At 52.7% G+C, this 144,179-nt stretch overlaps 1 protein-coding gene across 2 annotated transcripts; it reads right to left on the reverse strand.

Annotated features, from left to right (window-relative positions):
- Positions 1–7,502: 7,502 nt before the first annotated feature.
- LOC132394737 (complement factor B-like) lies at positions 7,503–112,048 on the reverse strand. Of its 2 annotated transcripts, XM_059971132.1 has the most exons (18): positions 111,764–112,048; positions 110,661–110,879; positions 87,427–87,609; positions 80,967–81,140; positions 79,146–79,244; positions 76,924–77,057; positions 76,500–76,638; positions 30,158–30,304; positions 27,623–27,712; positions 24,399–24,536; positions 21,949–22,058; positions 21,391–21,499; positions 19,663–19,819; positions 17,447–17,526; positions 15,366–15,469; positions 10,361–10,487; positions 8,156–8,205; positions 7,503–7,666 (listed from the first exon to the last, which is right to left on the reverse strand). In XM_059971132.1, exons 1-18 carry the CDS (start codon positions 111,822–111,824, stop codon positions 7,508–7,510), a joined length of 2,280 nt encoding a protein of 759 aa, XP_059827115.1. In that variant the 5' UTR covers positions 111,825–112,048; the 3' UTR covers positions 7,503–7,507. The 2 variants fall into 2 exon arrangements, 1 of the variants encoding a protein (XP_059827115.1); XR_009512411.1 differs by lacking the exons at positions 10,361–10,487; positions 15,366–15,469; positions 17,447–17,526; ... (11 more) ...; positions 110,661–110,879; positions 111,764–112,048 and adding an exon at positions 8,703–8,816 and having other exon boundaries at positions 7,581–7,666.
- Between the last annotated feature and the right edge of the window lie 32,131 nt (positions 112,049–144,179).

The raw sequence follows: 144,179 nt of genomic DNA on the forward strand, positions 1-144,179 counted from the left end.
GCACCCCCCAGTCTCTGTGACCCCCCCCGCTGAACCTAGGCACCCCCAGTCTCTGTGACCCCCCCCCCCGCTGAACCTAGGCACACCCCAGTCTCTGTGACCCCCCCCCCGCTGAACCTAGGCACACCCCAGTCTCTGTGACCCCCCCCGCTGAACCTAGGCACCTCCCCAGTCTCTGTGACCCCCCCTGCTGAACCTAGGCACCCCCCCAGTCTCTGTGACCCCCCCCCCCGCTTAACCTTGGCACCCCCCAGTCTCTGTGACCCCCCCCGCTGAACCTAGGCACCCCCAGTCTCTGTGACCCCCCCCCGCTGAACCTAGGCACCCCCCAGTCTCTGTGACCCCCCCCCCCCGCTGAACCTAGGCACCCCCCAGTCTCTGTGACCCCCCTCCGCTGAACCTAGGCACCCCCAGTCTCTGTGACCCCCCCCCCACTGAACCTAGGCACCCCCAGTCTCTGTGACCCCCCCTGCTTAACCTAGGCACCCCCCAGTCTCTGTGACCCCCCCCGCTGAACCTAGGCACCCCCAGTCTCTGTGACCCCCCCCCTGCTGAACCTAGGCACACCCCAGTCTCTGTGACCCCCCTCCCCGCTGAACCTAGGCACCTCCCCAGTCTCTGTGACCCCCCCTACTGAACCTAGGCACCCCCCCAGTCTCTGTGACCCCCCCTGCTTAACCTTGGCACCCCCCAGTCTCTGTGACCCCCCCCGCTGAACCTAGGCACCCCCAGTCTCTGTGACCCCCCCCCGCTGAACCTAGGCACCCCCCAGTCTCTGTGACCCCCCCCCCGCTGAACCTAGGCACCCCCCAGTCTCTGTGACCCCCCCGCTGAACCTAGGCACCCCCAGTCTCTGTGACCCCCCCCCCGCTGAACCTAGGCACCCCCAGTCTCTGTGACCCCCCCTGCTTAACCTAGGCACCCCCCAGTCTCTGTGACCCCCCCCGCTGAACCTAGGCACCCCCAGTCTCTGTGACCCCCCGCCCGCTGAACCTAGGCACCCCCAGTCTCTGTGACCCCCCCCCCGCTGAACCTAGGCACCCCCCCAGTCTCTGTGATTCCCCCCGCTGAACCTAGGCACCCCCAGTCTCTGTGACCCCCCCCTTTGAACCTAGGCACCCCCAGTCTCTGTGACCCCCCCCTTTGAACCTAGGCACCCCCCAGTCTCTGTGACCCCCCTGCTTAACCTAGGCACCCCCCGTCTCTGTGACCCCCCCGCTGAACCTAGGCACCCCCAGTCTCTGTGACCCCCCGCCCGCTGAACCTAGGCACCCCCAGTCTCTGTGACCCCCCCCCCGCTGAACCTAGGCACCCCCCCAGTCTCTGTGATTCCCCCCGCTGAACCTAGGCACCCCCAGTCTCTGTGACCCCCCCCTTTGAACCTAGGCACCCCCAGTCTCTGTGACCCCCCCCTTTGAACCTAGGCACCCCCCAGTCTCTGTGACCCCCCTGCTTAACCTAGGCACCCCCCGTCTCTGTGACCCCCCCCGCTGAACCTAGGCACCCCCAGTCTCTGTGACCCCCCCCGCTGAACCTAGGCACCCCCAGTCTCTGTGACCCCCCCCCCCGCTGAACCTAGGCACCCCCCAGTCTCTGTGACCCCCCCCCCTGCTGAACCTAGGCACCCCCCAGTCTCTGTGACCCCCCCCCCTGCTGAACCTAGGCACCCCCAGTCTCTGTGACCCCCCCCCCCCGCTGAACCTAGACACCCCCCAGTCTCTGTGACCCCGCCCCGCTGAACCTAGGCACCCCCCAGTCTCTGTGACCCCCCCCCCGCTGAACCTAGACACCCCCCAGTCTCTGTGACCCCGCCCCGCTGAACCTAGGCACCCCCCAGTCTCTGTGACCCCCCCCCCCCGCTGAACCTAGACACCCCCCAGTCTCTGTGACCCCGCCCCGCTGAACCTAGGCACCCCCAGTCTCTGTGACCCCCCCCGCTGAACCTAGGCACCCCCCCAGTCTCTGTGACCCCCCCCGCTGAACCTAGGCACCCCCCCAGTCTCTGTGACCCCCCCCCGCTGAACCTAGGCACCCCCCAGTCTCTGTGACCCCCCCCCCTGCTGAACCTAGGCACCCCCCAGTCTCTGTGACAAATTTTTTTGTGGGTGTGACGAAACACATTGATGAAGGTAGACCCTAAAGGTGTCTGAAGGTAGTGTATACGGATTTCAGCAAGGCATTTGATAAGGTACCCCATGCAAGGCTTATTGAGAAAGTAAGGAGGCATGGGATCCAAGGGGACATTGCTTTGTGGATCCAGAACTGGCTTGTCCACAGAAGACAAAGAGTGGTTGTAGACGGGTCATATTCTGCATGGAGGTCGGTGACCAGTGGTGTGCCTCAGGGATCTGTTCTGGGACCCTTACTCTTTGTGATTTTTATAAATTACCTGGATGAGGAAGTGGAAGGATGGGTTGGCAAATCTGCTGATGACACAAAGGTTGGAGGTGTTGTGGATAGTGTGGAGGGCTGTCAGACAGCGGGACATTGACAGGATGCAAAAGTAGGCTGAGAAGTAGCAGATGGAGTTCAACCCAGATAAGTGTGAAGTGGTTCATTTTGGTAGGTCAAATATGATGGCAGAATATAGTATTAATGATAAGACTCTTGGCAGTGTGTAGGATCAGAGGGATCTTGGGGTCCGAGTCCATAGGACACTCAAAGCTTCTGTGCAGGTTGACTCTGTGGTTAAGAAGGCGTATCGTGCATTGGCCTTCATTAATTGTGCGATTGAGTTTAGGAGCCAGGAGGTAATATTGCAGCGATATAGGACTCTAGTTAGACCCCACTTGGAGCACTGTGCTCAGTTCTGGTCGCCTCATTGCGGGAAGGATGTGGAAACCATAGAAAGGGTGCCGAGGAGATTTACAAGGATGTTGCCTGGATTGGGGAGCATGCCCTATGAGAATAGGGTGAGTGAACTTGGCCTTTTCTCCTTGGAGCGAAGGAGGATGAGAGGTGGCCTGATAGAGGTGTATAAGATGATGAGAGGCTTTGATCGTGTGGATAGTCAGAGGCTTTTCCCCAGGGCTGAGGTAGAAACATAGAAAACCGACAGCGCAATACAGGCCCTTCGGCCCCAGAGTTGTGCCGAACATGTCCCCACCTTAGAAATTATTAGGCTTTCGATGGGGGGGATACGGGTGGGTGGTGGATTCTCTGGCCCCCCCCCCCGTTCCTGGGCCGATGTGGGGGGATACGGGTGCTGGTGGATTCTCTGCCCCCCCCCCCCCCGTTCCTGGGCCGATGTGGGGGGATACGGGTGCTGGTGGATTCTGTCTGGGCCCCCCCCCCCCATGTCCCCTGTCCCTGGGCCGATGGGGGGGGATACGGGTGGTGGTGGATTCTCTGCCCCCCCCCCCCGTTCCTGGGCCGATGTGGGGGGATACGGGTGCTGGTGGATTCTGTCTGGGGCCCCCCCCCCCCATGTCCCCTGTCCCTGGGCCGATGGGGGGGGATACGGGTGGTGGTGGATTCTCTGGCCCCCCCCCTCCATGTCCCCTGTCCCTGGGCCGATGTGGGGGGGATACGGGTGCTGGTGGATTCTGTCTGGGCCCCCCCCCCCATGTCCCCTGTCCCTGGGCCGATGTGGGGGGGATACGGGTGCTGGTGGATTCTGTCTGGGCCCCCCCCCCATGTCCCCTGTTCCTGGGCCGATGTGGGGGGGATACGGGTGCTGGTGGATTCTGTCTGGGCCCCCCCCCCATGTCCCCTGTCCCTGGGCCGATGGGGGGGATACGGGTGGGTGGTGGATTCTCTGGCCCCCCCCCATGTCCCCTGTCCCTGGGCCGATGTGGGGGGATACGGGTGGTGGTGGATTCTCTGGCCCCCCCCCATGTCCCCTGTCCCTGGGCCGATGGGGGGGGATACGGGTGGTGGTGGATTCTCTGGCCCCCCCCCCCATGTCCCCTGTCCCTGGGCCGATGGGGGGGATACGGGTGGTGGTGGATTCTCTGGCCCCCCCCCCGTTCCTGGGCCGATGTGGGGGGATACGGGTGCTGGTGGATTCTGTCTGGGCCCCCCCCCCATGTCCCCTGTCCCTGGGCCGATGGGGGGGATACGGGTGCTGGTGGATTCTGTCTGGGCCCCCCCCCCATGTCCCCTGTCCCTGGGCCGATGTGGGGGGATACGGGTGCTGGTGGATTCTGTCTGGGCCCCCCCCCCCCATGTCCCCTGTCCCTGGGCCGATGGGGGGGATACGGGTGGTGGTGGATTCTCTGGCCCCCCCCCCCCATGTCCCCTGTCCCTGGGCCGATGGGGGGGGATACGGGTGGTGGTAGATTCTCTGGCTCCCCCCCCTCCATGTCCCCTGTCCCTGGGCCGATGGGGGGGATACGGGTGGTGGTGGATTCTCTGGCCCCCCCCCCCGTTCCTGGGCCGATGTGGGGGGATACGGGTGCTGGTGGATTCTGTCTGGGCCCCCCCCCCATGTCCCCTGTCCCTGGGCCGATGGGGGGGATACGGGTGGTGGTGGATTCTCTGGCCCCCCCCCCCATGTCCCCTGTCCCTGGGCCGATGGGGGGGGATACGGGTGGTGGTAGATTCTCTGGCTCCCCCCCCCTCCATGTCCCCTGTCCCTGGGCCGATGGGGGGGGATACGGGTGGTGGTGGATTCTCTGGCCCCCCCCCCCCAATGTCCCCTGTCCCTGGGCCGATGGGGGGGGATACGGGTGGTGGTAGATTCTCTGGCCCTGCCTCTGACCAAGCTCTGCCCGGTCTGCCCAAAGCCTTTCGCCGAGATCACGACACTGACGGATGTACAGGAGGGGATCATCGTGCGCTGCATCCAGCGGCTTAACGAGACATGCCGTGATGTGCGCAACGCGGCCCGCATCATCGGCGACCCCACGCTGCACGCCAAGATGGAGCAAGCGTCCAATCTCATCAAGAGGGACATTGTGTTTGCTGCCAGTCTGTACACCCAGTGACTCTCACCGACAGTGTAAATAAACTGCCTGACCAGACTACAGTGTGAGTCTCTTCGTCACGCGTCCCAGACGTCCCGGTCTCCGCACACATCACTGAAAGCAGGCAAGGGCGTCACAGTGAGGAGCGAAGCGGTCGCAGAGATGGGGAGGGGTATCAGTCCCTGAGGTAACGATAAGGCATTATCTTCCAACGGCTTAAACATGGGGCTCCACAAAATATTGCATGATGCCCCACCTTACCACTTCCCTTCTGCCCTTGCCCCTTTCCTCCTCCTCTTGCCCTCTTACCCCCTCCTCCATCTTGCTGTTCCTCCTCCTTTTGACCCCTTTCCTCCTTTTGCCCCAGTCCTTTCCTCCTCTTGCCCCCCTCCACTCCTCCTGCCCTGCCCATCCTCATCCACCTCCCCTTCCCCTCCTCCTTCTCCTTCCTTCTCTTTGTCCTCCCCTCTGGCCCTGCCCCTTCCGCTACCATCCTCCTCGCCCTTCCCCCTCCTCCTCCCTCTGCCCCCTGACTCCTCTCCTCCCCCATCACCTCCCCGCTGCTTCCCCTCTCCCCTCCCTGCTTCACATCCTCTTCACCCCCGCCCCACCGCTCCCCCCGCCCCTCCACTGGTCTGTTACAGTCGGACATGTTGGATGTTTGAGACTTTTATTAGATCAGTTATAGAATGCAGTGCAGAACCACGATGAGGAACGGGTACAAACCTTCCCGTTCTCCAGGCCACCCTCCCACCCCTCAGTCCTTCCCCCAGGAGCTGAGAGTGTCAGCAGATCAGATGCCAGTCTCCGCCCTTCTGCATCCCACTCTGCTGTTCCCGACGGCACCCACTGATACAGAAAGTGATTGCCCATCCTGCTGTGGGACGGTGATGATGACAACGGAAACCCACCAGGTCCAGCCCCTACCCAGAGTCCAGGCGGGCTCCTCACTCTCTCTGTCCCTCTCTCCTCTGGCAGGGTGATGAACTTGTCCTCGGCCGGTCGTGTAACTCTGAAGGTCGCGCGGGAGAAGGTAGTGTGCGGAGGGGGCATTGCAGTTGGGGAGAGAGCACCAGGTTGGTGCAGGGGAGAGGAATATCGGCAATTCCTGAAGGTGTATCAGAGTGTCTGCGTCAGTCTGTATGTGTGTCTGTGTCAGTCTGTCAGAGTGTCTGAGTGTCTGTCAGAGTGTGTGTCAATCTGTATGTGTGTCAGTCTGTCAGTGTCTGTGTCAGTCTGTCAGAGTGTATGTGTGTCTGTCAGTCTATCAGAGTGTGTCAGTCTGTCAGTGTCTGTCAGAGTGTGTGTCAGTCTGTCAGTGTCTGTCAGTCTGTCAGAGTGTATGTGTGTTTGTCAGTCTATCAGAGTGTGTCAGTCTGTATGTGTGTCTGTCAGTCTATCAGAGTGTGTCAGTCTGTATGTGTGTCTGTCAGTCTGTCAGAGTGTATGTGTGTCTGTCAGTCTATCAGAGTGTGTCAGTCTGTCAGTGTCTGTCAGAGTGTGTGTCAGTCTGTCAGTGTCTGTGTCAGTCTGTCAGAGTGTATGTGTGTTTGTCAGTCTATCAGAGTGTGTCAGTCTGTATGTGTGTCTGTCAGTCTATCAGAGTGTGTCAGTCTGTATGTGTGTCTGTCAGTCTGTCAGAGTGTATGTGTGTCTGTCAGTCTATCAGAGTGTGTCAGTCTGTCAGTGTCAGTCTGTATGTGTGACTGTCAGTCTGTCAGAGTGTGTGTCAGTCTGTCAGTGTCTGTCAGAGTGTGTGTCAGTCTGTCAGTGTCTGTGTCAGTCTGTCAGAGTGTATGTGTTTTTGTCAGTCTATCAGAGTGTGTCAGTCTGTATGTGTGTCTGTCAGTCTATCAGAGTGTGTCAGTCTGTATGTGTGTCTGTCAGTCTGTCAGAGTGTATGTGTCAGTCTGTCAGTGTCTGTGTCAGTCTATCAGAGTGTCTGTATGTGTGTCTGTGTCTGTCAGAGTGTCTGTGTAAGTCTATCAGAGTGTCTGTGTCAGTCTGTCAGTGTCTGTGTCAGTCTGTATGTGTGTCAGTCTGTATTTATGTCTGTGTCAGTCTATCAGAGTGTCTGTCAGTGTCTGTGTCAGTCTGTATGTGTGTGTGTGAGTCTGCGTGTACATGGGAAGGAACCTGTTCTTTGGGTGTGGGGCACAGTTCTAGTTACCAGACCACAAAAAGTGTGAGTGGTGTTAGAGGCTCTGGGATGGAGAGACAGAACTGGCTGGTTCATTCTCACTGGAGTCTTTCAGAGGTGTAGTTAGATAGTTATGGTTATTCGCCCTGGATAGTGGAATCCAGAACTTCAGGGCACAGTAGGACTGAGATTTGGTGAATTGGAGGTGAGTAGAATTACGGTCGGAAAGGCGTTTAGACGGGTTGTTGGGTAGATGATCGGCCCTACTCTGGGCAAATGGGATTAGTGTAGATGAAGTCAGGGGCCAGCATGGGCGAGGTGGGCCGAAGAGCCTGTCTCTGGCCTGAGCGTCGTTGGTCACAGTGATGAGTGACCAGGGTGGGACAGAGACAGACAGGAGCTGGGGTCACTGGGTGGGTGTATGGGTCTGGCCGGGAGGGAAGGAGTGGAACGGGCACTCCTACGGGCCTGGCCGGGGCTGTAGGAAGCGCACACTCCCGGCAAGGTGCTCCCGGAGCCAATCCACCACCCGGAACACGTTGAGGTGGAAGTCCCTGGCGTCGACTGGGGGGGAAGAGGCCATACAGACGTCCTTCACGCCCCAGCTCACAACACCCACCTATAATGGAGACAGAGATCTCTGTTAGTTCACCAGGGGCTGGGCCAACACCCTTCATCTTCAAACGGAGGAGGAGGAGATGCTTGGTAGGTCAGGCGGCACCTGCTCTATCAGTTTCCGTAAGCACACACACTCAACTTCACAAACCCCGCACACACACGTCCGATCCACCAGCAAATCGCAAACACGAGATTCTGCAGGTGCTGGAAATCCAGAGCAACACACACACATTCTGGAGGAACTGAGCAGGTCAGCAAACGTTGATGCATCACCCCTCCATCATTCCGTCCGGTGTTTTGCCCTGGGTTTCCCAACTCTGCAGGTCCTCGTCCCCAGAAGGGGAACAAACCCGCTCTCGGCTCCCCCATCCCATTCGCGACTGCGGAACATCGCTTGAAGCCCGGAACTCCCTTCCAGCCACGCGGAGCTACCAGGAAGACAGCTTCTCTCCCACTGACTGGGGAGGTCGGTGTGTCTGGTGCCACCTACCTGGATGTACCGGTACAGCTTCCCCACCGACAGGGGACCGCCAGAATCTCCTGTCAAAAGAAAACAGAACCGGATCTCAGAAGCCGATCTCGGAGCAGTTATACTTACTACACGCAGACCGTACGACAGAGAAACCGGATTGGACCATCGAGTCTGCTCCGCCAATATGAAAGGCACCGATAGTCTTCCAAAAAACCGTAACATTCCATGATCGCTAAGTTACTTCCCCTCTGCTGTCTTTTCCCGTAACCTTTGACGCTCTGACTAATCACGAACTTATACCATTCACTTTAAATATACCCAACTGACCCGGCCTCCACAGCTGCCTGTGCTAAAGAATTCCTCCTCATCCTCGTTCTGAAGGGACGTCCTTCTATTCATAATACTTTCAGGGTGCTTTGCCCAGTGCTTCGGCCTTCGGCCGAACTCGTCCATTTCCTGCGCGTGGCCCACATCCCTCTCCGAGTTCCTCTCTCAAAATAAGTTACCATAAACCTTCAACCTCACCATATTGTGCATTGGTACAGAATGAAAAATGTAATTGTACCTGTTTCTGTCACTTTCTCGGTTCATTTACTTTTATTAAATCTTGTCCCTCTCTCCCTAAACCTGCACTCTGCAGTGATTTATTTACAGAACAGGCCCTTCCGGTTCGGTGACCAGCAATGCACCTGTTTAAGCCCAGCCCCCAATCAGGACAATGACCAATGAACTTACTAGCCGGCCGCAGTACCGTCGCGGATGTCGGGGCAGACCTCCCTAAGCTGGGGAGAAGGGCTGTGACCATCCACTCCTGATCTTATAAACCTCGGGGAAACGGCTCCAGCCATCTTCATAATGCAAGTCCCCTCAGTTTGTACTAGCGGAGGTAAATCCTGCTAACCAGTAAATGTTCCCAGTGGCGTGCCTCTGGCAGCCAAGGGCAGCTCCTGGCCGTCGTGGGTAGCTCGGCCACTACACCTAGTGGAACTGATTCTACCGACAGGAAGAGGGGCAAAGGTCACTTCGGGCAGGTGGGGCTCGTCAATCGGGGTTGGCAGCTCATCTGGGAGAAGGAAAACTCTGATCTCAAACCTCCGCTGCCTTGCGGCTACACCCTCTCGTGGGGACGGTTTCGGAAGTAGATCCCGAGGAAGAATCTGGAGCTGGAGACCCTAAGGCATGAGTCAATGCTGATGGAAAGTCAGTTTAAACGTAGCGTAAATACAAGTAGGCCTTTTCATCGAGGTTGGGTGAGACTAGAACTAGCGGTCATGGGTTAAGGGAGAAAGGTGAAATATTTAAGGGGCAACTGAGGGGAACTTTTTCCACTTAGGGGGTGAGAATGTGGAACGAGGTGTCTGCGGAAGAGGTGGACGTGGGTGGGATCGACTTCAATAGTAAAGAGAATATTATGAGGTGGACGCATGGGTCGTGCAGGTCGATGGAAATGGGTAGATCGATAGTCCGGCACAAACTAGATGGGCCGAAGCTCTGTTTCTGTGCTGTAGTGTTCTATAACTTTATAGTACTTGAAAGGTCATGACGCAGCTGTACAAGACGTTAGTGAGGCCCCATTTTAGAGCATTGCTGTCAGTTTTGGTCGCCCTGCTGTGGGAAAGATATTGAACTGGAAAGATCTATGAGCCAGCGCTTGAGGGACTGAGTCACAGGGAAAGGTTACACAAGTTGGGAACTTATGCCCTGGAGATTTGCAGGTCTATACATGGGCAAATGGACAGTGCTTTACTCGGGTTTAGGGAATCAAGAACTAGAGGGCACAGGTAAAGTGAGAGGGGGACGATTTAAGACGAAATTGAGGGGCAAAGTTTTTTTTTACACAAAGGGTGGGAAAGAGCTGCCAGAGGCAGGTTCAATAACAAGTTTTAACTATTGGACAGGTCCGTAGATAGGAAAGATTCAAAAGGTTATGGACAAAATACTGGCCAATGGGACTGGTTTATATGTGGCACCTTGGTCAACATGGAACAATTGGGCCAAAGGGCCTATTTCTTGCTGTATGAGAGGTCGAAACCTCTCTGTCTCTCTGAAAACTCCCAGGCTTTGACAGCCTTGAGTTCCAGACCTCAATTGTTTACCGCCTGGCTTCAGATTGATGTTTCTTCGAATATACTTGAACCCAAGTATCCCCGTCTTGGTTTGTCCTCTGCGTACAGGGAGCAAAGGATGGCCCTGGTTGGAGTAGCGGGTTCCGGGGGACCTCACCCTTGCAGCTGACGGCCTCCTGATTGCCTCCTGTGCACAAAAAGCGGTCGGTCACCACCTCCTTGACATCACTCACGTTAACGTAGACTCCGGCTCTGAGAGCATCTCTTTCACACTCAGCTCGAGCCTGGAAGAAAAATCAAATTGTTGCGACAGGGCAGGGGACATACCTTGAAGTAAGTTTATTATGAAAGCACATATATGCCACCAAATACAATCTTGAGATTAATTTTCTTGTGGGCATACTCGATAAATACAAATAAAGAAATATAAGAAAAGAAAACCTGCTACAAATAACAATAATATGGAATAATTATTGAGAACATGAGATGAAGAGTCCTTGAGAAACGTCCATAGGTTGTGGGAACAGTTCATGGTAGGGTGAGTCAAGTTATGCCCTTTGGTTCAGGAGCCTGATGGTTGAGGGGTAATAACTGTTCCTGAGGCTCCTGTACCTCCCTTCCAATGGCAGCGAGCGAAACCTCGCCGTCACGGAAGGAGTCTGGAGTGTGGTATTCTCAGAAAGGCCGTGCTCTGACCCACACAGCAAGGCCTTCGTGCGCAGTGCTATGTAACAGAACCACAGAACCTCTGGGCATGGGCTTAGAAGGATGAGGGGATTTCTCATTAAAAGAGTCTGGGGCCAGAGGGCAGACACAGCTTCGGAATAGAGGGGTGTCCATTTAGGACAAAGATGGGATCCACCTCATAATTTTGTGTCTCTCATAATTTTAAGCCTCTAGGAGTACCACAACCTTGTGGCTTGTGTGCCTCAATGACCCAGAGGCCTATTTTGCCTGGAGTAAGGGTCTTGTACTTCGACTCTCGGTGGGGTCAAACAGGTTAAAGGGCAGAGGCCAGGCCCTTTGTGGTCTTCCAGATTTGGGAATTCAGTTCAGGACTAGCAACCCTGACTGGTCAAAAAGCCAACTTGTTACAGAAAGAGCAACGGAGACTCCCGTGTCGTGTGCGATGGTATTCCTGCGTCTCCATCCAGGATTTGCATGACTGACAGCAGTGAAAGCTGAGATGATGAAGGAAGTCCTGAACCCCGCCAAGATCAAGACACAGAAAGGGAAGGACAGTCTGCTTTAGACAACCGAGAAAGAGCAAGAAGCACAACAGACAGAGTATTTCTGAAGAATTACTGAACAGACCTCCACCAAATGAAGAACCTGACATTCAAGAGGCAGCAGAGGACCTCGATATCAACACAGATCCACTCAAGGAAGAAAAGGTTGTTGTTGCGATAAAGAACAGCGATGCTCCAAGACATGACAATTTGAAGCTGAACCAAAAGTTGCAGCAGGCGTTCTGTTTACTATGATGGTGGAAGAGGGACAAGTACCCAAGAACTGGCCGAATTGAGTTATTGTTAGCATCGCCGAGAAAGGAGCGCACAGTGATTGCAACCACTGGCGTGGCATTACGCTTTTGTCAGCCCAGTAAAGTTCTTGCCGAAGACATTGCCCATCGGATTACAGAGGCTGTCGACGTGTGCTTGAGGAAAGAACAAGTTGGCTTCGGGAGAAGCAAGGACTGTCGACTAGATCTTCACGCGGTGTAACATCACAGAGTGCAGAGACAACTGTATACGAATTTCCTGGACGTTGAAAAGGTTTTGATCGCATCCATGGTGAGCCTCTGGTGAACTAAACCATAAGATATAGGAGCAGAATTAGGCCATTTGGCCCGTCGAGTCTGCTCCTCCATTTCATCATGGCTGATTCATTTTCTCTCTCAGCCGCAATCTCCTGCCCCCCCCACCCCGTATCCCCTTATGCCCTGACTAATCAAGAACCTATCAACCTCTGCCTTAAATATACATAAAGACTTGGGCTCCACAGCTGCCTGTGGCAAAGAATTCCACATATTCATCACTCTCTGGCTAAAGAAATCCCTCCTCATTCCTTTCTAAACGGACACTCCTCTATTCTGAGGCTTTGTCCTCTAGTCTTGGACACTCCCACCATAGGAAATGTACTTTCCACACCCACTTTATCCAAGGCCTTTCATAGGTTTCAATTAGGTCACCCCTCGTTCTTCTAAATGCCAGTCAGTACAGGTCCAGAGCCATTAAACGCTCTTCAAATGACAAGCCATTTAACCCTGAAATCGTTTTCGTGAACCTCCTTTGAACCCTCTCCAGTTTCAGCACATCCTTTCTAAAGGACCCAAAGCTGCTCACAATACTCTAAGTGAGTCCTCATTAGTGTTTAAAGACTCAACGTTACATCCTTGCTTTTATATTCCAGTCCTCTTGAAATGAATGCTAACATTGCATTTGCCTTCTTCGCCACAGACTCAACCTGCAAATTAACCTTTAGGGAAGCCTGCATTTTCTCTCCATTTAGACATGACTCAACCATTTCATTTCTTCTACCAAAGTGCATGACCATACATTTTCCGACACTGTATTCCATCTGTCATTTCTTTTCCCTTTCTCCTAATCATTCTGTAGCCTCCCTATTTGCTCAAAGCTACCTGCCCCTCCAGCTTTCTGCATATCTGCAAATTTGGGGAAAATCCATCAATTTCATCGTCCAGACTATGGACATAAAACGTAAACAGAATCAGTCCCACACAGCCCCCGTGGAACACCATTCATCACCGGCAGCCAATTAGAAAAGTATTCCCACTCTTTAACACCCGCCAATCAGCCACTGTTTTATCCATGCCAGAACCTTTCCTGCAATACTTGTAGCTTGTGAAGCTGCCTCCTGTATGGCACCTTGTCAAAGGCCTTCTGAAACTCCAAATACACATCAACTGCCCCACCCCTTTTGTTGCTCCGGCTTGTTATTTATTATTTGTTTATTTTATTAAGCTACAACGTGTAGTCAGCCCTTTCAGCCATGCTGCCCAGCAATCCCCCGATTTGACCCGAGCCCTATCACAGGGCAATTTGCAATAATCAATTAACTACAGCCCAGTATGTCCTTGGGTTGTGGGAGGGAACAGGAGCACCCGGAGGAAACCCACACAGTCACGGGGAGAAAATACTAACTCCTTACAGGCAGCGGCGGAAATTGGCCCCTGTAGTTTCTTCAGAGAATTCCAACAGATTTGTCAGGCAAAATTTTTCCTTGAGTAAACCATGCTGACTGTAGCCTATTTTATCATGTGCTTCCAAATACCCCCAAACCTCCTCCTTACCAATCGACTCTACCATCTTCCCAACCACAGAGGTCAGACTAACTGGCCTGAAGTTCCCTTCCTTCTGCCTCTCTCGCTGTCGATGTTTAAAATCTTACCAATCTGCTATCTTCCCACTGTTATATGTCTACCTTTGGTTTTTATGTTAGTTTTGACTTCCCTTTTTGCCCGTGCTCGCCTTTAGAGTATTACTTCCTCTTTGGGATGAGTATATCCTGTGCCTTCCAGAAATTCCAGCCACTGCTGCTCTGCTGTCATCTCTGCCAGTGTTCTTTTCCAATCTATTCTGGCCAACTCCTCTCTCATTCCTCTAATTTCTTTTATTCCACTGCAATACTGATAAATATGACTTCAGTTTCTCCTTAGCTCTCTAATCAATTCTGGTACATTTCACAGCACCCAATCCGGAATAACTGATCATCCAGTGGGCTCAACCATGAGCTGCTCTACAAGACCATCTCATAGGCTCTCCAGAAATCCCCCCTCTACAGATCCTTTCCAAAATTGTCCAGCTTATCCAGAGTTTCAGTGCTAACTTCACTTGCAGACTGGGGACCGAGATCGAGCTTTGAAGTGGACAGCCAGCACCTCTTCCCCAGGGCACCACTGCTCAGTACAAGAGGACATGGCTTTAAGGGAAGGGGAGGGAAGTTCAAGGGGGATATTAGAGGAAGGTTTTTCACTCAGAGTGTGGTTGGTGCGTGGAATGCACTGCCTGATTCAGTGGTGGAGGCAGATACACTAGTGAAGTTTAAGAGACTACTAGACAGGTATATGGAGGAATTTAAGGTGGGGGGTTATATGGGAGGCAGGGTTTGAGGGTCGGCACAACATTGTGGGCCGAAGGGCCTGTACTGTACTGTACTGTTCTATGTTCTAAGTCAAGACAGGAGTCAGGTAAGGCTGTGTGATATCGGTGATTGGGTTATGAGACAAACAATGAGGGTAAGCAGAGTGGCATTAGGTGGACACTATTCTTTACTTTAGAAGACCTTGAATTTGCAGATGACCTCGCGTTACTATCACATACATACCAGCACATGCAAAATAAAACTCAGCGCCTGTGTGCCTTTGGTGAACGGGTTGGACTCAGACTCAGCCGGAGAAAGATTGAGACCATGACCATCAGAGTCGAGTCTCCTCCTGCCATGACATATAGCGTTATCGTACCGAGAACTCATCTGCCCGGGCAGTATCATTCGGTTGGATGGTGGGACCAAGGGCGCCATCCAGTGCAGACTCAGCAAGGACAGAAACGACTTCAGAGCAATGAGCAACAGGTAGGGATCAACCAAGTACAGCGCCCACACTGTTGTACATGTCATACTGCTGCAGGAAAGAGAACGACCTTGTCAAGTTGTTGTTATTCCACACCATGACCCACTGGAAGACCCGCCATATTTTCTGGCCAAGAAAAATTTCCAGCCACTGCGTAATCTTTCAGTGCTACTGAGAAGGCGTGGTCACGGTCGTCATGAGGAAACATTGGAGATGGATGAGAAGAGGGACTAACTCCATCATCATTGGACCCCTGACAGGCGGAGGAAAAGCTGGAGACCTCAGACAATGGTGCCATACCGTAGGGGCAGAAACGAGGACCCTGAACCACATCTGGACAAAATAGAGAAGATGGCCAAGGACAGACTGGGATGGAGGGCGTTCGCTGCTGTCCTAAACGCCAGGGGTATAACAGGCATTAACGAGCTAATAATTTCAAACTTTTTTAACGTTTTTTTCCTCCATGTTCAGTACATGGTAGTTACTCATCACCATTCCCAGCAGAGGGAGAAAGTTTCTTGTCGCTTGTCCTCGCTGGGTTAATCTTTATGCTACCCCACTTTCCACTCACCTGTCCCGCCATCTTTATTTTCACATTTTCTAAGGTTTGGAGGTAGTTCTTGGTCCGGACAAATTTTGCTTCCACTATTCCTGACATCGGCAGTAGATCGCTTTCTGTGAAAGTGGGTAGAGTTAAGGATGTGGGGCAGTTATGGGTTCTCTCGGATTGGAGGAGCAACAACTCATGTTCTGTCTCGTCTCCAACCTTATGGCATGAACATCGATTTCTCCAACTTCCAGTAATTTTACCCCACCTTTTCCCTACGGTTCATTCCTCCACTCTAGCCTCTTACCTCTTCTCGCTTCCCCCTGGTGTCCCTACCTCTTCCCTTTCTCCCATGGTCTACTCTCAATAGAGAATAGGTGCAGGAGTAGGCCATTCGGCCCTTTAAGCCAGCCTCACCATTCAATGTGATCATGGCTGATCATCCAGAATCAGTACCCCGTTTCTGTCCTCTCCCCATATCCATTGACTCCACTATCTTTAAGAGCTCTATCTAACTCTTTCTTGAAAGCATCCAGAGAATTGGCCTCCACTGCCTTCTGAGGCAGAGCATTCCATAGATCCACAACTCTCTGGGTGAAAAAGTTTTTCCTGAACTACGTTCTAAATGACCTACCCCTTATTCTTAAACTGTGGCCTCTGGTTCTGGACTCCCCCAACATCAGGAACATGTTTCCTGTCTCTAGTGTGTCCAATCCCTTAATAATCTTATGTTTCAATCCGATCCCCTCTCATCCTTCTAAATTCAGTATACACAAGCCCAGTCGCTCCAATCTTTCAACATATGAAAGTCCAGCCATCCCGGGAATTAACCTCGTGAATCTATGCTGCACTTCCTCAATAGCAAGAATGTCCTTCCTCAAATTTGGAGACCAAAACTGAACACAATACTCCAGGTGTGGTCTCACCAGGGCCCTGTACAACTGCAGAAGGACCTCTTTGCTCCTAAACTCAACTCCTCTTGTTATGAAGGCCAATGTGCCATTAATTTTCTTCACTGCCTGCTGTACCTGCATGCTTGCTTTCATTGACTGATGTACAAGAACACCTAGATCTTGTTGTACTTCCCCTTTTTCTAACTTGACATCATTCAGATAGTAATCTGCCTTCCTGTTCTTGTCACCAAAGTGGATAACCTCACAGTTATCCACATTAAACTGCATCTGCCATACATCTGCCCACTCACCTAACCTGTCCAAGTCACCCTACATTCTCCCAACATCCTCCTCATATTTCACACTGCCACCCAGCTTTGTGTCATCTGCAAATTTGCTAATGTTACTTTCTCCTCTCCAATCGGATTCCTTCTTCTCCAGACAGAGATGGAGGACCTTCTTTACCTCCCACCTCCCAGCCTCTTACTTCATCTCCTTCCCCCATCCACTTGGCTTCTCCTATCACCTTCCAGCTTCACTTTCTCCTCCCCCTCCCATTCTTTTCGGGCATCTACCCCTTTCCATTTCTGAAGACTGGTCTCAGCCGAAACGTCAACTGTTTATTCATTTCCACAGATGACTGACCTGCTGAGTTACTCCAGTATTCTGTGTTGCTCCATCTCCCCACCCTCGTGAAGACCCACTCCCACCCAGAGCCTATCCATTTTACGCATATGGTTGTCATGGATGCATCTCCGTCTCTCACTCCCCAAACTTCAGTCACGTACTCGCCTCTGACTGCAAGACCGACTGCCTGCCGTACTGGCGGATAAGCGAAAAAATTAAGGTCATGAAGAAGGATATGTTCTTCCAATCTGACCCTTCCCCTGATCCCTGCGGACGCCCCCATCTCCAGATCCCGGACACCCCTCGATATCCATCGCCAGAGCAGTGTGCCGGAGCTTGGAGCGGGGAGGCTGGTAGTGTAATGGCCGGCATAACGCCTGACAGTGCTCGGGACCCGGGTTCAATTCCTGCCACCGCCTGGGTTTCCTCCCCAATCCCAAAGATGGACATGATACAATAGCGCCAGAAGCATGGAGACCGTTGCGTGTTGACCCAGCACATCCTCGTCGTTCACACTAAATGTCGCAATTCACTGTACGTTTTATTATACAAATAAAGCTTATTTTCAAATCCTGAAGACTTTACCGTGATCGGAGCAGCTCGTTCCCGTCCGCGATCTGCGCAGAGCCACACTAGTCTCCTCGGTGCAGGGCAGGCAGATGGGTCTGGACATGGAGAGAGATGAGAGCGGTGTGACTTTCACCTACGAGCCAGGAACCAACCAGGTTCCTCCCACCAACCAAGCCCGGTATATTAATTAACTCTACCACTCTTCCCCACCCCCCATCTATTACCTCACTTACTTCACTGCACCCTAAGAACCTTAAACTTCTCTTTATAATGCTAATTGCATTACATTGCCTCATCTCCCCCACTGGGGCAAAATCCACTACCCAGAGTCCTCTGTCCTGGGCCAGTCTTTCAAATCGTCCCTGGGTGTAGCCCACTTTCCCAGACCTATCCTCTCCCAGGGGAAGTCTTTGGAGCTTCTGTCGCTCTGGGTCTAACCCCATACCCAAACTCCTCCTCTCGCAGCCGGGCCTCGGATTGTAAATATATGTTGGGGTGTCCAGAGAGGGGCAGCCGGCCGAGGGGCAGGGCCCTGGCTGTGCTAACATCAGCTTCGGTCGATGACAGATAAAATCTGTTACACTCCATGGAGGGCATGACAAGGCACAGCAGGCACCATGGTTGTCCATTGCAAGCAAGGAAGACCCCAGTTTGTGACGACTACTCAAATCACTCGGACTTCTGAGGTAGAGAGTGGAACTGCCCCAGTGCCACGTTATCCATTCCCCCGCACAGCTCTCCTGTCATCGCCGGACAGACTGGTATTTATTGGCTTATGAACACTTTGTTCCGTGTCCAGCCGCACCACTCACATCGGCTCCTCTCCGAGAAGAATTCCTCCCCGGTGAGTTGCCCCCTCAGCATCAGCGCAGGTATTATCAGTGCGCAAAGCTCCCACAGGGGGGTGCCCAATCGGCGATGTCGCACACACAGTGTAGCGCTCCCCGGTAACCCCATCTGTTGCCCCACCCGCAGATTCTTTGCTGCAGCAGTCTCTCTCTCACACGCACTTTGTCCCTGTTACTCTTTATCTCTCTGCCTGCCTGTGTGTGTGTCTCTCTCTCCTAACGTAGAAACATAGAAAATAGGTGCAGGAGTAGGCCTTTCGGCCCTTCGAGCCTGCACCACCATTCAGTATGATCGTGGCTGATCATCCAACTCAGAACCCTGTACCTGCTTTCTCTCCATACCCCCGATCCCTTTAGCCACAAGGGCCATATCTAACTTCCTCTTAAATATAGCCAATGAACCGGCCTCAACTGTTTCCTGTGGCAGAGAATTCCACAGATTCACCACTCTGTGTGAAGAAGTTTTTCCTCATCTCGGTCCTAAAAGGCTTCCCCTTTATCCTTAAACAGTGACCCCTCATTCTGGACTTCCCGAACATCGGAAACAATCTTCCTGCATCTAGCCTGTCCAATCCCTTTAGAATTTTATACGTTTCAATAAGATCCCCCCTCAAACTTCTAAATTCTAGTGAGTATAAGCCTAGTCGATCCAGTCTTTCTTCATATGAAAGTCCTGCCATACCAGGAATCAATCTGGTGAACCTTCTCTGTACTCCCTCTATGGCAAGAATGTCTTTCCTCAGATTAGGGGACCAAAACTGCACACAATATTCTAGGCGCGGTCTCACCAAGGCCTTGTACAACTGCAGTAGAACCTCCCTGCTCCTGTACTCAAATCCTTTTGCTATGAATGCCAACATACCATTTGCCTTTTTCACCGCCTGCTGTACCTGCATGCCCACCTTCAATGACTGGTGTAGAATGACACCCAGGTCTCGTTGCACCTCCCCTTTTCCTAATCGGCCACCGTTCAGATAATAATCTGTTTTCCTGTTCTTGCAGCCAAAGTGGATAACCTCACATTTGTACACATTAAATTGCATCTGCCATGAATTTGCCCACTCACCGAACCTATCCAAGTCACCCTGCATCCTCTCTCTCTGTCTCTCACACATTCTGTGTGTGTTCTAGTGAAGAGTATATACTTCTGTGTCTCTGCGTGTCTTCGTGTGTGTGTGCGTGTGTTTTGTGTCTGTGCTGCGCACTGTCTGTGTCTGAGTCTGTGAGTTTTGTGTCCTTGTATGCCTGTTGATGTCTGTGTGTCTGTCTCTCTCTGTGTTTCTGTGACTCTGTATGAGCAGAGCTTCGGGAAGGAGCAGAGCCTGCAGCCCCTGAAGCAGGGAGCCTAGCAGAGGGCGTGAGGTCGCGTCCTGGTCCTCGTACCTGATGTCCGTTGTGAATTTCAGCTCTGTCGCCAGTTTGATCAGAGCCACGTCATAATCGTAGAATTCACGGATCTTCTTCGCTATCTTCCCGGTCAGATTGTACTGCGGATGCACAATGATTTGCTCAATCTTCACTATGATCTTGACAGAACTCCCTGCGGGACGAGAAAGGCAAATGGAACCCAAAGCTTCTTCTGAAAGACGAGAAAATCTGCAGATGCTGGAAGTGCAAAGCACACACTCAGAGTAATGGAGGAAGTCAGCAGGTCAGGCAACATCCACCGGGAGTCTCGGCCCGACAAGTCGCCTGTTGTAGATGCTGCCAGGTCTGCTGAGTAAGGGTCAGAGTAAATGTCACAGTACTGAGATAACTCTCCTGCAGACATTCACAGTACCACAGAGAAATCAATGGAAACTACACTAAAAACAAAGGAAATGTGGAAATGAAGGAAGCTGCATAAATAAAATCAATACTGAGAACGTGGTTTGCAGTCTTGAAGGTGAATGTACCACACTGCTTTAGGAGTCTGATGGGTGAGGTTCCTGAACGGAGTAGTGTGGAACCTCAGGCTCCAGACTCGTGAGTCAGAAGAGAGCATGGCCTGAAGGGTGGAGTTCCTTGATGATAGACATTGCTTTCTTGTAGTACATGGGGTGATTGATAAGTTCGTGGCCTACGGTAGAGGGAGTCAGTTTTAGAAAACCTAGCACATTTATTTTTCAACTTAGTCCCATCCTCGCTCCCTCGCACCTCTCACCCCGTCTCACAAAACGACACTCCCTCAGAATCGACCACTGTCGTGGTGGTAGTCACCTCGACCTCTTCCCCATCTCTCCCACGGCGCGGCGATCCCTTAGCATCATCCCTCCGCAGAGAGACGCTCCCTCCCTCCGCTCATTAAAGCACGGGCCGTGGCGCTCCCTCTTCCCCACCTCTCCCACGGCGCGGCGATCCCTTAGCATCATCCCTCCGCAAAGAGACGCTCCCTCCCTCCGCTCATTAAAGCACGGGCTATGGCGCTCCCTCTTCCCCACCTTTCCCACGGCGCGGCGATCCCTTAGCATCATCTCTCCGCAGAGAGGCTCCCTCCCTCCGCTCATTAAAGCACGGGCTGTGGCGCTCCCTCTTCCCCACCTCTCCCACGGCGCGGCGATCCCTTAGCATCATCTCTCCGCAGAGAGGCTCCCTCCCTCCGCTCATTAAAGCACGGGCTATGGCGCTCCCTCTTCCCCACCTCTCCCACGGCGCGGCGATCCCTTAGCATCATCCCTCCGCAAAGAGACGCTCCCTCCCTCCGCTCATTAAAGCACGGGCTATGGCGCTCCCTCTTCCCCACCTCTCCCACGGCGCGGCGATCCCTTAGCATCATCCCTCCGCAAAGAGACGCTCCCTCCCTCCGCTCATTAAAGCACGGGCTATGGCGCTCCCTCTTCCCCACCTCTCCCACGGCGCGGCGATCCCTTAGCATCATCTCTCCGCAGAGAGGCTCCCTCCCTCCGCTCATTAAAGCACGGGCTATGGCGCTCCCTCTTCTCCACCTCTCCCACGGCGCGGCGATCCCTTAGCATCACCCCTCCGCCGAGAGACGCTCCCTCCCTCCGCGCACGAGCTGTGGCGCTCCCTCTTCCCCATCTCTCCCACGGCGCGGCGATCCCTTAGCATCACCCCTCCGCAGAGAGACGCTCCCTCCCACCGCGCACGAGCTGTGGCGCTCCCTCTTCTTACCCACGCGTATGGATAGGTCGCTGGGGTCTTCATTCGCCAGGTTTCCGAAACAGTGAGCCGCCGTCAGAATCCACTGCGGTGCCACGATGGAGCCGGAGCAGCGGCTATTCTGTGGAAAGGGTTAGGCACGGTACCCAGATTCAAACTTCCACCACCCCAACATACACCCCAGGGCAGGGAACAGGGTCAGTGGGCACAGGTTACGGTCAGCGCAGTGACAGTGGGTCAAAATGCTAAGGTCAGACAGAGGCTTCGTTTGGGAACTGCAACTGGCAACATTACTGAACCGTCTCTCTGAACTCTTCTCCGCAGCTTCGTCCTACAACCTCGGGTCTGCATGCCTCCCTGACTGTCTCCCACCTCTCAGCCACCCCCCCCCCCACCACACGCACTTGCGTTCCTTCTCTCTCCCAGCTGTCCTCCACATTTACTCTCCGCTCATCGGCAGGAGAAAGGGATTGCGAAGGAAAATAAATCAGCCGCGATTGAACACTTTCCTCTCTCCGCCTCTCTCACTCCGGATTCAGAGCAGGCGACATGCGAGACGAGAAAACTCACCGGTTTCTGGTTGTGGAGGATGTCAGTGAACCAGGGGTAAGAACGCTGTTCATCGGTGGCATTTAAACTCTTGTTGGCAAATCCGCAGAGGCTTCCCACAGAGGAGAGGTCTGCAAGCAGAGAAACTGAATGAAATCTCTCGGGCGGCTTTCCCTCTCCACATGGCGGTCCCACTCCACCAAAGTGGGTCCCTTGCACGCTCCCTCTGCACCGCCTACTCACGTCCGGTCCGTGGGAGACCCTCCCCGAAAACTGAGCGCCGTCAACCCGACACCAGCGAGCGCTGTCGCGATCGATCCTCAGCGACCTCCGGCCGAGCGGCATCTTACCAACACCTCGATCTCACAGAGTGGCGCTCCCCGGGAGGGTTCTCCATCTCACAGAGCGGCGCTCCCCGAGAGGGTTCTCCATCTCACAGAGCGGCGCTCCCTGGGAGGGGTCTCCATCTGACAGAGCGGCGCTACCCGAGAGGGTTCTCCATCTCACAGAGCGACGCTCCCCGAGAGGGGTCTCCATCTCACAGAGCGGCGCTCCCCGAGAGGGTTCTCCATCTCACAGAGCGACGCTCCCCGAGAGGGGTCTCCATCTCACAGAGCGGCGCTCCCCGAGAGGGTTCTCCATCTCACAGAGCGACGCTCCCCGAGAGGGTTCTCCATCTGACAGAGGACGCTCCCCGAGAGGGTTCTCCATCTCACAGAGCGGCGCTCCCCGAGAGGGTTCTCCATCTCACAGAGCGACGCTCCCCGGGAGGGGTCTCCATCTCACAGAGCGGCCCTCCCCGAGAGGGTTCTCCATCTGACAGAGCGACGCTCCCCGAGAGGGTTCTCGATCTGACAGAGCGGCGCTCCCCGAGAGGGGTCTCCATCTCACAGAGCGACGCTCCCCGAGAGGGTTCTCGATCTGACAGAGCGGCGCTCCCCGAGAGGGTTCTCCATCTCAGAGAGCGACGCTCCCCGAGAGGGGTCTCCATCTCACAGAGCGACGCTCCCCGAGAGGGTTCTCCATCTGACAGAGCGGCGCCCCCCGAGAGGGTTCTCCATCTCACAGAGCGACGCTCCCCGAGAGGGTTCTCCATCTCACAGAGTGACGCTCCCCGAGAGGGTTCTCCATCTGACAGAGCGGCGCTCCCCGAGAGGGTTCTCGATCTGACAGAGCGGCGCTCCCCGAGAGGGTTCTCCATCTCACAGAGCGACGCTCCCCGAGAGGGTTCTCGATCTGACAGAGCGGCGCTCCCCGAGAGGGGTCTCCATCTCACAGAGCGACGCTCCCCGAGAGGGTTCTCGATCTGACAGAGCGGCGCTCCCCGAGAGGGTTCTCCATCTCACAGAGCGACGCTCCCCGAGAGGGTTCTCCATCTGACAGAGGACGCTCCCCGAGAGGGTTCTCCATCTCACAGAGCGGCGCTCCCCGAGAGGGTTCTCCATCTCACAGAGCGACGCTCCCCGGGAGGGGTCTCCATCTCACAGAGCGGCCCTCCCCGAGAGGGTTCTCCATCTGACAGAGCGACGCTCCCCGAGAGGGTTCTCGATCTGACAGAGCGGCGCTCCCCGAGAGGGGTCTCCATCTCACAGAGCGACGCTCCCCGAGAGGGTTCTCGATCTGACAGAGCGGCGCTCCCCGAGAGGGTTCTCCATCTCACAGAGCGACGCTCCCCGAGAGGGGTCTCCATCTCACAGAGCGACGCTCCCCGAGAGGGTTCTCCATCTGACAGAGCGGCGCCCCCCGAGAGGGGTCTCCATCTCACAGAGCGGCCCTCCCCGAGAGGGTTCTCCATCTCACAGAGCGACGCTCCCCGAGAGGGTTCTCGATCTGACAGAGCGGCGCTCCCCGAGAGGGTTCTCGATCTGACAGAGCGGCGCTCCCCGAGAGGGTTCTCCATCTCACAGAGCGACGCTCCCCGAGAGGGTTCTCGATCTGACAGAGCGGCGCTCCCCGAGAGGGGTCTCCATCTCACAGAGCGACGCTCCCCGAGAGGGTTCTCGATCTGACAGAGCGGCGCTCCCCGAGAGGGTTCTCCATCTCACAGAGCGACGCTCCCCGAGAGGGGTCTCCATCTCACAGAGCGACGCTCCCCGAGAGGGTTCTCCATCTGACAGAGCGGCGCCCCCCGAGAGGGTTCTCCATCTCACAGAGCGACGCTCCCCGAGAGGGTTCTCCATCTCACAGAGCGACGCTCCCCGAGAGGGTTCTCCATCTGACAGAGCGGCGCTCCCCGAGAGGGTTCTCGATCTGACAGAGCGGCGCTCCCCGAGAGGGTTCTCCATCTCACAGAGCGACGCTCCCCGAGAGGGGTCTCCATCTCACAGAGCCACGCTCCTTCTGCACCACCCATCTGGCGGCAGTTCTGCACTACTCACGTCCGGTCCGTGGGAGACCCTCCCCGAAAACTGAGCGCCGTAACCCCGACACCAGCGTGCGCTGTCGCGACCTCAGGCCGAGCGTTGTCTTACCCAGCAAATGGTTGAAGACGGTGTTAAGATGTGTTTCGTTTGCCAGGAAGAAGGCGTGTCTCTCGTTCGCCTTCTTGGACGCAATGGAGTTGATCTGCTCCTTGTCGGCGTTTTGACCGAGTCCGAACACATAGACATCTGCAGTACACCAAGTGGAAACGCAATCACAACGGTAAGTGCCAGCAGTAGAGGTCAGTGGTGTCGCTTGGGGGGAATCTACTGGGGCTGGCCCACAGTCGAGGTCACCTTCCCATTTGTCCTGGGTACCCTGGTCACAGTGAGGGAATTTCAGGGATGGTGCGCCCCCCCCCCCCCCCGAGGATTTGACTGTTTGGTATTAACAATATTTTAATTTGAAATTGTTAACGATTTTATAGGGTGGATGTTCTGAGCGAATAATCTTTCATATTTTTTCCATCAAAAAAGGATTCCAAGCCAAGACTTTGGGGTCAACAGGAAAAGGGTTGCCAGAAGGGCAGTGTGGCCTTGTGGGGGATTTTAACATGCGAGTGGATTGGGGAAAATCAGGTCGGCACTGGATCTCAAGAGAGAGAATTTGTAGAATGTCTATCAGATGGCTTTTTAGAATAACTTGTTGTTGAGCCCACTAGGGCTGTACTGGATTGGGTATTGTGTAATCCAGTCCACAATACTGGATTAGAGAGATTGAGAGATTGAGTTGAAGGAACCCTTACGAGGCAGTGATCTCAACAAATTTGAGAAAGAGAAGCCGAAATTTGATGTGTCGGTATTTCAGTGGAGTAAAGGAAATTACAGTGGCATGAGAGAGGGACTGGCCAAGGTTGACTGGAGAGGGACACTAGCGGGAAGGATGGCAGAGCAGCAATGGCTGGAGTTTATGCGACAAGTGAGGAAGGTGCAAGACAAATATATTCCATAGAAAAAGAAATTTTCAAATGGAAAAAGGATGACGTAAGTCAAAGCCAAAGTACAAGCAAAGCATACAAGGAAGCAAAAATTAGTGGGAAGACAGAGGATTGGGAAGTTTTTAAAAGCTCACAAAAGGAAACTAAGAAGGTCATTAAGGAGAAGATGAAGCTTGCAAATAATATCAAAGAGGATACTAAAAGCTTTCTCAAGTATATAGCGAGTAAAAGACAGGTGAGAGTAGATATAGGACCGATAGAAAATGATGCTGGAGAAATTGTAATGGGAGATAAGGAGATGGTGAAGGAACTGAATGAGTATTTTGCACCAGTCTTCACTGAGGAAGACATCAGCAATATACTGGACATCGAAGGGTGTCAGGGAAGAGAATTACGACAGTCACAATTACGACAGAGAAAGTACTCAGGAGGCTGAATAGTCTAAGGGTAGATAAATCTCCCGGACCAGATGGAATGCACCCTCGTGTTCTGAAGGAAGTAGAAGAGGAGATTGCGGAGGCATTAGCAATGATCTTTCAAAAGTCGGTAGATTCTGGTCTGGTTCCGGTGGACTGGAAGATAGCAAATGTCACTCCGCTATTTAAGAAGGGGGCAAGGAAGCGAAAAGGACATTATAGACTTGTTAGCTTGGCATCGGTGGTTGGGAAGTTGTTGGAGTCGATTGTTAAGGATGAGGTTACGGAGTACCTGGAGGCATATGACAAGATAGGCAGAACTCAGCATGGTTTCCTTAAAGGAAAATCCTGCCTGACAAACCTAGTGCAATTTTCTGAGGATATTACAAGTAGGCTAGACAAGGGAGATGCAGTGGATGTTGTGTATTTGGATTTTCAGAAGGCCTTTGACAAGGTGCCGCACATGAGGCTGCTAAACAAGATAAGAGCCCATGGAATTACGGGAATTCCCCATGGAAGTATGTGGATAGAGCGTTGGCTGATTGGCAGGAAACAGAGAGTGGGAATAAAGGATGTTCCACAGGGGTCCGTGTTGGGACCGCTTCTTTTTGTGTTGTATATCAACGATTTGATTTATGGCTTTGTGGCTAAGTTTGTTGATGATACAAAGATAGGTGGAGGGGCCAGTAGTGCTGAGGAAACAGAGAGTCTGCAGAGAGACTTGGATAGATTGGTGGAATAGGCAAAGAAGTGGCAAATGGAATACAATGTTGCAAAGTGTATGGTCATGCACTTTGGTAGAAGAAATAAACGGGCAGACTATTATTTAAATGGGGAGAGAATTCAAAGTTCTGAGATGCAACGGGACTTGGGAGTTAAGGTTAACCTCCAGGCTGAATCCGTGGTGAAGAAGATGAATGCAATGTTGGCATTCATTTCTAGAGGAATAGAGTATAGGAGCAGGAATGTGATGTTGAGGCTCTATAAGGCACTGGTAAGACCTCACTTGGAGTACTGTGTGCAGTTTTGGTCTCCTTATTTAAGAAAGGATGTGCTGACGTTGGAGAGGGTTCAGAGAAGATTCACTAGAATGATTCCCGGAATGAGAGGGTTAACATATGAGGAACCTTTGACCGCTCTTGGACTGTACTCCGTGGAGTTTAGAAGAATGAGGGGGGACCTCATAGAAACATTTCGAATGTTGAAAGGCACAGACAGAGTGGATGTGGCAAACTTGTTTCCCATGGTGGGGGAATCTAGGTCGAGAGGGCATGACTTAAGGATTGAAGGGCACCCATTCAGAACAGAAATGCAAAGAAATTTTTTAGCCAGAGGGTGGTGAATCTGTGGAATTTATTTCCATGGGCAGCAGTAGAGGCCAAGTTATTGGGTGTATTTAAGGCAGTGGTATTTGAGGTATAAATAGGGATTCGAGTAGCCAGGTCATCAAAGGTTATGGAGAAAAAACGGGGGAGTGGAAATAAATGGGGGAATGGATCAGCTCATGATAAAATGGTGGAGCAGACTCAATGGGCCGAATGGCCGACTTCTGCTCCTTTGTTTGCTGGTTTTATGGTCAGTTCCACAGTTGGCCAGTAGAGGCGTCTTTTTTTCTGTGCATTCTGGCCTGGCATGTTCTTTGTGTTGGAACTGACGACCCGCGTGCCCAGCTGTTCTGAGTGAATTGTGCTGTTCTTTGCTCAGTCTTTGCGCCAGTGTTGATAGTGTGATTCTCTTGTAATCCAGTGCTGCAATCATTTTGAATGTTTTTTTTGGCCTATTTTTGAACTTTGTACTTGTGTTAGACGTTTGGTCGAATATGAGTTCAATCTGTGTTCTTTGGAACTGCTCGCCTTCTCTAGTTTGACTATCCAACCCCATTTCCCGACATCCTCCCCAATTTCTACCAGCGCCCCTTTACCCAGGTAGTCCTCCCGAGAATTCTCGATCTCCAGGAAACTGCGAATGCGATTCATTATGCCTGTGGGCACCCCGTCCACGTTGGCCCGTCCTGAAAAACAGAGTGTCGCTTGTTAGAACCAAGGGAAAGGTCGGTCTGTCTCCAATCCCTCCTCAACCGCCCCCCCCCCCGCCCATTACCTCTCAGCCATGGGGAGGGGCTGATTGATCTGTCATGCCAATCCGTTCTTTGGGATTCAGTCCTATTTGCTTATGTGCTACCAAGCCAGTGCGGCACAATATGGAGAACAAGCTGTTGCCCATGTTGCCCTCTCCACGCAGCTAATGAATCCAAAGCAATGACAGACACCGATATAGTTTGGCACTAGCCTCGCACGCCTTAGTGTTGAACTCAAGCCTTACGAACTCCAGCTCCGGACCTTTCCTCAAGTTTCACTCCCGAAGCCTTCCCCATGAGTGGGTATAGCCGCAAAGCAGCGGAGGTTTGAGATCAGAGCTTTCCTTCTAGATGAGCTGCCAGCCATGGCCGACGGGCCCATCTGCCAGTAACCAGCCTTTGCAAAGTCACATGTGAAGGCCTGGAGCTGGATTTGGTTGTCAGAGGCTACTTAAGACGCACGGCATTGGGAGCTTATCCCCACTATCGTCCCTCCTTCCAAGGCTATGCCAACCTTAGGATCCTCTGTCATATCAGGAGAATTTCACTTGCCACTTCTGTCCTCCTTCCTTACCTCCAGTTCTCCCGCTCACCACTCACCCCGCCATACACCTCTCCCTTCTCTGCTCTTTCTAGCCTTCATCTCTTATCCTCTTCCCACTTCTACCACCTCCGCAGTGGCCAAGTTATTTGGCTGAATGAGGCCACACATTCTTTCCTGCTGCCTGCACCCCACCAGCTCACCACGTTCAATTACACCCAGACTGTTCTCTTAAGAAGTAAGACACAGGAGCAGAGGGGCCATTCAGCACCACCAGTCCCCTCTGCCATTTCACTATTTCTTATCCTGGTCAATCCCATTCCTCTGCCTTCTCTCCATTTCCTTCAATGCTCTTACTCAATCAACCTCAGCTTAAAGACTTGACCTCCACGGCCGTCAGTGGCAATGAATTCCACAGATTCACCACCATCAGGCTAAACAAATTCCTCCTCATCTCTGTTCTAAGTGAATATCCCTCTATTCTCAGGCTGCACCATTTAGTCCTAAACTCCCCCACTATAGGAAACATCCTCTCCACATCCACTCTATCTGTGTCCTCAGGTCCCAGACTCCCCCACTATATGAAACATCCTGTCCACCTCCACTTGATCTGTGTCTACTGGTCGTAATCTCCCCCGCTATAGGAAACATCCTCTCCACATCCACTTGATCTGTGTCCTCTGGTCCCAGACTCCCCCACTATAGGAAACATCCTCTCCACATCCACTCTATCTGTGTCCTCTGGTCCTAGACTCCCCCACTATAGGAAACATCCTCTCCACATCCACTCTATCTGTGTCCTCTGGTCCTAGACTCTCCCACTATAGGAAATATCCTCTCTACATCCACTCTATCTCTGCCCTCTTGTCCTAGACTCCCCTACTATAGGAAATCTCTCCACATCCACTCTATCTGTGTCCTCTGGTCCTAGACTCCCCCACTATAGGAAACATCCTCTCCACATCCACTCTATCTCTGCCCTCTTGTCCTAGACTCCCCTACTATAGGAAACATCCTCTCCAAATCCACTCTATCTGTGTCCTCTGGTCCTTGACTTCCCCACTACAGGAAACATCCTCTCCAAATCCACTCTATCTGTGTCCTCTGGTCCTTGACTTCCCCACTACAGGAAACATCCTCTCCAAATCCACTCTATCTGTGTCCTCTGGTCCTTGACTTCCCCACTACAGGAAACATCCTCTCCACATCTACTCTATCTGTGTCCTCTGTTCCTAGACTTCCCCACTACAGGAAGCATCCTTTCTACATCCACTCTATCTGGTCCTAGACTTCCCCACTACAGGAAACATCCTTTCTACATCCACTCTACCAAAGCTTTTCAATACTCAGTAGGTTTCAATCGAATTCCCTACTCATTCTTCTAAACTTCAGCGTTCCCTGACCAGAGCCATCATTCATTTCTCACATGGGAATCCTTTTGTTCCCGGGATCGCCCACTGCTGAACTTTGGTAACAGTTGGAGTACTGTATTGTGTTGTAACAGATACAGAGTCTTTGCCCCAGCTGGAGATCACGTCACTCTCTAACGGGTCCTTATTTGAATGTATTTGTGGTCGGGCTGCATGCGGGCAACATCTGGGCAGTTTTACCTGCTCTGCAGATGGACCACAGGCTTGAGCAGTTAGCAGGTAGCGAGGTATCAGAGCAGTTATTGTAACGCTTTGCAGCTCTAGTGACACGGGTTCAATTCCTGCGCTGTCTAGAAGGAGTCTATACATTCTCCCCGTGACGGAGCGAATCTCTTCCGAGTGCTCCGGTTTCCTCCTACATCCCAAAGGAGTTTCAGTAAGTTTCCGCAGCTCTAGTTGGTCACCTACCGTCCGTGAAGACCAGGATCACGTGGCGGATCTGCATCCATTCGTCCAGTCGGTCCTTCATGTTCGTCCGGGCGTAACTCATCATCCCGTAGACGGTTTTGAAAGCTCCGGTCACGTTGGTTCCCAAGTTCCTCTTCACCACGTAATCTGTGGTGAGGGATGGAAAGGATTAGTTAGCCACGGGGGCAGGTCACACACCCGGCCCGGGATACGGGTGGGGTGTGACAGCGACCAGACGGGAAGAGAGGGTGGGCTGAGCTGGGAGATTGTCAGAGAAACAGCAGCTGTGCTGCCCCACACCACAGCCCAGTGCCCAGAAGAGAAACTCCGTACAACTATGACATTTCCACCCGTCCCACAGCCCAGTGCCGAGAAGAGAAACTCCGTACATCTGTGACATTTCCACCCGTCCCACAGCCCAGTGCCCAGGAGAGAAACTCCGTACCACTGTGACATTTCCACCCGTCCCACAGCCCAGTGCCCAGGAGAGAAACTCCGTACAACTGTGACATTTCCACCCGTCCCACAGCCCAGTGCCCAGGAGAGAACCTCCGTACAACTGTGACATTTCCACCCGTCCCACAGCCCAGTGCCCAGGAGTGAAACTCGGTACAACATTGACATTTCCACCCGTCCCACAGCCCAGTGCCCAGGAGAGAAACTCCGTACCACTGTGACATTTCCACCCGTCCCACAGCCCAGTGCCCAGGAGAGAAACTCCGTACCACTATGACATTTCCACCCGTCCCACAGCCCAGTGCCCAGGAGAGAAACTCCGTACAACTATGACATTTCCACCCGTCCCGCAGCCCAGTGCCCAGGAGAGAAACTCCGTACAACTGTGACATTTCCACCCGTCCCGCAGCCCAGTGCCCAGGAGAGAAACTCCGTACCACTATGACATTTCCACCCGTCCCACAGCCCAGTGCCCAGGAGAGAAACTCCGTACAACTATGACATTTCCACCCGTCCCACAGCCCAGTGCCCAGGAGAGAAACTCCGTACAACTATGACATTTCCACACGTCCCACAGCCCAGTGCCCAGGAGAGAACCTCCATACAACTGTGATACAGTCTGAGACGTGAGACACAGCCGGGGTCTGTGATACAGTCTGACGCGTGAGACACTCCCGAGGTCTGTGATAGAGTCGCGTGAGACACTGCCGGGGTCTGTGATACAGTCTGAGGCGTGAGACACTGCCGGGGTCTGTGATACAGTCTGACGCGTGAGACACTCCCGAGGTCTGTGATAGAGTCTGAGACGTGAGACACTGCCGGGGTCTGTGATACAGTCTGAGACGTGAGACACTGCCGGGGTCTGTGATACAGTCTGACGCGTGAGACACTGCCGGGGTCTGTGTTACAGTCTGAGGCGTGAGACACTGTCGCAGTCTGTGATAGAGAGTCGCGTGAGACACTGCCGGGGTCTGTGGTACAGTCTGTCACGTGAGATACTGCCGGGGTCTGTGATACAGTCTGAGGCGTGAGACACTGCCGGGGTCTGTGATACAGTCTGACATGTGAGACACTGCCGGGGTCTGTGATACAGTCTGTCACGTGAGATACTGCCGGGGTCTGTGATACAGTCTGACGCGTGAGACACTGCCGGGGTCTGTGATACAATCTGTCCCGTGAGACACTGCCGGGGTCTGTGATACAGTCTGTCACGTGAGATACTGCCGGGGTCTGTGATACAGTCTGACGCGTGAGACACTGCCGGGGTCTGTGATAGAGTCTGAGGCGGGAGACATTGCCGGGGTCTGTGATACAGTCTGTCACGTGAGATACTGCCGGGGTCTGTGATACAGTCTGACGCGTGAGACACTGCCGGGGTCTGTGATACAGTCTGTCACGTGAGATACTGCCGGGGTCTGTGATACAGTCTGACGCGTGAGACACTGCCGGGGTCTGTGATACAGTCTGTCACGTGAGATACTGACGTGGTCTGTGATAGAGAGTCGCGTGAGACACTGCCGGGGTCTGTGATACAGTCTGTCACGAGAGACACTGCCGGGGTCTGTGATACAGTCTGAGGCGTGAGACACTGCTGGGGTCTGTGATACAGTCTGAGACATGAGACACTGCCGGGGTCTGTGATACAGTCTGAGGCGTGAGACACTGCCGGGGTCTGTGATACAGTCTGAGGCGTGAGACACTGCCGGGGTCTGTGATACAGTCTGAGGCGTGAGACACTGCCGGGGTCTGTGATAGAGAGTCGCGTGAGACACTGCCGGGGTTTGTGATAGAGAGTCGCGTGAGACACTGCCGGGGTCTGTGATAGAGAGTCGCGTGAGACACTGCCGGGGTCTGTGATACAGTCTGAGGAGTGACACACTGCCGGGGTCTGTGATACAGTCTGTCACGAGAGACACTGCCGGGGTCTGTGATACAGTCTGAGGCGTGAGACACTGCCGGGTCTGTGATACAGTCTGAGGCGTGAGACACTGCCGGGGTCTGTGATACAGTCTGAGACATGAGACACTGCCGGGGTCTGTGATACAGTCTGAGGCGTGAGACACTGCCGGGGTCTGTGATAGAGAGTCGCGTGAGACACTGCCGGGGTCTGTGATAGAGAGTCGCGTGAGACACTGCCGGGGTCTGTGGTACAGTCTGTCACGAGAGACACTGCCGGGGTCTGTGATACGGTCTGAGACATGAGACACTGCCGGGGTCTGTGATACGGTCTGAGACATGAGACACTGCCGGGCTCTGTGATACAGTCTGACGCGTGAGACACTGCCGGGGTCTGTGATACAGTCTGAGGCGTGAGACACTGCCGGGGTCTGTGATACAGTCTGTCACGTGAGACACTGCCGGGGTCTGTGATACAGTCTGACGCGTGAGACACTGCCGGGGTCTGTGATACAGTCTGAGGCGTGAGACACTGCCGGGGTCTGTGATACAGTCTGACGCGTGAGACACTGCCGGGGTCTGTGATACAGTCTGACGCGTGAGACACTGCCGGGGTCTGTGATACAGTCTGACGCGTGAGACACTGCCGGGGTCTGTGATACAGTCTGACGCGTGAGACACTGCCGGGGTCTGTGATACAGTCTGAGGAGTGAGACACTGCCGGGGTCTGTTATAGAGTCTGAGGCGTGAGACACTGCCGAGGTCTGTGATAGAGTCTGAGACGTGAGACACTGCCGGGGTCTGTGATAGAGTCTGAGACGTGAGACTCTGCCGGGGTCTGTGATAGAGAGTCGCGTGAGACACTGCCGGGGTCTGTGATACGGTCTGAGACATGAGACACTGCCGGGGTCTGTGATACGGTCTGAGACATGAGACACTGCCGGGCTCTGTGATACAGTCTGACGCGTGAGACACTGCCGGGGTCTGTGATAAAGTCTGAGGCGTGAGACACTGCCGGGGTCTGTGATACAGTCTGTCACGTGAGACACTGCCGGGGTCTGTGATACAGTCTGACGCGTGAGACACTGCCGGGGTCTGTGATACAGTCTGAGGCGTGAGACACTGCCGGGGTCTGTGATACAGTCTGACGCGTGAGACACTGCCGGGGTCTGTGATACAGTCTGACGCGTGAGACACTGCCGGGGTCTGTGATACAGTCTGACGCGTGAGACACTGCCGGGGTCTGTGATACAGTCTGACGCGTGAGACACTGCCGGGGTCTGTGATACAGTCTGAGGAGTGAGACACTGCCGGGGTCTGTTATAGAGTCTGAGGCGTGAGACACTGCCGAGGTCTGTGATAGAGTCTGAGACGTGAGACACTGCCGGGGTCTGTGATAGAGTCTGAGACGTGAGACTCTGCCGGGGTCTGTGATAGAGAGTCGCGTGAGACACTGCCGGGGTCTGTGATACAGTCTGACGCGTGAGACACTGCCGGGGTCTGTGATAGAGTCTGAGACGTGAGACACTGCCGGGGTCTGTGATAGAGTCTGAGACGTGAGGCACTGCCGGGGTCTGTGATAGAGAGTCGCGTGAGACACTGCCGGGGTCTGTGATACAGTCTGACGCGTGAGACACTTCCGGGGTCTGTGATACAGTCTGACGCGTGAGACACTTCCGGGGTCTCTGATACGGTCTGAGACATGAGACACTGCCGGGCTCTGTGATACAGTCTGACGCGTGAGACACTGCCGGAGTCTGTGATACAGTCTGAGACATGAGACACTGCCGGGGTCTGTGATGCAGTCTGAGACGTGAGACATTGCCGGGGTCTGTGATACAGTCTGACGCGTGAGACACTGCCGGGGTCTGTGATACAGTCTGAGGAGTGAGACACTGCCGGGGTCTGTTATAGAGTCTGAGGCGTGAGACACTGCCGAGGTCTGTGATAGAGTCTGAGACGTGAGACACTGCCGGGGTCTGTGATACAGTCTGAGGCGTGAGACACTGCCGGGGTCTGTGATACAGTCTGAGGCGTGAGACACTGCCGGGGTCTGTGATAGAGAGTCGCGTGAGACACTGCCGGGGTCTGTGATAGAGAGTCGCGTGAGACACTGCCGGGGTCTGTGATACAGTCTGTCACGAGAGACACTGCCGGGGTCTGTGATACAGTCTGAGGCGTGAGACACTGCCGGGGTCTGTGATAGAGAGTCGCGTGAGACACTGCCGGGGTCTGTGATATAGTCTGTCACGAGAGACACTGCCGGGGTCTGTGATACAGTCTGAGGCGTGAGACACTGCCGGGGTCTGTGATACGGTCTGAGACATGAGACACTGCCGGGGTCTGTGATACAGTCTGAGGCGTGAGACACTGCCGGGGTCTGTGATACAGTCTGAGGCGTGAGACACTGCCGGGGTCTGTGATAGAGAGTCGCGTGAGACACTGCCGGGGTCTGTGATACAGTCTGACGCGTGAGACACTTCCGGGGTCTCTGATACGGTCTGAGACATGAGACACTGCCGGGCTCTGTGATACAGTCTGACGCGTGAGACACTGCCGGAGTCTGTGATACAGTCTGAGACATGAGACACTGCCGGGGTCTGTGATGCAGTCTGAGACGTGAGACATTGCCGGGGTCTGTGATACAGTCTGACGCGTGAGACACTGCCGGGGTCTGTGATACAGTCTGAGGAGTGAGACACTGCCGGGGTCTGTTATAGAGTCTGAGGCGTGAGACACTGCCGAGGTCTGTGATAGAGTCTGAGACGTGAGACACTGCCGGGGTCTGTGATACAGTCTGAGGCGTGAGACACTGCCGGGGTCTGTGATACAGTCTGAGGCGTGAGACACTGCCGGGGTCTGTGATAGAGAGTCGCGTGAGACACTGCCGGGGTCTGTGATAGAGAGTCGCGTGAGACACTGCCGGGGTCTGTGATACAGTCTGTCACGAGAGACACTGCCGGGGTCTGTGATACAGTCTGAGGCGTGAGACACTGCCGGGGTCTGTGATACAGTCTGAGGCGTGAGACACTGCCGGGGACTGTGATACAGTCTGAGGCGTGAGACACTGCCGGGGTCTGTGATAGAGAGTCGCGTGAGACACTGCCGGGGTCTGTGATACCGTCTGAGGCGTGAGACACTGCCGGGGTCTGTGATACAGTCTGAGGCGTGAGACACTGCCGGGGTCTGTGATACAGTCTGAGGCGTGAGACACTGCCGGGGTCTGTGATACAGTCTGAGGCGTGAGACACTGCCGGGGTCTGTGATAGAGTCTGAGGCGTGAGACACTGCCGGGGTCTGTGATACAGTCTGTCACGAGAGACACTGCCGGGGTCTGTGATACAGTCTGACGCGTGAGACACTGCCGGGGTCTGTGATACAGTCTGAGGCGTGAGACACTGCCGGGGTCTGTGATAGAGAGTCGCGTGAGACACTGCCGGGGTCTGTGATACAGTCTGTCACGAGAGACACTGCCGGGGTCTGTGATACAGTCTGAGGCGTGAGACACTGCCGGGGTCTGTGATAGAGAGTCGCGTGAGACACTGCCGGGGTCTGTGATATAGTCTGTCACGAGAGACACTGCCGGGGTCTGTGATACAGTCTGAGGCGTGAGACACTGCCGGGGTCTGTGATACGGTCTGAGACATGAGACACTGCCGGGGTCTGTGATACAGTCTGAGGCGTGAGACACTGCCGGGGTCTGTGATACAGTCTGAGGCGTGAGACACTGCCGGGGTCTGTGATAGAGAGTCGCGTGAGACACTGCCGGGGTCTGTGATACAGTCTGACGCGTGAGACACTTCCGGGGTCTCTGATACGGTCTGAGACATGAGACACTGCCGGGCTCTGTGATACAGTCTGACGCGTGAGACACTGCCGGAGTCTGTGATACAGTCTGAGACATGAGACACTGCCGGGGTCTGTGATGCAGTCTGAGACGTGAGACATTGCCGGGGTCTGTGATACAGTCTGACGCGTGAGACACTGCCGGGGTCTGTGATACAGTCTGAGGAGTGAGACACTGCCGGGGTCTGTTATAGAGTCTGAGGCGTGAGACACTGCCGAGGTCTGTGATAGAGTCTGAGACGTGAGACACTGCCGGGGTCTGTGATACAGTCTGAGGCGTGAGACACTGCCGGGGTCTGTGATACAGTCTGAGGCGTGAGACACTGCCGGGGTCTGTGATAGAGAGTCGCGTGAACACTGCCGGGGTCTGTGATAGAGAGTCGCGTGAGACACTGCCGGGGTCTGTGATACAGTCTGTCACGAGAGACACTGCCGGGGTCTGTGATACAGTCTGAGGCGTGAGACACTGCCGGGGTCTGTGATACAGTCTGAGGCGTGAGACACTGCCGGGGTCTGTGATACAGTCTGAGGCGTGAGACACTGCCGGGGTCTGTGATAGAGAGTCGCGTGAGACACTGCCGGGGTCTGTGATAGAGAGTCGCGTGAGACACTGCCGGGGTGTGTGATAGAGAGTCGCGTGAGACACTGCCGGGGTCTGTGATAGAGAGTCGCGTGAGACACTGCCGGGGTGTGTGATAGAGAGTCGCGTGAGACACTGCCGGGGTCTGTGATAGAGTCTGAGGCGGGAGACATTGCCGGGGTCTGTGGTACAGTCTGTCACGAGAGACACTGCCGGGGTCTGTGATACGGTCTGAGACATGAGACACTGCCGGGGTCTGTGATACGGTCTGAGACATGAGACACTGCCGGGCTCTGTGATACAGTCTGATGCGTGAGACACTGCCGGGGTCTGTGATACAGTCTGAGGCGTGAGACACTGCCGGGGTCTGTGATACAGTCTGTCACGTGAGACACTGCCGGGGTCTGTGATACAGTCTGACGCGTGAGACACAGCCGGGGTCTGTGATACAGTCTGAGGCGTGAGACACTGCCGGGGTCTGTGATACAGTCTGACGCGTGAGACACTGCCGGGGTCTGTGATACAGTCTGAGGAGTGAGACACTGCCGGGGTCTGTTATAGAGTCTGAGGCGTGAGACACTGCCGAGGTCTCTGATACAGTCTGAGGCGTGAGACACTGCCGGGGTCTGTGATAGAGTCTGAGACGTGAGACACTGCCGGGGTCTGTGATACAGTCTGAGACGTGAGACACTGCCGGGGTCTGTGATAGAGAGTCGCGTGAGACACTGCCGGGGTCTGTGATACAGTCTGACGCGTGAGACACTGCCGGGATCTGTGATACGGTCTGAGACATGAGACACTGCCGGGCTCTGTGATACAGTCTGACGCGTGAGACACTGCCGGAGTCTGTGATACAGTCTGAGACGTGAGACACTGCCGGGGTCTGTGATACAGTCTGAGACGTGAGACATTGCCGGGGTCTGTGATACAGTCTGACGCGTGAGACACTGCCGGGGTCTGTGATACAGTCTGTCACGAGAGACACTGCCGGGGTCTGTGATACAGTCTGAGGCGTGAGACACTGCCGGGGTCTGTGATACAGTCTGAGGCGTGAGACACTGCCGGGGTCTGTGATACGGTCTGAGACATGAGACACTGCCGGGGTCTGTGATACAGTCTGAGGCGTGAGACAATGCCGGGGTCTGTGATAGAGTCTGACGCGTGAGACACTGCCCGGGTCTGTGATAGAGAGTCGCGTGAGACACTGCCTGGGTCTGTGATAGAGTCTGTCGCCTGAGACACTGCCTGGGTCTGTGATACAGTCTGAGGCGTGGGACAATGCCGGTGTCTGTGATAGAGTCTGAGACGTGAGACACTGCCGGGGTCTGTGATACAGTCTGACGCGTGAGACACTGCCGGGGTCTGTGATAGAGTCTGAGGCGTGAGACACTGCCGGGGTCTGTGATACAGTCTGTCACGAGAGACACTGCCGGGGTCTGTGATACAGTCTGACGCGTGAGACACTGCCGGGGTCTGTGATACAGTCTGAGGCGTGAGACACTGCCGGGGTCTGTGATAGAGAGTCGCGTGAGACACTGCCGGGGTCTGTGATACAGTCTGAGGCGTGAGACACTGCCGGGGTCTGTGATAGAGAGTCGCGTGAGACACTGCCGGGGTCTGTGATATAGTCTGTCACGAGAGACACTGCCGGGGTCTGTGATACAGTCTGAGGCGTGAGACACTGCCGGGGTCTGTGATACGGTCTGAGACATGAGACACTGCCGGGGTCTGTGATACAGTCTGAGGCGTGAGACACTGCCGGGGTCTGTGATACGGTCTGAGACATGAGACACTGCCGGGGTCTGTGATACAGTCTGTCACGTGAGACACTGCCGGGGTCTGTGATACAGTCTGTCACGAGAGACACTGCCGGGGTCTGTGATACAGTCTGAGGCGTGAGACACTGCCGGGGTCTGTGATTCGGTCTGAGACATGAGACACTGCCGGGGTCTGTGATACAGTCTGAGGCGTGAGACACTGCCGGGGTCTGTGATACAGTCTGAGGCGTGAGACACTGCCGGGGTCTGTGATACGGTCTGAGACATGAGACACTGCCGGGCTCTGTGATACAGTCTGACGCGTGAGACACTGCCGGGCTCTGTGATACAGTCTGACGCGTGAGACACTGCCCGGGTCTGTGATAGAGAGTCGCGTGAGACACTGCCGGGGTCTGTGATACAGAGTCGCGTGAGACACTGCCGGGGTGTGTGATACAGTCTGTCACGAGAGACACTGCCGGGGTCTGTGATACAGTCTGAGGCGTGAGACACTGCCGGGGTCTGTGATACAGTCTGAGGCGTGAGACACTGCCGGGGTCTGTGATACAGTCTGAGACATGAGACACTGCCGGGGTCTGTGATACAGTCTGAGGCGTGAGACACTGCCGGGGTCTGTGATACAGTCTGAGACATGAGACACTGCCGGGGTCTGTGATACAGTCTGAGGCGTGAGACACTGCCGGGGTCTGTGATAGAGAGTCGCGTGAGAGACTGCCGGGGTGTGTGATAGAGAGTCGCGTGAGACACTGCCGGGGTCTGTGGTACAGTCTTTCACGAGAGACACTGCCGGGGTCTGTGATACGGTCTGAGACATGTGACACTGCCGGGGTCTGTGATACGGTCTGAGACATGAGACACTGCCTGGCTCTGTGATACAGTCTGACGCGTGAGACACTGCCGGGGTCTGTGATACAGTCTGACGCGTGAGACACTGCCGGGGTCTGTGATACAGTCTGACGCGTGAGACACTGCCGGGGTCTGTGATACAGTCTGAGGAGTGAGACACTGCCGGGGTCTGTTATAGAGTCTGAGGCGTGAGACACTGCCGGGGTCTGTGATAGAGAGTCGCGTGAGACACTGCCGGGGTCTGTGATAGAGAGTCGAGTGAGACACTGCCGGGGTCTGTGACACGGTCTGAGACATGAGACACTGCCGGGGTCTGTGATAGAGTAAGAGGCGTGAGACACTGCCGAGGTCTGTGATAGAGTCTGAGGCGTGAGACACTGCCGGGGTCTGTGATACAGTCTGAGGCGTGAGACACTGCCGGGGTCTGTGATACAGTCTGAGGCGTGAGACACTGCCGGGGTCTGTGATACAGTCTGAGACATGAGACACAGCCGGGGTCTGTGATACAGTCTGAGACGTGAGACACTGCCGGGGTCTTTGATACAGTCTGAGGCGTGAGGCACTGCCGGGGTCTGTGATAGAGAGTCGCGTGAGACACTGCCGGGGTCTGTGATACAGTCTGACGCGTGAGACACTGCCGGGGTCTGTGATAGAGTCTGAGACGTGAGACACTTCCGGGGTCTGTGATACGGTCTGAGACATGAGACACCTCCGGGCTCTGTGATACTGTCTGACGCGTGAGACACTGCCGGAGTCTGTGATACAGTCTGAGACGTGAGACACTGCCGGGGTCTGTGATACAGTCTGAGACGTGAGACATTGCCGGGGTCTGTGATACAGTCTGACGCGTGAGACACTGCCGGGGTCTGTGATACAGTCTGTCACGAGAGACACTGCCGGGGTCTGTGATACAGTCTGAGGCGTGAGACACTGCCGGGGTCTGTGATACAGTCTGAGGCGTGAGACACTGTCGGGGTCTGTGATAGAGAGTCGCGTGAGACACTGCCGGGGTCTGTGATAGAGAGTCGCGTGAGACACTGCCGGGGTCTGTGATACAGTCTGTCACGAGAGACACTGCCGGGGTCTGTGATACAGTCTGAGGCGTGAGACACTGCCGGGTCTGTGATACAGTCTGAGGCGTGAGACACTGCCGGGGTCTGTGATACAGTCTGAGGCGTGAGACACTGCCGGGGTCTGTGATAGAGATTCGCGTGAGACACTGCCGGGGTCTGTGATAGAGAGTCGCGTGAGACACTGCCGGGGTCTGTGGTACAGTCTGTCACGAGAGACACTGCCGGGGTCTGTGATACGGTCTGAGACATGAGACACTGCCGGGGTCTGTGATACGGTCTGAGACATGAGACACTGCCGGGCTCTGTGATACAGTCTGACGCGTGAGACACTGCCGGGGTCTGTGATACAGTCTGAGGCGTGAGACACTGCCGGGGTCTGTGATACAGTCTGTCACGTGAGACACTGCCGGGGTCTGTGATACAGTCTGACGGGTGAGACACTGCCGGGGTCTGTGATACAGTCTGAGGCGTGAGACACTGCCGGGGTCTGTGATACAGTCTGACGCGTGAGACACTGCCGGGGTCTGTGATACAGTCTGACGCGTGAGACACTGCCGGTGTCTGTGATACAGTCTGAGGAGTGAGACACTGCCGGGGTCTGTTATAGAGTCTGAGGCGTGAGACACTGCCGAGGTCTGTGATACAGTCTGAGGCGTGAGACACTGCCGGGGTCTGTGATAGAGTCTGAGACGTGAGACACTGCCGGGGTCTGTGATACAGTCTGAGACGTGAGACACTGCCGGGGTCTGTGATAGAGAGTCACGTGAGACACTGCCGGGGTCTGTGATACAGTCTGACGCGTGAGACACTGCCGGGGTCTGTGATACGGTCTGAGACATGAGACACTGCCGGGCTCTGTGATACAGTCTGACGCGTGAGACACTGCCGGAGTCTGTGATACAGTCTGAGACGTGAGACACTGCCGGGGTCTGTGATACAGTCTGAGACGTGAGACATTGCCCGGGTCTGTGATACAGTCTGACGCGTGAGACACTGCCGGGGTCTGTGATACAGTCTGTCACGAGAGACACTGCCGGGGTCTGTGATACAGTCTGAGGCGTGAGACACTGCCGGGGTCTGTGATACAGTCTGAGGCGTGAGACACTGCCGGGGTCTGTGATACGGTCTGAGACATGAGACACTGCCGGGGTCTGTGATACAGTCTGAGGCGTGAGACACTGCCGGGGTCTGTGATAGAGTCTGACGCGTGAGACACTGCCCGGGTCTGTGATAGAGAGTCGCGTGAGACACTGCCTGGGTCTGTGATACAGTCTGAGGCGTGGGACAATGCCGGTGTCTGTGATAGAGTCTGAGACCTGAGACACTGCCGGGGTCTGTGATACAGTCTGACGCGTGAGACACTGCCGGGGTCTGTGATAGAGTCTGAGGCGTGAGACACTGCCGGGGTCTGTGATACAGTCTGTCACGAGAGACACTGCCGGGGTCTGTGATACAGTCTGACGCGTGAGACACTGCCGGGGTCTGTGATACAGTCTGAGGCGTGAGACACTGCCGGGGTCTGTGATAGAGTCGCGTGAGACACTGCCGGGGTCTGTGATACAGTCTGTCACGAGAGACACTGCCGGGGTCTGTGATACAGTCTGAGGCGTGAGACACTGCCGGGGTCTGTGATAGAGAGTCGCGTGAGACACTGCCGGGGTCTGTGATATAGTCTGTCACGAGAGACACTGCCGGGGTCTGTGATACAGTCTGAGGCGTGAGAAACTGCCGGGGTCTGTGATACGGTCTGAGACATGAGACACTGCCGGGGTCTGTGATACAGTCTGAGGCGTGAGACACTGCCGGGGTCTGTGATACGGTCTGAGACATGAGACACTGCCGGGGTCTGTGATACAGTCTGTCACGTGAGACACTGCCGGGGTCTGTGATACAGTCTGTCACGAGAGACACTGCCGGGGTCTGTGATACAGTCTGAGGCGTGAGACACTGCCGGGGTCTGTGATACGGTCTGAGACATGAGACACTGCCGGGGTCTGTGATACAGTCTGAGGCGTGAGACACTGCCGGGGTCTCTGATACAGTCTGAGGCGTGAGACACTGCCGGGGTCTGTGATACGGTCTGAGACATGAGACACTGCCGGGCTCTGTGATACAGTCTGACGCGTGAGACACTGCCGGGCTCTGTGATACAGTCTGACGCGTGAGACACTGCCCGGGTCTGTGATAGAGAGTCGCGTGAGACACTGCCGGGGTCTGTGATAGAGAGTCGCGTGAGACACTGCCGGGGTCTGTGATACAGTCTGTCACGAGAGACACTGCCGGGGTCTGTGATACAGTTTGAGGCGTGAGACACTGCCGGGGTCTGTGATACAGTCTGAGGCGTGAGACACTGCCGGGGTCTGTGATACAGTCTGAGACATGAGACACTGCCGGGGTCTGTGATACAGTCTGAGGCGTGAGACACTGCCGGGGTCTGTGATACAGTCTGAGACATGAGACTCTGCCGGGGTCTGTGATACAGTCTGAGGCGTGAGACACTGCCGGGGTCTGTGATAGAGAGTCGCGTGAGACACTGCCGGGGTCTGTGATAGAGAGTCGCGTGAGACACTGCCGGGGTCTGTGATACAGTCTGTCACGTGAGACACTGCCGGGGTCTGTGGTACAGTCTGACGCGTGAGACACTGCCGGGGTCTGTGATACAGTCTGAGGCGTGAGACACTGCCGGGGTCTGTGATACAGTCTGACGCGTGAGACACTGCCGGGGTCTGTGATACAGTCTGACGCGTGAGACACTGCCGGGGTCTGTGATACAGTCTGAGGCGTGAGACACTGCCGGGGTCTGTGATACAGTCTGACGCGTGAGACACTGCCGGGGTCTGTGATACAGTCTGAGGAGTGAGACACTGCCGGGGTCTGTTATAGAGTCTGAGGCGTGAGACACTGCCGGGTCTGTGATAGAGAGTCGCGTGAGACACTGCCGGTGTCTGTGATAGAGAGTCGCGTGAGACACTGCCGGGGTCTGTGACACGGTCTGAGACATGAGACACTGCCGGGGTCTGTGATAGAGTAAGAGGCGTGAGACACTGCCGAGGTCTGTGATAGAGTCTGAGGCGTGAGACACTGCCTGGGTCTGTGATACAGTCTGAGGCGTGAGACACTGCCGGGGTCTGTGATACAGTCTGAGGCGTGAGACACTGCCGGGGTCTGTGATACAGTCTGAGACATGAGACACTGCCGGGGTCTGTGATACAGTCTGAGGCGTGAGACACTGCCGGGGTCTGTGATACAGTCTGAGGCGTGAGACACTGCCGGGGTCTGTGATACAGTCTGAGACATGAGACACTGCCGGGGTCTGTGATACAGTCTGAGGCGTGAGACACTGCCGGGGTCTGTGATACAGTCTGAGACATGAGACACTGCCGGGGTCTGTGATACAGTCTGAGGCGTGAGACACTGCCGGGGTCTGTGATAGAGAGTCGCGTGAGACACTGCCGGGGTCTGTGATAGAGAGTCGCGGGAGACACTGCCGGGGTCTGTGGTACAGTCTGTCACGAGAGACACTGCCGGGGTCTGTGATACGGTCTGAGACATGAGACACTGCCGGGCTCTGTGATACAGTCTGACGCGTGAGACACTGCCGGGGTCTGTGATACAGTCTGAGGCGTGAGACACTGCCGGGGTCTGTGATACAGTCTGTCACGTGAGACACTGCCGGGGTCTGTGATACAGTCTGACGCGTGAGACACTGCCGGGGTCTGTGATACAGTCTGAGGAGTGAGACACTGCCGGGGTCTGTGATACAGTCTGAGGAGTGAGACACTGCCGGGGTCTGTTATAGAGTCTGAGGCGTGAGACACTGCCGGGGTCTGTGATAGAGAGTCGCGTGAGACACTGCCGGGGTCTGTGATAGAGAGTCGCGTGAGACACTGCCGGGGTTTGTGATAGAGAGTCGCGTGAGACACTGCCGGGGTCTGTGATAGAGAGTCGCGTGAGACACTGCCGGGGTCTGTTATAGAGTCTGAGGCGTGAGACACTGCCGGGGTCTGTGATAGAGAGTCGCGTGAGACACTGCCGGGGTCTGTTATAGAGTCTGAGGCGTGAGACACTGCCGGGGTCTGTGATAGAGAGTCGCGTGAGACACTGCCGGGGTCTGTGATAGAGAGTCGCGTGAGACACTGCCGGGGTCTGTGATAGAGAGTCGCGTGAGACACTGCCGGGGTCTGTGATACGGTCTGAGACATGAGACACTGCCGGGGTCTGTGATAAAGTAAGAGGCGTGAGACACTGCCGGGGTCTGTGATACAGTCTGAGGCGTGAGACACTGCCTGGGTCTGTGATACCGTCTGAGGCGTGAGACACTGCCGGGGTCTGTGATACAGTCTGAGGCGTGAGACACTGCCGGGGTCTGTGATAGAGTCGCGTGAGACACTGCCGGGGTCTGTGATACAGTCTGACGCGTGAGACACTGCCGGGGTCTGTGATACAGTCTGAGGCGTGAGACACTGCCGGGGTCTGTGATACAGTCTGAGACGTGAGACACTGCCGGAGTCTGTGATACAGTCTGAGACGTGAGACACTGCCGGGGTCTGTGATACAGTCTGACGCGTGAGACACTGCCGGGGTCTGTGATACAGTCTGAGGCGTGAGACACTGCCGGGGTCTGTGATACAGTCTGAGGCGTGAGACACTGCCGGGGTCTGTGATAGAGTCTGAGACGTGAGACACTGCCGGGGTCTGTGATAGAGAGTCGCGTGAGACACTGCCGGGGTCTGTGATAGAGAGTCGCGAGAGACACTGCCGGGGTCTGTGATATAGTCTGACACGTGAGACACTGCCGGGGTCTGTGATACAGTCTGACACGTGAGACACTGCCGGGGTCTGTGATACAGTCTGAGGCGTGAGACACTGCCGGGGTCTGTGATACAGTCTGAGGCGTGAGACACTGCCGGTGTCTGTGATACAGTCTGAGGCGTGAGACACTGCCGCGGTCTGTGATACAGTCTGAGGCGTGAGACACTGCCGGGGTCTGTGATACAGTCTAAGGCGTGAGACACTGCCGGGGTCTGTGATAGAGTCTGAGACGTGAGACACTGCCGGGGTCTGTGATAGAGTCTGAGGAGTGAGACACTGCCGGGGTCTGTGATACAGTCTGACGCGTGAGGCACTGCCGGGGTCTGTGATACAGTCTGAGGCGTGAGACACTGCCGGGGTCTGTGATACAGTCTGACGCGTGAGACACTGCCGGGGTCTGTGATACAGTCTGAGGCGTGAGACACTGCCGGGGTCTGTGATACAGTCTGACGCGTGAGACACTGCCGGGGTCTGTGATACAGTCTGAGGCGTGAGACACTGCCGGGGTCTGTGATACAGTCTGAGGCGTGAGACACTGCCGGGGTCTGTGATAGAGTCTGAGGCGTGAGACACTGCCGCGGTCTGTGATACAGTCTGAGGCGTGAGACACTGCCGGGGTCTGTGATACAGTCTGACGCGGGAGACACTGCTGGGGGCTGTGATACAGTCTGAGGCGTGAGACACTGCCGGGGTCTGTGATACAGTCTGAGACGTGAGACACTGCCGGGGTCTGTGATACAGTCTGAGGGGTGAGACACTGCCGGGGTCTGTGATAGAGAGTCGCGTGAGACACTGCCGGGGTCTGTGATAGAGTCTGAGGCGTGAGACACTGCCGGGGTCTGTGATACAGTCTGAGGCGTGAGACACTGCCGGGGTCTGTGATACAGTCTGAGACGTGAGACACTGCCGGGGTCTGTGATAGAGTCTGACGCGTGAGACACTGCCCGGGTCTGTGATAGAGTCTGAGACGTGAGACACTGCCGGGGTCTGTGATAGCGTCTGAGGCGTGAGACAGTGCCGGGGTCTGTGATACAGTCTGAGGTGTGAGACACTGCACGGGTCTGTGATAGAGAGTCGCGTGAGACACTGCCGGGGTCTGTGATAGAGTCTGAGGCGTGAGACGCTGCCGGGGTCTGTGATAGAGAGTCGCGTGAGACACTGCCGGGGTCTGTGATACAGTCTGAGGCGTGAGACACTGCCGGGGTCTGTGATACAGTCTGAGGTGTGAGACACTGCCCGGGTCTGTGATAGAGAGTCGCGTGAGACACTGCCGGGGTCTGTGATAGAGAGTCGCGTGAGACACTGCCGGGGTCTGTGATACGGTCTGAGACATGAGACACTGCCGGGGTCTGTGATAAAGTAAGAGGCGTGAGACACTGCCGAGGTCTGTGATAGAGTCTGAGGCGTGAGACACTGCAGGGGTCTGTGATAGAGTCGCGTGAGACACTGCTGGGGTCTGTGATACAGTCTGACGCGTGAGACACTGCCGGGGTCTGTGATACAGTCTGAGGCGTGAGACACTGCCTGGGTCTGTGATACCGTCTGAGGCGTGAGACACTGCCGGGGTCTGTGATACAGTCTGAGGCGTGAGACAATGCCGGGGTCTGTGATAGAGTCGCGTGAGACACTGCCGGGGTCTGTGATACAGTCTGACGCGTGAGACACTGCCGGGGTCTGTGATACAGTCTGAGGCGTGAGACACTGCCGGGGTCTGTGATACAGTCTGAGACGTGAGACACTGCCGGAGTCTGTGATACAGTCTGAGACGTGAGACACTGCCGGGGTCTGTGATACAGTCTGACGCGTGAGACACTGCCGGGGTCTGTGATACAGACTGAGGCGTGAGACACTGCCGGGGTCTGTGATACAGTCTGAGGCGTGAGACACTGCCGGGGTCTGTGAAAGAGTCTGAGACGTGAGACACTGCCGGGGTCTGTGATAGAGAGTCGCGTGAGACACTGCCGGGGTCTGTGATAGAGAGTCGCGAGAGACACTGCCGGGGTCTGTGATATAGTCTGACACGTGAGACACTGCCGGGGTCTGTGATACAGTCTGACACGTGAGACACTGCCGGGGTCTGTGATACAGTCTGAGGCGTGAGACACTGCCGGGGTCTGCGATACAGTCTGAGGCGTGAGACACTGCCGGGGTCTGTGATACAGTCTGAGGCGTGAGACACTGCCGCGGTCTGTGATACAGTCTGAGGCGTGAGACACTGCCGGGGTCTGTGATACAGTCTGAGGCGTGAGACACTGCCGGGGTCTGTGATAGAGTCTGAGACGTGAGACACTGCCGGGGTCTGTGATAGAGTCTGAGGAGTGAGACACTGCCGGGGTCTGTGATACAGTCTGACGCGTGAGGCACTGCCGGGGTCTGTGATACAGTCTGAGGCGTGAGACACTGCCGGGGTCTGTGATACAGTCTGACGCGTGAGACACTGCCGGGGTCTGTGATACAGTCTGAGGCGTGAGACACTGCCGGGGTCTGTGATACAGTCTGACGCGTGAGACACTGCCGGGGTCTGTGATACAGTCTGAGGCGTGAGACACTGCCGGGGTCTGTGATACAGTCTGAGGCGTGAGACACTGCCGGGGTCTGTGATAGAGTCTGAGGCGTGAGACACTGCCGGGGTCTGTGATACAGTCTGACGCGTGAGACACTGCCGGGGTCTGTGATAGAGTCTGAGGCGTGAGACACTGCCGCGGTCTGTGATACAGTCTGAGGCGTGAGACACTGCCGGGGTCTGTGATACAGTCTGACGCGGGAGACACTGCTGGGGTCTGTGATACAGTCTGAGGCGTGAGACACTGCCGGGGTCTGTGATACAGTCTGAGACGTGAGACACTGCCGGGGTCTGTGATACAGTCTGAGGGGTGAGACACTGCCGGGGTCTGTGATACAGTCTGAGGCGTGAGACACTGCCGGGGTCTGTGATAGAGAGTCGCGTGAGACACTGCCGGGGTCTGTGATAGAGTCTGAGGCGTGAGACACTGCCGGGGTCTGTGATACAGTCTGAGGCGTGAGACACTGCCGGGGTCTGTGATACAGTCTGAGACGTGAGACACTGCCGGGGTCTGTGATAGAGTCTGACGCGTGAGACACTGCCCGGGTCTGTGATAGAGTCTGAGACGTGAGACACTGCCGGGGTCTGTGATAGAGTCTGTCACGTGAGACACCGCCGGGGTCTGTGATAGCGTCTGAGGCGTGAGACACTGCCGGGGTCTGTGATACAGTCTGAGGTGTGAGACACTGCCGGGGTCTGTGATAGAGTCTGAGGCGTGAGACGCTGCCGGGGTCTGTGATAGAGAGTCGCGTGAGACACTGCCGGGGTCTGTGATACAGTCTGAGGCGTGAGACACTGCCGGGGTCTGTGATACAGTCTGAGGTGTGAGACACTGCCCGGGTCTGTGATAGAGAGTCGCGTGAGACACTGCCGGGGTCTGTGATACAGTCTGAGGCGTGAGACACTGCCTGGGTCTGTGATACAGTCTGAGGCGTGAGACACTGCCGGGGTCTGTGATACAGTCTGAGGCGTGAGACTCTGCCGGGGTCTGTGATACAGTCTGAGGCGTGAGACACTGCCGGGGTCTGTGATAGAGTCTGAGGCGTGAGACACTGCCGGGGTCTGTGATAGAGTCTGAGACGTGAGACACTGCCGGGGTCTGTGATACAGTCTGACACGTGAAACACTGCCGGGGTCTGTGATACAGTCTGACACGTGAGACACTGCCGGGGTCTGTGATACAGTCTGACACGTGAGACACTGCCGGGGTCTGTGTTACAGTCTGAGACGTGAGACACTGCCGGGGTCTGTGATAGAGTCTTAGGCGTGAGACACTGCCGGGGTCTGTGATACAGTCTGAGGCGTGAGACACTGCCGGGGTCTGTGATACAGTCTGACGCGTGAGACACTGCCGGGGTCTGTGATACAGTCTGACGCGTGAGATACTGCCGGGGTCTGTGATACAGTCTGAGGAGTGAGACACTGCCGGGGTCTGTTATAGAGTCTGAGGCGTGAGACACTGCCGGGGTTTGTGATAGTGTCTGAGGCGTGAGACACTGCCGGGGTCTGTTATAGAGTCTTAGGCGTGAGACACTGCCGGGGTCTGTGATACAGTCTGAGGCGTGAGACACTGCCGGGGTCTGTGATACAGTCTGACGCGTGAGACACTGCCGGGGTCTGTGATACAGTCTGACGCGTGAGATACTGCCGGGGTCTGTGATACAGTCTGAGGAGTGAGACACTGCCGGGGTCTGTTATAGAGTCTGAGGCGTGAGACACTGCCAGGGTCTGTGATACGGTTTGAGACATGAGACACTGCCGGGGTCTGTGATAGTGTCTGAGGCGTGAGACACTGCCGGGGTCTGTGATAGAGTCTGAGACATGAGACACTGCCGGGGTCTGTGATAGAGTAAGAGGCGTGAGACACTGCCGGGGTCTGTGATAGAATCTGAGGAGTGAGACACTGCCGGGGTCTGTGATAGAGTCTGAGGCGTGAGACACTGCCGGGGTCTGTGATACAGTCTGAGGCGTGAGACACTGCCGGGGTCTGTGATACAGTCTGAGGCGTGAGACACTGCCGGGGTCTGTGATACAGTCTGAGACATGAGAAACTGCCGGGGTCTGTGATACAGTCTGAGGCGTGAGACACTGCCGGGGTCTGTGATACAGTCTGAGGCGTGAGACACTGCCGGGGTCTGTGGTACAGTCTGTCACGAGAGACACTGCCGGGGTCTGTGATACAGTCTGAGACATGAGACACTGCCGGCGTCTGTGATACGGTCTGAGACATGAGACACTGCCGGGCTCTGTGATACAGTCTGACGCGTGAGACACTGCCGGGGTCTGTGATACAGTCTGAGGCGTGAGACACTGCCGGGGTCTGTGATACAGTCTGTCACGTGAGACACTGCCGGGGTCTGTGATACAGTCTGACGCGTGAGACACTGCCGGGGTCTGTGATACAGTCTGAGGAGTGAGACACTGCCGGGGTCTGTGATACAGTCTGAGGAGTGAGACACTGCCGGGGTCTGTTATAGAGTCTGAGGCGTGAGACACTGCCGGGGTCTGTGATAGAGAGTCGCGTGAGACACTGCCGGGGTCTGTGATAGAGAGTCGCGTGAGACACTGCCGGGGTCTGTGATAGAGAGTCGCGTGAGACTCTGCCGGGGTCTGTTATAGAGTCTGAGGCGTGAGACACTGCCGGGGTCTGTGATAGAGAGTCGAGTGAGACACTGCCGGGGTCTGTGATAGAGAGTCGCGTGAGACACTGCCGGGGTCTGTGATAGAGAGTCGCATGAGACACTACCGGGGTCTGTGATACAGTCTGAGACGTGAGACACTGCCGGGGTCTGTGATACAGTCTGAGGGGTGAGACACTGCCGGGGTCTGTGATAGAGAGTCGCGTGAGACACTGCCGGGGTCTGTGATAGAGTCTGAGGCGTGAGACACTGCCGGGGTCTGTGATACAGTCTGAGGCGTGAGACACTGCCGGGGTCTGTGATACAGTCTGAGACGTGAGACACTGCCGGGGTCTGTGATAGAGTCTGACGCGTGAGACACTGCCCGGGTCTGTGATAGAGTCTGAGACGTGAGACACTGCCGGGGTCTGTGATAGCGTCTGAGGCGTGAGACAGTGCCGGGGTCTGTGATACAGTCTGAGGTGTGAGACACTGCACGGGTCTGTGATAGAGAGTCGCGTGAGACACTGCCGGGGTCTGTGATAGAGTCTGAGGCGTGAGACGCTGCCGGGGTCTGTGATAGAGAGTCGCGTGAGACACTGCCGGGGTCTGTGATACAGTCTGAGGCGTGAGACACTGCCGGGGTCTGTGATACAGTCTGAGGTGTGAGACACTGCCCGGGTCTGTGATAGAGAGTCGCGTGAGACACTGCCGGGGTCTGTGATAGAGAGTCGCGTGAGACACTGCCGGGGTCTGTGATACGGTCTGAGACATGAGACACTGCCGGGGTCTGTGATAAAGTAAGAGGCGTGAGACACTGCCGAGGTCTGTGATAGAGTCTGAGGCGTGAGACACTGCAGGGGTCTGTGATAGAGTCGCGTGAGACACTGCTGGGGTCTGTGATACAGTCTGACGCGTGAGACACTGCCGGGGTCTGTGATACAGTCTGAGGCGTGAGACACTGCCTGGGTCTGTGATACCGTCTGAGGCGTGAGACACTGCCGGGGTCTGTGATACAGTCTGAGGCGTCAGACAATGCCGGGGTCTGTGATAGAGTCGCGTGAGACACTGCCGGGGTCTGTGATACAGTCTGACGCGTGAGACACTGCCGGGGTCTGTGATACAGTCTGAGGCGTGAGACACTGCCGGGGTCTGTGATACAGTCTGAGACGTGAGACACTGCCGGAGTCTGTGATACAGTCTGAGACGTGAGACACTGCCGGGGTCTGTGATACAGTCTGACGCGTGAGACACTGCCGGGGTCTGTGATACAGTCTGAGGCGTGAGACACTGCCGGGGTCTGTGATACAGTCTGAGGCGTGAGACACTGCCGGGGTCTGTGATAGAGTCTGAGACGTGAGACACTGCCGGGGTCTGTGATACAGTCTGTCACGAGAGACACTGCCGGGGTCTGTGATATAGTCTGACACGTGAGACACTGCCGGGGTCTGTGATACAGTCTGACACGTGAGACACTGCCGGGGTCTGTGATACAGTCTGAGGCGTGAGACACTGCTGGGGTCTGTGATACAGTCTGAGGCGTGAGACACTGCCGGGGTCTGTGATACCGTCTGACGCGTGAGACACTGCCGGGGTCTGTGATACAGTCTGAGGCGTGAGACACTGCCTGGGTCTGTGATACCGTCTGAGGCGTGAGACACTGCCGGGGTCTGTGATACAGTCTGAGGCGTGAGACAATGCCGGGGTCTGTGATAGAGTCGCGTGAGACACTGCCGGGGTCTGTGATACAGTCTGACGCGTGAGACACTGCCGGGGTCTGTGATACAGTCTGAGGCGTGAGACACTGCCGGGGTCTGTGATACAGTCTGAGACGTGAGACACTGCCGGAGTCTGTGATACAGTCTGAGACGTGAGACACTGCCGGGGTCTGTGATACAGTCTGACGCGTGAGACACTGCCGGGGTCTGTGATACAGACTGAGGCGTGAGACACTGCCGGGGTCTGTGATACAGTCTGAGGCGTGAGACACTGCCGGGGTCTGTGAAAGAGTCTGAGACGTGAGACACTGCCGGGGTCTGTGATAGAGAGTCGCGTGAGACACTGCCGGGGTCTGTGATAGAGAGTCGCGAGAGACACTGCCGGGGTCTGTGATATAGTCTGACACGTGAGACACTGCCGGGGTCTGTGATACAGTCTGACACGTGAGACACTGCCGGGGTCTGTGATACAGTCTGAGGCGTGAGACACTGCCGGGGTCTGTGATACAGTCTGAGGCGTGAGACACTGCCGGGGTCTGTGATACAGTCTGAGGCGTGAGACACTGCCGCGGTCTGTGATACAGTCTGAGGCGTGAGACACTGCCGGGGTCTGTGATACAGTCTGAGGCGTGAGACACTGCCGGGGTCTGTGATAGAGTCTGAGACGTGAGACACTGCCGGGGTCTGTGATAGAGTCTGAGGAGTGAGACACTGCCGGGGTCTGTGATACAGTCTGACGCGTGAGGCACTGCCGGGGTCTGTGATACAGTCTGAGGCGTGAGACACTCCCGGGGTCTGTGATACAGTCTGACGCGTGAGACACTGCCGGGGTCTGTGATACAGTCTGAGGCGTGAGACACTGCCGGGGTCTGTGATACAGTCTGACGCGTGAGACACTGCCGGGGTCTGTGATACAGTCTGAGGCGTGAGACACTGCCGGGGTCTGTGATACAGTCTGAGGCGTGAGACACTGCCGGGGTCTGTGATAGAGTCTGAGGCGTGAGACACTGCCGGGGTCTGTGATACAGTCTGACGCGTGAGACACTGCCGGGGTCTGTGATAGAGTCTGAGGCGTGAGACACTGCCGCGGTCTGTGATACAGTCTGAGGCGTGAGACACTGCCGGGGTCTGTGATACAGTCTGACGCGGGAGACACTGCTGGGGTCTGTGATACAGTCTGAGGCGTGAGACACTGCCGGGGTCTGTGATACAGTCTGAGACGTGAGACACTGCCGGGGTCTGTGATACAGTCTGAGGGGTGAGACACTGCCGGGGTCTGTGATACAGTCTGAGGCGTGAGACACTGCCGGGGTCTGTGATAGAGAGTCGCGTGAGACACTGCCGGGGTCTGTGATAGAGTCTGAGGCGTGAGACACTGCCGGGGTCTGTGATACAGTCTGAGGCGTGAGACACTGCCGGGGTCTGTGATACAGTCTGAGACGTGAGACACTGCCGGGGTCTGTGATAGAGTCTGACGCGTGAGACACTGCCCGGGTCTGTGATAGAGTCTGAGACGTGAGACACTGCCGGGGTCTGTGATAGAGTCTGTCACGTGAGACACCGCCGGGGTCTGTGATAGCGTCTGAGGCGTGAGACACTGCCGGGGTCTGTGATACAGTCTGAGGTGTGAGACACTGCCGGGGTCTGTGATAGAGTCTGAGGCGTGAGACGCTGCCGGGGTCTGTGATAGAGAGTCGCGTGAGACACTGCCGGGGTCTGTGATACAGTCTGAGGCGTGAGACACTGCCGGGGTCTGTGATACAGTCTGAGGTGTGAGACACTGCCCGGGTCTGTGATAGAGAGTCGCGTGAGACACTGCCGGGGTCTGTGATACAGTCTGAGGCGTGAGACACTGCCTGGGTCTGTGATACAGTCTGAGGCGTGAGACACTGCCGGGGTCTGTGATACAGTCTGAGGCGTGAGACTCTGCCGGGGTCTGTGATACAGTCTGAGGCGTGAGACACTGCCGGGGTCTGTGATAGAGTCTGAGGCGTGAGACACTGCCGGGGTCTGTGATAGAGTCTGAGACGTGAGACACTGCCGGGGTCTGTGATACAGTCTGACACGTGAAACACTGCCGGGGTCTGTGATACAGTCTGACACGTGAGACACTGCCGGGGTCTGTGATACAGTCTGACACGTGAGACACTGCCGGGGTCTGTGTTACAGTCTGAGACGTGAGACACTGCCGGGGTCTGTGATAGAGTCTTAGGCGTGAGACACTGCCGGGGTCTGTGATACAGTCTGAGGCGTGAGACACTGCCGGGGTCTGTGATACAGTCTGACGCGTGAGACACTGCCGGGGTCTGTGATACAGTCTGACGCGTGAGATACTGCCGGGGTCTGTGATACAGTCTGAGGAGTGAGACACTGCCGGGGTCTGTTATAGAGTCTGAGGCGTGAGACACTGCCGGGGTTTGTGATAGTGTCTGAGGCGTGAGACACTGCCGGGGTCTGTTATAGAGTCTTAGGCGTGAGACACTGCCGGGGTCTGTGATACAGTCTGAGGCGTGAGACACTGCCGGGGTCTGTGATACAGTCTGACGCGTGAGACACTGCCGGGGTCTGTGATACAGTCTGACGCGTGAGATACTGCCGGGGTCTGTGATACAGTCTGAGGAGTGAGACACTGCCGGGGTCTGTTATAGAGTCTGAGGCGTGAGACACTGCCAGGGTCTGTGATACGGTTTGAGACATGAGACACTGCCGGGGTCTGTGATAGTGTCTGAGGCGTGAGACACTGCCGGGGTCTGTGATAGAGTCTGAGACATGAGACACTGCCGGGGTCTGTGATAGAGTAAGAGGCGTGAGACACTGCCGGGGTCTGTGATAGAATCTGAGGAGTGAGACACTGCCGGGGTCTGTGATAGAGTCTGAGGCGTGAGACACTGCCGGGGTCTGTGATACAGTCTGAGGCGTGAGACACTGCCGGGGTCTGTGACACAGTCTGAGGCGTGAGACACTGCCGGGGTCTGTGATACAGTCTGAGACATGAGAAACTGCCGGGGTCTGTGATACAGTCTGAGGCGTGAGACACTGCCGGGGTCTGTGATACAGTCTGAGGCGTGAGACACTGCCGGGGTCTGTGGTACAGTCTGTCACGAGAGACACTGCCGGGGTCTGTGATACAGTCTGAGACATGAGACACTGCCGGCGTCTGTGATACGGTCTGAGACATGAGACACTGCCGGGCTCTGTGATACAGTCTGACGCGTGAGACACTGCCGGGGTCTGTGATACAGTCTGAGGCGTGAGACACTGCCGGGGTCTGTGATACAGTCTGTCACGTGAGACACTGCCGGGGTCTGTGATACAGTCTGACGCGTGAGACACTGCCGGGGTCTGTGATACAGTCTGAGGAGTGAGACACTGCCGGGGTCTGTGATACAGTCTGAGGAGTGAGACACTGCCGGGGTCTGTTATAGAGTCTGAGGCGTGAGACACTGCCGGGGTCTGTGATAGAGAGTCGCGTGAGACACTGCCGGGGTCTGTGATAGAGAGTCGCGTGAGACACTGCCGGGGTCTGTGATAGAGAGTCGCGTGAGACTCTGCCGGGGTCTGTTATAGAGTCTGAGGCGTGAGACACTGCCGGGGTCTGTGATAGAGAGTCGCGTGAGACACTGCCGGGGTCTGTGATAGAGAGTCGCGTGAGACACTGCCGGGGTCTGTGATAGAGAGTCGCATGAGACACTACCGGGGTCTGTGATACGGTCTGAGACATGAGACACTGCCGTGGTCTGTGATAGAGTCTGAGGCGTGAGACACTGACGGGGTCTGTGATAGAGTCTGAGGCGTGAGACACTGCCGGGGTCTGTGATAGAGTCTGAGGCGTGAGACACTGCCGGGGTCTGTGATAGAGTCGCTTGAGACACTGCCGGGGTCTGTGATACAGTCTGACTCGTGAGACACTGCCTGGGTCTGTGATACAGTCTGAGGCGTGAGACACTGCGGGGTCTGTGATACAGTCTGAGGCGTGAGACTCTGCCGGGGTCTGTGATACAGTCTGAGGCGTGAGACACTGCCGGGGTCTGTGATAGAGTCTGAGGCGTGAGACATTGCCGGGGTCTGTGATAGAGTCTGAGACGTGAGACACTGCCGGGGTCTGTGATACAGTCTGACACGTGAAACACTGCCGGGGTCTGTGATACAGTCTGACACGTGAGACACTGCCGGGGTCTGTGATACAGTCTGACACGTGAGACACTGCCGGGGTCTGTGTTACAGTCTGAGACGTGAGACACTGCCGGGGTCTGTGATAGAGTCTTAGGCGTGAGACACTGCCGCGGTCTGTGATACAGTCTGAGGCGTGAGACACTGCCGGGGTCTGAGATACAGTCTGACGCGTGAGATACTGCCGGGGTCTGTGATACAGTCTGAGGAGTGAGACACTGCCGGGGTCTGTTATAGAGTCTGAGGCGTGAGACACTGCCGGGGTCTGTGATAGAGTCTGAGGCGTGAGACACTGCCGGGGTCTGTTATAGAGTCTTAGGCGTGAGACACTGCCGGGGTCTGTGATACAGTCTGAGGCGTGAGACACTGCCGGGGTCTGTGATACAGTCTGACGCGTGAGACACTGCCGGGGTCTGTGATACAGTCTGACGCGTGAGATACTGCCGGGGTCTGTGATACAGTCTGAGGAGTGAGACACTGCCGGGGTCTGTTATAGAGTCTGAGGCGTGAGACACTGCCGGGGTCTGTGATACGGTCTGAGACATGAGACACTGCCGGGGTCTGTGATAGAGTCTGAGGCGTGAGACACTGCCGGGGTCTGTGATAGAGTCTGAGGAGTGAGACACTGCCGGGGTCTGTGATAGAGTCTGAGGCGTGAGACACTGCCGGGGTCTGTGATACAGTCTGAGGCGTGAGACACTGCCGGGGTCTGTGGTACAGTCTGTCACGAGAGACACTGCCGGGGTCTGTGATACAGTCTGAGACATGAGACACTGCCGGGGTCTGTGATACGGTCTGAGACATGAGACACTGCCGGGCTCTGTGATACAGTCTGACGCGTGAGACACTGCCGGGGTCTGTGATACAGTCTGAGGCGTGAGGCACTGCCGGGGTCTGTGATACAGTCTGTCACGTGAGACACTGCCGGGGTCTGTGATACAGTCTGACGCGTGAGACACTGCCGGGGTCTGTGATACAGTCTGAGGAGTGAGACACTGCCGGGGTCTGTGATACAGTCTGAGGAGTGAGACACTGCCGGGGTCTGTTATAGAGTCTGAGGCGTGAGACACTGCCGGTGTCTGTGATAGAGAGTCGCGTGAGACACTGCCGGGGTCTGTGATAGAGAGTCGCGTGAGACACTGCCGGGGTCTGTGATAGAGAGTCGCGTGAGACTCTGCCGGGGTCTGTTATAGAGTCTGAGGCGTGAGACACTGCCGGGGTCTGTGATAGAGAGTCGCGTGAGACACTGCCGGGGTCTGTGATAGAGAGTCGCGTGAGACACTGCCGGGGTCTGTGATAGAGAGTCGCATGAGACACTACCGGGGTCTGTGATACGGTCTGAGACATGAGACACTGCCGGGGTCTGTGATAGAGTCTGAGGCGTGAGACACTGCCGGGGTCTGTGATAGAGTCTGAGGCGTGAGACACTGCCGGGGTCTGTGATAGAGTCTGAGGCGTGAGACACTGCCGGGGTCTGTGATAGAGTCGCGTGAGACACTGCCGGGGTCTGTGATACAGTCTGACTCGTGAGACACTGCCGGGGTCTGTGATACAGTCTGAGGCGTGAGACACTGCCTGGGTCTGTGATACAGTCTGAGGCGTGAGACACTGCCGGGGTCTGTGATACAGTCTGAGGCGTGAGACACTGCCGGGGTCTGTGATAGAGTCGCGTGAGACACTGCCGGGGTCTGTGATACAGTCTGACGCGTGAGACACTGCCGGGGTCTGTGATACAGTCTGAGGCGTGAGACACTGCCGGGGTCTGTGATACAGTCTGAGACGTGAGACACTGCCGGAGTCTGTGATACAGTCTGAGACGTGAGACACTGCCGGGGTCTGTGATACAGTCTGACGCGTGAGACACTGCCGGGGTCTGTGATGCAGTCTGAGGCGTGAGACACTGCCGGGGTCTGTGATACAGTCTGAGACGTGAGACACTGCCGGGGTCTGTGACACGGTCTGAGACATGAGACACTACCGGGGTCTGTGATAGAGTAAGAGGCGTGAGACACTGCCGAGGTCTGTGATAGAGTCTGAGGCGTGAGACACTGCCTGGGTCTGTGATACAGTCTGAGGCGTGAGACACTGCCGGGGTCTGTGATACAGTCTGAGGCGTGAGACACTGCCGGGGTCTGTGATACAGTCTGAGACATGAGACACTGCCGGGGTCTGTGATACAGTCTGAGGCGTGAGACACTGCCGGGGTCTGTGATACAGTCTGAGGCGTGAGACACTGCCGGGGTCTGTGATACAGTCTGAGACATGAGACACTGCCGGGGTCTGTGATACAGTCTGAGGCGTGAGACACTGCCGGGGTCTGTGATACAGTCTGAGACATGAGACACTGCCGGGGTCTGTGATACAGTCTGAGGCGTGAGACACTGCCGGGGTCTGTGATAGAGAGTCGCGTGAGACACTGCCGGGGTCTGTGATAGAGAGTCGCGGGAGACACTGCCGGGGTCTGTGGTACAGTCTGTCACGTGAGACACTGCCGGGGTCTGTGATACAGTCTGACGCGTGAGACACTGCCGGGGTCTGTGATACAGTCTGAGGAGTGAGACACTGCCGGGGTCTGTGATACAGTCTGAGGAGTGAGACACTGCCGGGGTCTGTTATAGAGTCTGAGGCGTGAGACACTGCCGGGGTCTGTGATAGAGAGTCGCGTGAGACACTGCCGGGGTCTGTGATAGAGAGTCGCGTGAGACACTGCCGGGGTTTGTGATAGAGAGTCGCGTGAGACACTGCCGGGGTCTGTGATAGAGAGTCGCGTGAGACACTGCCGGGGTCTGTTATAGAGTCTGAGGCGTGAGACACTGCCGGGGTCTGTGATAGAGAGTCGCGTGAGACACTGCCGGGGTCTGTTATAGAGTCTGAGGCGTGAGACACTGCCGGGGTCTGTGATAGAGAGTCGCGTGAGACACTGCCGGGGTCTGTGATAGAGAGTCGCGTGAGACACTGCCGGGGTCTGTGATAGAGAGTCGCGTGAGACACTGCCGGGGTCTGTGATACGGTCTGAGACATGAGACACTGCCGGGGTCTGTGATAAAGTAAGAGGCGTGAGACACTGCCGGGGTCTGTGATACAGTCTGAGGCGTGAGACACTGCCTGGGTCTGTGATACCGTCTGAGGCGTGAGACACTGCCGGGGTCTGTGATACAGTCTGAGGCGTGAGACACTGCCGGGGTCTGTGATAGAGTCGCGTGAGACACTGCCGGGGTCTGTGATACAGTCTGACGCGTGAGACACTGCCGGGGTCTGTGATACAGTTTGAGGCGTGAGACACTGCCGGGGTCTGTGATACAGTCTGAGACGTGAGACACTGCCGGAGTCTGTGATACAGTCTGAGACGTGAGACACTGCCGGGGTCTGTGATACAGTCTGACGCGTGAGACACTGCCGGGGTCTGTGATACAGTCTGAGGCGTGAGACACTGCCGGGGTCTGTGATACAGTCTGAGGCGTGAGACACTGCCGGGGTCTGTGATAGAGTCTGAGACGTGAGACACTGCCGGGGTCTGTGATAGAGAGTCGCGTGAGACACTGCCGGGGTCTGTGATAGAGAGTCGCGAGAGACACTGCCGGGGTCTGTGATATAGTCTGACACGTGAGACACTGCCGGGGTCTGTGATACAGTCTGACACGTGAGACACTGCCGGGGTCTGTGATACAGTCTGAGGCGTGAGACACTGCCGGGGTCTGTGATACAGTCTGAGGCGTGAGACACTGCCGGTGTCTGTGATACAGTCTGAGGCGTGAGACACTGCCGCGGTCTGTGATACAGTCTGAGGCGTGAGACACTGCCGGGGTCTGTGATACAGTCTAAGGCGTGAGACACTGCCGGGGTCTGTGATAGAGTCTGAGACGTGAGACACTGCCGGGGTCTGTGATAGAGTCTGAGGAGTGAGACACTGCCGGGGTCTGTGATACAGTCTGACGCGTGAGGCACTGCCGGGGTCTGTGATACAGTCTGAGGCGTGAGACACTGCCGGGGTCTGTGATACAGTCTGACGCGTGAGACACTGCCGGGGTCTGTGATACAGTCTGAGGCGTGAGACACTGCCGGGGTCTGTGATACAGTCTGACGCGTGAGACACTGCCGGGGTCTGTGATACAGTCTGAGGCGTGAGACACTGCCGGGGTCTGTGATACAGTCTGAGGCGTGAGACACTGCCGGGGTCTGTGATAGAGTCTGAGGCGTGAGACACTGCCGCGGTCTGTGATACAGTCTGAGGCGTGAGACACTGCCGGGGTCTGTGATACAGTCTGACGCGGGAGACACTGCTGGGGGCTGTGATACAGTCTGAGGCGTGAGACACTGCCGGGGTCTGTGATACAGTCTGAGACGTGAGACACTGCCGGGGTCTGTGATACAGTCTGAGGGGTGAGACACTGCCGGGGTCTGTGATAGAGAGTCGCGTGAGACACTGCCGGGGTCTGTGATAGAGTCTGAGGCGTGAGACACTGCCGGGGTCTGTGATACAGTCTGAGGCGTGAGACACTGCCGGGGTCTGTGATACAGTCTGAGACGTGAGACACTGCCGGGGTCTGTGATAGAGTCTGACGCGTGAGACACTGCCCGGGTCTGTGATAGAGTCTGAGACGTGAGACACTGCCGGGGTCTGTGATAGCGTCTGAGGCGTGAGACAGTGCCGGGGTCTGTGATACAGTCTGAGGTGTGAGACACTGCACGGGTCTGTGATAGAGAGTCGCGTGAGACACTGCCGGGGTCTGTGATAGAGTCTGAGGCGTGAGACGCTGCCGGGGTCTGTGATAGAGAGTCGCGTGAGACACTGCCGGGGTCTGTGATACAGTCTGAGGCGTGAGACACTGCCGGGGTCTGTGATACAGTCTGAGGTGTGAGACACTGCCCGGGTCTGTGATAGAGAGTCGCGTGAGACACTGCCGGGGTCTGTGATAGAGAGTCGCGTGAGACACTGCCGGGGTCTGTGATACGGTCTGAGACATGAGACACTGCCGGGGTCTGTGATAAAGTAAGAGGCGTGAGACACTGCCGAGGTCTGTGATAGAGTCTGAGGCGTGAGACACTGCAGGGGTCTGTGATAGAGTCGCGTGAGACACTGCTGGGGTCTGTGATACAGTCTGACGCGTGAGACACTGCCGGGGTCTGTGATACAGTCTGAGGCGTGAGACACTGCCTGGGTCTGTGATACCGTCTGAGGCGTGAGACACTGCCGGGGTCTGCGATACAGTCTGAGGCGTGAGACAATGCCGGGGTCTGTGATAGAGTCGCGTGAGACACTGCCGGGGTCTGTGATACAGTCTGACGCGTGAGACACTGCCGGGGTCTGTGATACAGTCTGAGGCGTGAGACACTGCCGGGGTCTGTGATACAGTCTGAGACGTGAGACACTGCCGGAGTCTGTGATACAGTCTGAGACGTGAGACACTGCCGGGGTCTGTGATACAGTCTGACGCGTGAGACACTGCCGGGGTCTGTGATACAGTCTGAGGCGTGAGACACTGCCGGGGTCTGTGATACAGTCTGAGGCGTGAGACACTGCCGGGGTCTGTGATAGAGTCTGAGACGTGAGACACTGCCGGGGTCTGTGATAGAGAGTCGCGTGAGACACTGCCGGGGTCTGTGATAGAGAGTCGCGAGAGACACTGCCGGGGTCTGTGATATAGTCTGACACGTGAGACACTGCCGGGGTCTGTGATACAGTCTGACACGTGAGACACTGCCGGGGTCTGTGATACAGTCTGAGGCGTGAGACACTGCCGGGGTCTGAGATACAGTCTGAGGCGTGAGACACTGCCGGGGTCTGTGATACCGTCTGACGCGTGAGACACTGCCGGGGTCTGTGATACAGTCTGAGGCGTGAGACACTGCCGGGGTCTGTGATAGAGAGTCGCGTGAGACACTGCCGGGGTCTGTGATAGAGAGTCGCGAGAGACACTGCCGGGGTCTGTGATATAGTCTGACACGTGAGACACTGCCGGGGTCTGTGATACAGTCTGACACGTGAGACACTGCCGGGGTCTGTGATACAGTCTGAGGCGTGAGACACTGCCGGGGTCTGTGATACAGTCTGAGGCGTGAGACACTGCCGGTGTCTGTGATACAGTCTGAGGCGTGAGACACTGCCGCCGTCTGTGATACAGTCTGAGGCGTGAGACACTGCCGGGGTCTGTGATACAGTCTAAGGCGTGAGACACTGCCGGGGTCTGTGATAGAGTCTGAGACGTGAGACACTGCCGGGGTCTGTGATAGAGTCTGAGGAGTGAGACACTGCCGGGGTCTGTGATACAGTCTGACGCGTGAGGCACTGCCGGGGTCTGTGATACAGTCTGAGGCGTGAGACACTGCCGGGGTCTGTGATACAGTCTGACGCGTGAGACACTGCCGGGGTCTGTGATACAGTCTGAGGCGTGAGACACTGCCGGGGTCTGTGATACAGTCTGACGCGTGAGACACTGCCGGGGTCTGTGATACAGTCTGAGGCGTGAGACACTGCCGGGGTCTGTGATACAGTCTGAGGCGTGAGACACTGCCGGGGTCTGTGATAGAGTCTGAGGCGTGAGACACTGCCGCGGTCTGTGATACAGTCTGAGGCGTGAGACACTGCCGGGGTCTGTGATACAGTCTGACGCGGGAGACACTGCTGGGGGCTGTGATACAGTCTGAGGCGTGAGACACTGCCGGGGTCTGTGATACAGTCTGAGACGTGAGACACTGCCGGGGTCTGTGATACAGTCTGAGGGGTGAGACACTGCCGGGGTCTGTGATAGAGAGTCGCGTGAGACACTGCCGGGGTCTGTGATAGAGTCTGAGGCGTGAGACACTGCCGGGGTCTGTGATACAGTCTGAGGCGTGAGACATTGCCGGGGTCTGTGATACAGTCTGAGACGTGAGACACTGCCGGGGTCTGTGATAGAGTCTGACGCGTGAGACACTGCCCGGGTCTGTGATAGAGTCTGAGACGTGAGACACTGCCGGGGTCTGTGATAGCGTCTGAGGCGTGAGACAGTGCCGGGGTCTGTGATACAGTCTGAGGTGTGAGACACTGCACGGGTCTGTGATAGAGAGTCGCGTGAGACACTGCCGGGGTCTGTGATAGAGTCTGAGGCGTGAGACGCTGCCGGGGTCTGTGATAGAGAGTCGCGTGAGACACTGCCGGGGTCTGTGATACAGTCTGAGGCGTGAGACACTGCCGGGGTCTGTGATACAGTCTGAGGTGTGAGACACTGCCCGGGTCTGTGATAGAGAGTCGCGTGAGACACTGCCGGGGTCTGTGATAGAGAGTCGCGTGAGACACTGCCGGGGTCTGTGATACGGTCTGAGACATGAGACACTGCCGGGGTCTGTGATAAAGTAAGAGGCGTGAGACACTGCCGAGGTCTGTGATAGAGTCTGAGGCGTGAGACACTGCAGGGGTCTGTGATAGAGTCGCGTGAGACACTGCTGGGGTCTGTGATACAGTCTGACGCGTGAGACACTGCCGGGGTCTGTGATACAGTCTGAGGCGTGAGACACTGCCTGGGTCTGTGATACCGTCTGAGGCGTGAGACACTGCCGGGGTCTGTGATACAGTCTGAGGCGTGAGACAATGCCGGGGTCTGTGATAGAGTCGCGTGAGACACTGCCGGGGTCTGTGATACAGTCTGACGCGTGAGACACTGCCGGGGTCTGTGATACAGTCTGAGGCGTGAGACACTGCCGGGGTCTGTGATACAGTCTGAGACGTGAGACACTGCCGGAGTCTGTGATACAGTCTGAGACGTGAGACACTGCCGGGGTCTGTGATACAGTCTGACGCGTGAGACACTGCCGGGGTCTGTGATACAGTCTGAGGCGTGAGACACTGCCGGGGTCTGTGATACAGTCTGAGGCGTGAGACACTGCCGGGGTCTGTGATAGAGTCTGAGACGTGAGACACTGCCGGGGTCTGTGATAGAGAGTCGCGTGAGACACTGCCGGGGTCTGTGATAGAGAGTCGCGAGAGACACTGCCGGGGTCTGTGATATAGTCTGACACGTGAGACACTGCCGGGGTCTGTGATACAGTCTGACACGTGAGACACTGCCGGGGTCTGTGATACAGTCTGAGGCGTGAGACACTGCCGGGGTCTGTGATACAGTCTGAGGCGTGAGACACTGCCGGGGTCTGTGATACCGTCTGACGCGTGAGACACTGCCGGGGTCTGTGATACAGTCTGAGGCGTGAGACACTGCCTGGGTCTGTGATACCGTCTGAGGCGTGAGACACTGCCGGGGTCTGTGATACAGTCTGAGGCGTGAGACAATGCCGGGGTCTGTGATAGAGTCGCGTGAGACACTGCCGGGGTCTGTGATACAGTCTGACGCGTGAGACACTGCCGGGGTCTGTGATACAGTCTGAGGCGTGAGACACTGCCGGGGTCTGTGATAAAGTCTGAGACGTGAGACACTGCCGGAGTCTGTGATACAGTCTGAGACGTGAGACACTGCCGGGGTCTGTGATACAGTCTGACGCGTGAGACACTGCCGGGGTCTGTGATACAGACTGAGGCGTGAGACACTGCCGGGGTCTGTGATACAGTCTGAGGCGTGAGACACTGCCGGGGTCTGTGAAAGAGTCTGAGACGTGAGACACTGCCGGGGTCTGTGATAGAGAGTCGCGTGAGACACTGCCGGGGTCTGTGATAGAGAGTCGCGAGAGACACTGCCGGGGTCTGTGATATAGTCTGACACGTGAGACACTGCCGGGGTCTGTGATACAGTCTGACACGTGAGACACTGCCGGGGTCTGTGATACAGTCTGAGGCGTGAGACACTGCCGGGGTCTGTGATACAGTCTGAGGCGTGAGACACTGCCGGGGTCTGTGATACAGTCTGAGGCGTGAGACACTGCCGCGGTCTGTGATACAGTCTGAGGCGTGAGACACTGCCGGGGTCTGTGATACAGTCTGAGGCGTGAGACACTGCCGGGGTCTGTGATAGAGTCTGAGACGTGAGACACTGCCGGGGTCTGTGATAGAGTCTGAGGAGTGAGACACTGCCGGGGTCTGTGATACAGTCTGACGCGTGAGGCACTGCCGGGGTCTGTGATACAGTCTGAGGCGTGAGACACTGCCGGGGTCTGTGATACAGTCTGACGCGTGAGACACTGCCGGGGTCTGTGATACAGTCTGAGGCGTGAGACACTGCCGGGGTCTGTGATACAGTCTGACGCGTGAGACACTGCCGGGGTCTGTGATACAGTCTGAGGCGTGAGACACTGCCGGGGTCTGTGATACAGTCTGAGGCGTGAGACACTGCCGGGGTCTGTGATAGAGTCTGAGGCGTGAGACACTGCCGGGGTCTGTGATACAGTCTGACGCGTGAGACACTGCCGGGGTCTGTGATAGAGTCTGAGGCGTGAGACACTGCCGCGGTCTGTGATAGAGTCTGAGGCGTGAGACACTGCCGGGGTCTGTGATACAGTCTGACGCGGGAGACACTGCTGGGGTCTGTGATACAGTCTGAGGCGTGAGACACTGCCGGGGTCTGTGATACAGTCTGAGACGTGAGACACTGCCGGGGTCTGTGATACAGTCTGAGGGGTGAGACACTGCCGGGGTCTGTGATACAGTCTGAGGCGTGAGACACTGCCGGGGTCTGTGATAGAGAGTCGCGTGAGACACTGCCGGGGTCTGTGATAGAGTCTGAGGCGTGAGACACTGCCGGGGTCTGTGATACAGTCTGAGGCGTGAGACACTGCCGGGGTCTGTGATACAGTCTGAGACGTGAGACACTGCCGGGGTCTGTGATAGAGTCTGACGCGTGAGACACTGCCCGGGTCTGTGATAGAGTCTGAGACGTGAGACACTGCCGGGGTCTGTGATAGAGTCTGTCACGTGAGACACCGCCGGGGTCTGTGATAGCGTCTGAGGCGTGAGACACTGCCGGGGTCTGTGATACAGTCTGAGGTGTGAGACACTGCCGGGGTCTGTGATAGAGTCTGAGGCGTGAGACGCTGCCGGGGTCTGTGATAGAGAGTCGCGTGAGACACTGCCGGGGTCTGTGATACAGTCTGAGGCGTGAGACACTGCCGGGGTCTGTGATACAGTCTGAGGTGTGAGACACTGCCCGGGTCTGTGATAGAGAGTCGCGTGAGACACTGCCGGGGTCTGTGATACAGTCTGAGGCGTGAGACACTGCCTGGGTCTGTGATACAGTCTGAGGCGTGAGACACTGCCGGGGTCTGTGATACAGTCTGAGGCGTGAGACTCTGCCGGGGTCTGTGATACAGTCTGAGGCGTGAGACACTGCCGGGGTCTGTGATAGAGTCTGAGGCGTGAGACACTGCCGGGGTCTGTGATAGAGTCTGAGACGTGAGACACTGCCGGGGTCTGTGATACAGTCTGACACGTGAAACACTGCCGGGGTCTGTGATACAGTCTGACACGTGAGACACTGCCGGGGTCTGTGATACAGTCTGACACGTGAGACACTGCCGGGGTCTGTGTTACAGTCTGAGACGTGAGACACTGCCGGGGTCTGTGATAGAGTCTTAGGCGTGAGACACTGCCGGGGTCTGTGATACAGTCTGAGGCGTGAGACACTGCCGGGGTCTGTGATACAGTCTGACGCGTGAGACACTGCCGGGGTCTGTGATACAGTCTGACGCGTGAGATACTGCCGGGGTCAGTGATACAGTCTGAGGAGTGAGACACTGCCGGGGTCTGTTATAGAGTCTGAGGCGTGAGACACTGCCGGGGTTTGTGATAGTGTCTGAGGCGTGAGACACTGCCGGGGTCTGTTATAGAGTCTTAGGCGTGAGACACTGCCGGGGTCTGTGATACAGTCTGAGGCGTGAGACACTGCCGGGGTCTGTGATACAGTCTGACGCGTGAGACACTGCCGGGGTCTGTGATACAGTCTGACGCGTGAGATACTGCCGGGGTCTGTGATACAGTCTGAGGAGTGAGACACTGCCGGGGTCTGTTATAGAGTCTGAGGCGTGAGACACTGCCAGGGTCTGTGATACGGTTTGAGACATGAGACACTGCCGGGGTCTGTGATAGTGTCTGAGGCGTGAGACACTGCCGGGGTCTGTGATAGAGTCTGAGACATGAGACACTGCCGGGGTCTGTGATAGAGTAAGAGGCGTGAGACACTGCCGGGGTCTGTGATAGAATCTGAGGAGTGAGACACTGCCGGGGTCTGTGATAGAGTCTGAGGCGTGAGACACTGCCGGGGTCTGTGATACAGTCTGAGGCGTGAGACACTGCCGGGGTCTGTGATACAGTCTGAGGCGTGAGACACTGCCGGGGTCTGTGATACAGTCTGAGACATGAGAAACTGCCGGGGTCTGTGATACAGTCTGAGGCGTGAGACACTGCCGGGGTCTGTGATACAGTCTGAGGCGTGAGACACTGCCGGGGTCTGTGGTACAGTCTGTCACGAGAGACACTGCCGGGGTCTGTGATACAGTCTGAGACATGAGACACTGCCGGCGTCTGTGATACGGTCTGAGACATGAGACACTGCCGGGCTCTGTGATACAGTCTGACGCGTGAGACACTGCCGGGGTCTGTGATACAGTCTGAGGCGTGAGACACTGCCGGGGTCTGTGATACAGTCTGTCACGTGAGACACTGCCGGGGTCTGTGATACAGTCTGACGCGTGAGACACTGCCGGGGTCTGTGATACAGTCTGAGGAGTGAGACACTGCCGGGGTCTGTGATACAGTCTGAGGAGTGAGACACTGCCGGGGTCTGTTATAGAGTCTGAGGCGTGAGACACTGCCGGGGTCTGTGATAGAGAGTCGCGTGAGACACTGCCGGGGTCTGTGATAGAGAGTCGCGTGAGACACTGCCGGGGTCTGTGATAGAGAGTCGCGTGAGACTCTGCCGGGGTCTGTTATAGAGTCTGAGGCGTGAGACACTGCCGGGGTCTGTGATAGAGAGTCGCGTGAGACACTGCCGGGGTCTGTGATAGAGAGTCGCGTGAGACACTGCCGGGGTCTGTGATAGAGAGTCGCATGAGACACTACCGGGGTCTGTGATACGGTCTGAGACATGAGACACTGCCGTGGTCTGTGATAGAGTCTGAGGCGTGAGACACTGCCGGGGTCTGTGATAGAGTCTGAGGCGTGAGACACTGCCGGGGTCTGTGATAGAGTCTGAGGCGTGAGACACTGCCGGGGTCTGTGATAGAGTCGCTTGAGACACTGCCGGGGTCTGTGATACAGTCTGACTCGTGAGACACTGCCTGGGTCTGTGATACAGTCTGAGGCGTGAGACACTGCGGGGTCTGTGATACAGTCTGAGGCGTGAGACTCTGCCGGGGTCTGTGATACAGTCTGAGGCGTGAGACACTGCCGGGGTCTGTGATAGAGTCTGAGGCGTGAGACATTGCCGGGGTCTGTGATAGAGTCTGAGACGTGAGACACTGCCGGGGTCTGTGATACAGTCTGACACGTGAAACACTGCCGGGGTCTGTGATACAGTCTGACACGTGAGACACTGCCGGGGTCTGTGATACAGTCTGACACGTGAGACACTGCCGGGGTCTGTGTTACAGTCTGAGACGTGAGACACTGCCGGGGTCTGTGATAGAGTCTTAGGCGTGAGACACTGCCGCGGTCTGTGATACAGTCTGAGGCGTGAGACACTGCCGGGGTCTGAGATACAGTCTGACGCGTGAGATACTGCCGGGGTCTGTGATACAGTCTGAGGAGTGAGACACTGCCGGGGTCTGTTATAGAGTCTGAGGCGTGAGACACTGCCGGGGTCTGTGATAGAGTCTGAGGCGTGAGACACTGCCGGGGTCTGTTATAGAGTCTTAGGCGTGAGACACTGCCGGGGTCTGTGATACAGTCTGAGGCGTGAGACACTGCCGGGGTCTGTGATACAGTCTGACGCGTGAGACACTGCCGGGGTCTGTGATACAGTCTGACGCGTGAGATACTGCCGGGGTCTGTGATACAGTCTGAGGAGTGAGACACTGCCGGGGTCTGTTATAGAGTCTGAGGCGTGAGACACTGCCGGGGTCTGTGATACGGTCTGAGACATGAGACACTGCCGGGGTCTGTGATAGAGTCTGAGGCGTGAGACACTGCCGGGGTCTGTGATAGAGTCTGAGGAGTGAGACACTGCCGGGGTCTGTGATAGAGTCTGAGGCGTGAGACACTGCCGGGGTCTGTGATACAGTCTGAGGCGTGAGACACTGCCGGGGTCTGTGGTACAGTCTGTCACGAGAGACACTGCCGGGGTCTGTGATACAGTCTGAGACATGAGACACTGCCGGGGTCTGTGATACGGTCTGAGACATGAGACACTGCCGGGCTCTGTGATACAGTCTGACGCGTGAGACACTGCCGGGGTCTGTGATACAGTCTGAGGCGTGAGGCACTGCCGGGGTCTTTGATACAGTCTGTCACGTGAGACACTGCCGGGGTCTGTGATACAGTCTGACGCGTGAGACACTGCCGGGGTCTGTGATACAGTCTGAGGAGTGAGACACTGCCGGGGTCTGTGATACAGTCTGAGGAGTGAGACACTGCCGGGGTCTGTTATAGAGTCTGAGGCGTGAGACACTGCCGGTGTCTGTGATAGAGAGTCGCGTGAGACACTGCCGGGGTCTGTGATAGAGAGTCGCGTGAGACACTGCCGGGGTCTGTGATAGAGAGTCGCGTGAGACTCTGCCGGGGTCTGTTATAGAGTCTGAGGCGTGAGACACTGCCGGGGTCTGTGATAGAGAGTCGCGTGAGACACTGCCGGGGTCTGTGATAGAGAGTCGCGTGAGACACTGCCGGGGTCTGTGATAGAGAGTCGCATGAGACACTACCGGGGTCTGTGATACGGTCTGAGACATGAGACACTGCCGGGGTCTGTGATAGAGTCTGAGGCGTGAGACACTGCCGGGGTCTGTGATAGAGTCTGAGGCGTGAGACACTGCCGGGGTCTGTGATAGAGTCTGAGGCGTGAGACACTGCCGGGGTCTGTGATAGAGTCTGAGGCGTGAGACACTGCCGGGGTCTGTGATACAGTCTGACTCGTGAGACACTGCCGGGGTCTGTGATACAGTCTGAGGCGTGAGACACTGCCTGGGTCTGTGATACAGTCTGAGGCGTGAGACACTGCCGGGGTCTGTGATACAGTCTGAGGCGTGAGACACTGCCGGGGTCTGTGATAGAGTCGCGTGAGACACTGCCGGGGTCTGTGATACAGTCTGACGCGTGAGACACTGCCGGGGTCTGTGATACAGTCTGAGGCGTGAGACACTGCCGGGGTCTGTGATACAGTCTGAGACGTGAGACACTGCCGGAGTCTGTGATACAGTCTGAGACGTGAGACACTGCCGGGGTCTGTGATACAGTCTGACGCGTGAGACACTGCCGGGGTCTGTGATGCAGTCTGAGGCGTGAGACACTGCCGGGCTCTGTGATGCAGTCTGAGGCGTGAGACACTGCCGGGGTCTGTGATACAGTCTGACGCGTGAGACACTGCCGGGATCTGTGATACAGTCTGAGGCGTGAGACACTGCCGGAGTCTGTGATACAGTCTGAGACGTGAGACACTGCCGGAGTCTGTGATACAGTCTGAGGCGTGAGACACTGCCGGGGTCTGTGATAGAGAGTCGCGTGAGACACTGCCGGGGTCTGTGATACAGTCTGTCACGTGAGATGCTGCCGGGGTCTGTGATTGACTCTGAGGCGGGAGACACTGCCGGAGTCTGTGATACAGTCTAACACGCGAGCCACTGCCGGGGCTGCTTGATAGATTTACAACAGGTTGAGTACACTGCAGTCTTGTACCCTTCCATCCTTTACCTGTCTCTTTTGAACGTACCTGTGCAGAACTGCACGCAAACAATCTCTGAACATTTCCCACATTGACTCCGTACGTTTTCCTCAGTTTTCACTACGGAAAGTTTTCTTGGCTTACAGGGGATGGGTTACAGTGACTGCAAAGCTTGTGTGTGTAGCGATTAAGCAAGAGGATCTTTTGGAGCTTTTGGGAAGCATCAAGTTGGGTAAGTCAGTGGGACTGGGCGAGATGTACCCTAGGATAATGTGAGAGGCGAGGGAGGAGATTGCTGAGCCTGTGGCGATGATCTTTGTATCATCAATGGGGACGGGGGAGTTTCTGGAGGATTGGAAGGTTGCAGATGTTGTTCTGTTATTCAAGAAAGAGAGTAAAGATAGCCTAGAAAATTATAGACCACCGAGTCTTGAGTGGTTGGTAAGTTGACCCTCAGAGGCAGTGTTTATAAATATTTGGAGAGGCTTAATATGATTACGAATAGTCAGCATGGCTTTGTCAAAGGCAGGTCATGCCTTACGTGCCTGATTGAATTTGTTGAGGATGTGACTAAACACATTGATGAAGGAAGAGCAGTAGATGTAGTGTATGTGGATTTCAGCAAGGCATTTGATAAGGTACCCCATGCAAGGTTTACTGAGAAGCCAAGGGGACATTGCTTTGTGGATCCAGAAACAGCTTGACCACAGAAGGCAAAGGGTGGTTGTAGATGGATCATATCATAACAGACAACTGCAGGAGACAGAAAGTTGTGATTGTAGGGGATTTTAATTTTCCACACATTGATTGGGACTCCCATACTGTTAAAGGTCAAGATGGGTTAGAGTTTATGAAATGATTTCAGGAAAGTTTTCTAAATCAACATATAGATGTAACAGCTAGGGCGGATGCAATATTAGATCTCCTCTTAGGAAATGAGTTTGGGCAGGTAACGGAAGTTTGTGTAGGGGAACACTTTGGTTCCAGTGATCGAAACGTCCTTAATTTCAACTTGATCATGGATAAAGATAGATCTGGTCCTTGAGTTGAAGTTCTGAACTGGAAAAAGGCCAAGTTTGAAGAAATGAGAAAGGATCTAAAAAAATGTAGATTGGGACAGGTTGTTCTCTGGCAAGGATGTGATTGGTGTGTGGGAGGCCTTCAAAGGAGAAATTTTGAGAGTGCAGAGTTTGTATGTTCCTGTCAGGGTTAAAGGCAAAATGAACAAGGATAAGGAACCTTGGTTCTCGAGGGATATTGGAACTCTGATAAAGAAAAGAGAGAGATGTATAACATGTATAGGCAACAGGGAGGAAATAAGATGCTTGAGGAGTATAAAAAGAGTAAGAAAATACTTAAGAAAGAAATCAGGAGAGCTAAAAGAAGACATGAGGTTGCTTTGGCAGTCAAGGTGAAGGATAATCCAAAGAGCTTCTACAGGTATATTAAGAGCAAATGGATAGTAAGGGATAAAATTGGTCCTCTTGAAGATCAGAGTGGTCGGCTATGTATGGAACCAAAAGAAATGGGAGAGATATTAAATCGTTTTTTTGCATCTGTATTTCCTAAAGAAACTGGAATGGAGTCTATGGAAACAAGGCAAACAAGTAGGGAAGTCATGGAACTTATACAGATTAAAGAGGAGGAGGTGCTTGCCGTCTTCAGGCAAATCAGAGTAGATAAATCCCCAGGACCTGACAGGGTATTCCCTCGGACCTTGAAGGAGACTAGTTTTGAAATTGCAGGGGCCCTGGCAGAAATATTTAAAATGTCGATATCCGCGGGTCAGGTGCCGGAGGATTGGAGGATAGCTCATGTGGTTCCATTGTTTAAAAAAGGCTCAATAAGTAAGCCGGGAAATTATAGGCCGGTAAGTTTGACAACGGTAGTAGGTAAATTATTGGAAGGAATACTAAGAGATAGGATCTACAAGTTTTTGAATAGAGAGGGACTTATTAGAAAAAGTCAGCATGGCTTTGTGCCTGGTAGGTCATGTTTAACCAATCTATTAGAGTTTTTCGAGGAAGTTAGCAGGAAAGTGGATGAAGGGAAGGCAGTGGATGTTGTATACATGGACAAGGTCCCGCATGGGAGGTTAGTTAGGAAGATTCAATCACTAGGTATACATGGAGAGATAGTAAATTGGATTAGACAAGTCCAAAATAGCCTCGTTCCTGGTTGGCTCAAGCACAAGCTGTTCCAAAAATACATCCCTTAGACACTCCACAAACTCCCTATCCTGGGGTCTAGCACCTACCTGATTCTCCCAGTCCACCTGCATGTTGAAATCTCCCATAATGACTGCATTACCTTTAGCACATGCCAATGTTAACTCCCTCATCAACTTGTACCCAATATCCACGCTACTGTTTGGGGGCTTGTACACAACACCCATTAGGGTCTTTTTACCCTTACTGTTCCTCAGCTCGATCCACACAGACTCTACTTCCCCTGTTCCCAAGTCACCTCTTGCTAAGGACTGAATCTCATTCCTCACCAACAGGGCCACCCCACCCCCTCTTCCCATATTTCTGTCTCTACGATAGCACGTATACCCTGGTACACTCAATTCCCAGGCCTGATCCCCTTGCAGCCATGTCTCCGTTATCCCAACAATATCGTAGTTATTGTTAATCTATTAGAGTTTTTCGAGGAAGTTACCAGAAAAATGATGAAGGGATGGCAGTGGATGTTGTCTACATGGACTTCAGTAAGGCCTTTCACAAGGTCTTGCGTGGGAGGTTAGTTAGGAAGATTCAGTCGCTGGGTATACATGGAGAGGTAGTAAATTGGATTAGACATTGGCTCAATGGAAGAAGCCAGAGAGTGGTAGTGGAGGATTGCTACTCTGAGTGGAGGCCTGTGTTTAGTGGTGTGTCGCAGGGATCAGTGCTGGGTCCATTGTTATTTGTCATCTATATCAATGATCTGGATGATTATGTGGCAAATTGGATCAGCAAATTTGCTGATGATATAAAGATTGGAGGTGTAGTGGACAGTGAAGAAGGTTTTCAAAGCTTGCAGAGGGATTTGGACCAGTTGGAGGAATGGGCTGAAAAATGGCAGATGAAGTTTAATGCGGACAAGTGTGAGGTCTTGCACTTTGGAAGGACAAGCCAAGGTAGAACACACAAGGTAAATGGTAGGACATTGAGGAGGCCTTTATAAATCAAAGTATTGAGTATAAGAGTTGGAATTTTTATGGTGAGGTTGTATAAGACATTAATGAGACTGAATTTGGAGTATTGTGTGCAGTTTTGGTCACCTAATTACAGGAAGGATATTAATAAGGTTGAAAGAGCGCAGAGAAGGTTTACAAGGATGTTTCCAGGACTTGAGAAACTGAGTTACAGAGAAAGGTTGAATCGGTTAGGACTCTATTCCCTGGAGCGTAGGAGAATGAGGGGTGATTTGACAGAGGTGTATAAAATTATAATAGAGTGAATGCAAGCAGGCTTTTTCCACTGAGGCTAGGGGAGAAAAAAAAACAGAGGTCATGGGTAAGGGTGAAGGGGTAAAAGTTTAAAGGGAACATGGGGGGGGGGGGGTTTCTTCACGCAGAGCGTGTTGGTAGTGTGGAATGAGCTGCCAGATGAAGTGGTGAATGCGGTCTCACTTTTGACATTTAAGAAAAACTTGGACAGGTACATGGATGAGAGGGGTCTGGAGGGATATAGGCCAGGTGCAGGTCAGTGGGACTAGGCAGAAAAATGGTTCTGTTCAGCCAAGAAGGGCCAAAAGGCCTGTTTCTGTGCTGTAATGTTCTATGGTTCTCTGGTTCGACATGGAGGTCGGTGACCAATGGAGTACCTCAGGGATCTTCTCTGGGACCCCTACTCTTTGTGATTTTTATAAATGACCTGGATGAGGAAGTGGAGGGATGGGTTAGTAAATTTGCTGATGACACAAAGGTTGGGGGTGTTGTGGCTGGTGTGAAGGACTGTCAGAGGTTACAGCGGGACATCGATAGGATGCAAAACTGGGCTGAGAAGTGGCAGATTGAATTCAACCCAGATAAATGTGAGGTGGTTCATTTGGTAGGTCAAATGGCTGAATATAGTATTAATGGTAAGACTCTTGGCAGTGTGGAGGATCAGAGGGATCTTGGGGTCCAAGTCCTTAGGACACACAAAGCTGCTGCGCAGATTAACTCTGTGGTTACGAAGGCATACGGTGTATTGGCCTTCATCAATCGTGGGATTGAGTTTAATAGCCGAAAGTTAATGTTGCAACTATATCGGACCCTGGTCAGACCCCACTTGGAGTACTGTGCTCAGTTCTGGTCGCCTCATCCAGGAAGGATGTGGAAACCATAGAAAGGGTGCAGAGGGGATTTACAAGGATGTTTCCTGGATTAGGGAGCACGCCATATGAGAATACGTTGGGTGAACTTGGCCTTTTCTCCTTGGAGTGATGGAGGATGAGAGCTGACCTGATAGAGGTGTACTGGATGATAAGATACATTGATCGTGTGGATAGTCAGAGGCTCTTTTCCCAGGGCTGAAATGGCTAACACAAGAGGGCACAGTTTTAAGGTGCTTGGAAGTAGATGTCAGGGGTAAGTTTTTTTTTTACACAGAGAGTGGTGAGTGTGTGGAATGTGCTGCCGGCGACAGTGGTGGAGGCGGAAATGATAGGGTCTTTTAAGAGTCTCCTGTATAGGTGCATGGAGCTTTGAAAAATGTGCTATGGGTAAGCCTAGGTAATTACTAAAGTAAGGACATGTTCAGCACAGCTTTGTGGGCCGAAGGGCCTGTATTGTGCTGTAGGTTTTCTAGGAATAAATAGCAACATTGTGGGCCAAATGGAGAGTTCCTGTCCTCTACTGTTCTACTGCGGCAGAAATGTTCTGCTTGGAGCAGTGGTGGGAAGGACATGGAGAGGACGGGTGACACAATGTGTAGAGGGTGTAAGACCGTAAGACATACAGCATAAGATGTATGCTGATGTATGAATGTTAGGCCATTCAGTCCTTCCGTTTGTTCTGCCATCCCCCCAGGGTTCCTCTCAACCCATTCCCTGGCCTTCTCTCTGTAATCTTTCACGCCCTGGCTGTCCAAGAACCTATCAACTCCACTTTAAACATACCCAGTGGCCTTGCTAGTGTACCACGATGGGTGTTGTGGGGCAGGGAAGGTGCTCAGGGTGTGTGAGAGGGGTCAAGCACAGAATTCTACCACCACCATTGGTAACTGACTCTCCACAGCACCCTCCTCCTCCCCCACCCCCTCCGCTCCTCCCACGCAACATTACCCACCGTCATACTTCATTGCGGACACAATGTCAGACACCTCCCTGGAATCTGAGGATTCCTCAGCGCCGATGTGGACGACGTCACGGGTCTGGGAGCCGAAGAGGAGGATGGCGTACCTCACGCTCACCTCAAAGCGGCCAATCTGTTTGAAGAGCCTGTTGATTAGAGGAGTGATTGCATTTCCCCTCACCTCAATATCCTCTCCCATTCCATCCAGCGTCCTCGTCATCTCCTTATAGGCAGGGCAAAGAGATTCACCCTGTGATATTCCCACCTTATGTAAGTCCCACACTTTGTAAGCCTGGCCTGTTTAAGTCCTATCTAATCCCACTGTTTGTAGCTCCCACCTTGTGTGAATCCCAACCGGCCTGAGTCCTGCCCTACGTGAATCCTGCCCTGTGGCAGTCCCCCCCTGTGAAACTCCTACCATGTCAATGAACTTGCTCAGGATCTCCTTTGCTGTCTGGAAATCGTCCCTGGTAATGCTCCCGGAGACGTCCAGCAGCACGTAGATGTAAAGTTTCTCATTCTGTCTCAGGATGATCTTCCTGCCGAGCTGATCTGTGAAAAGTGGCAAGTGATTAGGAGGGGTGTTGTAGTGCACCTCATAAGTACTGTGACCAATACTGTGAAATTAAAGTTTAAAGATTATGTGTTACACGTATATCGAGACATACAGTGAAATGCGCCACTTGTGTTAACACAGTTCGCAAATGCACTGGGGTGGGGGGTGCAGGCCACGAGCGTCACCATGCTTCCAGTAGCGACGCCCACGGCCAACAACTTACTCACCCGATAACCCGTAAGGGTTTGGGATGTAGGAGGAAACCATAGCACCCGCAGGAACCAACATGCTCACTGGGAGAACATACAAACTCCTTACAGTCAGCAGCGGAATCGAACCCCAATCGGTGGCGAGCTGAATGTTACACCACCGTGGTCATTGTACCATGTGACACTCTGAGCTCTTTCCAGCTTTGGGGCGTCATGGTAACATAGCGGTGAATACGACACTACTACAGCTTGGGGTGTCAGAGTTCGATTCCAGCGTCGCCTTGAAGGAGCTTGTATGTTCACGCCGTGACCGCGTGGGTTTCTTCCCGGTGCTCCAGTTTCCTCCTACAGTCCAATTATCCTACTGACTAGTAGGATAATTGGTCATTGTAAATTGTCCCAGAATTAGGATCCAGTTAAATCAGTGAGTTGCTGGGTGGCATAGCTCATTGGTCTGGAAGGGCTATTCTGCCCTGTATCTCAAATGAAATAAAGTAAATGAATTCTACAAGGTACCAGTCAGTCATCCTCATGGACTTCTTACGACCTTATCTATCTGGGAATTATGGATGTGTATTCCCAGATCCCTCTGTTCCATCACACTCCTCTGTGTCCTATCGTTCACTGTGTATGTCTTTCGCTGTAAAAATCCTCCTTCAGGAAATTCAACTCCACACGCACCCAACTATCTCATCAACACATCACCCACCAATAGAAACACTCCCCAGCCTGCACAATTGCTCACTTCATGTGACACTTGCTGTCACTCAGAGCAGTCCCAGCCTGCCCCGGCAACGCTTGCCAAAGCTGACACCTCTCCCACCATCTGTAGGTTTCCCTCCACTTCCACGCCAGCTAAACCCGCAAATATATCGGCGTCCATGGATAATTACTGGGACTAACTCTAAACCCCGCCTGGAGGCTGAACCGTGAACATTGAGACTGCGAGTCCAGTTCAGGAACTGCAGATTGGAGTCCTGATGTTGATCTTCTTGATGATGATATTGATGGTGATGTTGGCTTTGATGACGCTGATGTAGTTGATGTTAATGATGTTCATGATGTTGACGATGTTGATGTTATGTTGACGCTGATGACGCTGATGATGTTGATGTTGTTGAGAATGTTGACGTTGTTGAGGATGTTGACGTTGTTGTGCCTCCACCACATTCTTGGATGTGTTCACTGTTGCACGTTTCGATATACTGCACATCGGATAAACGTATTTGACTTTGAATGCGAGTCCGTGCCTGAAACTGAATTTTCCTACCAAACGATATTCAAGATTCACGAGGGTGACTAAGGATGATCATGCAGGTTTTGTCACGTTCCCAGAGCTGTTTTTCCTTGGTGGGCTGTGACTATAAGACCACAGGGCGTAGGAGCAGAATTAGGCTATTTAGTTTATCCATTTGCTCTGCCATTCCAACATTGAGTTTGTTCTGCCATTCGTCATGGCGAATATATTTTCCCTCTCTGCCTTCGCCCATAACCTTTGTCCTTAATCAAAAACCTATCAACCTCCGCTTTAAAATTTCCCAATGACTTGTCACAATACGTCGACGTGGCTGCGCTTTTGTGCCCAGATCTAGAATTCTTTATTTAGGAAAATGCCACAATGAGCAGTACACCTATTTAACCCGAGTCTAATCATGGGACAATTTACAATGATCAAATAACCTACAAATGTACTTACCAATACGATTTTGCAACGTGGCAGGACGTGTCGGAATTGAAATAATACTGTCGCGTACACCACTACACCACCGCGGCAGAAGCCAGGTAGTCGCTCCTGCTGTCCAGTAGTTGCGTGGGAACGTCATGGCCGAAACGGGCCTGGACTGCAGAGTGACCGGGCGCCCCACGGTTACTCACCTGACTTTACAGGCTCCTCCTTCGACTCGGACAGCAGCAGGGAGAAGGAGGATGAGAAATGCATCGCCACTTCTTCCGGGAGATCAAAGGAAAATTTGTCTGCATGCAATAGAGAGGTATAGGGGAGAGGGGGGAGGAGGAGGGGATGACAGTGTGTGAGTGTGAGAGAGAGAATGCGTGTGAGTGAGATTGACAAAGGGAGGGAGGGGGGAGAGAGAGAGAGAGCACATCAAAGCCAGGAACAGAAGACCATTCTTCCCTTCTAGCCCATGCTAGCATTTACTATTACATGTATATTACGTCAATCTCTATGCTTCTATCATCTTAATTCCTTCCCCACCGAGAGTTGAAGGACTTCAGTAGACCCCAGCATTTAGGGGAGATGCCTCAAGGCTATCTTGGGGTTATGACACAACTGGGTCTGATGCTCCCCATCCCGGGACCTGAAGACCACCACGAGATAATCTGAGATTGGTTCACTCCATTCTTAGATAGAATAACACTCTTTTCAGGCCAATTACCGCACACCCCTCTGAGATTAAATCTCATGAGACCATTTGTCCCTGCTCTGCCACTGCATCATGTCTGAACCATTATCCCTCACAATCCCATTCCCCTGCCTTTTTCCTATAACCTTTGACACCCTGACCAATCAGAACCCATCAATCTCTGCTTTAAATGCACCCGGTGACTTAGCCTCCATGTAGCTGTGTGTGGTGATTAACAACAATTCCTCTTCACCTCTGTTTAAAATAACATCCCACTCTTCTGAGGCTGTGTCCCTCCATTCTGGTGCTTGACTCCCCACTATAGGAAACATCCTGTCCATATCCTCTCTATCTAGGCCTTTAAATTTTCGATGGGTTTCAATGAGCAATCTGCACCCCCTCCCCTGGACATTCTTGTAAACTCCAGTTAGATCCAAACACCTGCTTTCCTCTGGGCGGTCTTTCAGCCCTGTCTTCCCTCTATTGCATCTGTCAGCAAACCTCCACCAGGAGTTCATTCCTCAGCACTCTCTGGTGCTACTATCAATGGAGCCTGAAGACCCATGCTCATTAATTTAGGAACACTTCAGCTTCAGTCGTAAAGGCGAGGAGGCCACTCTCAGCAACAGCTCATATTCTGTCTGATTCGCCTTCAACCTGATGCAATGAGCATTGATTTCTCCTCTAAGCCCCACTTTGCCCGCTGCCCCACGCTTACTTCTTCACCTCACCTGCCTATCATCTCCAACTGATCCCTCTTCTCTTTTCCTTTCTCCCATGGTCCACTCTCCTATCAAATACCATTTTCTCTGGCCCTTAACATTTTCCACTTATCACCAACCAGCATCGCCCCCTTCCCCACCAACCATCATCGCCCCCTTCCCCACCACCCATCATCGCCCTCTCCCCAAACACCCAGCATCGCCCCCTCCCCCACCACCCATCACCTATCACCTGCTGGGCTGTCTTCCATTCACTTCCCCACCTTTGTACTCTGGCTTCTTCCTCCTTCCCTTCCAGGCCCGAAGAAGGGTCTTGGCCCAAAATGTCAACTGCACTGTTGACAAATACTGCCTGAGCTGCCGAGTTCTTCCAGCAATCAGTGTGTGAGCTGCTTTCAACCGTTTCAGAACGGCTACCGTCAGCATCTGAAAGGTCCGTAAACCCATGCCTCACTAGTTCGCTCTCTGTTTTGCAGTAATTTATTTATTTTATAATGGTAATTGTAAATTACAGGAAACTGCACCACTGACACAAGATGAGTCAGTGATACTAGTCCGATCCTGACTGTCAGGAAACTTTAACTTGCAAGCCATCTGTCTCATTGTCTTACGCTGGCAGCTGGGCTCGGAGCCCGTCCACACTCCCGTCTCCAGGCAGACCCTCACCGACGAACCAATCAGAACCAAGTCACCCTGACATCGGTATTGGACCTTGTCGCCCACGTCATAGTTCTTCCCAGTTTTGATGCTTCCCGGTGGAATTCCGGGATTTGGGCAGGTACCCACTGAAAGAGAGAAATGAGTGTACCAGAATGCAGCATGAGTGGTCAATACACAGCACAACATCCGGTATACCGAACACCAATACACAGCACAGCATCCAGTATACAGTACAACGATACACAACACACCATCCAGTATACAGTACACCAATACACAACACACTATCCAGTATACAGTACACCAATACACAGCACAACATCCAGTATACAGTACAACAATACACAACACACCATCCGGTATACGGTACAACAAAACAGAACACACCATCCGGTATACAGCACACCCGTACACAGCACACTATCCAGTATACAGTACAACAATACACAGCACATCATCCAGTATACAGTACACCAATACACAACACACCATTCAGTACACAGTACACCATTACATAGCACAACATCTGGTATACAGTACAACAGTACACAACACACCATCCGGTATACAGTACAACAATACACAACACGCCATCCAGTATACAGTACACCAATACACAGCACACCATCCGGTATTCAGTACAGCAATACACAACAGGTCATCCAGTATACAGTACAATACACAGCAGGCCATCCAGTATACAGTACAACAATACACAACACACCATCCAGTATACAGTACACCAATGCACAACACACCATCCAGTATACAGTACACTAACACATAGTACACCATCCTGTTCATCGAACAACATCCAGTATACAGTACATAGGACACGATCCTGTACACAATACAAAAATACACCGAACACCATCCAGTATACAGTACACCATTCAATACACAGCGCACCATCCAGTATACAGTACACCAACACACAACACACCATCTGGTACACAGTGCACCAATACACAACACACCATCTGGTATACAGTGCACCAACACACAACACACCATCCAGTATTCAGTATAATACACAGCAGCCCATCCAGTATACAGTACAATACACAACACACCATCCGGTATACAGTACACCAATACACAGCACAACATTCAGTATACAGTACAACAATACACAGCACACCATCTGGTATACAGTACAACATTGCACAACACACCATCCAGTATACGGTACAACAAAACAGAACACACCATCCGGTATACAGCACACCAGTACACAGCACACTATCCAGTATACAGTACAACAATACACAGCACACCATCCAGTATACAGTACACCAATACACAATACAACATCCGGTATACAGTACAGCAATACACGACACACCATCCAGTATTCAGTACAACAATACACAACACGCCATCCAGTATACAGTACACCAATGCACAATACACCATCCAGTACACAGTACACCAACACACAGCAGGCCATCCAGTATTCAGCACAACAATACACAACAGGCCATCCAGTATACAGTACACCAATACACAGCACACCATCCGGTATTCAGTACAACAATACACAACAGGTCATCCAGTATACAGTACAATACACAGCAGGCCATCCAGTATACAGTACAACAATACACAACACACCATCCAGTTTACAGTACACCAATGCACAACACACCATCCAGTATACAGTACACTAACACATAGTACACCATCCTGTTCATCGAACAACATCCAGTATACAGTACATAGGACACGATCCTGTACACAATACAAAAATACACCGAACACCATCCAGTATACAGTACACCATCCAATACACAGCGCACCATCCAGTATACAGTACACCAACACACAACACACCATCTGGTATACAGTGCACCAACACACAACACACCATCCAGTATTCAGTACAACAGTACACAACAGGCCATCCAGTATACAGTAGAACAATACACAGCAGGCCATCCAGTATACAGTACACCAATACACAACAGGCCATCCAGTATACAGTATAATACACAGCAGCCCATCCAGTATACAGTACAATACACAGCACACCATCCGGTATACAGTACACCAATACACAGCACAACATTCAGTATACAGTACAGCAATACACAACACACCATCTAGTATTCAGTACAACAATACACAACACGCCATCCAGTATACAGTACACCAATGCACAATACACCATCCAGTACACAGTACACCAACACACAGCAGGCCATCCAGTATTCAGCACAACAATACACAACATGCCATCCAGTATACAGTACACCAATACACAACACACCATTCAGTACACAGTACACCATTACATAGCACAACATCTGGTATACAGTACAACAGTACACAACACACCATCCGGTATACAGTACAACAATACACAACACGCCATCCAGTATACAGTACACCAATACACAGCACACCATCCGGTATTCAGTACAGCAATACACAACAGGTCATCCAGTATACAGTACAATACACAGCAGGCCATCCAGTATACAGTACACCAATGCACAATACACCATTCAGTACACAGTACACCATTACATAGCACAACATCTGGTATACCGTACAACAGTACACAACACACCATCCGGTATACAGTACAACAATACACAACACACCATCCAGTATACAGTACACCAATACACAGCACACCATCCGGTATTCAGTACAGCAATACACAACAGGTCATCCAGTATACAGTACAATACACAGCAGGCCATCCAGTATACAGTACAACAATACACAACACACCATCCAGTATACAGTACACCAATGCACAACACACCATCCAGTATACAGTACACTAACACATAGTACACCATCCTGTTCATCGAACAACATCCAGTATACAGTACATAGGACACTATCCTGTACACAATACAAAAATACACCGAACACCATCCAGTATACAGTACACCATCCAATACACAGCGCACCATCCAGTATACAGTACACCAACACACAACACACCATCTGGTACACAGTGCACCAATACACAACTCACCATCTGGTATACAGTGCACCAACACACAACACACCATCCAGTATTCAGTACAACAGTACACAACAGGCCATCCAGTATACAGTAGAACAATACACATCAGGCCATCCAGTATACAGTACCCCAATACACAACAGGCCATCCAGTATACAGTAGAACAATACACAGCAGGCCATCCAGTATACAGTACACCAATACACAACAGGCCATCCAGTATACAGTATAATACACAGCAGCCCATCCAGTATACAGTACAATACACAACACACCATCCAGTATACAGTACACCAATACACAATACAACATCCAGTATATAGTACAGCAATACACAACACACCATCCAGTATTCAGTACAACAATACACAACACGCCATCCAGTATACAGTACACCAATGCACAATACACCATCCAGTACACAGTACACCAACACACAGCAGGCCATCCAGTATTCAGCACAACAATACACAACAGGCCATCCAGTATACAGTACACCAATACACAACACACCATTCAGTACACAGTACACCATTACATAGCACAACATCCAGTATACAGTACAACAATACACAACACGCCATCCAGTATACAGTACACCAATACACAGCACACCATCCGGTATTCAGTACAACAATACACAACAGGTCATCCAGTATACAGTACAATACACAGCAGGCCATCCAGTATACAGTACAACAATACACAACACAACATCCAGTATACAGTACACTAACACATAGTACACCATCCTGTTCATCGAACAACATCCAGTATACAGTACATAAGACACGATCCTGTACACAATACAAAAATACACCGAACACCATCCAGTATACAGTACACCATCCAATACACAGCGCACCATCCAGTATACAGTAAACCAACACACAACACACCATCTGGTACACAGTGCACCAATACACAACACACCATCTGGTATACAGTGCACCAACACACAACACACCATCCAGTATTCAGTACAACAGTACACAACAGGCCATCCAGTATACAGTAGAACAATACACAGCAGGCCATCCAGTATACAGTACACCAATACACAACACACTATCCAGTATACAGTACACCAATACACAATGCACCATCCAGTATACAGTACAACAATAACACACCATCCGGTATACAGTACACCAATACACAACAGGCCATCCAGTATACAGTATAATACACAGCGGCCCATCCAGTATACAGTACAATACACAACACACCATCCGGTATACCGTACACCAATACACAGCACAACATTCAGTATATAGTACAACAATACACAGCACACCATCTGGTATACAGTACAACATTACACAACACACCATTCGGTATACGGTACAACAAAACAGAACACACCATCCAGTATACAGCACACCAGTACACAGCACACTATCCAGTATACAGTACAACAATACACAGCACACCATTCAGTACACAGTACACCATTACATAGCACAACATCCGGTATACAGTACAACAGTACACAACACACCATCCGGTATACAGTACAACAATACACAACACGCCATCCAGTATACAGTACACCAATACACAGCACACCATCCGGTATTCAGTACGATACACAACAGGTAATCCAGTATACAGTACAATACACAGCAGGCCATCCAGTATACAGTACAACAATACACAACACACCATCCAGTATACAGTACATCAATGCACAACACACTATCCAGTATACAGTACACCAATACACAGCACAACATTCAGTATACAGTACAAAAATACACAGCACACCATCTGGTATACAGTACAACATTACACAACACACCATCCGGTATACGGTACAACAAAACAGAACACACCATCCGGTATACAGCACACCTGTACACAGCACACTATCCAGTATACAGTACAACAATACACAGCACACCATCCAGTATACAGTACACCAATACACAATACAACATCCGGTATACAGTACAGCAATACACAACACACCATCCAGTATTCAGTACAACAATACACAACACGCCATCCAGTATACAGTACACCAATGCACAATACACCATCCAGTACACAGTACACCAACACACAGCAGGCCATCCAGTATTCAGCACAACAATACACAACAGGCCATCCAGTATACAGTACACCAATACACAATACACCATTCAGTACACAGTACACCATTACATAGCACAACATCCGGTATACAGCACAACAGTACACAACACACCATCCGGTATACAGTACAACAATACACAACTCGCCATCCAGTATACAGTACACCAATACACAGCACACCATCCGGTATTCAGTACAATACACAACAGGTCATCCAGTATACAGTACAATACACAGCAGGCCATCCAGTATACAGTACAACAATACACAACACACCATCCAGTATACAGTACACCAATGCACAACACACCATCCAGTATACAGTACACCAATGCACAACACACCATCCAGTATACAGTACACTAACACATAGTACACCATCCTGTTCATCGAACAACATCCAGTATACAGTACATAGGACACGATCCTGTACACAATACAAAAATACACCGAACACCATCCAGTATACAGTACACCATCCAATACACAGCGCACCATCCAGTATACAGTACACCAACACACAACACACCATCTGGTACACAGTGCACCAATACACAACACACCATCTGGTATACAGTGCACCAACACACAACACACCATCCAGTATTCAGTACAACAGTACACAACAGGCCATCCAGTATACAGTAGAACAATACACAGCAGGCCATCCAGTATACAGTACACCAATACACAACACACTATCCAGTATACAGTACACCAATACACAATGCACCATCCAGTATACAGTACAACAATACACAACACACCATCCGGTATACAGTACACCAATACACAACAGGCCATCCAGTATACAGTATAATACACAGCAGCCCATCCAGTATACAGTACAATACACAACACACCATCCGGTATACAGTACACCAACACACAACACACCATCTGGTACACAGTACACCAATACACAGCAAACCACCCGGTACACAGTACACCAACACACAACACACCATCCAGTATTAATACACAGCAGGCCATCCACTATACAGTACACCAATACACAGCACAAAATCCGGTATACTGTACACCAATGCACAACACACCATCCAGTATACAGTACACCAGTACACAGCACAGCATCCAGAATACAACACACTAACATATAGTACACCATCCAGTTCATCGAACAACATTCAGTATGCAGTACACAGGACACGATCCTGCATACAGTACACAGCACACCATCGGTATACGGTATACCAGTACACTGGCAGCCCGGGGTGGCTGTTAGGAAGTCTGGTTGATCTCCAAGCACAGTGGATCGACAAGAATGGTCCCTGCTCCGACATAAGCGCTCATCAGCTGCCACGACTTACTTCCATCATCACAGGCAGTAGTGCTGCCATTCCAGCGTCCATTGGGCAGGCAGGACCGGCTGCTCGACCCCCGCAGCTGGTACCCATCGTCGCACACGATGCTGACCATGTCTCCCGGAACATGCGACCCCCTCCGTGGGAAGAACGACCCGTGTTCGACTGTGGGTGGCGGGCAGCGAAACCCTGGAAATGCAGCGAGGAGGGAGATCAGGAATTGCTGGATAAACTTGCTGGATGACTTGGGAACAGGGGAAGTAGAGTCTGTGTGGATTGAGCTGAGGAACAGTAAGGGTAAAAAGACCCTAATAGGTGTTGTGTACAGGCCCCCAAACAGTAGCGTGGATATTGGGTACAAGTTGATTAGGGAGTTAACACTGGCATGTGCTAAAGGTAATGCAGTCGTTATGGGAGATTTCAACATGCAGGTGGACTGGGAGAATCAGGTAGGTGCTGGACCCCAGGATAGGGAGTTTGTGGAGTGTCTAAGGGATGTATTTTTGGAACAGCTTGTGCTTGAGCCAACCAGGAACGAGGCTATTTTGGACTTGGTGATGTGTAATGAACAGGAATTGATAGGTGATCTTGAAGTAAAGGAGCCATTAGGAAGTAGTGATCATAACATGATAAGATTTATCTACAATTTGAGAGGGATAGGGGCAGATCAGAGGTGTCAGTGTTGCAATTAAATAAAGGAGACTACGGAGCCATGAGGGAAGAGCTGGCCAAAGTTAAATGGGCGGATGCCCTGGCAGGAAAGACAGTGGATCAGCAGTGGCAGATATTCTTGGGCATAATACAAAAGATGCAAATGCAGTTCATTCCAATGAGAAGGAAGGATTCAAAGAGGGGGAAGGGGCCACAGTGGTTGACAAAGGAAGTCAGAGATTGCATAGCATTAAAGAAAAAGAAGTATGACAGGGCTAAGATGAGTGGGAATACAGATGATTGGGAAAGTTTTAAGGAACAGCAGATCTTAACTAAAAAAGCAATACGGAGAGAAAAAATCAGGTATGAGCTCAGTCTAGCCAGGAATATAAAAGGGGATAGCAAAAGCTTTTTTAGCTATGTGAAGAGAAAGAAGATAGTTAAGAACAATGTTGGCCCCTTGAAGAATGAATTGGGAGAAATTGTTATGGGAAACAGGGAAATGGCAATTGAATTTAATGCATACTTTAGATCTGTCTTCACCAGGGAGGACACAAGCAATCTCCCAGATGTATGGATGGGCCAGGGTCATAAGATATCAGAGGAATTGAGACAGATTGACATTAGGAAAGAAACTGTGATGAGTAGACTGGTAGGACTGAAGGCTAATAAATCCCCGGGTCCAGATGGTCTGCATCCGAGGGTTCTAAAAGAGGTGGCTCAGGAAACTGCGGATGCATTGGTAATCATTTTCCAATGTTCCTTAGATTCAGGATCAGTTCCTGAAGATTGGAGAGTGGCTAATGTTGTCCCACTTTTCAAGAAGGGAGGGAAGGAGAAAACGGAGAACTATCGCCCTGTTAGCCTAACGTCAGTCGTGGGGAAGATGCTTGAGTCCATTATTAAGGACGAAATAGTGGCAAATCTAGATGGCAGAAATAGGATTAGGCCGAGCCAGCATGGATTTACCAAGGGCAAATCATGCTTGACTAATCTGTTGGAGTTTTTTGAGGGTGTAACAAGGATGTTAGACGAGGGTAAGCCAGTGGATGTTGTGTACCTAGATTTTCAGAAGGCATTCGATAAGGTGCCACAGAGGAGATTGGTGAGTAAAATCAGAGCTCATGGCATTGGGGGCAGGGTTTCAACATGGATAGAAAACTGGTTGGCAGATAGAAAGCAAAGGGTAGCAGTGAATGGGTGTTTCTCAGACTGGCTGGAGGTGACTAGTGGGGTACCACAGGGCTCTGTATTGGGACCACAGCTCTTTACGATTTATGTCAATGATTTAGATGAGGGCATTGAAAACTATATCAGCAAGTTTGCTGACGATACTAAACTGGGTGGCAGTGTGACATGCGAAGAGGACGTTAGGAGAATACAGGGAGACTTGGATAGGCTGGGCGAGTGGGTAGATACTTGGCAGATGTCATTCAATGTGAATAAAAGTGAAGTTATCCACTTTGGAAGCAGGAACAAGAGGGCAGAGTATTGTCTGAACGGTGTAGAGTTGGGTAAGGGAGAAATGCAAAGAGACCTAGGAGTCCTAGTTCACCAGTCAATGAAGGTGAACAGGCAGTGAAGAGGGCAAATGGAATGTTGGCCTTTGTTACAAGGGGAATTGAATACAAGAGCAAGGATGCTCTTTTGCATTTGTACAGGGCCCTGGTGAGACCACACCTGGAATATTGTGTACAGTTTTGGTCTCCAGGTTTAAGGAAGGACATTCTGGCAATTGAGGAAGTGCAGCGTAGATTCACTAGGTTGATTCCTGGGATGGCAGGGCTGTCTTACGCAGAGAGATTGGAGAGATTGGGCTTGTACACGCTGGAATTGAGGAGATTGAGAGGGGATCTGATTGAAACGTTTAAGATAATTAAAGGATTTGATAGGATTGAGGCAGGAAATATGTTCCAGATGTTGGGAGAGTCCAGTACCAGAGGGCATGGATTGAGAATAAGAGGTCAGTTATTTAAAACAGAGTTGAGGAAAAGCTTCTTCTCCCAGAGAGTTGTGGAGGTGTGGAATGCACTGCCTCGGAAGACGGTGGAGGCCAATTCTCTGGATGCTTTCAAGAATGAGCTAGATAGATATCTGATGGATAGTGGAATCAAGGGATATGGGGACAAGGCAGGGACTGGGTATTGATAGTGAATGATCAGCCATGATCTCAGAATGGCGGTGCAGACTCGAGGGGCCAAATGGTCTACTTCTGCACCTATTGTCTATTGTCTACAACTCGCCAATTTCCCTGCAACCTAGCCCCACCCATTACAGCCAGGTCTGTCGCATTCTCGCCCAGCATGGTCCCCAAGCAACGGAAAACATTTCAAACACCTGGTAATACTCTAGTGGCCATCGAGGAAGCAAAGGTAATCACCAAGCAGGCAGCAGACTCAACCCTCGGTTCCCATAGCAACCGTTCGACCCCAGGAGTTATCTATCCCAGTCCTGTTCGCTACTCTTCTAACAACAGACAATGTGTCACCGGTGATCTCAGGAGTCTTTAGGTCAGGAGACGGAGAGGAGTTGAAACCTGTGCAGAAGGAGCGAGAGGACGAGATCACGGTAGCTGAAGAGGAATGCAGGAGAGTTGGAGGCGGAGTTAAGATGGTGCTAAACTCCTTTGCTTGCATCTTCGGAAACAGTTCTATTTCCATCTTTAATATCTCTATTTTTCCCTTCCGGGGTTCTTTTGACGACCCGGTCCTGGAGTTACACGCTGACTCCGGTTCTTTGCAGGAATGGGACCCGTTCTCGGGGTGTCAGGACTGGCCGATGTTCGGCACGCTAAGCGGTTCGGCCTGAGAGGCGGCCTGGTGTTTGGAAGCCTAGGATCTCGGGGATCTGGAGCCGGGCGGATCGAGGGTCGGTGTCGCGGCAGGAGACCCGTGTGTCGTCTGGGAGGCTGGAAAATCTTTCACTGTGGGCCCGAAGACCCGAGATCTTTGCGATCTGCGGCCATAGAGCTGGTAAACGACGAAACGGATTTTTAAACATCGTAAACCAGCGGGTTGTTGTTATGGCTCCCGCTCGCTGTGAAAATGGGGGACACCTTCCTCTCTCTCATTAGGGTTGCCGAATGCCGGGTGAAATGTGAATTCTTCGGGGTAGCTTCAAGGTCCGTGTCTTTGCTATCGCTTAGCTCACGCTCGTGCTCGGAGCGGGTGCCGGGGTGAGGGGGTATCGTTACCTTGCTGTTGCTTACGCTCGGGAGGGGGTAGCACACCAGGGGTGTGGAGAGGCATGAAGAACATCACTGGCCTGTGAATCAGCCTGGCTGTAGAGCCTCAGAATGGGCCAGTGAGTTCCACCAATTCCTCAATAGGTTTGACAATAGCCCTCCTGTTCACACCCCCTCAGCAAACCAGTGCCGGTGTAGAGGCACCCAATGCTCCCTCAGCACCAATGCCCCCTCTCCTCCCCCCCCCCCACCAGTTCACACATGGATGAAGAACACAGGCTTCCACTGTCGACATCACCTTCTTGGCCTGCAGCAAACATTCACACCTCCCCCAGCCCCGATCTTCACACTGCAGCCCCCACCTCCCACGAACCCCCCCCCCCCAGTCCCCATGGCCTCACCTTCACTACTGAGCAGGAGAGAAGGGAAACTCCGACACGGCAAAGCATCGGGTGAACCCCAAGGTCCTGAGCAGCTGTGTGCAGTTCTCCAGTGCATTTTCAATCTGAGTCTCAGTCTGGAAAGGGTCCCGACTGTGTGGAAAACATCACATGTGGTCCCAGTACCCAAGAAGGGCCAACTGAAGGTCTTGAATGACAACCGTCCAGTGGCCCTGACCCCACACATCATGACCCCAGAGTGGCTGGTCGTGGCTCACCTCCAACCCTAGTCAGATCAGCCCTCGATGCTCTGCAGTTTGCCTACCAGGAGCACGGTGGAGTCAACAATGCTGTCACCTACCTGCTGAACAGAGCCTACTCCCATTGGATAAGCAGGGCAGCACTGTGAGGATCATGGTTTTTTTAATACCATACCGTCCCCATTGCTGGGGGAAAAGCTCCATTCAATGCAGGTTGCCACTTCCACCGTATCCTGGATAATGGACTGCCTGACTGGCAGACCACAGTTTGTGCAGCTTCAGAGCTGTGTGTCAGACATGGCTATAAGCAGCACTGGGACACACACTCAGAGTACTGCTCACACTCACACATACACATATGTATGTATGGTTTTTCACACACACACACACGTGTGAGCAGCACTGGGACCCCACAGGGGACCGAATTGACTCCCTTCCTGTTTACCCTGTATACCTCAGACTTTAGATACAACACGGAGTCATGTCATCTGCAGAAATTCTCTGATTTCCAGTTGGTTGGACAGGAGGATGAATTCAAGGCCCTGGTGGAGGACTTTGTCAAATGGCAAATCTGCACCTCAACATCAGCAAGACAAAGGAGATGGTGCTGGACGTTAGGAAGACTAAGACTGCACTGCTCCAGGTTACCGTTGATGAAGAGGACGTGGATGCGGTGAGGACCTACAAGAACCTGGGAGTGAACCTGGATGACAGACTTGAATGCAGCACCAACACAGGGGCTGTGTACAAGAAGGGCCAGAGTCACCTTTACTTCTTGAGGAGTCTGAGGTCCTTTGGAGTATGCAGGCCTCTCCTCTACATTTTCTACCAGTCTGTTGTCACCAGTACAATCTTCTTTGTGGTGGTGTGCTGGGGCAATGGCATCAACATGGGCGATGCCAACAAGGTCAATAAACTGATTAGAAAGGCTGGCTTTGTTACAGATGTCAAACAGGACACACTGGAAGCTATGGTAGAACAAAAAGACCCTGTGGAAAATCCTGGCAGCTCTGGACAATGTTTCTCACCCTCTGCATGCCACCTTGGTGAAACAGGAGAGTACTTTTAGTAATAGATGAAGAGAACTCCGCTGTTCCAAGGGGCGCTATATGAGCTGATTCTTACTCTCCGTATCTGTGTACTTCTAATGACATTGTGACACCGCAGTTTCCTTTGGGATCAATATATTAGCGATCTATCGATCAATCTAATGTTTTTCAAAAGCTCCAGCGCATTGTCTTTCTTAGCATCACCATGTAGCGGCATATCAGCCTGTTCTACGTTGTCTTGGCAAACGTCGAGTTCCCTCCCACTGGAGACCTGAAGCAAAGTATTCATGAAGGACCTCCCCCATCTCCTCCGACTCCAGGCACGTTTCCTCTTTTAACCCTGATCGGTCCTACCCTCACTCTAGTCAGCCTTCTGTTCTTCACGTTTGTGCAGAACTCCTCCACGGGGGTTTTATTAATCCTGCTCTCCGAGGCCTTCTCATGCTCTCTTCTAGTTCTCCTAAGGCCATTCTAAACCACCTTCCCAGCAAACTTCTAACTTTCTAAAGCCCTATCTGATCCTTGCTTCCTAAACCTTAAATAAGCTTTTTTATCTTCCTCTTGGCTCGAAGTTCCACATATCTTGTCAACCATGGTCCCTTCACCATAGCAACACACACACAAAATGCTGGAGGAACTCAGCAGGCCAGGCAGCATCTAGGCAAAATAGTACAGTTGACGTTTCTGGCCAAAACAAATCACTGTTCTTCCCATAAATCACCCCATACCATTGGGCAGAAGACAGAAAAGCCAGAAAACACGCACCATCAGGCTCAAAGACAGCTGTTACAGGACTGTTGAAGACCAGGGTGAAGGACAGCTGTTACAGAACTGTTGAAGACCAGGGTGAAGGACAGCTGTTACAGGACTGTTGAAGACCAGGGTGAAGGACAACTGTTACAGGACTGTTGAAGACCAGGGTGAAGGACAGCTGTTACAGGACTGTTGAAGACCAGGGTGAAGGACAGCTGTTACAGAACTGTTGAAGACCAGGGTCAAGTACAGCTGTTACAGGACTGTTGAAGACCAGGGTGAAGTACAGCTGTTACAGGACTGTTGAAGACCAGGGTCAAGTACAGCTGTTACAGGACTGTTGAAGACCAGGGTGAAGTACAGCTGTTACAGGACTGTTGAAGACCAGGGTGAAGTACAGCTGTTACAGGACTGTTGAAGACCAGGGTGAAGTACAGCTGTTACAGGACTGTTGAAGACCAGGGTGAAGGACAACTGTTACAGGACTGTTGAAGACCAGGGTGAAGTACAGCTGTTACAGGACTGTTGCAGACCAGGGTGAAGGACAGCTGTTATAGGACTGTTGAAGACCAGGGTGAAGTATAGCTGTTACAGGACTGTTGAAGACCAGGGTGAAGTACAGCTGTTACAGGACTGTCGAAGGCCAGGGTGAAGGACAGCTGTTACAGGTCTGTTGAAGGCCCGGGTGAAGGACAGCTGTTGCAGGACTGTTGAATTCTGCAGGTCACCCTTAGGCAAGGTTTTATATGTGCGCAGCCAGCTCCCATCCTTTCACCCCCCACCTCCGATCACGGTCATGGAAATCCACGGGAGCAGTTGGTGGATGGCCGTACGAATAGCCAGTGCATATCACAAGTCCTGATTATGTGATCAGTGACACCAAGTAGACAATCTCTGAAGAGTATTGATAATGGCTGGGGTCACCCATCCTGTAAAGGCACTGCCCAGATGGAAGCCATTGCAAACCACTTCTGTAGAAAAAAAATGTCAAGTACCTTCATGGAAAGACCACGATCACTCATGTCATACGTCAGCAGACATATTGCTAATTCGGTATAGTTAAAGTGGAGGTTGATAGGTTTTTTACTCAGTGAAGGCATCAAAGATTCCAGGGAGAAGGCAAGAGAATGGATTTGAGAGGGATAATAAATCAGACAATGTGGAATGGCAGAGCAGACTCGATGGGCTGAATGGCCTAATTCAGCTCAATGTCTTATGAGCTTATGGTCTATATTTAAGATGGAGGTTGATAGGTGTCACGAGTGTGCTGGCAATGTCGGTGCCCAGGTGCTGAGGAAAGACAGACCATGACGTAGAAATGGCGACCAGACTTTATTCATAAGAGTTCCAATATTATCAAAACCAGGACGTTCACTTATCTCTAGTCATAACCAAAAATATCGCTGCCACTGAGAAACCATTACGTTAGCAGTGAAACATTACAGAGAAGCCGTTACATTAGCAGTGAAGCCTCACAGCACGTTACACTCCCCCCTCACCCACCAAATTTAGTCATGTCCTCATGACGCTGAGATAATTTGCCAACCCTTCCTGCAAAACACAAAGTCCAATCCAGGCCATCTCGGCCCTTCTAATCCGTGCCGAACGCTTACTCTCACCTAGTCCCACCGACCGCGTCGAGCGGGCAGCGGAGTCCATGGAAGCAGAGTCCTGGGCTTTGGCTAAGTGGGCTTCGGCGTAAGGGGACTTCGGTAAGCCTGTGTGATTGCTCGCTGAGGGGAAGAAGGTAAGGTCGCCAGGTGCTTTTTAGACTTATTCTATTAATTCAGTTCAGGTATGGGGGAGACAGTCAGAGCTGTGGTGTGCTCCGTATGCAGTATGTGGGAGGTCAGGGTCAACACAGTTGTCCCTGATGACCACACCTGCAAAAGGTGCGTCCAGCTGCAGCTCCTATCAGCCCGAGTTAGGGAGTTGGAGCGGGAGCTGGATGAACTACGGATCATTTGGGAGGCAGAGGCAGAGTTAGATAGGAGTTATTAGGAGGTAGTCACACCAAAAATCCAAGAAGTAGGCAGATGGGTGACGGTCCAGAGAGGCAGGGGGAGCAGGCAGAGAGAGCAGAGCACCCCTGCGGCCATTCCCATTAACAATAAGTATACCGTAATGGATACTGTTGATGGGGATGACCTACCAGGAATGAGTTGTAGTGGTCCTGCCTCAGGCACAGAGGTTGGACCCTCAACTAGGAAGTGGAGGAGGGAAGAGAAGAGAGCGATAGTTTTAGGGGATTCTATAGTCAGGGGGGCAGATAGGAGATTTTGTGGGGCATATCGGGAGTCTCGGATGGTATGTTGCCTCCCTGGTGCCAAGGTCCGGGACATCTCAGATCGGGTGCAGGCTATTCTTGAGAACGAGGACATGAACCCAGATATAGTGGTCCATGTAGGGACCAACGATGTAGGTAAGGTGAGTGAGGGGGTCCTGCTTAGAGGGTTCAGGGAGTTAGGAGTGAAGCTGAAAGGCAGGACCTCCAGGGTGACAATCTCGGGATTGCTACCTGTGCCACATGCGAGTGAGGCGAAGAATAGAATGATTATGCACACTAATACGAGGCTGAGAGCATGGTGCAGGAAGGAAGGGTTCAGGTTTTTGGATAATTGGTCTTTGTTCCAGGGACGTTGGGATCTGTTTCGAAGGGACGGTCTACATCTGAACTGGAGGGGTACTAACATTCTTGCAGGAATGTTTGCCAGTGCTGTTCGGGGGGGTTTAAACTAGATGTGCAGGGGGCAGGTATCCAGAATACGAGAGAAGATGATATGATGAAGGATAAGGGACAGGTGGGGAATACACGTTTCCCAAATATTAATTGTGTAAAGGAGAAAGGTGAGACAGAACATGTGTTGGAAAAGTTACATGTACAGAGGGTTGGTCAGAAGGAGCATGGGGTTAAATGTGTAGAAGGTTTGGGTGATCTTGAGAAGGTCATCAAAATTCAAGGTGCAATTAGCCCGATGTAAGTTCAAGGAGCTGGGTTAGGTACAATAGACAGTGTTTTAAGCAAAGAGAGGAGGAATGGGCTAAGAATTCTATACTTGAATGCGCGTAGTGTCAGAAATAAGACAGATGAGCTTGAAGCTCAGATGAAAATGGGGAACTACGATATTGTTGGGATAACAGAGACATGGCTGCAAGGGGATCAGGCCTGGGAATTGAGTGTACCAGGGTATACGTGCTATCGTAGAGACAGAAATATGGGAAGAGGGGGTGGGGTGGCCCTGTTGGTGAGGAATGAGATTCAGTCCTTAGCAAGGGGTGACTTAGAAACAGGGGAAGTAGAGTCTGTGTGGATTGAGCTGAGGAACAGTAAGGGTAAAAAGACCCTAATGGGTGTTGTGTACAGGCCCCCAAACAGTAGCGTGGATATTGGGTACAAGTTGATGAGGGAGTTAACATTGGCATGTGCTAAAGGTAATGCAGTCATTATGGGAGATTTCAACATGCAGGTGAACTGGGAGAATCAGGTAGGTGCTGGACCCCAGGATAGGGAGTTTGTGGAGTGTCTAAGGGATGTATTTTTGGAACAGCTTGTGCTTGAGCCAACCAGGAACGAGGCTATTTTGGACTTGGTGATGTGTAATGAACAGGAATTGATAGGTGATCTTGAAGTAAAGGAGCCATTAGGAAGTAGTGATCATAACATGATAAGTTTTTATCTACAATTTGAGAGGGATAAGGGCAGAACAGAGGTGTCAATGTTGCAATTAAATAAAGGAGACTACGGAGCCATGAGGGAAGAGCTGGCCAATGTTAAATGGGCGGATGCCCTGGCAGGAAAGACAGTGGATCAGCAGTGGCAGATATTCTTGGGGATAATACAAAAGATGCAAAAGCAGTTCATTCCAATGAGAAGGAAGGATTCAAAGAGGGGGAAGGGGCCACAGTGATTGACAAAGGAGGTCAGAGATTGTATAGCATTAAAGAAAAAGAAGTATGACAGGGCTAAGATGAGTGGGAATACAGATGATTGGGAAAGTTTAAGGAACAGCAGATCTTAACTAAAAAAGCAATACGGAGAGAAAAAATCAGGTATGAGCTCAGTCTAGCCAGTTATATAAAAGGGGATAGCAAAAGCTTTTTTAGCTATGTGAAGAGAAAGAAGATAGTTAAGAACAATGTTGGGACCACAGCTGTTTAAGATTTACATCAACGATTTAGATGAAGGCATTGAGAATAACATCGGCAAGTTTGCTGATGATACTAAGCTGGGTGGCAGTGTGACATGTGATGAGGATGCTGGGAGAATTCAGGGTGACTTGGATAGGCTGGGTGAGTGGGCAGATACTTGGCAGATGACGTTTAATGTGAATAAGTGTGAGGTTATCCACTTTGGGAATAAGAACAGGAAGGCAGATTATTATCTGAACGGTGTAGAGTTAGGTAAGGGAGAAATACAAAGAGATCTAGGAGTCCTTGTTCATCAGTCACTGAAGGTGAATGAGCAAGTGCAGCAGGCAGTGAAGAAGGCTAATGGAATGCTGGCCTTTATTACAAAGGGAATTGAGTACAAGAGCAAGGAAATCCCCTTGCATTTGTACAGGGCCCTGGTGAGACCACACCTGGAATATTGTGTACAGTTTTGGTCTCCAGGTTTAAGGAAGGACATCCTGGCTGTAGAGGAAGTGCAGCGTAGATTCACAAGTTTAATTCCTGGGATGTCCGGACTGTCTTACGCAGAGAGGTTAGAAAGACTGGGCTTGTACATGCTGGAATTAAGGAGATTGAGAGGGGATCTGATTGCAGCATATAAGATTATTAAGGGATTGGACAAGATAGAGGCAAGAAATATGTTCCAGATGCTAGGAGAGTCCAGTGCTCGAGGGCATGGTTTGAGAATAAGGGGGTAGGTCACTTAGGACAGACTTCTCCTTGCAGAGAGTTGTGGGGGTCTGGAATGCACTGCCTCGGAAGGCAGTGGAGGCCAATTCTCTGGATGCTTTCAAGAAGGAGCTAGATAGATATCTTATGGATAGGGGAATCAAGGGATATGGGGACAAGGCAGGAACCGGGTATTGATAGTAGATGATCAGCCATGATCTCAAAATGGCGGTGCAGGCTCGAAGGGCTGAATGGTCTACTTCTGCACCTATTGTCTATTGTCTATTATACTCCAAATTCGGTCTCACCAATGTCTTATACAACCTCACCATTATATTCCATCTCTTATACTCAATACTTTGATTTATAAAGGCCAATGTATCAAAAACTCTCTTCACAACCCTATCTACTTGTGAAGCCACTTTTAGGGAATTATGTATCTGTACTCCCAGATCATTCTGTTCTACTGCACTCCTCAGTGTCCTACCATTTACCTTGTATGTTCTGCCTTGGTTTGACCTTCCGAAGTGCAATACCTCACACTTGTCCGCATTAAAGTCTATCTGCCATGTTTCTACCCATTGCTCCAACTGGTCCAAATCCCTCTGCAAGCTTTGAAAACCTCCCTCACTGTCCATTACACCTCCAATTTTTGTATCATCAGCAAATTTGCTGATCCAATTTTCCACATTATCATCCAGATCATTGATATAGATGACAAATAACAATGGACCCAGCACTGATCCCTGCGACACACCACTAGACACAGGCCTCCACTCAGAGTAGCAATCCTCCACTACCACTCTCTGGCTTCTTCCATTGAGCCAATGTCTAATCCAATTTACTACCTCTCCATGTATACCCAGCGACTGAATCTTCCTAACTAACCTCCCACGCAAGACCTTGTGAAAGGCCTTACTGAAGTCCATGTAGACAACATCCACTGCCATCCCTTCATCATTTTTCTGGTAACTTCCTCGAAAAACTCTAATAGATTAACAATAACTACGATATTGTTGGGATAACAGAGACATGGCTGCAAGGGGATCAGGCCTGGGAATTGAGTGTACCAGGGTATACGTGCTATCGTAGAGACAGAAATATGGGAAGAGGGGGTGGGGTGGCCCTGTTGGTGAGGAATGAGATTCAGTCCTTAGCAAGAGGTGACTTGGGAACAGGGGAAGTAGAGTCTGTGTGGATCGAGCTGAGGAACAGTAAGGGTAAAAAGACCCTAATGGGTGTTGTGTACAAGCCCCCAAACAGTAGCATGGATATTGGGTACAAGTTGATTAGGGAGTTAACATTGGCATGTGCTAAAGGTAATGCAGTCATTATGGGAGATTTCAACATGCAGGTGGACTGGGAGAATCAGGTAGGTGCTAGACCCCAGGATAGGGAGTTTGTGGAGTGTCTAAGGGATGTATTTTTGGAACAGCTTGTGCTTGAGCCAACCAGGAACGAGGCTATTTTGGACTTGGTGACGTGTAATGCACAGGAATTGATAAGTGATCTTGAAGTAAAGGAGCCATTTTAGGAAGTAGTGATCATAACATGATAAGTTTTTATCTGCAATTTGAGAGGGATAAGGGCAGATCAGAGGTGTCAATGTTGCAATTAAATAAAGGAGACTACGGAGCCATGAGGGAAGAGCTGGCCAAAGTTAAATGGGCGGATGCCCTGGCAGGAAAGACAGTGGATCAGCAGTGGCAGACATTCTTGGGCATAATACAAAAGTTGCAAATGCAGTTCATTCCAATGAGAAGGAAGGATTCAAAGAGGGGGAAGGGGCCACAGTGGTTGACAAAGGAAGTCAGAGATTGTATAGCATTAAAGAAAAAGAAGTATGACAGGGCTAAGATGAGTGGGAATACAGATGATTGGGAAAGTTTTAAGGAACAGCAGATCTTAACTAAAAAAGCAATACGGAGAGAAAAAATCAGGTATGAACTCAGTCTAGCCAGGAATATAAAAGGGGATAGCAAAAGCTTTTTTAGCTATGTGAAGAGAAAGAAGATAGTTAAGAACAATGTTGGCCCCTTGAAGAATGAATTGGGAGAAATTGTTATGGGAAACAGGGAAATGGCAACAGAATTTAATGCATACTTTAGATCTGTCTTCACCAGGGAGGACACAAGCAATCTCCCAGATGTATGGATGGGCCAGGGTCATAAGATATCAGAGGAATTGAGACAGATTGACATTAGGAAAGAAACTGTGATGAGTAGACTGGTAGGACTGAAGGCTAATAAATCCCCGGGTCCAGATGGTCTGCATCCGAGGGTTCTAAAAGAGGTGGCTCAGGAAATTGCGGATGCATTGGTAATCATTTTCCAATGTTCCTTAGATTCAGGATCAGTTCCTGAAGATTGGAGAGTGGCTAATGTTGTCCCACTTTTCAAAAAGGGAGGGAAGGAGAAAACGGAGAACTATCGCCCTGTTAGCCTAACGTCAGTCATGGGGAAGATGCTTGAGTCCATTATTAAGGACGAAATAGTGGCACATCTAGATGGCAGAAATAGGATTAGGCCGAGCCAGCATGGATTTACCAAGGGCAAATCATGCTTGACTAATCTGTTGGAGTTTTTTGAGGGTGTAACAAGGATGTTAGACGAGGGTAAGCCAGTAGATGTTGTGTACCTAGATTTTCAGAAGGCATTCGATAAGGTGCCACATAGGAGATTGGTGAGTAAAATCAGGGCTCATAGCATTGGGGGCAGGGTTTCAACATGGATAGAAAACTAGTTGGCAGATAGAAAGCAAAGGGTAGCAGTGAATGGGTGTTTCTTGGACTGGCTGGAGGTGACTAGTGGGGTACCACAGGGCTCTGTATTGGGACCACAGCTCTTTACGATTTATGTCAATGATTTAGATGAGGGCATTGAAAACTATATCAGCAAGTTTGCTGACGATACTAAACTGGGTGGCAGTGTGACATGCGAAGAGGACGTTAGGAGAATACAGGGAGACTTGGATAGGCTGAGTGAGTGGGCAGATACTTGGCAGATGTCATTCAATGTGAATAAATGTGAAGTTATCCACTTTGGAAGCTGGAACAAGAGGGCAGAGTATTGTCTGAACGGTGTCGAGTTAGGTAAGGGAGAAATGCAAAGAGACCTAGGAGTCCTAGTTCACCAGTCAATGAAGGTGAACAGGCAGTGAAGAGGGCAAATGGAATGTTGGCCTTTGTTACAAGGGGAATTGAATACAAGAGCAAGGATGCTCTTTTGCATTTGTACAGGGCCCTGGTGAGACCACACCTGGAATATTGTGTACAGTTTTGGTCTCCAGGTTCAAGGAAGGACATTCTGGCAATTGAGGAAGTGCAGCGTAGATTCACTAGGTTGATTCCTGGGATGGCAGGGCTGTCTTACGCAGAGAGATTGGAGAGATTGGGCTTGTACACACTGGAATTGAGGAGATTGAGAGGGGATCTGATTGAAAAGTTTAAGATAATTAAAGGATTTGATAGGATTGAGGCAGGAAATATGTTCCAGATGTTGGGAGAGTCCAGTACCAGAGGGCATGGATTGCGAATAAGAGGTCAGTTATTTAAAACAGAGTTGAGGAAATACTTCTTCTCCCAGAGAGTTGTGGAGGTGTGGAATGCACTGCCTCGGAAGACGGTGGAGGCCAATTCTCTGGATGCTTTCAAGAAGGAGCTAGATAGATATCTGATGGATGGGGGAATCAAGGGATATGGGGACAAGGCAGTGACTGGGTATTGATAGTGAACGATCAGCCATGATCTCAGAATGGCGGTGCAGACTCGAGGGGCCGAATGGTCTACTTCTGCACCTATTGTCTATTGTCTATTGACCTGCACTCAGCCCATGACCCTCCATTCCTTTCCTGTCCATTCACCTATCCAATTTTACTTTAAATGACAATATCGAACCTGCCTCTACCACTTCTACTGGAAGCTCGTTCCAAACAGCTACCACTCTCTGAGTAAAGAACTTCCCCCTCGCGTTACCCCCTAAACTTTTGCCCCCTAACTCTCAACTTACGTCCTCTTGTTTGAATCTCCCCTACTCTCAATGGAAAAAGGCTATCCACGTCAACTCTATCTATCCTCCTCATAATTTTAAATACTTCTATCAAGTCCCCCCTCAACCCTCTACGCTCCAAAGAATAAAGACCTAACTTGTTCAACCTTTCTCTGTAACTGAAGTGCTGAAACCCAGGTAACATTCTAGTAAATCTTCTCTGTCCTGTCTCTATTTTGTTGACATCTTTCCTATAATTCGGTGACCAGAACTTGCACAATACTCCAAATTTGGCCTCACCAATGCCTTGTACAATTTTAACATTACACCCCAACTCCTATTCTCAATGCTCAGATTTATAAAGGCCAGCATACCAAAAGCTTTCTTCACCACCCTATCCACATGAGATTCCACCTTCAGGGAACTATGCACCATTGTTCCTAGATCACTCTGTTCTACTGCTTTCTTCAATGCCCTACCATTTACCATGTCTGTCCTATTTGGTTTATTCCTACCAAAGTGTAGCACCTCAAACTTATCAGCATTAAACTCCATCTGCCATCTTTCAGCCTCTCTTCTAACTGGCCTAAATCTCTCTGCAAGCTTTGAAAACCTACTTCATTATCCACAACGCCACCTACCTTAATATCATCTGCATACTTACTAATCCAATTTACCACCCCATCATCTGCATATTTACTAATCCAATTTACCACCTCACCAATCTTGACAGGCCCATTCACATCCTCCGGTTTCACCCGGAAAACTGGTAGGTTTGACACATGACTCTCCTTCACATAGGGCGTAGCCACCCAGTGGTCAGTCAACTTATGCTGTCCAGGTAGCCCCAAATTCCTTATGAGGACTCGGTATCCCGGCAGGAGTTGAGAGAACCTCACCTTTTGATCATACCTCCTCTTATTTCCTTCATTCTGCTAGGCAGCTGCGACCTCAGCTAAATTCATAAGCCTTTTTCTGCTCTCTTCTCTTGTCAGACACATACTTCAGATAAGTCTTCGGTGGTAAGTCACCCTCGTCAGTCCCAAAACAAAGGTCAATGGGCAACCTCGCCTCGCGCCCTAAAATCAGATAATATGGCGAGTACCCGGTAGCTTCATTTCGTGCACGCTTGTAACTGTGAACCAATATGTTGACTCCACCTGCTCTTCTTGCTGATCTCCAGGGTCCCAAGCATGTCTACCAAGGTCCGATTAAACCTCTCTGGCTGGGCATCACCCTGTGATTGATAGGGCGTGGTCCTCGACATGCGCAATGACTCCTAGACGAGTCTGTATCCACCTGGGAAGGCCATGGTAGATGAAATGCTTCTCCCATAACACTTTTGCCACCTTGGTAGGAAAAGGCTGAGCATATCTGGTGATGACTAAGACATTCGCTGTGCTGTTGGCATCAGGTTCTATTGACAGAAAATCCAAACACACCAGGTCCAGGGGCCCCGCACTCTGCAGGTGGGATAAGGGAGTTGCTCGCGTAGGCAGCGTCTTCCGTCTGAGGTGACGTGACCCGGTATAAGATCTGGTTCCTCAACTCCAACCAAGGCCATTCTCGCAGTGATGGAAGCACCGACGCGTGTTTCATCTTCTCTGCCTGAGCCATGTCTGCCTTTTCGACCGCTGCCCAAATGGCACCAAAGCCCGGGTCATCTCACTGAGCAGCTGCCACCTCCCCAGAACTCAAATCCGGCAGCTGGTTTGTCTGCAGAGCAGTCAGGTTACAGTAAACTTGAGGAATGGCATCATCAGAAGCTCCCAATTGATCCACCACTCGATCCTGCCTCTCGTTTTCCTCTGCCTTCACAGTGATGGGAAACTGACACATGACCTTCACCCCCAGGGCAGAAACACTCTCCCACTCCTCACCCCTGACCAGTCCCTCATGCGCCCGTCGGGACAAAGCATCGGCATCAACGTTCCGGATTCCTGGCCGGTACTTCAGGCTGAAATCAGGGCAGACAACGCCGTCAACCACCGATGGCCTGTAGCATCCATTTTCGCTAAAATATGATATCAGTTAGAGGGTCGTTGTCCGTCCTCACCTCAAACTTTGCCCCTTAGAGGCAGTCACTCAGCTTATCCACCACCGCCCATTTCACTGCCAGAAATTCCAACCTGAGCGTGGGATAGTTTTTCTCGGAGGGCGACAGACTCCGGCTGACAAACGCCACAGGCCTCAGCCCGGTGACCTGGTCCTGATAGAGGACGCCCCTTAAACCCTCCCGACTGGCATCCATTTGCAGTACCTATCACAATCGGGGGTCCACGAAAGTCAGCACCGGCGCCTGGGTCAGCAGCTCTTTCAGCGACTGAAAGGCCTCCTCACATTTTGCATCGGACCTCGGTCCAAAGGGCTCCGACGGGCTAAGATACTCTGCGCCCTCCTCTCCCTTTCTTCCCCAAGGGAGGGTAACTGCATAGAAGGTGATTCAACGGGTGACTCACTTTCGCGTCGCCTTTCACGAACCTCCGATAGTAACCAGAGAACCCGAGGAACGAGCGCAGAGCGCTCACAGTCCGGGGTCTTGGCCAAGTGGTGACCGCCTCTGTCTTAGCTGGGCCGTAGCTACTCCATCCCGTGAGACTATGTGCCCAACGTAACGAACAGGCGTTTGGCAGAACTGGCAGCTGTCCGGGGAAAGTTTTAACCCTTCAGCTGTCAGGCGGCCCAGCACCTTCAGCAGCCTCGCTTCATGTTCTTCCAATGCGGATCCAAATGCTAAGAGGTCACCCAGATACACCAAGACCTCAAGCAAGTTCGTATCCCCCACCGTCTTCTCCACGACCCGCTGGAAGGTTGCAGGGGCTCCTGAGATGCCCTGGGGCATCCTTTCGAACTGGAAAAATCCCAGGGGACAAATAAATACCGTTTTCCCTTTGCCGGTCTCACTCATGGGGATCTGGTAATACCCACTCCTCAAGTCCAGCACACGGAACCACTTCGCACCGCTCAGGCCGGCCGGTCTTCAGTCCTCGGGACAGTATACTGGTCAGGGACGGTGCGCCTGTTCACAGTCCTGTAGTCCACACACATCCGTACCTTCCCATTCTTCCTTCCGGTCACCACAATTGGGGATACATAGAGGCTTCAGTCCTCGGGACAGTATGCTGGTCAGGGACAGTGCGCCTGTTCCTATAGTCCACACACATCCGAAACCTTCCCATTCTTCCTTCCGGCCACTACTACTGGGAACACATAGAGTCTTCAGTCCTCGGGACAGTATGCTGGTCAGGGACGGTGCGCCTGTTCACAGTCCTGTAGTCCGGACCTTCCCATTCTTCTTTCTGGTCACCTCAATTGGGGATACATAGGGGCTTCGGGACTCGGTGATGATCGCATTTTCCTTCAACTTACACGAATGCTGCCGAACGTCCTCCACGTCTGCAGAGGCCAGCCGCCGCGACCTCTCTCTGAACGGGGTATCCTCAGTCACTCGGATAGTGTGACGAGTCTCTTGGAACAACCCACATCAAACTCGTCAGTGGAAAAGACACCTTCCAGCTTCTACATCTTCTCTACCAGCCTCCTCTTCCCACCCGCAGGAACCGGGGAGACCCCGGAGTTGAATGACTCAGCGGTCAACTTTCCCCCTTTTTGAGATAGTTTCTCCCCGGCTTGTCTCAGAGGGGCAGTAGACATTACCGTCACCGGGAACAGGTGCACCAGGGGCATCCCCCGCTTGAACGTGACTCCCCTCTTCGCAGTGTTCCTGACAATCACCGCCATCCTGCTCACCTGTACAGCCGAGGGCTTCTGCAGTTCGGGCCTCGCCAGTACCCCAGCAGGAAATCCCGACCCCCCTCGAGGTCTTCCGGAGCATCCGCTGAGAGGGCCTCGCCAGTACCCCAGGCACTCCGGGAAATTCAGTGGAACCCATCACTCTCGCTACGGGTCTTCCGGAGCATCCGCTGAGAGGGCCTCGCCAGTACCCCAGGCACTCCGGGAAATTCAGTGGAACCCATCACTCTCGCTACGGGTCTTCCGGAGCATCCGCTGAGAGGGCCTCGCCAGTACCCCAGGCACTCCTGGTTTCTCCATCACTCTCTTTCCCGGGCCGTACTGCCACTGGGTGAACCACACAGTCCCTCGTCGAAACTCGGTATCCGGCCTGATGCAGCCACGCACTTCCTCAAAAGCAGCTCGAAACACCGGGTGCCCGGACAATGTTCCCAGAAATCTCTCGCCAGCCTTCTCCTTGCAGGCCCCCATGAGCCTCCTCACAAGAGGGGTGTTGGTCCCCACCAGAATGGAAATGCCGCCCTTCTCAACGGGGTCCGGACAAACCAGCACCAATGTGTCAAAGACACTCCCACATCGGCCTCCGGGAACTCCAGCTTCACTGACAAATAACCGTCGTGTGGATAATCACCAGCACTGAGTCCCCAGATCTCCAGTACACTGAATGGTGTCAATGGTAACTGCTTCAGATACTGGTTGTAAACCGAACGGTACAACAGCGTGACCTGCGACCCGGTGTCAAGTATGGCTTTAGCATAAATACCCTCTATTCGAAGCTGGAGCATGGTCCCACTGTGCCTTCAGGAGTTGGGTCTTTTGCTTTTGGGAGTTCCTTGGTACATCGCTGGGACGTGTTTCCCCAGAGACACCAGGCCGTTCCCTCACTGGGTCTCTAGGTTTCCCAATGACTCTCCCTGCTGAGGTACCCGGGGGCTCGCTCCCCTTCTGGCGTGACACCTGCTGCCAGCAGCCCTCCGCATTGTTCGGCCCATTGGGGAATCCGCCCCCCATCAGCTCCATCAAATGGGTCACACCCCCTGATAGCAGCCGACCTATCGCTGTTCTCGACTCTGCCCCAATCTCCTCTACCGCTCCCCGGGGTAGGCCATCTATGGTCACTTCACCGCAGGGGACCAGAACCGGGGACTGTACCCTGCTGACGGAGCCCATCCGCTCCTCCCCTACCTCTCTGATCAGCTCAACAAAAGACTGAGGGGGTGCGTCTTACGAGACTGTCAGAGACCCCACGCAATCAGGTCCTGGGACCGGAAACCTCTGGCTACCTGGACCATTCTTAACTGATCCGCCTCTGCGCTGAAAGCAATCTCGCTGCCTTTCTAGCCGAAAAATAAAAGCAGAAAGCTTCTCCCTTTCTCCTGACGCCTGTTCTAAAACCGCACCATGGGCTCCATTGGGCCTACTGTCGGGCCAAAAGCATCGTCTAGTGCTTGCAGAGAACTGACAGCTGTCGCTACGGGAGATTTCAACCTGACAGCTCTCACGTCGGCGGCCCGCCCCTTCAAACTTTCCACCAATCCCCGTGGCTTTTCATCATCAGAGCTCTGCCACTCATCTAACAACTGCAGGTCAGCTCCGCCCACGTCTCATACTCCTCCTCCCCTTTAGGGGTGAGTGTAATTCCAGAGAGTAGGCGGATCCTGCCACAGCTGGGACTTTGAATCTGATTTTTCCATTTATTCGCCAGAAAAGTAACGGCGAATACTAGCTCAGAATTCTCACTCTTCACCGGGTGACTCGGACTAATTAGACTTTCCGAATCCGACCACTCCTCAGAAACGAGAGAACCCGGTCTCTGAAATCTCCGCCCCCAGCTACCGCTACCTTAGTGCTGGTCTGTATTAAAACGAGAGCTGTACCCGCCATTTTATCAAACCTCCGCCCATAATCGCAACTTTAATAGTACTTAACAATGGAATTAACAATTCATCTGGAGTACAAATATCTGCCCTACTGGTTCACTACTCATCCAATAGCATCAATCGAATAGCATCCAATAGAATCAATCCCGGACCTAGCCCCCAAAATTGTAACTGTGGCTTCGGCTAGCGGGCTAGGGGGTGATAGCCCCCGGCCCGGCCAAACTTAAGAAATCTCGTTTGGGTGGATACTGCATGATGTGTTCCCCTGTTACAAATCAGTACCCCGCAATAACAGACAGTATAGAATATGTGATTAAACAACTGAGCTTTAGAATTCATAATTTGACTATATGGTTAGAGAAGAAAACAGAGAAAGACAAACGGCCCATTCTCATGAAAGAGTCTAATGCGCAATGTTGGAGCTCACTGATAAGGCAGTTCGTCCACCATCGACCTCCTCCGATCGTCGCTGACCTTCGGACCCTCACTCCAAGCCCAACCCGTCTGAGGTCTACCAACTCTCTCCATTCCCGTCCTCTCTCTTCATCTCTCCCCGGCAAAAGACCGCGAATTTCCGGCTGCCAGAGACACAAGAAAGAGCAACATCCCGCTCATTGGCTAACATGCCTCGTTATCGCTAGTCATAACTCAAACTTTGCTGCTACAGAGAAACCATTACATCAGCAGTGGAACATTACAAAGAAACCATTACATTAGTAGTGAAACCTTACAGTGTGTTACAATTCGACAGGTTTCAATAAGACCCCCCCCTTCCTGTGAGTGCAGGCCCAGAGTCATTCATCCCTCCTCATAGGTTGACTCTTTCATTCCTGGGTTCATTGGTCACTGTGATGAATATATATACACACGAGTGTCGCTGTATGTATAATGTATTAGTGACTGTAGGTCTTCCGGTTTATCAGAACTATAAGACCATAAGAGATAGGAGCAGAATTAGGCCATTCAGCCCATCGAGTCTGCTCTGCCATTTTATCATGGCTGATCCCGGATCCCACTCAACCTCATACCACTGTATGTACTATATGTGCTGGGAGCTGTGTTTTGCATCTCATCTCCGGAGGAATGCAGTTTGGATTGGCTGTTTTCATATGTGTAGTTGAATGACAATTAAACAAACATAAATGCACGTCCTTACTGAAATGGTAAGTTTTTCACTGTACCCCAGTACACCTGGCAATCATAAAACAAATTATCAATTTACCCTGAATGTCCTAGGTATGTCTATCGCGTTTCATCAAAATGAAAGCAGCATCAGGGACACCACCACTCAGGCCATGTCGCTGCTCTTGTTGCTGCCGCCATCAGGCAGGAGGTACAGGAGCCTCGGGATCCACACCTCCCGGATCAGGAACAGTTATTACCCCTCAACCAGTGGGAATAACTTCACTTAAACTTTTCCCACAACCCATCGACTCGCTCTCATGTTCTGGTACCTACATGTCAACATTCAGATTTACTTGGCAACGTAGAGTGAAATGCCTCAGTTGCGTTAACTAAGGATGGGCTGGGGGCAGCCGGCAAGAGTCGTCACACATTCGGCGCCAACGTAACCTGTTTACCCGACTCTCAACGCGGCACGGGCGGAACTCGTGTAAGGAGGCGGCTAGATTCGAACCCGACTCCTCTCGCCCTGAAGTCTGAATGCGGATGCCACTACGCTACCGGCATAGCACTGACAGCCTATCCATGCCTGTCATAATTTGCTGCACTTCAAATTGCCACCCTTCGTCCTGCCACATCGTTGGAGTGACTGGGCAGTGGTGAGTCCCAGGATTGTCTATGGTGCCCGCTCAATGGCTGCGCTATTCAGTGTGACGGTGTGGTGAACTACATTTACCTGTCTGGACACGCCCCTCTGCTGACTGCTCCTGTGGCTCCTCCCACAGTCCCCTGTATAAAGGCGATTGGAGGCACTGCACCTCCCTCAGTCGCCGGGATGTTGTGTGGTGGTCGCTTGCAGCTAATAAAAGCCTATCGTTCGCCTCCCGTCTCCGAGAGTTATTGATGGTGCATCAGAAGGGAAAGTTATTGGCTTCATTTCCTGCGCAGGCGGCGATTGGCCCGCGCATTTGGAGCCTACGTGTCATGTGACAGCTCCCGTAGCGCTTAGCTTAATGCTGTCCATCACTGCCCGCTTGGGTTCAATTCCACTGCTGCCTGTAAACCCGTAACCGCGAGAGATTCCTCCGGGTGCCCCGCTCTCCTCCGTAGAATAGGGTCAATAAGGTTTGGGCATGTTATGCAGGCACTACAAGCATGGTGGCTCTTGCGGGCAACCCCCCCCCCACCACCATTACATCTCACGCAAACGACGCATTTCTCCGTGTATACATAGCAAATAAAGTTAATCTAATCGTTAAAATCATTGACTTGCAGGAAACTTGACAATGCTTTGTTCACGTGGCAGTGTGTGCGCGCGCACGCATGACGTCTGCTTTTCCCGCGGTCTCGCACAGGGACGAGCGGAGTGACGGAGACGTTCACCTCTGCAGGCGGCCTTCCGAACAGTCCGTCTGCGCGAATCCCTCATGGTGCTCCACTGGCCGCTGCTCTGGCACGTTCGGCTCGCTGTCGGATCGGGGTAAAATCCGGACGGGCAAATGTACCGCAGGACGCTCCCAACGGCCACGCCATTGGACAGGGTCACCGTGCCCCCTGTTATGGTCACGCCGGGATCGCAGCTTACTCCATCGGGGAGTTCACCTGTATCCAGGGAGAGGAGAGAGACGAACATGAAGTGGAAGGCCGGCTCCTTACAGATTCTTTGTTCCAGAAACTATCATCGTTCTCAGTCGCAAAATCAACAGGACGGCGTGGAACACACACACACACACACACACACACGCGGACGCGCACGCGCACACGCACACGCACACGCACACACACACACACACACACACACACACACACACACACACACACACACACACACACACACACACATAGACAAACACACATGCACATGTACAGATCGGCACACACACACAAAAACACACACAGGCACACATACACAGATAGACAAACACATATGCACATGTACAGATCTGCATACATATATTCACATGTACAGATCGACACACACATAAACACAGACACAAAAACACACACAAACACACATACAAACACACCACACATACACACACACACACACAGAACGACAGACAGACACAGACCCACACACTTACACACACAAACCGACAGACACACTTACACACAGTCATACACACACACACACCCTGATATTCAAACACACTTACACGCACACCGATAGTTACACAGAACGGCACACTTACACATACACACACACCGACAGCGACACTTGCACACAAACATACACACACACCCCGACAGACAGTCACACTTACACGCACACCGACAGATACACAGAACGACACACACACAAGCGCGCGCACGCGCACCTGGAGACAAATACGCGCATACAGGTGCAGGTGTACATGCACAAAAGAAAACACACTCACACAGACCCAGTCTCTCTCATACACACAGAAGATAAAATTAATTGGGGGCGGGATTACATTCACGGGTTACCGTGCAAATTGCCTGTCGATTCTGGCCCAACAACTCACCTCGCACGATAACCGAGAGCAGGAGAAGGATGGAAGCCTCGGACACAGACCGCGAGCCCATTCCTTGGTTGCGAGCGCTTCACTTCTGGGAACAGAACTTGGTGAACAAGGTTAATAGACAAACCGTGTAAATACAGGAGTCCGAACTCCAATCCTTGGGGTCAATGACTACCCAGCTTTACGTCATTCAGGACACTTGCCTGAACCGTGACTTTCCCCGTCCTTCCTCTCCCCCCGCCGCGTCCCTGCTTGCCGCTTCACCGCCCACTCCGTCCAGTGACGCCCCGAATTTAAACTCTTCTCCGGGCTTTCAAATTATTCCTTTCTCTGTAGGGGCATCGTCTGTATATCTCTATCGCTATGCCCCCTCTCTGTCTTTGTAACTCCCCCCACCCATTTTACAGCCCCCGGAGTCTCTCTATACCCCATCTGTCCCCAACACCCATCCCCGCTCCTGTAACCCACCACTGGCTCCTACGCCGGTCCCTACCTCTGTAACCTACCACTGGCTTCGACACTCGTCCCCACCTCTGTAACCCACCACTGGCTCCTACACCCGTCCCCACCTCTGTAACCCACCACTGGCCATACACCCGGCCCCACCTCTGTAACCCACCACTGGCCTCTATACCCGTCCCCACCTCTGTAACCCACCACTGGCCTCTACACCCGTCCCCACCTCTGTAACCCACCATTGGCCTCTACACCCGTCCCCACCTCTGTAACCCACCACTGGCTCCGACACCGGTCCCCAGCACTGTAACCTATCAGTGGCCATACACCCGTCCCCACCTCTGTAACCCACCATTGGCCTCTACACCCGTCCCCACCTCTGTAACCCACCACTGGCTCCGACACCGGTCCCCAGCACTGTAACCTATCAGAGGCCATACACCCGTCCCCACCTCTGTAACCCACCACTGGCTCCGACACCCGTCCCCACCTCTGTAACCCACCACTGGCTTCGACACCCGTCCCCACCTCTGTAACCCACCACTGGCTCTACACCCGTCCCCACCTCTGTAACCCACCACTGGCCTCTACACCCGTCCCCACCTCTGTAACCCACCACTGGCTTCGACACCCGTCCCCACCTCTGTAACCCACCACTGGCTTCGACACCCGTCCCCACCTCTGTAACCCACCACTGGCTCTACACCCGTCCCCACCTCTGTAACCCACCACTGGCCTCTACACCCGTCCCCACCTCTGTAACCCACCACTGGCTTCGACACCCGTCCCCACCTCTGTAACCCACCACTGGCTTCGACACCCGTCCCCACCTCTGTAACCCACCACTGGCTCCTACACCGGTCCCCAGCTCTGTAACCCACCACTGGCTCCGACACCCGTCCGCACCTCTGTAACCCACCACTGGCTCCGACACGTCCCACCTCTGTAACCCACCACTGGCTCCGACACCCGTCCCCACCTCTGTAACCCACCACTGGCCTCTACACCCGTCCCCACCTCTGTAACCCACCACTGGCTCCGACACTCGTCCCCACCTCTGTAACCCACCACTGGCCTCTACACCCGTCCCCACCTCTGTAACCCACCACTGGCTCCTAAACCGGTCCCCGGCTCTGTAACCTACCACTGGCTCTACACCCGTCCCCACCTCTGTAACCCACCACTGGCTTCGACACCCGTCCCCACCTCTGTAACCCACCACTGGCACTACACCCGTCCCCAACTCTGTAACCCACCACTGGCCTCTACACCCGTCCCCACCTCTGTAACCCACCACTGGCTTCGACACTCGTCCCCACCTCTGTAACCCACCACTGGCCTCTACACCCGTCCCCACCTCTGTAACCCACCACTGGCTCCTACACCGGTCCCCAGCTCTGTAACCCACCACTGGCTCCGACACCCGTCCCCACCTCTGTAACCCACCACAGGCCTCTACACCCGTCCCCACCTCTGTAACCCACCACTGGCTCCGACACTCGTCCCCACCTCTGTAACCCACCACTGGCCTCTACACCCGTCACCACCTCTGTAACCCACCACTGGCTCCTAAACCGGTCCCCGGCTCTGTAACCTACCACTGGCTCTACACCCGTCCCCACCTCTGTAACCCACCACTGGCTTCGACACCCGTCCCCACCTCTGTAACCCACCACTGGCACTACACCCGTCCCCACCTCTGTAACCAACCACTGGCCTCTACACCCGTCCCCACCTCTGTAACCCACCACTGGCTTCGACACTCGTCCCCACCTCTGTAACCCACCACTGGCCTCTACACCCGTCCCCACCTCTGTAACCCACCACTGGCTCCTACACCGGTCCCCAGCTCTGTAACCCACCACTGGCTCCGACACCCGTCCCCACCTCTGTAACCCACCACTGGCTCCGACACGTCCCCACCTCTGTAACCCACCACTGGCTCCGACACCCGTCCCCACCTCTGTAACCCACCACTGGCCTCTACACCCGTCCCCACCTCTGTAACCCACCACAGGCCTCTACACCCGTCCCCACCTCTGTAACCCACCACTGGCTCCGACACTCGTCCCCACCTCTGTAACCCACCACTGGCCTCTACACCCGTCCCCACCTCTGTAACCCACCACTGGCTCCTACACCGGTCCCCAGCTCTGTAACCCACCACTGTCTCCGACACCCGTCCCCACCTCTGTAACCCACCATTGGCTCCGACACGTCCCCACCTCTGTAACCCACCACTGGCTCCGACACCAGTCCCCACCTCTGTAACCCACCACTGGCCTCTACACCCGTCCCCACCTCTGTAACCCACCACTGGCTCCTACACCGGTCCCCAGCTCTGTAACCCACCACTGGCTCCGACACCAGTCCCCACCTCTGTAACCCACCACTGGCTCCGACACGTCCCCACCTCTGTAACCCACCACTGGCTCCGACACCAGTCCCCTCCTCTGTAACCCACCACAGGCCACTACACCCGTCCCCACCTCTGTAACCCACCGCTGGCTCCTACACCCGTCCCCATCTCTGTAACCCACCACTGGCCTCTACACCCGTCCCCACCTCTGTAACCCACCACTGACTCCTACACCCGTCCCGACCTCTGTAACCCACCACTGGCTTCGACACTCGTCCCCACCTCTGTAACCCACCACTGGCTCCTACACCGGTCCCCAGCTCTGTAACCCACCACTGGCTCCGACACCCGTCCCCACCTCTATAACCCACCACTGGCTCCGACACGTCCCCACCTCTGTAACCCACCACTGGCTCCGACACCCGTCCCCACCTCTGTAACCCACCACTGGCTCCGACACGTCCCCACCTCTGTAACCCACCACTGGCTCCGACACGTCCCCACCTCTGTAACCCACCACTGGCCTCTACACCCATCCCCACCTCTGTAACCCACCACAGGCCTCTACATCCGTCCCCACCTCTGTAACCCACCGCTGGCTCCTACACCCGTCCCCATCTCTGTAACCCACCACTGGTCTCTACACCCGTCCCCACCTCTGTAACCCACCACTGACTCCTACACCCGTCCCGACCTCTGTAACCCACCACTGGCTTCGACACTCGTCCCCACCTCTGTAACCCACCACTGGCCTCTATACCCGTCCCCACCTCTGTAACCCACCACTGGCTCCTACACCCGTCCCCACCTCTGTGACCTATCAGTGGCCGTACACCCGTCCCCACCTCTGTAACCCACTACTGGCCATACACCCGTCCCCACCTCTGTAACCCACCACTGGCCTTTACAACCGTCCCCACCTCTGTAACCTATCAGTGGCTCCTACACCGGTCCCTACCTCTGTAACCCACCACTGGCTCCTACACTCGTCCCCACCTCTGTAACCCACCACTGGCCTCTATACCCGTCCCCAACTCTGTTACCTATCAGTGGCTCCTACACCCGTCCCCACCTCTGTAACCCACCACTGGCTCCTACACCGGTCCCCAGCTCTGTAACCCACCACTGGCCTCTACACCCGTCCCCACCTCTGTAACCCACCACTGGCTCTACACCCGTCCCCACCTCTGTAACCTACCAGTGGCCTCTACACCCGTCCCCACCTCTGTAACCCACCACTGGCCTCTACACCCGTCCCCACCTCTGTAACCCACCACTGGCTCCTACACTCGTCCCCACCTCTGTAACCTACCAGTGGCCTCGACACCGGTCCCCGGCTCTGTAACCCACCAGTGGCCTCTACCATCCGCCCCTATTTCTGTAAACGCTTCTTGCCTACACATTCCTTCTGTCTCTGCAGTCTCCCCCGACCCTTACACTCAACCCTGTCTATGCACTTCCGGCATCCAACCACGTTTCTGCAAACTCCCCGGCCCCTACGCAGTAACAACATCTCCCCACGTCTGCGATGGGAGCATTTCCGTTTAATGCCGTTTGTCTAGTAGTTGTGTAGTAATTGTGTCAGTCACTGGTTTGGATATATTGTAGCACTGCGTTTGTAATAGATATTTTGTAAATAAAAACGCCACTTCCTGAGCCAAGGCTGCCCCTCGGACAGCTTGATGTGGAAATCGCGGGCACTGTTCCAGTCGGGAGCAGAATTCGTACACTCGTCTATCGCTACCCCGCTCACCACAGCCGCCTGCAGAGAGCAGAAGAGACGCGCCGTCAGAATCAGCCAACGTTAACAATAAATACAACAGATTCTACAGAAGCTGTAAATCCAGAGGAACATGCAAAATGCAGACAGCATCTATGGAAATGAGCAAACAGTCCACATTTCGGGCCGAGACCATTCTTCAGGACTGGAAAGGAAGGGAGGAGGCGCCAGAATAAAAAGGCGGGAGGAAGGAGAAGGAGGACAAGCTGAAAGATAACAGGTGAAACCAGGTGGACGGGGGACGGTCAATGAAGTAAGTATCTGGGATGTGATAGGTGGAAGAGGTAAAGGGATGAAAAAGAAGGAATCTGATAGGAGGGAAGATTGGGCCATGGGTGAAAGGGAAGGAGAAGGATAACCAGGGGGAAGTGGGGGCGTGTGTGGAGAACAGATGAGCGGGGAGGGGGAGCTGAGGAAGAGGGAAGGGGTTAAGGAAAAATGTTCGGGTTAGAGAAATCGATGTTCATGCCATCAAACTGGAGGCGACCCAGATGGAATATGAGGTTTCGTTCCAATCTAAGGGTGGCCTCACCGTAACCGAAGTGGAGACCGTGTTCTGACATGTCGGAACGGGAATGTGGATTGGAATTAAAATGGTTGGCTACCAGGAAATGCTGCTGTTTTACGGATAGAGGGAATATATTCGATAAAGAGGTTCCCCAATCTATATTAAGCGTCACCAATGCAGAGGAAGCCGCGTCGGCAGCACTGAACACAGCAGACTTGCAGGTGAAGGTAAGGACGGGACTGGAGTTGAGGGAGCAAGTGATCGGGGAGGGAAGGTGTAGCACTTCTGCTTGCTAGGATAAGTGCCAGGAGGGTTAACAAGCTGCCGGACTGAGGGGAGGGGAGCGCGTTGGGATTATGATGACAGTGACAGTAAGGGGTACAGGTTGTAGATGAATGGACCAGGGCCAGAGGGCTTTCGGTGACGAGGGGTTTGGAGACAGCGTGTGGGTTGTGTGGAATGTAGCACTGAGGGCTGAAGAGGGGTAAGAGTGCCGGGGTGCGTGGGGGTCACAGGGGGTGTCGGGGATATGGAGGGCATTGTGGCCATATAATAATAACATTTATAGAGCGCTTCATACAGACTATGCGCTTTTCAATGAATAAATATATTCATTTATTTTGCTCTGGCACTACACCCGTGGCCGCCTCGGTAAACCACCACTGTCTCCTACCCCCGTCCCGCCCTGTCACCGATCACTGTCCCCACCTCTGTAACTCATTCTGGCTCGTACACCCGTGGCCGCCTCAGTAAACCACCGCTGTCTCCTACCCCCTTGTCACCGATCACTGTCCCCACCTCTGTAACTCATTCTGGCTCCTACACCCGTGGCCGCCTCAGTAAACCACCGCTGTCTCCTACCCCCTTGTCACCGATCACTGTCCCCACCTCTGTAACTCATTCTGGCTGCTACACCCGTGGCCGCCTCAGTAAACCACCACTGTCTCCTACCCCCGTCCCGCCCTGTCACCGATCACTGTCCCCACCTCTGTAACTCATTCTGGCTCCTACACCCGTGGCCGCCTCAGTAAACCACCGCTGTCTCCTACCCCCGTCCCGCCCTGTCACCGATCACTGTCCCCACCTCTGTAACTCATTCTGGCTCCTACACCCGTGGCCGCCTCAGTAAACCACCGCTGACTCCTACCCCTTTGTCACCGATCACTGTCCCCACCTCTGTAACTCATTCTGGCTCCTACACCCGTGGCCGCCTCTGTCCGATCACACCAGACTCTGTCGCCAACGGCCATCTTGGTGAGATCTTGCTGTGCCTGAGACGTTCCAGAGGAGGCCGACTTTCAGGAAGTCCCGAGTCGAGCCAGACTGGGTCAGATTCCCCACTCAGCCGACGGCTGTGGTTCAGGAGAATTCGAGCCGTGCCTGGGGTTCGAGCCAGACTGGGTCAGATTCCCCTCTCAGCCGACGGCGGCTCTGCAATCTGTCCCTCCCGCTCACTCATTCCCCGATCCCGCGCCCCTTCTTCGGGCAAGACTCACCTGGATGAACCGTCTCTTCTTGTTGACGAGTCACCTGTGAATCAAGAAGGTTAACGTGCAGGTTGAGTGGGTGGCAAGCAATGCTAGCATCCATTTCCAGAGGATGGGATATAAAACGAGGCACCTTGGAAGGGGTCTGTACTCGTTGGAATTCAGAAGAATGAGGGAGGTTCTCATTGAAAGGCCTGGATAGAGTGGATGCTGGGAGGATGTTTCCTATAGTGGGGGAGTCGAAGACCAGAGGGCACAGCCTCAGAATAGAGGTGCGTTCGTTTGTAAGAGAAATGAGGAGGGATTTCGTTAGCCAGATGAATTCATTGGCACAGATGCCTGCGGAGTTGGTATCGTCCTTTACCTCCCTGGAGAACAAATGAGGAAAAAGCCCAAGTTCAAAGTCCCAGGTATGGTAGGAATGAAGCCCATCTCCGGGGGGGGGGGGAAAGAGGACCATGAGACGGACAGAGCGACCTCTCAGATGCTGGATGAGTGGCAGTGCTCTGATGACGTTGAGAAAGTGATTGGTAGAGAGTTTGAGGGGGCGGGCTGCGGACGTACTGAGATCCTTAAAGACACAGAACCCCTTTGCTATCTCTGATAACTACTTGCAAGCGCTAGAAAATGCTTTTGGAACGACGGAAAGCCCAATGGAGCTTATGACGGGGTTTTAGGACATGTTTCAGGAGAAGGGGAGAAAACTTCACGCCTGCATTTTTCGGCTAGACAGGCAGCTGAGTTGCTTGCGGCGTGGGGGTGGGCCATTCAAACGGCTGAGGTGAATCAGTTAAGTAATTAACTCCCGCACATGTTGAAATTCCTGGCACTGAACTGGGTTGTAGTGGATAAGCGAAGTGACTATCCATATAGTGCCAAGCTTGAAGTGAGAACGGACAACGATCCTGACCTCGGCGAAACTGGATGCCACAGGCCATCGGTGGTTGGCGGCGTTGTCTGCCTATGAATGCAGCTTGAACTACCGGCCGGGAAGTCGGGACATTGATGTCGATGCGTTGTTCCAATGTGCACATGGACGGGGATGGAGAGTCGGAGAGTGTTCCTGTCCCGGGAGTCAAAGCCAGGAGCCAGTTTTCCATCACGGGGAAGGCAGTGGAAAGATAAGGGCAGAATCGAGCGGTAGACCAACTGGGAGCGTATGACGGGGCCATACCACAGGTTTACCGCCACCTGACTGCTCTGAAGACAAAGCAGTCGCCGGAACTGGGTCCTGGGGAAGTGGCAGCCGCTCGGCAAGATGGCCCGTGCATCGTTACCACTTGGTCAGCGGTTGTGGAAGGGGACGCGGCCCAAGCAGACAGGATGAAACGCTCTGCGGTGTCTCTACTACTGAGAAAGTTGTCCAGATTCGAGTTGAGGAACCAGATTCTATACCTGCTGAGGTCGCATGCAGACCGGCCTCGGCGTTCCCATCCGGAAGTACCCGAGGAACATCGGAGGATTGTGTTGAAGGTAACTTCATGAAGATTGGGGGGTTGACGAGACCTATGGATTGCTGAGAGATCGGTTCTACTGGCCCTGGATGAAGCCTGAGGTCGAAGAGTACAGAAAGCCGTGCATTCGATGTATACGGAGGAAGACGCGGCCTACGAGGCCGCTCCAGTATCCCACTTGCAGAGTGCGTGTCCACCTGAACTGGTGTGTATGGATTTCCTGTCAATAGATCCTGATCCAGCAACATGGCGACTGAATGGTTATTATGGATATGTGCAAGCCTCGCCTGCCAACGATAAGAGGGCGTCCACCCAGCCAAAGTATTCTGGGAGAAGTATTTCGTTTATTATGGTCTCCCCTGGCGAATTTAGTACCGGTCAGGGGCGGGATTTTGAGAATAGGTTCGTACGTGAGTTACTGACCGTGCTGGGAGTCGAGAAGCCCTTACCACCCACACGGTGATCCCCAGCCCCAGGGGTTCAATAGGACCATGCTGGACACGGTCGGAACCTTGGCGATCAGTACAAATAACAACATATTGAAATCTGGCCCACTGCTGAAACCGTACACAGAATAAAGCTATCCGGTATCGCCATACTATCTCATGTTTGGCTGCTTCGAGGTTGCCCGTTGACCTCTGTTTTGGGATTGGTGGGGAAGATCGGCAACAGAAGACTTCACTGAAGCAGGTGTGTGATGTGAGAACGGAGCTGAAAAAAGTCTCATGAATTAGCTGAGGTCACAGCAGCCAAGCGGAATCAAGGAAGTAAGAGGAGAAGTGATCACCCAACTAATCCTGAAGGCCGAGTCCTCGTAAGCGTTTTGGGCCACCCGGGAAGCATAAATTGGCTGACCGCTGGGCGGCTACGGTGGAGAGTCAGATGCCAAATGTAGCAGTTTCTGGGTGAAACCACACGAGGGGTAGGATTAGGTCTTTATTCTTTGGAGCGTAGAAGGTTGAGGGGGGACGATAGAGGTATTTAAAATAATAAGAGTGATAGATAGAGTTGATGTGGATAGGCTTTTTCCATTGAGAGTAGGGGAGATTCAAACAAGAGGACATGAGTTGAGAGTTAGGGGGCAAAAGTTTAAGGTAACATGAGGGGGAATTACTCAGAGAGTGGTAGCTGTGTGGAATGAGCTTCCAGTAGAGGCAGGTTCCAGTAGTAGAGGCAGGTTTGGTATTGTCATGTAAAGTAAAATTGGATAGGTATATGGACAGGAAAGGAATGGAGGGTTATGGGCTGAGTGCGGGCCAGTGGGACTAGGTGAGAGTAAGCGTTCAGCACGGACTAGAAGGGCCGAGATGACCTGTTTCCGTGCTGTAATTGTTGTATGGTTATATGGGTAAGGGCCTGTCAGCATTCTCCATCAGAACCACCTCTACCTCTGGGGCAAGAAGCACGTGTTGACCCAGAACCTGACTTGGACCCTACACGTAGGAAAAGGACTCTGTGGGGAAACCGAAGGACCAGCAGCAGGAAGGATTAGAGCGGACGCCACCCCTGAATGTGATACGGACTTGGAGGATGAGGAAACGGTGCTGTGGTGTATGGTGCCCTTTGCAAACTCCCTAATAATCGGTGAAGAGATCCCCCACCTTCTCACGCTAAGGCGGGCGAAATGGGGAGAACAAACAATGGACTGGCGGGTTTGAGTTTGGAAGATGACGGGAGGCTGAATTCTAAAGTAACTGGAGATGAAGGGGAACTGAGCCAGGTGATGGGGGGGGGGGTCCTGAGTTGACGGAGGCATGAGTAATAGACGGCGAGGGGCATCCCCAGGAAGACAGGACAGAGTTTATGGACTGTCGAAAGCTAAAGAAGTAGATGATGGGGTAAAGAGGTCCATAGAGTCAGAAGAGTCCCAGACAGACAGGCCGATGTAAAATATCGCCCCATAGTTTAATCCGCCGTCCATGCAGTGCAGTAGGGAGTTTCATCATCCCTCACACCATCTCAGTCCACAGTCACCTCAGCGTCTCATCATCCCTCATCCCTCCTCAGTCAAGTCTCCTCAGACTCCTCATCATCCCTCACCCCTCCTCAGTCCACAGTCACCTCAGACTCCTCATCATCCCTCACCCCTCCTCAGTCCACAGTCACCTCAGACTCGTCTCATCATCCCTCACCCGCCTCAGTCCACAGTCACCTCAGACTCCTCACCATTCCTCATCCCTCCTCAGTCTACAGTCACATCAGACTCGCCTCATCAGCCCTCACTCCCTCCTCAGTCCACAGTCTCCTCAGACACGTCTCATCATCCCTCATTCCTCCTCAGTCCTCAACACCTCAGACTCCTCATCATTCCTCACCCCTCCTCAGTCCACAGTCACCTCAGACTCATCTCATCATCCCTCACTTCTCCTCAGTCCACAGTCACCTCAGACTCGTCTCATCATCCCTCACCCCTCCTCAGTCCTCAGAGGATGTTTCCCCTGTCTGAGGAGTCGAGGGTCAGGGGTCACTGTCTCAGGATGGTCCCTCAGAGGATGGGGTATCTTTCGAATTCTCTGCACCGGAGGCTGTGGGCTCTCAGTCATTTAGTCCATTTAAAGTCACAGAGTCATTGTTGTACAGCACAGAAATGGGCCTTTCGGCCTATCAGCTATGTGCTGACCTATTTACCAACTACACTCGTTGGTTGGCATTGTGTCCGTCTCCTTTTGTGCCTTCCCTATTGAAGTGTCTGTTAAACACAGTGATTGTATCTGATTCCATCACCTCCTCTGGCAGCAAGTTCCAACATGACCAACTCACTGTTCAATAAACTCACCCCTCAAATAAGACCATATCAGCATAAGATATTGGAGCAGAATTAGGCCATTTGACCCAATGTCTGCTCTGCTATCTCATCATGCTGATCCAATTATCCTCTCAGACCCACTGTCCCGCCCTCTCCCCGTATCCTTTGGTGCCCTGACCAATCAAGAATCCGTCAAGACAACACACACAAAGTGCTGGAGGAACTCAGCAGGCCAGGCAGCATCTGTGAGAAACAGTACATTCAGTGTCTCAGGCTGAGACCCTTCGGCAGGATCTATCACTCTCTGTCTTAATCATACATAAAATCTTGGCCTCCACAGCTGTCTATGGCAAAGAATTCCCCAGATTCACCACTCTCTGGGTAAAGAAATTCTCCTTTCTAAAAGGACACCCCTCTATTCTGAGGCTGTATCCTCTGGTGTTAGACTCTCCCTCAAAAGGAAACATCCCCTCCACATCCACTTTAACCGTTCGACAGGTTTCAATGAGGTCTCTCATCATTCATCAGAATTCTAGTGAATACAGACCCAGAGTCACCAAACGCTCTTCATATGACAAGCCATTCGATCCTGGAATCATTTCTGTGAAACCCCTTTGAACACTCTCCGGTTTCAGTACCAATCCTTTCTCAGATAATACTTCACAATAGTTCAAGTGAGGCCCCACCAGTGCTTTATAAATTTTAACATTACATCCGTACTTCACAGGGATTTCTAAGTCCCTTTGCTCCTCAGTTTTTTGTATTTTCTCTCCATGAGAAACAGAGAGAGACGGGGTGAGTGCTTGTCTTTATCGGTCAGAATACTGAGTACAGGAGCTGGGATTCCTGTTCCGTGTGTACAAGACGTTGTCCGGCCTCATTTGGAGCAGTGTGTACAGTTCTGGTCACCTTCATACAGGAGGGATGTCATTCCACTGGGGAGGGTGCAAACCAGATTTACAAGGAAGTGACTGGGACAGGAGAGCTTGTGTTTAGAGCAGAGACAGGATAGGCTGGACTTTCCCCCTGAAGCCGAGGAGGCTGTAGAGGTGGGCACAGTTTTAAAATGCATCTTGCCAGGTACCTGGATAAAAACGGTGTGAATGAACAATGGGAAAATGAAACGAGCAAGTTGGGCCGAAGATCTTCTCTGACCCTCTCTTTTCATCCCTGCGGTATCCCTGTGTTGTTCGGGAAAACCTCGGGAAGATGCTGGTTGTCCATCCGCTGTGTTTGGGTAAAACCCCGGGAAACGGTCCTGAGGCCCAGCGGCCTTTACTCAGGTCCCGGGTGGTGCGCTGCCCGAGTCTCCCCGCGGTCCCGGGGCCGCGCTGCCCGAGTCTCCCCCCCCCCCGATCCCCGGGGCCGCGCTGCCCGAGTCTCCCCCCCCCGATACCGGGGACTCTCTAATTCTCTGCTTCTCCCCCCAGTCTTTGTCACCCTGGATGTGGAAACGGCGCATCAGCAGCTCGAGGTGTCTGAGGATCGGAAGAGTGTGAGAGTGACCGAGACCTGGAGGAATCTCCCTGACACCGGGAAGAGGTTCACAGTCCGGGCCTGTGTGCTGGGATCGGTGGGATTCACATTGGGGAGACATTACTGGGAGGTGGAGGTGACGGGGAATCGGCGCTGGTGTCTGGGAGTCGCCGCAGAGTCTGTGGAGAGGAAGGGAGGGGTCAGACCGAGTCCGGAGAACGGATTCTGGACCATCGGGCGGGTTGGTGACGAGATGTGGGTTTTCACCTCCCCTCTGTCCCGTCTCCCTGCCGATCCCATCCCCAGGAGGGTGGGAGTTTATCTCAGTTACGAGTCCGGGACAGTTTCATTTTACAACGCGGAGACCAAGTCCTATCTCCACACCTTCACTGGGAATAAATTCACGGAGAAACTTTATCTTTTCTTCGGGACTTGGAATGAAAACTAGTGGCTGAGAATCTGCTCCGGTTCCACTCCGGGTCTGTAAACTGGTCGGGTCCCGAGACCGACGTCAGGAGTAAGTCAGTGTAAATATAAATGTGCGGAGAGTGAAAGGGAGTCCAATGGAGAGCGATCCCTACGGAAAGCGATGGAAAATATCCCGATGGGAATGCGTTGTTCCGTCCTGTAAACATTTATGGTGATTGGGCGGGGGGGGGGGGGTGTGGGGCGGGGAGAGAGAGAGAGAGAGAGAGAGAGAGGGGGGGGGGAGAGAGAGAGAAGAATTACGTATGGTAATATGTGCCGTGTGAAATATGTGGGCGCTTGTGGAGAAATGTTGTTTCATTTGGTTCTATATTTGTACAGCCGGATGACAATAAACTTGAACTTCAGAGGAAATCTGTTTTGAAACATTTCAGACGCTGTGTTGACCAGACAGGTTAAATACTGAGAGGAAATTTGCCCTGGTGGTGTATGGTGGGTGGGGTGTGTCGGGGTTTTGAATAGCTGTCGGATCAGAGACATCAGAAATTCTGCAGATGCTGGAAATCCAGAGCAACACACACAAAATGCTGGAGGAATTCAGCAGGTCAGGCAGCATCGATGGAGAGGAATAAAGAGTTGATGTTTCAGACTGAGATCTGAAGATTTTTTTCAGATTCAGATTGGGTTTATTTATCACACGTACAAGGCAACATACAGTGAAATACGTTGTTCGTATTAATAACCAACACAACCTCAGGATGTGCCGGGGGCAGCCCGCAAGAGTCACCACACATCCCAGCACCAACTCAGCATTTGCATGTCCACCATGTTCAGTAAAGCTACACAGACCACAGAGACAACACGACACAACAAACAACAACAGCAAAACAAGCCCCTTGCTGCTCTCCCATTCACCCTGTCACACACAAAGTCCGACAACTACAGGACCGGCCTCTGGGCCTCCTGTCCAGGAGTTGCCCATCCAGTTGCAACTTCCGGACTTCCCAAAGACCGTTTGGGCTTTGAACGTCAGTATCGACTCTCACACTGATTGATGATGGGCGGCTGATTTGGTGTCATTGGCAAACTTACTAACCAGGCGATCTGCGTTCTCACTCTCATCGTTAATAATATAGGACTCGAGTAACAACGGTGAGCCAGAAATGATCCTGTGGTACAGGCTTCACTGGTCACAGGCTTCCAGTCTGAAAAACAAACCTCCACTCTCACCCTCTGAATCCTCCCAACGAGCTGATTTTAGAACACAGAATGATTTTAGTACGGGGGTCATGGTAGCATGGTGGTTGGTGTTAATGCTTCACAGTGTCAGTGACCTGGGTTCAATTCCTGCCGCTGTCTGTAACGAGTTACAACCATCGACACTCTCCTCAGCACTGACCTCACCCCGTGGCTACGGCCTGTGGCCATCGGGCCCCTGGACCAGTTTCCCTCACTGTCCCTGACCAGACGAAGCTCATCGAGCCGCATCTCCAGTTCCGTGACCCGGTCCCTAAGGAGCTGCAGCTCGACGTACCTGGTGCAGATGTGGCTGTCCGGGAGGCTGTTCTCACTAATATACCCTCTCTTTGGCTTTTACTGATAAATCTGATTCAGCTTCTTCTCAGATTTCAGGGTGAATTCGATCTCATTATGGTCACTTTATCTGAAACTCTCTGATCAATTCTGGTTCAGTGTACAACACCCAATCCGGAATTGCTGATCCCCAAGTGGGCTCGACCATGAGCTGCTGTAAAAAAATCATCTCGCTGGCACCCCAGCAATTTCCCTGCTGGAGTCCAACACCAATATACCGGCATATTGAAACCCCTTTGACGATCGCAATATTGCCCTTTTGACATGCATTTCAGTCTCTTGTGTAATTTGTAGACCGTATCCTTACCACTGTTTGGGGGTTTGTATGCAACTCCCATCAGGGTCTTTTTACTCTTGCCGTTCCTTAGCTCCGTCCCCACTGATTCAACACCTTCCGACACCATGTCACCTCCTTCCAATGATTTGATTTCAGTTTTTATTACCAGCAGAGCGACGCCACCCCTCTGCCTTCCTGTCTGTTCAATCTGTATCCCTGGACATTAAGCTCCCAGCTAGAATCTTCTTTCAGCCGTGATTCAGTGATGCCAATACCTGCCAGTCTGTAACTGTGCTACGAGTTCATCTCCTTTATTCCGTATACTGCACACATTCAAATACAACACTTTCAGTCCTGGATCCTTTTCAGTTTTGTCCGCCTTTTACATTACAACTCATCCAGTTGATTTTAGTTTGATTCCTAACATTGAGGTCTTACCAGCATCTGCCTCCACAACCTCTCCACCAACTGTTCTGACACTCTGGTTCCCATTCCCCCGCAACTCGAGTTTAAACCCCACTGAACAGCATTAACAAACCTTCCTGCCAGGATATTATTCCCCCTCCAGTTCAGGTGCAAACCGTCCCTTCTGTACAGGTCCCACCTTCCCTGGAAGAGAGCCCAATGATCCAAAAACCTCTGCCCTCCTTACTACAGCAACTTCTTAGCCAGGTGTTAAACTGCATAATCTTCCTAGTTCTGGCCTCACCAGCACGGGACATGTGTAGCAATACTGAGATCACAACACTGGATGTCCTGCCCTTTAACTGATCAGCGAACTCCCTGTGCAGAGCCTCATCACTCGTAAATACTATTGTTGTCTGCGTGATTTGTTTTCTCTCTCTGCACATTGGGTGTTCAATGTCTTTTCCTAAAATGTGTTCTGTTGGGTTTTTGTTCTGTGGCTGCCTGTAAGGAGACAAACCTCATGGTTCCGTAAGGTATACGTACTTTGATAATAAATGTACTTTAAACGGTGAAATCTGAAGGCCTCCTTCCTACACCAGCTCCTTAGCCAGGCGTTAAACTGTTTGATCTTCCTGTTTCTGGCCTCTCTCGCACGTGGTATGGGCAGCAATCCTGGGACCAGAACCCTGGGTCCTGTCCTTGAACTTACACCGAACTCCTTAAACTCAGATGGAGGGACTGCTTTGTCGAGCACTTTCACTCCATCCACCTCAAAATGCACCATTTCTTGGTGACCTCCTACTTCAACTCAATCTCTCATTGCAGAATCTCGTGTTAAATGCTCGAGAAATTAAATCAGAAACAGAAAATATCAGAATCCGCAGGACGGGAGGAGTTTGAATAAAAAGAAGGTGCTGGAAATCGAGAGCAACACGTACAAAATGCTGGAGGAACTCAGCAGGCCAGGCAGCGATTATGGAGAAGTGTAAACAGTCGACGATTCAGGCTGAGACCCTTCATCAGGACAGGAAAGGAAGGGGAAAGGTGGGGGAGGGGAGGAAGAAGTACAAAGTGACGGGTGATAGGCGGAGATTTCCGGAGAGATAATCGGTGTGAAATATGAACTCCATGGATTGTGACTGACCGGGTGAATGCTTCCGACATTTTACCCTCCTCACTCACCCTCTCCATCTGCCCATTATCTTTGTCACTGCCACCTCTCACTCCCACCTTCTGGCACATTTCCACACTCCACCCCCCCCCCCTCGTGCCTTTATCACCCCCTCACCGGCCAGCTCTTACCCTGGCTTTCCATCCAAATCCTACACCGGTCATCTCGGCTCTCACTTTCAGTCCAGTGGGAGGACATTGAGCCAAAACGTCAATTATCCATTTCCCTCCATAGATGCTGCCTGACACGCTGAGATTCTCCAGTCTGTTACCGTCACGTGTCCCACCTCCCCCAGATTCACCTTGACCTCCCTCTCCCAGTCAGCACCACTTGTCCCACTTCACCTGTCCCGGGGCGGGTGGACTTTAGCACCCGGGGGAGCCGGGGAGCTCAGGACCCGCCGCCCGCGGCTGCTGCTGAATCCTCAGTGATCCAGACTAAGTGTCGGTCCGACCCCTCCCTTTCTCTCCACAGACTCTGCGGCGACTCCCAGACACCAGCGCCGATTGCCCGGGACCATGGGAGATTCTGGCAGCGCAGCCCCGGCGATGGGGGAACTCGGGTAACGCGGCCCCTAGACTGGGGGAGATTCGGGCAGCGCGGCCCCGGGGATCGGGGTGAGACTCGGTCAGAGCGGCCCCGGGACCGGGGGGGGGGGGTGGGAGACTCGGTCAGAGCGGCCCTGGGACCGGGGGAGATCGGGCTGCGCGGCCCCGGGGTGCTGAGTGCTGGGCTTTGGCTCAGCGGGCTCCGGCGCAAGGGGACTTCGGTGAGGGGAAATCAGTGAGCCTGAGTACGTGCTTGCTGAGGTAACAAGGTAAGGTCGGTAGGTCATTTATTCTGACTAATCTGCGATCAGGTAATGGGGGAGACAGTCAGAGCAGTGGTGTGCTCCGTATGCAGCATGTGGGAGGTCAGGGTCAACACAGTTGTCCCTGATGACCACACCAGCAATAGGTGCATCCAGCTGCAGCTCCTATCAGACCGAGTTAGGGAGTTGGAGCGGGAGCTGGATGAACTACGGATCATTCGGGAGGCAGAGGCAGAGATAGATAAGAGTTATCAGGAGGTAGTCACATCGAAAAGACAGGAGGTAGGCAAATGGGTGACAGTCAAGAGAGGCAGGGGGAGCAGACAGAGAGAGCAGAGCACCCCTGAGGCCGTTCCCGTCAACAATAAGTATACCGTTTTGGATACTGTTGGTGGGGATGACCTACCAGGAACAAGTTGCAGTGGTCCTGTCTCTGGCACTGAGGTTGGACCCTCGACTAGGTAGGGGAGGAGGGAAGAGAAGAGAGCGGTAGTGATAGGGGATTCTATAGTCAGGGGCGCAAATAGGAGATTTTGTGGGGAAAATCGGGAGTCTCGGATGGTATCTTGCCTCCCTGGTGCCGGGGTCCGGGACATCTCAGATCGGGTGCAGGCTATTCTCGAGAGGGAGGGCAAGAACGCAGATGTTGTGGTCCATGTAGGGACCAGGGACGTGGGTAGGATGAGTGAGGGGGTCCTGCGTAGTGAGTTCAGGGAGTTTGGTGTGAAGCTGAAGGGCAGGACCTCCAGGGTAACAATCTCAGGATTGCTATCTGTGCCACGTGTGAGTGAGGCAAGGAACAGAAGAATTATAGAGATTAATACGTGGCTGAGAGGATGGTGCAGGAGGGAGTTCTTCAGGTTTTTAGATAATTGGGCTTTGTTCCAGGGAAGGTGGGATCTGTTCCAGGGAAGGTGGGATCTGTTCCGATGGGACGGTTTACACCTGAACTGGAGCGGTACCAACAGGAAAGATTGCTAGTGCTTCTCGGGGTCGGGGGAGGGGGTGTTTAAACTAAATTTGCAGTGGGCGGGGACCCAGAATGCGAGAGAGGATAGCGAGAGGAAGAATAAAGGACAGGCGGGGACTGCACGGTTCCGGAATATTAAGAGTGTAGTAGAGAAAGGTGAGGCGGAACAAGTGATGAGGAGGACACATGTACAGAGGGATGGTCTGACAGAACATGCATTTAAAAGTGCAGAAAGAATAAGTAAATTTAGGAAGGACAACAAAATTCAAGGGGCGTATAGCCCGATGGGAGTTCGGGGAGCTGGGTTAAGCACAATAGGCAGCGATTCAAACAGAGAGAGGAGAAATGGGCTAAAAATTCTATATCTGAATGCACGAAGTGTCAGAAATAAGGCGGATGAGCTTGAAGCCCAGGTGCGAATGGGTAACTGTGATGTTGTTAGGATAACGGAGACACGGCTGCAGGGAGATCAGACCTGGGAAATGAATGTACAAGGGTATACGTGCTATCGTAGGGACAGAAATGTGGGCAGAGGGGGTGGGGTGGCCCTGTTGGTGAGGAATGAGATTCAGTCCTTTGCAAGGGGGGACATAGGGTCAGGAGAAGTAGTCTGTGTGGATAGAACTGAGGAACAGTAAGGGCAAAAGGACCCTAATGGGTGTTGTCTACAGGCCACAAAACAGTAGCATGGATATTGGGTGCAAGTTGAATAGGGAGTTAACATTAGCATGTGGCAAAGGTAATGTTGCAGTAGTTATTGGGGATTTCAACATGCAGGTGAACTGGGAGGATCAGGTTGGTGCTGGACCCCAGGATAGGGAGTTTGTAGAGTGCCTACGGGATGCATTCTTGGAACAGCCTGTCGAGAGCCGACCAGGGACAAGGCTATTCTGGATTTAGTGTTGAGTAATGAACAGGATTTGATAAGCGACCTTGAAGTAAAGGAGCCATTAGGAGGTAGTGACCATAATATGATAAGTTTTTATCTGCAATTTGAGAAGGATAAGGGCAGCTCGGAGGTGTCAGTGTTGCAGTTGAACGGGGAAACTATGGCGCCATGAGGGAGGAGCTGGCCAAAGTTAACTGGACGGATAGCCCAGCAGAAAAGACAGTGGAACAGCAATGGCAGGTATTCTTGGGAATAATGCACAAGGTGCAAAATCAGTTCATCCCCCGGAGAAGGAAGGATTCAAAGGGGGGAAAGGGGCCACAGTGGTTGACAAAGGAAGTCAGAGATTGCATAGCATTAAAAAAAAAGGAAGTATGACAGACCTAAGGTGAGTGGGAGGAAATTTTTAAGGAACAACAGAACTTAACTGAAAAGGCAATACGGGGAGAAAAAATGAGGTACGAACGCATGCTAGCCAGGAATATGAAGGAGGATAGCAAAATATTTTGTAGGTATGTGAAGAGAAAGAAGATAGTAAAGAACAATGTTGGGCCCTTGAAGAATGAATTGGGTGAAATTGTTAAGGGAAACGGAGAAATGTCAGAAGAATTTAATAAGTACTTTAGATCTGTCTTCACTAGGGAAGACAGAAGCAATCTCTCAGATGTATGGATGGGCCAAGGACATAGGGTAACAGAGGAAATGAAACAGATTGACATTAGGAAGGAAATGGTGATGAGTAGACTGATGGGACTGAAGGCTGACAAATCCCCAGGTCCAGATGGTCTGCATCCTAGGGTACTAAAGGAGGTGGCCCTGGAAATTGTGGATGCATTGGTAATCATTTTCCAACGTTCCTTAGATTCAGGATCAGTTCCTGAGGATTGGAGAATGGCTAATGTTATCCTACTTTTTAAGAAAAGAGGGTGGGAGATAACAGAGAACTATCGTCCTGTCAGCCTAACATCAGTAGTGGGGAAGATGCTAGAGTCCATTATTAAAGATGAAATAGTGGCATATCTAGATAGCAGTGATAGGATTGGGCCGAGCCAGCATGGATTTACCAAGGGCAAATCATGCTTGACTAATCTATTGGAGTTTTTCGAGGAATTAACCAGGAAGTTAGACAAGGGAGATCCAGTGGATGTAATGTACCTCGATTTTCAGAAGCATTTGATAAGGTCCCACATAGGAGATTGGTGGGTAAAATCAAAGCTCATGGCATTGGGGGGAAGACATTGACATGGATAGAAAACTGGTTGGCAGATAGAAAGCAAAGGGTAGCGGTGAATGGGTGTTACTCGGAATGGTAGGTGGTGACTAGTGGGGTGCCACAGGGCTCGGTATTGGGACCACAGCTGTTTACGATTTACATCAACGATTTAGATGAAGGCATTGAGAATAACAGCAGCAAGTTTGCTGATGATACTAAGCTGGGTGGCAGTGTGATATGTGATGAGGATATTAGGAGAATTCAGGGTGACTTGAATAGGCTGAGTGAGTGGGCAGATACTTGGCAGATGACGTTTAATGTGAATAAGTGTGAGGTTATCCACTTTGGGAGTAAGAACAGGAAGGCAGATTATTATCTGAACGGTGTAGAGTTAGCTAAGGGCGAAATACAAAGAGATCTAGGAGTCCTTGTTCAACAGTCACTGAAGGTGAATGAGCAAGTGCAGCAGGCAGTGAAGAAGGCTAATGGAATGTTGGCCTTTATTCCAAAGGGAATTGAGTACAAGAGCCAGGAAATACTTTTGCATTTGTACAGGGCCCTGGTAAGACGACACCTGGAGTATTGTGTACAGTTTTGGTCTCCAGGGTTAAGGAAGGACATCCTGGCTGCAGAGGAAGTGCAGGGTAGATTCACAAGTTTAATTCCTGGGATGTCCGGACTGTCTTACGCAGAGAGGTTAGAGAGACTGGGCTTGTACACGTTGGAATTAAGGAGATTGAGAGGGGATCTGATTGCAACATATAAGATTATTAAGGGATTGGAAAAGATAGAGACAGGAAATATGTTCCAGATGTTGGGAGAGTCCAGTACCAGAGGGCATGGTTTGAGAATAAGGGGTAGGTCATTTAGGACAGAGTTAAGGAAAAACTTCTTCTCCCAGAGAGTTGTGGGGGTCTAGAATGCACTGCCTCGGAAGGCAGTGGAGGCCAATTCTCTGGATGCTTTCAAGAAGGAGCTGGATAGATATCTGATGGATAGGGGAATCAAGGGATATGGGGACAAGGCAGGAACGGAATATTGATAGTAGATGATCAGCCATGATCTCAGAATGGCGGTGCATGCTCGAAGGACCGAATGGTCTACTTCTGCACCTATTATCTATTGTCTATTGTCGATTGACACCAGATTTGACACAGGAATTACACTCGCCCCGTCACGAGCAAATGCCACAAGGTTCTGTTTCAAGTGAGAGTCATCAAACCCAGGTTATTGAGACAGTTCAATAGTTGCGGCTTTCTGATCAGGCAGTTCAATTAGATCCAAAAACAGAAAATGGGGATCAACTTCCTTATCACTTTCACATTTCAGATAAACTATTAGTGCGGTCTCAATGCGCAGGCTCGTTGATTCATCAATGAGAACAGACGATTTCCCATTTACCTGCTTGATATGCTGGCAAATTTTCTGTTTCATATTAATGGCTCTGTGATGAATTATCTCTGTAGCACCAGTGCGGGAATGCAGTCCCATTCCAATGTCAATGCCATTGCTTTTACAGTTCCAATAAGTCAAAGTGATCGAGTATGGTCTGTCATTCTGAGCTAAACAATATGCAGAACGGAAAATTTCAGCTTGCTTCTGCTTTATTGTGCGAATGCTCGATTTGTCCTTACGGCCCACTTCGGCAAGCGTCATGCCACTTTTAAAAGATCTAAGATGTTTACTTTCTCGGCTCAAACAACGAGAGCTGGGGAGAGAGTGAGAGTTACAGCCGGGTATGCCTGGACAACGGGTCGAGCGAGGAGGAATCTCACAAAACAGTCACAGCTCCAGGATTTCACCAAATATGTTATTAGTGGCATTTTCCCCACCAGCCACCACCCCCTCTCCCTAGCTCCCGTAAAATTCCCTCTATTTAATATGCGGCCGCTGTTAAGTTCCCCGCATGTTTATTGTGACTTTTTTTTACAGAGGTCGGCGAGCGGCGCTCGGTGAGACCCGGCAGTACTGCTCCCCTGTCTCAACTCCGAGAGACACTGGAGAAGGTACACCTCCCTGTGTGAGGAAAGAGGTAATTGTGATTCCTCCTTGGGACATGCCAAAATAAAATGGAAGATCAAAGGCAAAATGGTGTCAGGTTGGGATGTGTCAATGGTCTATTGTCCCTCTGATTCACCAGTGTCTCGTCCCTATTTTGGACGCACATCATGAAGATGAAATACCGATGAAGAATGTTTTTCTCCTGACATCCCCGTTGTTAGTTTCTTCTGTAATGTTGTGTCTGGGCTGCAGGTCGTTATAGATAAGAGGGTTTAGCTGGAACCACCAAGCTACGGAGAAATACTGGGGCGATGATTATGTTATGCTTTGATGGAATGTTAAATGGTATAAAAAGGGACATTTTCTCTGTACAATGGGAGAGTTTTGTCTGAGGCTAGATCGCCACCAGTGTTAGTGCTGAGATTTAGAAAAGATCGGGACGAGGGGATGGGGACTAGGGTTGGGGAGCTGTGAGAAAAATTGTTGGATCTGTGACGCCCTTCAGACATTGCGGAGATAGGCTCAGTGAATGACAAGAACTATTTTGATTCTGTACTGCAACTACTGCAGACTTCTGATTTTTCTGTCTGTATTGCATTTGTGCTGGTTCTAATGAGGTGTTTTCTCGTGGCCTTGAACGCGTGTGCAGCATCTCCTTTGTTTGTGAATACCCTGAGCTGAGCTCACCATGAGGCTCATCAAGACCCTGCTGCCCCCCTCACTGGACCCCCTGCAGTTCACGTACCGTCCCAACCGCTCAACAGACGATGCCATTGCCTCCACCCTCCACCTGGCCCTCGCCCACCTGCACAAAAAAGACACGTACGTTCGGATGCTGTTCATAGACTTCAGTTCAGCATTCAACACAATCACCCCTCAGAAACTGATTGGAAAGCTGAGCCTACTGGGCCTGAACACCTCCCTCTGCAACTGGATCCTAGACCGGATCGGGAGCAGCATCTCCAACACCATGACACTGAGCATGGGGGCTCCCCAGGGCTGTGTGCTCAGTCCACCGCTGTTCTCTCTGCTGACCCACGACTGTGTGCTCAGTCCACTGCTGTTCTCTCTGCTGACCCACGACTGTGTGCTCAGTCCACTGCTGTTCACTCTGCTGACCCACGACTGTGTGCTCAGTCCACTGCTGTTCACTCTGCTGACCCACGACTGTGTGCTCAGTCCACCGCTGTTCTCTCTGCTGACCCACGACTGTGTGCTCAGTCCACTGCTGTTCTCTCTGCTGACCCACGACTGTGTGCTCAGTCCACTGCTGTTCACTCTGCTGACCCACGACTGTGCTGCAACACACAGCTCGAACCATATCATCAAGTTCGCCGATGACACGACCGTGGTGGGTCTCATCAGCAAGACGAGAGGAGGTGCAGCTGCTAACAGACTGGTGCAAAGCTAACAACCTGTCTCTTCATGTGAACAAAACAAAAGAGATGGTTGTTGACTTCAGTTGGGCATGGAGCGACCATTCCCCGCTGAACATCGACGGCTCCTCGGTATACGTCGTAAAGAGCACCAAATTTCTTGGTGTTCACCTGACGGAGAATCTCACCTGGTCCCTCAACACCAGCTCCATAGCAAAGAAAGCCCAGCAGCGTCTCTACTTTCTGCAAAGGCAATCTCCCACCCCCCATCCTTATCACATCCTACAGGGGTTGTATTGAGAGCATCCTGAGCAGCTGCATCACTGCCTGGTTGGGAAATTGCACCATCTCGGATCGCAAGACCCTGCAGCAGATAGTGAGGTCAGCTGAGAAGATCATTGGGGTCTCTCTTCTTGCCATCACAGACATTTACACCACACGCTGCTTCCGCACAGCAAACAGCGTTGTGAAGGACCCCACACACCCCTCATACAATCTCTGCTCCCTCCTGCCATCTGGGAAAAGGCTCCGAAGCATTCGGGCTCTCACGACCAGACTATGTAGCAGTTTCTTCCCCCAAACCATCAGACTCTTCAATACCCAGAGCCTGGACTGACACCAACTTACTGCCCTCTACTGTGCCTATGGTCCTGTTTATTATATATTGCAATGCCTGCACTGTCTTGTGCACTTTACGCAGTCCTGGGGAGGTCTGTAGTCTAGTGCATTTGTTGTGTTTTTCACGTAGTCCAGTGTAGTTTTGTATTGCTTCATGCAGCACCATGGTCCTGGAAACATTGTCTCGTTTTTACTGAGTACTGTACAAGCAGTTATGGTCGAAATGACAATAAAAAGTGACTTGACTTGCGTCAGAAAATAACACAATGTATCTTAAATATCATTTTCTTTAAACCCGGTGCGGCCAGCAGGTGGGGGAATTGCTCCAGTTATTCGCTCTCTCACTCTGCTCCCACCCTGTCGGGACGGAGTGTGTCAGCAGATGCCAAGTGCACACACGCTGCTCCCCACTGTCCAGCAGGAGTTGTGGGGATTTACTCTGGTACACCCCCCCCCCCCTACTGGTCCTTACCAGGGAGGGAGCATCACAGACCGAGGGGATCACAAGCGAAACCCTCCGGTTTCCTTGGCTGCGTGAGTCTCGGGAAGATACTGTCTGGTCCCGTCAAACTTGTGAGATTGAGTCGGTTCTCCACCCCGAAACCCGGTTTGTGTGGATGCCGTGTAATTTGCTGCCCTGTTAGATATTAGTGCCACGGAGTAACAGACAGGACACTGCAGTCGAATGAAGGAAATATATTTATGAATCTGAACTAAAGAGTCAGTAAAGAAAAACAAAATAAGAAGGGCCATTTTAATTAAACAGTTAAATGTTCACAAGTTGGAACTCAACGTTTCACCATATTCACCGATCCTCAATCGGTCTCGGCACCGGACCATCGGATCACGGTCCCGCACCGGATCGAATCTCACGACCTGTTCTCTCCAGCGTCTTCTCTTCATCTACCGCCGAACAAAAGCCCCAAGCCCAACTTCAGTGTCCCTCACCAGAGAAACCTCCCCTAGTTCCACCATCCTGACTGGATGACACACATTCCTCACCATCCCTTATCTTGAACAATGAGGCGAACAGGCTGAGAGCAGAACAGATTGATCTCACAGAGCTGCTGAATGAAATACCTACCGCAGAACAGGAAAAACGTGACCCAGGGCGTTACACAAGGTACAGAAGTCTGGGAACACGGTGACTCGGCAGCTGTCGAGGGAAAAGTCAGCAACAGCTGACACAGGCATCAGAGACAGTCAGAATCTCTTTATCCTCAGCGTGAGAAAGTCAAATACTACAGGCAGTGGATATAAGGTGAGAGGAGCAGGTTAAAAGGAGATAGATGAGGCAAGTTTTTTTTTACACAGGGAATAGTCGGTGCCCGGAACGTTCTGTCAGGGGAGGGGTGGAAGCAGATTGAACAACATTTCAGTGGCATTCAGACAGACACATGAACAGACAAGGAATGGCGGGTTGTGGCCAGATACAGGCCACACCTGGACACATCAGGATGCTTTTTATCAAAGCCAGCTCAACATTCAACACTGTCAAAACTAATCACTCAGCTGCAAGTTCTTGGCCTCAATAACTCCTTGTGCAATTGGATCCTCAAGTTCTGCACTTGCACACCCTTGTCATTTCAGATTGACAGCGTCTGCTCCACAATCTCCATCAGCTCAGATGCGCCACAAGACTGTGTTCTCGGACCCTGCTCAACTCGATTTACACTCCTGACCGTGTGGCTGAGCACAGCTCCAATGCCAGGGTTAAGTTTGCTGGTGACACCACTCTCTCAGGCCAGTCGAAGGTGGTGATGAATCAGTGTATCGGAGGAGACTGAAAATCTGGCTGAGAGGCACCAGAACAACAACCTCCTGATGTCAGCAAGACTGAGGAGCTGATGATTGACTTCGGGAAGAGGAAACTAGAGCTCCATGAGCCAGTCCACACTGGAGGATCTGAGGTGGAGAGGGTCGGCCACTTTAAATTCCTCGGTGTTGTCATTTCGGAGGAACTGACCGGGGCTCGGAACGATTCAGTACAATTACGAAGAAAGCAGACAGCGTTTCTGCTTCCTCCGGGGTTTGCCAAGATTCAGCACAACATCTGAAACCTGGACAAACTTATATAGGTGAGTGGTGGAGAGCATATTGACTGGCTGCATCACGGTCTGGTCTGGAATCACCAATACCCCAGCACTGAGCTCATCTACACAGACCATTGTTGCAGGAAATCTGCACACCCCCACCACCCGGCCCATGCTCTCTTCCCACTGCTGCTCCACTAACGTGATCCTACCTTTCTTATTTCTCAGTTCCATTTATAATGCCTCACTGGTCAAGTTCACTAGTCTGTCCTGATGAAGCACGACTGTGATATTTTCCCTGATTAGAGATGCCACCCACACACCCCTTAATACTTCCCGCTCTGTCACACCTTGAACACCTGAACCCCAGAATATTGAGCTGCCAGTCCTGCCTCTGGTGCAGCCAAATCTCTCCAATGGTTACAGCGTCGTAACTCCATTCCCTGAGTGCATCCACCTTTCCTCTGACACTTCTTACATTGAAATATATGAGCTCAGGACACTCATCGCACCATGCTCAACCTTTTCATTCCTGACTCTGTCTGAAGTCTTTCCAACATCTTACACCCTCCCTCTTACATTAACTTCTTAGCCACGCATTAAACTGTTTAATCTTCCTAGTTCTGGCCTCACTGGTACGTGACATGGGTAGCAATACTGAGATCACAACCCTGGAGGTCCTGTCCTTTAACTCCCTATGCAGAACCCTGTCACTCAACCTACCCATGTCATTCGTCCCGATGTGGACCACGATGTTTAGCTGTTCATCCTCCCACTATCTCGATTTAACTTTGCTAATGTACATGTATTTTATGTTTCATATGCGATTCTTTCTTGTTAGCCAATGTGTGATAGATTAGCTTTCTCAGTGCTAAGTATAATTGGCATATATCCGAGGCTACTCACCGAATCAATAGAACTATTGGCATAAAAACACCACATTTTTCTGTGAGGTTTCTTAGTTTTATAGTTCTAGTTCTGAATTGCCAAATCCTGAGCTTCCCTTAAAATGGTAGCACGCTCAGACGCAATGGCCTCTCTGGGAAGGTGTTTTTGTCCTTTTTTAGTGTGTTTTTTATGATTGCAGGACAGTGCTGGACATTAAGAACTTCATGTAGCGCAGGTCCACCCCATTGGAGAAATGGTCATTGGTGGAGGAGCTGCACTTGGTGTGGACCGTGTTGCTGCCTGAGACAGAAAGCCATCAGAGTTGAGGCACGAAGGTGATGTGTTGTTAACAGCGAGTGACAGTTTTGGACATTCTTCTTGCAATCATAAGACCCTGTTGGACACTGGTCACGAAAAATACTGCAAGTCCAGCTGACTGATTTACTGGTGAGATGCATGGTAGGGAGCTGGGAGGCCCCAGTGTGAGGTCCTGGCCCCAGGCTGTGGGCTTGCCTTTTGCAGCAGTCCATAAGGAGAGATACCGGAGGCAGTGTGGGCCGGCAACCACGCTGGATTGGAGGCAGGCCCCTTTCGTTGGTGCTGCCCTCCGGGGAACGCTGGGCGGAAGCCAAGCTCTAATACAGGCATGTGTGCACACTTCCACCTGCAGACTGCTGGGAACTGCTTGTTTTTGCTGATCACCATCAATTTAGTCACTCAGACTTGGGCTATATATATTCTTGCTGTGTGACTGCATGTTAACTGCTACCTTTTATGTGCCTTGTGCTATGTACAGTATCACTGTTGGTAATGCGTTTTGCACCTTGGTCTTGGTGCCGGTCTTTTCCATGGCTGTATTCATGGGAATTTGTGTACAGTTGAATGGTAATTCAACTTGTAGTTGAAAAGACTGACCTTGTTCACCTCTATATGGTCACCTTCTCAGTCTCCTCTGCTCCAAAGATAAAAGCCCTGGCCTACCCAATCTCTCCATATAACCATATAAAAATCACAGCATGAAAACAGGCCATCTCGGCCCTCCTAGTCCATGCCGAACTCTTAATCTCACCTAGTCTCCCTGTGACTCAGTCTCTCAAGTCCTGGCAATGTCCTCGTAGGTCTTTCCTGCTGTTTAATGAGCTGGAGAAAGTGCATAGACTGACCAGAATGGACCAGGGACAAACACTGAACACAGTACTCCAAGTGCAACCTCACTAGCATCTTGCACAACCTCAACTTTTACACTTACGATCTGCTAAAAGCCTTCTTCACTGCACTGTCCAGCTGCATTCCCATTTCAAGGAAGGTCATTGAGTGATACAACACAGAAACATGCCCTTCAGACCAGCTTGCCCATGCTGATCAAGATGCCTGTCTAAGCTAGTCCCCATATGCCCGGTTTTGACCCCATCCCCTCAGAATTTTCCTATCCAGAGAGGATGTAATGGAATACTCGCTGCACCCTTGGTAGATTGCAACCCCAACGACTTTCAAATGCTACAACATAACACCATGCAGACTGCGAAAGCCCACATGCTCGGGATCTGAATGTTGAGTTCCTCCAACAGCAGCACACACACTCAGTATCAGTGAAACCTGTACCCCTGCTCGTTAATGCAGATAACCAATCAGACGACCATGTGGCAGTAACTGATCACAGACATGGTGAAAAGGTCCATTTGTTGTTGAAATATCAGAATGGGGAAGAAATGTGATCGGAGTCAGTCTGACCATGTTGGCGCCAGACGGTGTCATTTGAGAATCTCCAAAGCTGCTGATCTCACACACAACAGACTCGAGAGTTCACAGAGAACGGTGCAAACACAGAAAACATGAAAATGACAGAGGTCAGAGGACAATGGCTAGACTGGTTCAAGCTGACAGGAAGGTGACGGTAACCCAAATAACCACACATTACAACAGCGGTGCACCTTCGAATGCACAACATGTCAAACCTGGAAATGCATGGGCTGCAGCAGAAGTCCACAAACATACAGATATACACGATGTGGCCACTGAGAGTATCGTCAGTGTATAACATCTGCACAAGGTACTGCAGTTACTCAGCCGGGCTCTTTGATAACACCTTTCCAAACCACAGGCCTCTACCATGGACCATGAATGGGAACAGCACCACTTGCAGGTTCCCCTCTAAGTCACGCATCTAATTCTGAAAGGTGTCACTTTTCTTTCAGCTGCACTGCATCTAACTCCTTGAACTTCTTCTCTCCCCAGCAGCACCATAGGATTGCCGGAAGAACTGTACTGGTTCAGAAAGACAGCACGTCCTCGAGGGCAGTAAGGGACGGACAATAAACGCCAGGCTTGTCAGTGATGTGGGGGGAGGGCTCAAGTCTGCGTTTCCTGCCTCAGTGTTCCTTGGACACCTTTCTGCCATCAGACTGAAATGAGCAATTACAGCTCATTCCTGATGGGCAGCGTAGGGGTTAGTAGATCACTATTACAGTGCCAGTGATCCGGGTTCCATCCAGACAAACTACCTCTTCCTTAGCGTTATCAAGACAAAGGAGATGGTTATTAACGTCATGTGAACTTGTGCCAGTAACACCCGTTCTTACATCGCTGGCTCACCGGTGGAAACTACAAGCAGTTTCAAACGGCACATCTTACCCGAGCTCTCACGGTCCCCGAACGTAACCCCCGTAGTGGAGGAAGCTCACCAGCTCTCTGCTGAAGAGAGCTGGACTATGCTGATGACCTTGCGCAGCGAAGACGATACGACACTGGAGCAGAATGAGGCCATTCTGCCGCTGTCTGTAAGGTGCCTGTACGTCCCCCCGTGATTGCACGGGTTTCCTCCGAGCGTTCCCGTTTACTCCCACATTCCAAAGACTTCAGGGTGAGCAGGTTAATTTGTCACATGGGTGCAATTGGCTGGCACCGGTTCGTTGGGCAGAAGGGCCTGTTATTGGGCTATATCTCTAAATAAATGGTTCGGTGTGTTTTTAAAGATGAGATTAAGATTAGCTTTATTTGTCAAGTGTACATCAAAAGACACAGAGAATTGCGAACTTTGCATTGAGGACGTTTGGGGACAGCCTGCAAACGTTGCCAGGCATCCGATGCCAACATAACCTACCCATGAATTACTAACTCTTGCCCATCCATCTCTGGAATATGGGAAGAAACCGGAACATCGGAAGGAAACACGTAGTCACAGGGAAAAGGTACAAACTCCTTACAAAACAGAGGCAGGATATGACCCCCATCTTCCAGCTGCACTGAGAAGTCTTGTGCCGACGGCTATGATACTGTGCCACCCGATTTAAAGAATTCTCCACTGAGTTTGAATGGCCGCGGCGTGGGCCAGAGGAATGGAAAAGCCGCTGACATTGCTGAGGTGGGAACAGTCCACATCTGGCCACGAGACTGATCACTGCTCTGGATATGGACCATTTCCCACAGCGAGGCCGGAGTCACTGTGGCAGGGAATGAATGAAGGGGGAAGAGTCCAGCAGTAAATCCAGCGTGTGCAGCTGTACGGGAAAGGTGACTAACTGTGGGCCTCCTCGATGATGCATCACATCCACTGAGGGGCTGTTCACACACTCCGCGGGATGGTGGTCCTGACATGACCTGAAAACCTCTGAAAAGCAGGACACCGGTCAGCGGGGTTTGCTCGGTTTCATTGGTGTTCTAGTGTTAAACCAGCCCACGTGGGTCTCAGCCTGAAAGAGTAAACAATGGGATGAGCTGCCGACATGACGAAGGGTCGCAATCACCCCGACAACTTTAACAGCGATTGGAAACTAAAAAATACAAAATGCCGATGCTGGAAGGAAGACCAGAAACAGGGGGAAACACTCAGCGGGTCAGACAACATCAGTGAAGAGTGAAACAGGAGCCTCAGAACTGGGATTTGGTTTAATTTGCTGAGAAGGTGGGAGAGGGGCAAAGGGCGAGTTCAGAGTTGTTGTTAATGGATTAAAAGGGGCAGTTATGACGTGAGACACTTAGTAGTAGTAATCCCAACCTCACCATCAAACCCGCTGATAGGGGGGTGCTGGCGGACTGACCTTTATCTTGCCGAGCTCCAGCTCCCAGACTCCTCCTCTTATTTACCCCTCGAACAAGATCCCACTAAGGAGCACCAGTCCTTTGTCTCCCACACCATCAACAACCTTGTTAGCTCTGAGGATCTCCTATCCACTGCCACCAACCTCACAGTTCCCTCACCCCGCACCACCCGTTTCTCCCTCCTACCCAAAATCCACAAACCTGCCTCTTTAGCTAGAACAAATGACACAGCTTCAGAAAAGAGGGACTGTAGCGGTGTGCTACACGCAGCGCTAAAATAACGACACGGAGACTGTAAACTGCAGTTAAAGAAGATTTCATTCGAACTTCGCGGATTCGCTTTAAAGCCTCCCTGATCCCGCCCTCCCCGTGCGCGGATGCTGTAGGGGGCACATATTCACAGTCCTGTCCCCCGCACGGATGCTGTAGGGGGCACGTATTCACAGTCCCGTCCCGTGTTCGGATGCTGTAGGGGGCACGTATTCACAGTCCCGTCCCGTGTACGGATGCTGTAGGGGGCACGTATTCACAGTCCTGTCCCGTGCGCGGATGCTGTAGGGGGCACGTATTCACAGTCCTTTCCCATGTACGGATGCTGTAGGGAGCACGTATTCACTGTCCTGTCCCGTGCACGGATGCAGTAGGGGGCACGTATTCACAGTCCCGTCCCGTGTTCGGATGCTGTAGCAGGCACGTATTCACAGTCCTGTCCCGTGCACGGATGCTGTAGGGGGCACGTATTCACAGTCCCGTCCTGTGGTCCGATGCTGTAGGGGGCACGTATTCACAGTCCCGTCCCGTGTACGGATGCTGTAGGGGGTACATATTCACAGTCCTATCCCGGACGCGGATGCTGTAGGGGGCATGTATTCACAGTCCCATCCCGTGCACGGATGCTGTAGGGGGCACGTATTCACAGTCCCGTCCCGTGTACGGATGCTGTAGGGGGCACGTATACACAGTCCCGTCCCGTGCGCGGATGCTGTAGGGGCCACGTATTCACAGTCCCGTACCGTGCGCAGAGCTGTAGGGGGCACGTATTCACAGTCCCGTCCCGTGTACGGATGCTGTAGGGGGCACGTATTCACAGTCCCGTACCGTGCGCGGAGCTGTAGGGGGCACGTATTCACAGTCCCGTCCCGTGTACGGATGCTGTAGGGGGCACGTATTCACAGTCCCGTCCCGTGTACGGATACTGTAGGTGGCACGTATTCACAGTCCTGTCCCGTGTACGGATGCTGTAGGGGGCACGTATTCACAGTCCCGTCCCGGGCGCGGATGCTGTAGGGGGTACATATTCACAGTCCTATCCCGGACGCGGATGCTGTAGGGGGCATGTATTCACAGTCCCATCCCGTGCACGGATGCTGTAGGGGGCACGTATTCACAGTCCCGTCCCGTGTACGGATGATGTAGGGGGCACGTATTCACAGTCCCGTCC

Source organism: Hypanus sabinus, chromosome 5, assembly GCF_030144855.1.
Source record: "Hypanus sabinus isolate sHypSab1 chromosome 5, sHypSab1.hap1, whole genome shotgun sequence".
In the NCBI taxonomy this organism is placed as follows: domain Eukaryota; kingdom Metazoa; phylum Chordata; class Chondrichthyes; order Myliobatiformes; family Dasyatidae; genus Hypanus; species Hypanus sabinus.

What these genes read in the sequence shown, in the direction of transcription:
- LOC132394737 (XM_059971132.1), bottom strand. Translation starts at nt 111,824, where the DNA reads ATGGGCTCGCGGTCTGTGTCCGAGGCTTCCATCCTTCTCCTGCTCTCG. An exon ending in CTCCGAGCCCAGCTGCCAGC is followed by an intron (nt 79,245 to 80,966) that starts GTAAGACAATGA and finishes TATTGCATGCAG; the next exon opens with ACAAATTTTCCTTTGATCTC. An exon ending in GTCCGCAATGAAGTATGACG is followed by an intron (nt 30,305 to 76,499) that starts GTGGGTAATGTT and finishes CCCTCACCACAG; the next exon opens with ATTACGTGGTGAAGAGGAAC.